Genomic DNA, 121,896 nt, shown 5'->3' on the forward strand with positions numbered 1-121,896 from the left:
TTATCAAGTACGTGCGTGTGCTTTGTCTCATATTGACGTTACATACATAAGTTCACGACTATACGCCAAATTGGGCTAGTTCGAGGTACATCTCCACGCTTATCAACATCTTATTTTTTTCACATTATCACGCAGGTTATTTAAAATAAATAAATAATTAATTATTTTAGTAAAAACTATCTGTCTTTAAGTCGTAAGACTTAATGGTCTTTTAAAATCCAAACCCTTTTGTTTAACTGTTGTGTCTGGAAATCTCGGCGTTACGATTTTATGTGTTCACGTTTTTATCTGTTCACTATTTCAGGCATTACAAACGTGTCTTGCGCATGTAAAGTCATCGATATCAGAAACAATTAAATATAATATGTTAATGAAGCACCATAGTTTTGATATAATTGCGAGTCTGAAAAATGGTTTGGCTTCGTTTAGCTGCCTTACTGTTAGTATATCCTGGATGTTGCATACGAGCAGCGAGCACAGATTAAACATTCAGATATCGCACGCGGCCATCGAGCGCGGACGCAAACCGATATCGGATTACTGTCGACACCAGTGCGACTGGTGGACATTCACACTGCACTTCATGATGGACTTTAATTATATTGTTACTTAGCAATAAGGCCGCATGTTGTGCTGTTTCTGTGATATCTGGCGGGAACGGTAAACAAGACCACGTCTTGACAGTTGAAGCGCATATTAGCGACTGAGCACACTTAACAATTACCGTCAATATCTTATAAATAAAAGACTTGACTGACTGACTGACACTGAGATTGTTGTGCTTTTCTGTATATGTTGTCCTTATCTCTGTATTTTGTGTCCATTGTGCTCAATAAAGTATTTTATCTATCTATCTATCTTATATCTACCTACACCACAGTTTCCATTTCCCTATTTTAGTATTTTTGTATTTCCTGTGTGTGCAATAAAGTATTTGTATGTTAATGTTATATTTTACTGTTTATAAAACACGTCTCATAGTCATGATAATGCACATTAATAATTATAAATACGAGCGTAACTCTGTCTATCTGTTACCTTTTCACGCTGAACCGATTAGGATAAAATTTGGTACGGAAATAGTTTGAGACCTAGAAAAGGACAAAGGATAGTTTATTTTTCTTGTTCTATGCTTTTAATAGCGCGATGGTTTTTTGATCTCGTTTTATCTGCATTTATCAATTCAGTAGTATGATGTATCCGATGATTGGTCGTTTCCTTCTATTATAAAGACGTTTGAGTAGGTATGTTTATCTTTCTGTAGTAATAATGAAATCTACTCACTGTTCTTAAGCCTCTCGACCATCGAACCTCTCGATGAAGGCTCCTCACTCCTCGGTGAGTATGGCGGAGACTGGATTATCACCTAGCAACGGAAACACGGACTTTCATTAGAGGATTACACAACATTAATATTATTTTTATATTAATATAAGCACTTATCCTTCGTTTATTTTTCTATCTACATAGTATACATTCATATATGATAGGCCTCATACGTCTAAGGGACTTTTATTCGTGACTGTAACTCTGTACAGTTAAGTTTGCGAATAAAACATAAATAAGCAGTGAATGTGTGTATAAGCATATGACAGCCAAGCAAAATTCAATCGAATTATTTAATAATTGTATTCAATGATTTTGGAAGCCATGGTAGCCCAGTTGGTAGAACGCTTGCCTCACACTTTGAGGTGGCAGGTTCGAATCCGGCAAAGGACTAAACCAATGATTGCCGAATTTGTTTTTGAATTCATGGTTGAATCATAAATGACTATCACGTGCTCAGCGGTGAAGGAAAACATCGTGCATTTTCGGAGGTATGTGACCTAACCTGTTTTGGGCTGGTTTTCCCTTCGCGGGTTGGATGGTCGGATAGGCAGTCGATTCTGTAAAAAATCGGACCTGTCAAATATTCAGATTAAGTAACACTGTGAAAAACGGTATAATACTAGGAATATGATAATGATGATTGCTTGGCTGTCACGTATTTATTATGCACACGTTCATCGCGTGTATTTGCTATTGATAAGGTAGTTGATATTTATAGCCACACCCTTATTACTGGTACAACTTTATAATGTATGTAATATTCGAACTCTTTTCGCCAAAAATCTTGATAAAAAATGTAGGAAAAAATAAAATTATATAAAAAATTATAGAATAAAGTCACACAAAGTTACCCAGTGGGACAGCGTAGCTGAAACTCAAACCAATTTAGATCTTAATCTATCTTATTATAAAAGCTGTTTAGTCCAAGTTTTAATTAATTGAAGTCAAATGGCTGAACGCTGCGCTCCTCTTTGCTATTCTTTGAAGTCAAAGTTTCACTCAATAAGTTTTTTGAACGAATTTAAGTTTTGTGAAAGTGTTGAAACTTTTCTATTTCTAGGTAATTTATAATTAGCGTAGGATTTTTGAAAGTAATTTGGGTTAAAAAGTAATTATTTGAAATTATGATTATGAAATTGTGTAAATGCCTTCGTTGTCCTGTCCAGTCTATCTAAGAACCATTTGCACTGCGACAACATCGCTACATCACCTATTTGTATCGATTCAATCGCGATGCAGTATCGATACATTATCGCGTTTACAACGATACGGAGGCGCGTAAGTAGCGATGAAAATAAGGTGTTAATATTATAGTAAAATACTTAGTATAATAAATCAATGGATGAAGGGACAGGACCATCTTACTTTCGGACAATCACGTTAATCCGTTGGTCCCGGTTACTACTTACTGTTTTAAGTACGTAGTCGTTACATGAGTCATGTGAGGGGCCTTTGGCGGCTCAATAGTAACCCTGACACCAGGGTTGATATAGTTGGTAATTCACCTTACAACCTACACGATAGAAGAAGAAGAGGGGAGAGGATTATAAATGCTTTTTGAAGCGCATGTGTGTAAAGGTTGAAGTTTCGCGTTTGCATTTACGATTAATCGCGACAGTACCGCTGTAATAAGTCGCAGTGAGTAAAGGGCCTAAAACTTCTCATATCCTTTGGCGTTGGATTTGTCATCGTGGTGAAAGGATATATACCCGCGTGGGATGTTTTTATAAATTGCTCAGTGTGCGCTTGGCATCAAAAAAGCCTAACTTGTCTTGTAAAAAAAGTATATTGGCTATTTATTTTGTACTCCGTTCACAGAAACACAAATCAAGCAACTTTAAATAGATACAGGTACATAAACTCTCACTGAAAATCAATTATAAAATATCCCTAATCACTTAATAACATAGTTTGAATCGTCGTTTTTTGTTTTTGGTCCTTTTAAATTAATTTAATCGATATGAAATCTAAAAAAAACACATAAAAATGACATAAAGACATAAAAATGGCGGATGTAATGATGATTTTTAGTTTGAACTAGCACTTTGAATAATCTTTTATCCGGCTCGAAGAATCAAAAGATGTAAGGACCAAAGCCGGGTACCGGCTTCAGCGCTCCACCTTCAGTTGTAGTTGTAGGAGTTGATCGTTAACCCAAAGATTTACATTGAGTGACCGTTTCACACTGACACAGTAATTATAATCGAGTGCGCAGCGCTACCAAAAGCAGGGCGCAAAATATGTTCGGTTGAAGCCCGTACAAATACATATATAAAAAGTTTGTGCTTTAAAAACAGAAGTTACTTATTGCCACTAAATTTTTTTTAAAAAGGTACACAGACAGATTGTAAACAATACACATATGACATAACTCGAAACAGGTTTAGAACTAGTCTACAATGCAAAAAAAAAGTGTACACAGCATGACAACAGAAACTAAGGATAAACAATGCATGTTTAATACTTATTAAACATGTGTTTATATGCTTAATATATATTTATAGTTTATAATTTATATAGTTTGTTTTCATTTACGGTAAATGCTGTGTACGCATGTAATTGGCAAGCATATATACCAAGTCTTTCTTTTTAAAATGCTGTCTATAAAAGTTTTATATGTATTGTTGTATGTGTACTTAAATATATAAATAGACGGTCTTCTAGCCTAAAAAGTGTTCCCCCGATAGGGATTAGATTTTAAAAGAATATTGGGGCTACGACTATTCTCATAAGTCCAGCACTTTAGATTAGAGCGAGATGAAATTCAATAATAGAGAATATCTCTTCTAAAAACTAGATTATGATAATATTGTACTTTCTGTCTACATAATAATATATATGGCTGAAGGCTAGACCCAAAAGGGGTCGACACGAGAAAATATTTGATTTCCAGACCTTTTCCAAATATAGAAAACTTTTGTAAATGGGCCCTTTTTGTGTCCCTGAAGAGATAGGCTGAGGTGCACAGTATAATACCTACTTATTATAAACTATAGCGTACTAAACATTTTTTTTTGTATTTATTTGGATCACACATACACACTCATCGCCAGTAACGACCTCCGCGGTCCAGTGGTTGAGCGTTGGGCTCACAATCCGGAGGTCACGGGTTCGAATCCAGGTGGAGACTACAAAATTCACTTTGTCATCCCTAGTTTGGTTAGGAAATTACAGGCTGCTTACCCATTGTCCTAAAGTAAGATGATCCGTGCTTCGGAAGGCACGTTAAGCTGTTGGTTACTACTTACTTACTGATGATATAAGTGAGTAATCGTTACATGAGCAATATCAAGGGTTTTGGCGGCCCAATAGTAACCCTGACTGCTGTCAGGGTGACAACCCTGGTGGGTTGTCGAGGTTGGTAATTCACCTCACTACCCACACGATAGAAGAAGATCGCCAGTTATGTGACAGGGGGCGAGCATATTGCCATTAACTAATCCAAACATGGAAACCACGTGGTATTAATTATCTACGATCCAAACATGATTTTGAAACTCAGTCGAATTCAATGGTTTAGAGCCGAGATTCAAACCCTAACACTCCAATTCTCCGTACGCGCGCTCACATAAAATAAATGACAACGCTTTATCATCGACCAGATCAAATATGGTCCACTAACAAACCAAGCACCCAGTCCCTCGACCGTTACAACCCAACACAAATACATACTGAATAAATTACAGAGAGCTAAAGTAAACTCGACTCAAAGCCTACAGAGCTAGTTACTTCAAAACTCCGTCGAAGTCTACTCGAGCGGACGAGGGCAATAAATGCCCAATTTTAAAGTAATTTGCCTACATTCCAATGAGAAACTTTCCAGGCTAATTATTTATTTATTTATAAAGGACAGCCACATCATATACATTAAAACATTTTTACATTTAGAAGGTTACGGTATTGTGATAAATATAATATTATGACAATTACGGCATTTACGGCGCACATAACTTATACAATAAAGGGTAAATATTTAAAAATAAAGTAAAATAAAAATTACACAGCAAACTTAAAAAATAGGAATTAGAAATAAAAAAAAATAAAAATAAAAAAAATAATGAAATTATGGATCTACCTACTCCACTCCAATCTCATCAGTCATCCCGTGATCATGGCACTTGTGTTTTAATTAGGAATTAGAAAAATATTACGTAATATAAGTTTAAATAAATATAAGTAATTAACATCTGTTGAGATTTAATATAATCTAGAATTTTTCTCATATATATATTCAGCGGATCATGGAACACATCAAGATCTAAGATTTTATTACAAAAATAATTATATTCTTTAAAAGTAGACAAATCTTGAACTTGGCCATTCAAAATGACCCTGAAGAGTCACAACACAAGTATGGATCGCGTGGCCAGACGCTGCAGCAAACCTGGCGCCAGACTGTCACAGATGGCAAAGAGTAGTCAACTTCTACAGAATAGGTGTGTTGTTGAGAGTTTTATGTTTTTTACCCAACAACGGTGAATCAAAATGGAGGGTTATGTGTTCGACTCCTTTATGTTTCGTAAAATAGAAAAAAATTTAAAATATAGCTATTTAAATGTAAAATTTATTAGGTAGACGGGTTGTAGAGGCGTGTTCGATAATTTAAATATAATGTGCAAATAGAAATCAGCCTAATATGGTCAACAATAACAAAGAGATTGACTCTTTATAACGTCAAAAAAATAATAAAACACAGTTTATATTTAGCATTAAAATCAATAGGAAACACAACAACTGCCCCCAACAACTCCATCAACAACAACTGCCTACAGTTGCGTCGCGGGCTTGTCTCCGAACCCGTGGACAAAAATGGCGTCGCGACTCTTCGTGTGCGCACTTCAGTACTAACCCATAGACTTGATATGAGAGACAAAATAGTCGCGAAGATAAAAGTTGTTCGTACGCGCTTACTCTAAGGATTTATTTACTTTAGAATCTAGACTACGCTCGTGTGGAAAATAGAATAGGAATAAACAAATACAATTACAAATAATTAAAACTAAAAACAAAAAGAAACAACAGTACATAACTACATTTTTATGACGTGACTTATTGTAAATTTTCCGCAGATGGCATTAACTACTTGGCCGGACAAATCGAAGCGCTGAAGTGTTTGGTGTCGCGAGCTGATTGGCTGCCTCTATGGCTAGAGTAATCGGGTCGTCCTGATCGTATATTACGTTCTTCGGACGCCGTACATAACTACAGGCGCAATTAAAAGTGCTCCCTTTTACCACCTTTCGACCGAATGTGCCCATAACGCTCGCAGCGTTACCCCGTTGGATGGCGAGGGCAATATGCTGCGCTAGGTAATGCCCGGACCGGGAGTCGCCACCTTGCTCCCTTAGCCGCTTTGGAAATATCAATTCAGTCTATGAAAAATCTTACAGAGAGATTGTGTCCTCCCTAATGTAATCTTCTCTTCTTCTATCGTGTGGGTGGTGTCAGGGTTATTATTGAGCCGCCAAAGGCCCCATGACTTGCTTACATCAGTAAGTAATCGTTACATGGCTCACGTAACGACTACTTACTTACATCAGTAAGTAGTAACCGGGACCCACGGCTTAACGTATCTTCCGAAGCACGAATCCATCTTACTTTTTGGACAATCGGGTGATCAGCCTGTAATGTCCTAGCCAAACTAGGGATCACAAAGTGATTTTTGTGATATGTCCCCACCGGGATTCGAACCCGGGACCTCCGGATCATGAGCCCAACGCTCAACCACTGGACCACAGAGGCCGTCCATATGATAAGATTTGTATCAAATATGATAAACAATTTTGTCATGGACGATAGGCTGATCCTTTGTCACCATGAGTTTCATCATATCCATCTTAGAACTTCTATCAACAGTGGCTGCAATTTTTTTTGGATTAGTTGTGGCTCTGCCCACCCTATTAGGAATTACGAGCGTGAGTTTATGTATGTATGTATATTTTATCTATAATTGATATTTTAATACATATCTTACTCGTAGTAGACTTCCCTTAGCCAAACCACTCTGTTATTATTTTTATTAAGCTTTGACTAAACTGCTGAAGGTGATTCATCCCATCCCCAATCTGAAGCAAGATTGCATTGACTGCGTCACAAAAGAATAACCAATCAAATCTTAGCTTCTCTAAAACCAACCAATCAGAAACAAGAAATTTTTTACTACCAACCAATCAGAAGCATTTTTAAAGAATTCGAATTCGTAGTGGATTCATGTAACAGAAAGCAGGAATTGCGCTGGTGTTTCATAGTTCATTTTTTAATTATGTGAAATGCAATTGTGATAAAAATGTGCCATACATATTATATATTCTTTATATACTATAGATAAAATCACGCCCTCAATTCCTAATGGGGTGGGAAGGACTTGTTACGTTTCTAATTGTTTACGAACTGATTTTATTCATTCTGGTAAGTGAAAAGTTATCTGACGTATTTTCTTTTTATATAAAAGTGATAATAATAAAGCAGAGCCATCCAAAAACAATTTTTCCCCATAGCAATAATAACGGAGAATATTGGTGTTAGATTCAAACATAAAACATAAACCTAAGCCCACGACTATATCCAAATTGGGGTAGTCAGAGGTACATCCATAGCAAGATGAACTAAGAACCCACACATTATCGAGCTTTCTGTTATCGCCGTCTATATTGCCAACTGTGTTAGTGAAAACGGCACTTAAGATAAATTAATAGCTCATTGATGCACGTCCGGTAGAGAGCCGTGGTAGCCCAGTTGTTAGAACGCTTGCCTTTCACTTTGAGGTCGCAGGTTCGAATCCAGCACAGGCCAAAATCAATGTCGAGTTTGTTTTTGAATTCATGTTTGGATCATGATTATCACGTGTTCAGCGGTGAAGGAAAACATCGTGAGGAAATCCACATTCCCGAGAATTGCATTTTTGGAGGTATGTGACCCAACCTGTGTTTAATGCTAGGGGATGATTGGTGCACGTCCGGTAATGGGGTTTAAGATCCATAATATACATAAACTTACGCCTATCGGCCGCCAAAGTGAGCAAACCCCATGGAATTCTATCTGCTTCGATGCTGACATCCTTCTTTTGCTTCCTCCACGTTCATCACTCATTTTGTACTCGTTGCAATTAAAAAAAATATATTGGGCTCACGATCTGGAGGTCCGGGTTCGAATCCCGATGGGGAAATTGACAAAATCACTTTGTGAGACTGTCCTTTGTTTGGTAAGGACATAGCAAGCTTGACCTACCAGCCCAAATACCTCCACCAACCCGCAGTGGAGCAGCGTGGTGGAGTATGCTCCATATCCCCACCGGTTGATTGAGGGGAGGCCTGTGCCCAGCTGTGGGCCGTACATAGGCTGTTTATGTTATGCATGTTATCTTTGTTTCAGTGTGTCCTGTTAGTGTTATTAGCTGGTTACATTGTTTACCGTCTCATCCTACTATGTAGACGGGTATTACGGAATGTACAGGTATATAGATCGAAAGTCAAATTACAAACGTACTTACTTATGTACTAAATTCACGCATAACACCTAATAGAATGGACAGAGCTACAAGCATTGAGAAAACAACTTGCAGTCGGAACCGTAGTGTGTAACGTAAATACTTTGTAATTATTATTTGTTACCCTACTGCGCCGAAACAAGAGTGAGGGTTATGTATTTGACCGCTATGTAGTATAGATATATAATATGTATATCGTATCATCATCAGAATGGAGGGAGGTAGGTAGGAGGGAATTTATACTGGGAAAGATGGTCTAGACTAGAACGGCAGTGCACGTCCGCTCAACACGACGACTCTGTAGTGACTGCATCGACTTCACCCAGCTCTGGCCGTACGCCACCTGCCGTCGGAGCGATGCCACTTCATGACGGAAGTGTTGTAACTTCATTTTCTTTTCCGATTTGATCAATTTCTCAATTGATCAATTTTCTTAATTCATAACTAACTCCGACAAGTGTATAAATATGTATGTCTGCATATACGTATGTTTGTATGTGTGTATACCTACACATCTGATCCACCCTAACTTTTGAACCACCGTCAAACCACTTCTTCTTCTTCTTCTTCTTTCGTGTGGGTTATGAGGTGGATTACCAACCTCATCAACCCTGGTGTCAGGGTTATTATTGAGCCGCCATAGGCCCCTGACATGACTCATGTGACGACTACGTACTTACATCAGTAAGTATTAACCGGGACCAACGGCTTAACGTGCCTTCCGAAGCACGGATCATCTTACTTTTTGGACAATCAGGTGATCAGCCTGTAATGTCCTAACCAAACTAGGGAAAACAAAGTGATTTTTGTGATTTGTCCCCACCGGGATTCGAACCCGGGACCTCCGGATCGTGAGCACAACGCTCAACCACTGGACCACGGAGGTCGTCAAACCACTAAACCGTCTCTTGAACGTAAGATCACGCCTTTTTCCCCATTGGGGTAGGCAGAGACCACGGAATCCCACTTTCGCTTCTTCCACTCTCATCAAAGACTATTGTCCTTAACCGGGTACAAATTCCAGAAACCACGTAAACAAACAGAATTAGGAATGATCTTTTTTTAATTCTACAGAGCCGTTGCAGGGTTCCGGATCGCCAGCCTGTTCGCACATATGAAGGTCGACTGCTGACTATAGGTGAAGTTTGGCGCCCCCCACCGGGCATAGCCTTACCCCCCGCAGCAGCCCTACCTCCCCCTGGACCCCAGCCTACCACGGTAGCGTTACCCACCACTGTTTGAGCATGTGTTTCAGGTGAGATTTTAGTAATATGTGGGATATAGAAATATCACAGGATATATTTTGCTTCTTTTATTTTACACACACCTTATATTAAAACCGAAAACCTCTCACCGACATCGCACCAAAGACTCCCCTTTCTTACTTTTTAAAACTGCCTTACGTCCCATTCATTAACCATCCTCCTTTCATACCATAAACAATCAAATTCCCATTCATTATCCTTATATAGCATTCTCACTTTCCTACATATATTACACTAGCTTTTGCCCGCGACTTCGTCCGCGTGGTGTGTATCTATATTACGCGGATTTGATTTTATCATACAAATGTTTTTTCCCGCTAATTCCCGTGCCCGTGGGAATTTCGGGAATTCTTTTCTTAGTGCACCTTTACGGTACCTAAGCTACGTCCCTTCCAAATTTCAAGTGCCTACGTTTAGCCGTTTAGGCTGTGCGTTGATATGTCAGTCAGTCAGTTTCTCCTTTTATATATTTAGATAAAATAGATTCACGCCTGCTTCCCACAAGGGGAACAGACGTTAATAATACGCTCACTTTTCGCCAGCTATGTTTAAGACCCATATAAGAGGCGAGCCGACAAATCCTGGAAACCACCTGTTATCAATTACGATCCGAAACATGACTTCAAACTTATTAAGTCAAATTCAGCGCTTTAGATTATGTAAATTATGGATCATTGTTATCTGAAATAAATAAATTTTAATTTTTTTAATTTCTTTTTTAATTTTTTAGAGACCGAGCTGGGATTCGAACCATGGACACTACGATTTAAGTCACGCCTCCGAACAGGACTATCCCGGATCTTATACCGGCACCAGTTTTGTATTATATTACCTATCTATACTATTCAAAGACTCAAACACTCACAACAAATTTTATCAAAATCGAGTTATTTTCGATTATTTGCACGGTAATTGATTCTTATTTTAAAGAAAAAAATATGCTGATACACCTGCTAATTTTATTTTAAGTTATAATTACATAATTATCATTTTCTTATCCGGCGAAAAGGAAAGGGACGGATGTAAATTCTATAATAAATATATAAGCGAATTAATGAATAAATAGGTAGGTAGCTCAGACGAATCAGATAGGTAGGCTATATCTCATTGGTATGGAATTGAACGTGTGTTGTCAAATTAATGTTGTAGGGTTATACGCCTACGTTCCTGGCCGTAAAATGTTAAAAGGAACGTTTATCTAAAATTTCTGGTTAAAATTGTATAACCTACTAATTGTATAACTTAACCAGTCCCTTTCCTTTTTGGTGGATAAGAAAATGACAGGTATAACTTAAAATAAAATTAGATGGTGTGTGCAGGAATCAGCACCAATATATTATACTAGCTTTTGCCCGCGACTTCGTCCGCGTAGCGTGTTATAAAAGAGAGATCTTCGTGTGTATGGGAGTGCATATCAAATTTGAAGCATCTAACTTATTCAGTTTAGATTTTTTCATACAATTTTTTTTCCCGCTAACTCCCATTTTTCAAAATACACCCATAACTAAACTTTATATTTACTAAGGTATGCATGCATGCTAAATTGAAAACATCTATCTTACGCGGTTTCGATTTTTTCATACAAATGTTTTTTCCCGCTAACTCCCGTTTCTATGGGAATTTAGCAATATCCTGTTGCAACTAAGCTTTAAGTTAACTAAGGTACCTGCATGCCAAATTTCAAGCGTCTAACTTAAGCGGTTTAGATTTTTCATACAAAAGGATTTTCCCGCTAATTCCCGTTCCCGTGGGAATTCCGGGAATTCCTTTCTTAGTGCACCTCTACGGTACCTAAGCTACGTCCCTTCCAAATTTCAAGTGCCTACGTTTAGCCGTTTAGGCTGTGCGTTGATATGTGAGTCAGTCAGTTTCTCCTTTTATATACTTAGATTTTTACCTATAACTTAAAATAGAATTAGTCTATAATTTATTTCTTTCAGATGGAAAAGAACACCTTCAACAACCGGAGGGGGTATGGAGCATACTGCACCACGCTGCTTCCACTACGAGTTAATGGATATATTTTACGGCTAGTAGCGTACACCAACGGCTTTACGTGCCCTCTGAAGCACGAAGTCATCTTACTCGGGAATTGAAACCCGACATCCAAATCGTGACCAACGCTCTATCTACTAAACCACAGTTATACTCTTATTGAGATAAGTTCTACCGCTATCAGACACTTATTAGGCAGATTGGGTTTTTTTAGTTTACATAATAGGTATGTATCTATATAGGTACCTACATAAATTTTTTCCTCCTACTTTTTTTCATAGAAATTCGGTACGAAACTGTAATATTTTATGTCCAACTAAATTCGCTTTCATTAAAAATCTGTCACCTAGCCGAACAAAACTTAAAATAAAGGAATGCAAATGCAAGGGACTAACACTTGTAACGTATCAAAATGACACGTGATTCGCTTTATGTCAATTCTTTCGTTTCGGAGAGGGAAGAATTCTATTCTATTACTAGGGTATAAAGCAATTACTAACCTGTTTTCACAAATGCCACCCTCCAGGTTAAAAGCGAAAAGGACCTGGTTTCTCTGCTGCCGCTCCTTTTATGTATTTCAAAATTATTGCAAATCACAACAAAACGTCTAAAGTCACTTTGTTTCAATAACACACCACGCGCGGACACAAAGTCAATCAAAGTTTTTGACCACAATGCGGCACGGTTCTTAAAAACACCAGAAATGTTTTTAATTTAACGGTACCACGAAAATATATTATGCAGCCGCCAAGACGCAGACGAACAATTTGTTACAACGCGATGACACCAGCCAATCAGAGCGCAGCATTTCTTCTAGATTTATGTAGAAAGGTCTCACTAGCGCCATCTCTTGCGCGCCGTCTAGAATCACTAGCTAATGACAAATCAGTGAGCCTCGCGGAAAATTTGAAATGTTTTCTTCAAGTAATTGTGGTGAACTATTACAAAAAAAAAGTATTTACCTCTATAATAGCTTGTAAATTAGAAATAAACTAATATATATGAATGAATTTATACTTATTTGTTTTGTGTAATATAATAATGTTTGTATTTTCTTATTGTAATGGCTGATTTTAAAACTGAATATTTACCTAATAATTGCATTTATTGGCGGTAACTTGTTATTAGCATCGTCTCATGTATAATGTAGTTCATTTAATGTATAATTAGTCTGTAAGTTCTCCAAATAATATAAAATAAAATAAATAATAAATCAACCCAAAATTTAAATAAGTATCTATTATAATTGTAAGTACTTTAAATTATTTTAGTGTAATTGAATTAATAATGTTTTATATCCCTCTATACTTAACGTGAATATCTACTACTTAATTGTAAGTAGGTAAGTTGCAAACAATTTTTATTAGTAAATTAGTATCTTATTTTTAATGGTTTTATTTACACACACATCGGTTTGTCTACGCAAATACTGAAATGCCGTCGGGGGACCAACGCCTTAATGAAGTTACATACGATTACGAACAACGAAAGTTCTTTTTTTGCCGCATAATATGGCATTAATATTGGTCCGGACAAATGAGGAACGGACCGCCTCCATGCATTTTCTAGCAATTTTTACCAACATTTCGAACAAAACTTCCACCTAACAACTTCCTGCGGTAAGAAGGACGCTTCGTAGTTAATTTAATTAACTTTGTTCTTGCGTTCTTACTGTAAAACTGAGTTCTTCTAAGACAGGCAGGTAGATTACATGTCAGATTTCTTCTGACTACTTATTGCAAGAACAATCGAAGGTATTCATTGTTTTAAACTATCGATAGTAAGGCAATACTAGCCATAGATGCGTGCAATCAGCTCGTGACACCAAACACTTCAGAATTCCGATACCGATCCCGCCCGCGTTGTCGACGGTTTCCCTCATTCAGCGCTTATCGCTATCGACCCACTAGGGTCGATTAATTCTTTTAAATGTGGCCCAACTTTATACTGGATGAGAGCCCTCAGTGTTCCCCATTTGTCCGGCCAAGTAGTTGATGCCATCTGCAGCAAATCTACAATAAGTCACGTCAACAAAAAAGTAAGGCAACAGTAGTAGGATCGGAGAGGATTGCATGTCTTTTGATTAAGGATTACGGGTGAAATTCAAATTCAAAAATATATTTATTCCATCAGAGTCGCTAACTCTCTTCAGAGCTTCAAAGACCAGTTACGAGCTCATTGTGATATCCTTATGCGGATATTCTTAGGATATTACTATTACGTATGATGTATTTTATTATATTAAATTTAGTTTATTTTTAGGTATTTATTTCTTGTAATTGCACCATCCCGCATCCAAATTGTTTGTAAATGTTTGTTTCCTGGTAGTGTTTGCTTGGAAGAAATTGCTCTAGAGTGTTATGTCTGATTGTTGAAATTTAGTTCTACGCAATAAAGTATATTTGATTTGATTTTTTGATTTTGATTAAGTACATTGATTGTAAGGGATGGCGTGACGACTTGGACGCTTGCCGGAGGGACTGGCCGGAATACGCACAGGACCGCGAAAAATGGAAAGAGGAGGGGAAGCCTTTGCCCAGCAGTGGGATCTTGTAGGCTAGATTAGATTAGATTTTAGGTAATATTGAATCGTCAAATACATAACGAACGTCTCATCCGCCTTTAACTACTGCAGGTTCTCACAACCTGTATAGCCGGGTGTGAAAATAAAATGCGTTTTATGCTCTTTACTTCCAGCTTAAAATCACAAACTATTACTAGTATTACGTCATTGACATACCCATAACTATCATTACTTATGTATCTAAATATACCGCGTTATCTGCGTATATCCAAGGTTGCTTATTACTGAATTACTTAACTTCCGTCAGAATATTTCAGTGGCTATGAACCGCAGTCCAGCGCTGCACTCTCATCAAATAGCTTCTGAAAGGTACAGTTTTAATCCCATCTGGCTGCAGCTGCTATGGCGAATATGCAGCCAATACTTAAATACTAGAGATAAGTGTAGTAACTAGCATTACGATACTAAGTACTTCCGTTCAAATCCGCACCCACACTATCTCGAAACACATTCTAACATATTTTGTAAACATTATTGTATTTCTTCCATTTATTTGTAGCTACACTGCACACAAACACATATCCGAAAGTCTCGAATTGGATTCCCGGGTAGGAATATAATCACAAAGTAAGTTCGGTTAGGAATTTTCAGGCTTATCACCGATTATCCTAAAACAAGATGATCTGTGCTTCGGAGGGCAGTCATTACGTGAGCCATGTCAGGGGCCTTTTGCGGACCAGGGTAGATCAGTAGGACTAAGATGCTCAACGTGATGAAATTTTGTCACGATCGTTTTATCGATTCTGATGATATAATTATGTCAATTTGTCGATTGGTAAAACCCAATAAGCCCAAATAAGTCATATCGTTCTGTCAAAATACGAACAAAATCACGTGCCATGCATGTTAGGGAAAAAAAATATATCGATTTCGACAAAATTTATTAAATCGATCGATAATTTTATCACGTCTGTCGTTTATGTCACAATAAAAGAGAAACCCTGAAATTGTACATCCACACGATATCCGATCGTATCATAAGGGGGCAACCTTAGATTCTGTAAACACAGTTTAATATTGAAGGTATAAAGTTTAAATTTGATGTGCTTCAGTCAACGGCGGGCAGTAACTAGCCAATATTAATATTAGCTCTGACAGGCTGTATGGAGTATGGACTAACTTGCACCTAGGAAACACGAGTTCGGACTAGTTCGAATATCGTAGCACTGAATACAAAGTGATCTATAATAAATATATAGCTCCTCTGCTGAACTGGGAGGAAAGAAAAAACATAGAATGTGTTCTACTGCCTCTCCTCCCGTGCATGTCGTAAAAGCCGACAAAGGGAAAGCATCCTACGAAATACGATGAATCTATATAGGCGATAGGCTGATCCCCTATCACCACACGGTTTATCATTATCCATCTTAGGACTATGTATCAAAAGTGGCTGCAAATAGTCTTCTGATTATTTGTGGCTCTGCCCACCCTTCGGGGAACATGGGCGTGAGTTTATGTATGTATAATAAATATAAACTTAATGGTAGTTCATAATAGCCGTGGTAGCCCAATTGGTAGAACGCTGGCCTCTCATTTCGCAGGTTTGAATCCAGCACAGTCCTAAACCAATGATTGTCGAATTTGTTTTCGAATTCATGTTTGGATCATAAATTATTATCACGTGCTCAGCGGTGAAGGAAAACATCGCGAAGAAACCCACATTCCCCAGAAATGCATTTTCGGAGGTATGTGACCTGACACGTATTGGACTGGTTTTCCCTTCGCAAGTTGGAACTAGTTGGAAGGTCAGACAGGCAGTCGCTTCTGTAAAAAACTTGACCTGTCAACTCTTCAGGTTAAGTAAGCGGACCCTGTGAGAACAGACTAATCCTAAGGAGATGATGGTAGTTCATAAAAGAGTTGATATTACCTGACTTTTAAAATAGCAACAGTTTTATTTGTTCACACTGGATAGAGAATTAAGTAGAAACACCTTCATCGGTGGGTTCTACGTGATAGTCAGATGGCTTTTTCATGATAGGCGTAGGTTATCGGGCAAGGAGATATTGAGTTATGGTTCATGTGGGTAATTCACATTTCAAAAAGTTTTCTGCGCTCTGTCCAGTTCAAAATGAATATAATTCACTTCGTTTTAGTCCAGAGACCCAGTCCATCGTGACTTTTGATCAGTCAACCTCTTCTGCGTAAGTCCTGGTGCTACTATTGGGAACCACATTTTTTTTTTATATATAATAGGCTCGCGTTTGACCATAATCTCACCTGATGTTAAGTGACGATATGGTCTAGGGTGGATCACGCTTACCCAGCAAATGCCTATTCGCTCCAGCCTTGAAGACTCCCAGATTATAACGACTCGGAAAAACAGACGGCGGCAATCCAGACCTTTGCAGTTCACATCAAAAAGGAACAGGCAAAACGCTTAGATTTCGTTCAATCTTTTTTATGACGTGACTTATTGTAGATTTGCCGCAGATGGCATTAACTACTGGGCCGGAGTCTTTCGTTCAACAATGGGTTATATATACGTACTTAGCTAAAACCTCATTTGACACTTGATATTCAGCCCCGTCAAGTATATTAGTTAAGTAAGTATTTAACATTTAATAACATACATACATAATGACCTCCGTGGTCCAGTGGTTGAGCGTTGTCCTGGACTGAAACCCAGTGGAGACATACCACAAATCACTTTGTGACCCCTAGTTTGGTTAGGTCATTACAGGCTGATCACCAGATTGTCCGAAAGTAAGACGATCAGTGCTTCAGAAGCCGCGTTAAGCCGTTGGTACCGTTTACTACTTCCTGATGTTAGTAAGAGGTCGTTACAAGAGCCTGTCAGGGGCCTTTGGCGGCTCAATAGTAACTCTGACATACTAAGGGTTAATGAGGTTGGTAATCCACCTCACAACCCACACGATAGAAGAAGAAGAATAACATACAACTCACACCCGTACCCTATCACAACCCTATTCTGAAAAATAACATTTTAACAAAAGAAGATCGTTGTATAATTAAAGCACATAATAACAGGTTCTTAACACGTTTAAATGGGGATATGTGACTCCCGATATTTCGACACTGTTGCAAGTGCCATGATCACGGGTCACCCCGTGATCATGGCACTTGCAACAGTGTCATATCCCCATATCGGGAGTCTCGTATCCCCATTTAAACGCGGTAAGAACCCGTTATTATGTTCTTTAATTATGATAATAACCGCGTAAACTTAAAACAATGTATAAGATCGTTGTATTTTGTAGTAAAATAATATATGTACTTTAATTCTAACCAATGTAATGTTGTTTCAGTTTGAGGTTCACCGTAGAATGACGGCTTCAAAGGGCTTTATGCAATGAGATTCAAAGTGGTAATTATTGTCAGTAAAACCACTACGTGCTCGTAGCATTTAGTCTGACGCTTAGGACAAAGGAATTGCCACATTGTATTAGAGTGGATGATGAAAGCAGTTGTTAGGAATATATGCGTGAAACCACCAAACCTCCGGTAGAGCAGCGTGGTGGAGTATGCTCCATACACCTTCCGGTTGATTGAGGGAAGGCCTGTGCCCAGCAGGCTGTTTATGTTATACGCGTCAAATAAAAAAAATGCGTTTCATGTGGTATTAAAGGTATACATTATAGTGGTTTACATGATAAGAACTCATTATGGATTATTATTATGATTAAATGTAAGTTTTTATCGTAAAAAAATAACTTTCATATAAGGGCTTAGTAACTTATATTTAGATATATAATTGCAGTTAAACAATTTAATAATAATTCCAAATAATTTCCAATATGGTAAATTATTAACCTCTATCTCTCTCTTTATTAATCTGAGTGTTTAAAAAAATCTTCAACTGAATAATTATATTTTTGTATGAGGTATGTTTTCAACGTTTTAATAAATTTCTACGTCATTTCGCAAGATGTTATGGCTGAGGAGAAGAAATAACAACAAACTGCAACAGCAGATACATCATCAAGAAGTTTTGTCTTTGACTGCAGTGAGTTTCCAAGCACCAAACGTCAATAACATGTTTCACCGCAAAAATATATTATTATTTTTTTGTCTTTTTGCAAATATCCACACATACACATAACCAGCCTATATACGTCTCACTGCTGGGCACAGGCCTCCCCTCAGTCAACCGGACGGGGTATGGAGCATATTGCAAATATCCAATTGAAACTTATGTATGTATGCTACTAATATCCATACGTTCCAACTGGATATTTCCAAAACAATATATTAAAATCCTTTTCCTGCCTATCATTATAGCGTTATCCCATTAAGTACAGGGTCCGGTTACTACACCTGAAGATTTGACCTTCCGATCCGCCATGGGAAGACCAACCCAATACAGGTTAGGTCACACACCTCCGAAATGCATTTCTCGGGTAAGTTGGTTTACTCACGGTGTTTTCCCTCACCGCACACATGAATTCGAAAACATGTTCAAAAATCATTGGTTTAGTTCTGTGCTGGGATTCGAACCTGCGACGTCAAAGTGAGAGTCAAGCGTTCTTCTAACAAAGCTAGCACGGCTCTTTAAAAACCTTTTTCTCAAGCTAGCGCAATTTAGAGGGAAACAAAAAGCTATTGCGACATAGTCACATCGGGCAGTTGTAAGGAACGACGTTGTTAATGGCGGAGCAATTAGTGCGACCAGAGGCAAGGAAGGGGGGGGGGGCAGAGAGGAGAGGCTCGGAGGTAGCTAAGTAGATAGTGAGGCAACAACGCATTGGGGAAGGCGTGGACAGAACTGTCCCTTTTAGATTCATCATCAATTTAAGAGCGACGCTCTTTTCGGTGCAGCATTTTCCATTTTCCTTTTAGATTAACATACGGTCACGAGCATTAATATATATACACTTTGGTACCATGTCACATTAACTTTTTTGACAAATTGAACTGTAAGTCTCACTAAATGTCAAATATGTTAGTGCGACAGAGTCTTAAAGTGGGTACAATTGCTCATGACAGTACATAAATACTTTTATGTATGAGAAAAATCGGGCTGTTCACAAGGTTCATTCGGGTAGAGAAATACCACGAAAACTTACCAATATGACGCCAAACAGAATTTGTCCAAGCACTCACTTCTGGATAACAATTTAAGTTGATTTTGATTTTACTTTGACAGTTCTAAGTTTAACTCCATCTCTGTCTTTCAAGTATAACGATAATTGGAAGAAAGGACATGTCAAACAAAATATATTTTTTAAACCTGTCTCCAGTTCGGTGATGGATGACATTGAACTTTGATCACCTGAGTCATCTACCGAAAGCAAGGCGATCCGTGCTTCGGGGACACGTTAAGTAGTCCGTGCTGGCTACTATTTAAAGAACGTCTAGGGCCCTGTGCCGAGGTTTTTCTTGCAGCTTCTTTTCCCCGGCTATACAGGTTGTGAGAAGCTGCAGTAGTTTTAGGCGGATGAGACGTTCGTTATGTAAAATTTACGATTCAAAGTGTAACTATGTTACCTACTGAATAAAGATATTTTTGAATTTGAATTAGAATATTTACTTAAGTAATTATTCTGTCGTTATACCAGGCATATCAGGGGCCTTTGGCGACCCCACAGGATTCGAACCAAATTACTAACTACTACAGCTAATCGAGTCAAGTGTAACCCGGCAATAAATAGGTTAGCGGTGAGTGTTCCTGGGAATTTGCATCGAGACGTCTCGCCGGCGTGAAATCGATAAATAAATAAAACATACACCCTCTGAATACATTAATCTAGATAATGCACAGATAGGGTTGCAAAAACAGTTGGGAGTGGGTTCTGTTCGCTGTTGTTGAATTTATTGTAAAGAAAAAACATAAACAACATATATATTGGTCCCCTCAGTCAACCAGAGCGCGTATGGAGCTTACTCCACCACGCTGCTCTACTGCGAGTTGGTTAAATAAACTTCATTAATCCTGAGCGTCGTTGATAAGCCCAATTGCTTCATCCTGAGGCTTCCAGGGGGGAACAAGCGGTATATGAATTAAAATAAAATTTCTTTACTTTTTAAATTTTGTGTTACTACTTTTTTTAAGTCTTTTGTACTAACTTTATATATTCTGGGCCTTAGGGTCTGAAATGAAGGTATTTTATTTTATTTATTTATTTTATTAATTAATTATCAATAAAATAAATAAATTATTAATTTATCATGACATTGACTTGAAATTATTATTATTATTAAATTAGCCTTTAGTTAATGTCTCCTGATTATTTTAGGACATGTTTATGGCCGTAAGACTTCCTCAAATAAATAAGCTCACCACTATAATTATCCCAATGAACCAGAGGTGCATCCATCATGAGATGAACTAAGCACCCACACCTCACTGAGGTTTCTGTTAGACCAACGTGATATGTGGTGAGCCGTAATTAATCATTCATAGAAATGAATATTTTTTCTTTCCCTTTATTTTTTTACTTGCGGCGTGCGTATATGAAACGATTGATGAATGTGGAAGAAGCAAGAAAAGTGTGTCAGTATCGAAGCAAATGGAATTCCATAGTCACTACTTACTCCGGTGGAAAATAGGCGTGAGTTTATGTATGCATATATTCCTCTCTGATACCTGTGCATGTGCAATGTCTCCGAGAACGACACGTCTGATAGAGCGAAGTGGAAGAGAAGTACGAAGAAGGCAGACCCCACCATCAGATGGGAATAATAAATGCTAGGGAGAGAGAGATATATACCTTACGTACGTACGTACGTAAACAGCATATATAAGTCCCACTGCTGGGCACAGGCCTCCCCTCAATCAACCGGAGGGGGTATGGAGCATACTCCTATACCTATATATACCTCTATGATATTATAATTGGGAAAACAAGCAGATTTCTCGGTAAGTGTCCTTTAACAATCAATGATATTCAACAATTTGGTTTGTTTGACTAAACGCAGTGAACCCTAATATTGATCTATGTGAGTGTGCGTACCATAATACATATTGGCAAGTATCTCTGTTGATTAAATTTCTGACCGGAATCCAGGGATGGCATCGCGTTAAATTTGATTGTTCTAAACTTGTGAAAAAAAAGTGACAGCCCTGCTGGATGCATTCATGACTTACATCGTAATGTTATTGGTTAGAATGCCGGCTCCGGCTATTAACCACTGAATTAGACTTTTATAAGTTTGAATTTATGCTTGAATCGTCATCATCATCATCACCAGCCCATTAACGTCCCCACTGCTGGGGCACGGGCCTTCCCTATGGATGGATAGGGAGATCGGGCCTTAAACCATCACGCGGGACCAATGCGTATTGATGGTTATTAATGAATGCTAATGCAGCCGGGACCAACGGCTTAACGTGCCTTCCGAAGCACGGAGGAGCTCGAGATGAAAACTTTTTTTTTGTGGTCACCCATCCTATGACCGGCCTTTGCGAAAGCTGCTTTACTTCAACAATCGCAGACCGAGCACGTTAACCGCTGCGCCATCGAGCTCCTCAAACAGCTGCTTGAATCGTAGATCATTGATGTCGCGTGGTTTCCAGGATTTATTCCCAGTTGACACCTGGTGTCCTGAAGGTTGCCCAACCAGTAAAATGAGGTTTTCAACTTCTTCTATCATGTAGGTTGCGAGGTGGATTACCAACCTCATCAACCCTGGTGTCAGTTTCATTAAATAGTAACCGGGACTAACGGTTTAACATGCCTTCCGAAGCACGGATCATCTTACTTTCGGACAATCAGGTGATCATCATGTCCTAACCAAACAAGGGATCACAAAGTGGTTTTTGTGTTATGTCCCCACCGGGATTCGAACCCGGGACCTCCGGATCGTGAGCCCGATGCTCAACCACTGGACGACCGAGGCCGTTATCACAGATCATATATAATACTAACGTATTATCAACACAAAAGAGTCAACTGGGCACTGAATACATTTTGTTGGTGGCGGACCGTGGGCGTGGTCGCGCCGCCATTTTTTTTTTTTTTTTTTTATTTAATTAGCCATAGTGTCTAGTGTCGAGTACCTACACATTATATTTCAATAGGTATAAAGGTACCTATACTATATAGTCCGTATTTAATCCGACTATCAGAGTGACAGCCCGCTGACGGATGGAGGATTATGGCGATAGAGCCACGGTGAGCCGCCATTGTTTTAAATGATACTCGTTGAATGGGATAACATTTAAATGGGATTACATTGGGACTAGCATTTAAATGCAGTAGTTTATCTTTAGTTGGATTATGTGCTGACATTGTTAACCCGTCGTTGGAGTGGTCTTGGGACACGAGAATGACGTAACAATGTTTGTTGATTTTTATGTACTCCTTCTATCGTGTGGGTTGTGAGTACCAACCTTATCAACCCTAGTGTCAGGGTTACTATTGAGCCGCCAAAGCCCCCTAACATGGCTCACGTAACGACTTAAGTACATCAGTAAGTAGTAACCGGGACCAACGGCTTAACCTGCCTTCCGAAGCACGGATCATCTTACTTTCGGACAATCAGGTGACCAGCCTGTAATGTCTTAACCAAACTAAGATCAGAAAGTAATTATTGTGATATGTCCCCACCGGGAATCGAACGCAGGACCTCCGGATCGTGAGCCCAACGCTCAACGACTTGACCACGGAGGTCGTTTAGGTACTTAATATATTTTTGCTTTTTTTTCTTTCATTTTTCACCCTACAGCCTACCCCTTTGGGGATAAAGGCGTGATGTTATGTTAATTTCATAACTCGGTACATGTTTGTAGTAAAAGCAAATATTATTACGTCCATCATGTTAACATAGTTGACTAGATCGTCATAGACAACGATACGGCTCACCAGCTATCACGTCGGTCTAACAGAAAGTTCGGTGAGCTGTGGGTACTTAGTACAACTTGCGATGCATATACTTCTGACTACCAATTAGGATGTAGTCTTAAGCTTATGTTATGATGTTGGGAGTTGGGAACTGCCCCTTTGCTTTACACCCAGCCGAGGAAAAGTCAATATATATATGAAAACATTATGTATGTACGTAAAAATGTATCTCTCCTTCCGAGAAACTGTGAAAGGCATACTTACAATACAAGAAATAAACATAAATCTTTTTTGGGGTTATGTATACGTTTTTACAATAAAATACCAGATAATATTTTAAATTTGTCAGAAAATAAATTTAAAGCTCATGTGAAGCTTACTTTATGTAAAAAAGCTTATTATAAGATTAATGACTACCTAAATGATAAAAATGTCTGGTATTGAATGTGTTCCTCTAGTTATTAAATAACTTGTAATGTATATCCTCATTGGTTTTTAAAAGATGTGTTGCTGTTGCAGTTTCTTGTCATTTCTTCTCCTCAGCCATAACACCTTGCGTTGCTTCAAAAATGTTACATTGACCTTCAACAAGTTTATCCATGATAATTACGTTGAATAAATGATTCTGATTTCTGATTTCTGAAAGAAATAAAATGAGGAATAAATAAATTAGCTGGTATTCTTGTAAGTAAACGAGTAATATGACGTCACTCCCGCGCAGAGACTGCAGTGAGAGGTGGCGAATTGAATCCCGATAAAGAAGTCCGCTCTAGTAGATTACATGCCCCGGAGTACGAAGGCCACTGCGCACAGTGTGCTCTATGTAAGTGATTTTAGCGTTATGTGTCTTTTGGGGTAGACATAATAAACACTAATTATGTATCGCTGACCTTGTTAAGTGATAAATTAATGATTTTTAGTACTTGAAAACAAGACATTAACAGGAGAAACTTATTCTAAGGTGGGCAAAGGTGGCCTAAAATAAAATTAAAATAACTGAAATAATTTTATAAAAACACGTGGTAATACCTTTAATTAGAAATTGAATAACAAACACACGTGGATAATTCGAAACTTTTCTAACTTGTTATAATAAATTAGTTTGTGAGAAGCAAAGAGAAATGCTAGTAATAATTATTATACATACAGAATGTTAGTGATATCGTACCGAAAACTTTGAGGGATGGTTCAGACCATGTTTCTGAGTTGATACCAAGTGGAATTTCCCGTCGCAAAAGTCATCATCATCGTCAGCCCATTATCGTCCCCACTGCTGGGGCACGGGCCTTCCCTATGGATGGATAGGGAGATCGGGCCTGAAACCATCACGCGGGCCCAGTGCGGATTGACGGTTATTAACGACTGCTAATGCAGTCGGGACCAACGGCTTAACGTGCCTTCCGAAGCACGGAGGAGCTCGAGATGAATACTTTTTTTTTGTGGTCACCCATCCTATGACCGGCCTTTGCGAAAGTTGCTTTACTCCAACAATCGCAGACCGAGCGCGTAAACCGCTGCGCCACCGAGCTCCTCAAAAGCATTGTCTCAAAAGTATTGAACCGAAAATAATTAACAAAGAAAACAGTAAGGTTTTCATGAATTTTCCGACAGTAAATTCCACTTGATATCAATTCAGAATCATGGTCTGGTACATCCCCCTTAGTATTCGTTACTATGTCACTGACACTCTGTTACAGACACGATCGGCCTAATGTCGACTGATACGTCATGCTAATGAGCGTCACAACACTGGCTTATGTATTTTGATAAATTTAACTCGTACATATTGATGTTGATAGGAGCTAGTGATGTGCCGTTCCTGAGAATGTTCCCATTTTGGGAACATCACTAATGAGAGCTGTTGTAAAACATTATTTATGTTGAAATATAATCGCTGATTGGACTGAACTAGACATTCTATTTAATACTAAGGGCGGCATTAATAAACTAACCTCAGCTTCGAGACTGCCCTCATAATCGTGTCAATGTGACAGTTCTTATATAAAAACAGGGACTTTAGATAGATAGATACATAAAATACTTTATTGAGCACAATGGACACAAAATACAGAGATAAGGACAACATAGCATGGTCTTGAGGGCAGTCTCAGCTGAAATTAGTTTATTAATACCACCCTAAGTATTCAGAACTTTGTCTTCTTTCTTTGTTTCTTATTGACTAATTATTGGTAATGAAAACTGACGCGTTCCTTTATTATTAATGTGTTTTAAAAGTTACGAGTACCTAGATGATCTTCAATCTTCGTTTCAGAATTTCAAAGCTTGCACGCTCCATTGCAAACTAGCATGCATACGTACATAGATTCACGCCCGTAATCCCTAATAGGCTGGACTGAGTCACTAGTAGTTTATCAGACAACATGCAGCCACTTTTAAGCTAGTTTCATTCTATATAGTTTTTAATTCTATTGTGCCGATTCGGGCAATCACTAACATAACTCTAACATAATTTGCCAAGACTAAAACTAGCTGCATCTCTTTCTTGCTCTATTGTAAGTGAAGGACGGCACTAGTTTAAGAACTGTCAAACGAAAATTAGGTTAAGTTTGTGTCCGTCAGTATGCTAGTTTCCAACTAGTCAAATCAGTTACTTTTTACAAAACGTCAATACACGAAATTGTTATCGAATTTGTATGAAAAAGCAACCTATGATGTCATAGAAAAACGTGACTAAATGTCGCACTTATTATTACATTTTTCTTGAATAAATTAAGTAGATAAAAGGAATCGTTTTTTGTGACCTTTAAATCTGTCTATATTTAGTAATCAGAAATTCAAAATTTATCTTTTATTTAACCTCACACACGCACACGCATACGCACACGTACACACACACACACACGCACACAAACACGCACGCACGCACAAACACACACACACACACACACACACACAAACACATAATTTATGTATACTGATGCATCGATATACGGCGCATCTTCCGTTCTTTGCTAAAACTGTTTACATTTATAATTGTATGTGGAAGTTTGTAATGGCCTTCCAATTTATATACTTAAGTTTTATTAATACTATTAAGACGCTGTAAATTTCCCGAATAAATAAAATAAAATAAAATAAAACCTAACCTAAAGATTTGACAGGTGTGAGTTTTACAGAAGCGACTGCCGGCGAAACCAGCCCAATACAGGTTAGGTCACACATTTGGGAAACACACGTCTCGGGAATAAGGGTGGGTGTGAGACTGTGAGTTCTTCTAATCCCTTTATCCTCTGTTGATGTGTAGAGTATGATATACCGAGTTTTTTAATTCCCGGTCAACCGAGGGTTGCCAGATCTCTTTGAGCCGCCCTACTTTGCGCTTTCCACACGCACACCAGGTCAGAGCTCATCGGGATTGGTGTTCCACAGGTATTCTAAAGACATGACCACTCCACCGCCATCTCCACAGTTCTGTGTTTGTAAGAGTTTTAGGCCAGATGATCTTTAATATTTGCCATAAACATTTATGGGCATCAGTTGCCTATATTAAAGTAACACTATTAGCGCCTTGAAGTATTCTTCGTAGCTCCACGTGTGAGTGCTGCTAGTCCTCGACACTGATCGATGTGACACAGCAATCTCTACGTGATGGATGGGGCATCCCCACTCCCTTTCATGCCACCAGCTTTAAAATTGCGTAACTACTCACTCCAGCACATGCCAGTTTAAATTACTATTTGGCTGGGTCTTTCAAAGTCTGATATCTATCGTCTCATTTCGGGAAGCAACACATTCTGCCGCCTCATTACAATATGAATTCTCAAAATAAGTAATAACCAGGCTTAAAATGATAGGAAGTAGGAAGAAAGGAAAGAAGAATTTGATTCTGCATAGTAATAATAATTTTGACTAAAACATAGTAGGGCCCCGATACTGACCCCGCCGGCGTGGTCGACGATTTCCCTCATTCAGCGCTTATCGCTATCGACCCTCTGGGGTCGATTAATTCTTTCAAATATTTTTCCTCTCAGACGACGCCCTGAGCCGAGGTTCGCGCCCAACTGGGCACCCTCAGGCCTGTTGTCTTAAACGTTGTACCGGGTGAGAGCCTTCAGCGCTCCCCATTTGTCCGGCCAAGTAGTTAATGCCATCTGCGGCAAATCTACAATAAGTCACGTCAAAAAAAAAACTAAAACATAGCTTTATGTTTACACGGTTATTATCATAATTAAACACATAATAACGGGTTCTTACCGCGTTTAAATCAGGGATATTCAACCCGTCATTCCGTGATCAGGGCACTTGCAACAGTGTCGAAATATCGGGAGTCTCATATCCCTGATTTAAACGCGGTAAGAACCCGTTATTATGTGTTTTAATTAAAACATAGCTGGCAAAGAGCGGGTGTATACACTATGTATTATATGAATTGTGACTCTATATACGCCTCGACCTACCCCTTTGGAGACACAGGCGTGATGCTGTTATGTTATGTTATGATATACTTTTGTATGCAAATGAATCACAATACCATGATGATTCTTATGATCATTCATCAAACATAAGAAAAAATATAAACAACTTGATTAATAACCTAAATATAATTTTGTGATCTCATTAATGAATACGTATTACATTAGCTTATGATTTATTTTGTTATTAACAATGAGAAGAATACGAATAAAGATATTAGGCAATGACTTTACGTAATTCAAATGAATGTTGTTTAGAGTTGCTCTTATATTATCATGATGCGCCCATAAATTTCAGCATATTGGATTAATTAATTATATTTAAAAAATATTATTGACTTTTCGCAAAATGGTTACTTATTTATGAAGCCCTTAATATAAAACCTACCTTTATACAAAGTAGCTAAGGTAATAGGTACGGTAATTATTACTTTACCGTACCTATTACCTTACCTACTTTGTAATTCCATTCATTTCTTATCACATTGGCATAAAATAAAGAATAATACTACGTATAGAACGGCAACTCTCCGCTCTCCACCAGCGACTAACCTAGGTTTACCTCAACCCCCCTCTCGGTCTTACTTTAGTCAATCGTAGATGTCACATGCCCGTGTACGATAACGTCAATGTATAATGGCGCTAATTCCTGTAAATACCATCTAATTTTATTTTAAGTTATATCTGTCATTTTCTTATCCGCCGAAAAGGAAAGGGACGGGTAATCGACAAGCATAAAATTTATGGAACACACGTCAATTTTAAACACAAATCTAAACCAACCGTCTAAAAATTTTACATCAGTACCCATCAGTACAGTAAAATTTTACATAACCCGACACAGTTAAGTAGACAACACGTCAAACGGATTCTATACCAGCGACGTACCTTTTTGATTCGCCCGGGTTATTCATTCATTTACTCATTCTTCCTAAAATTAAGAGCTGTGAATCATCCGTCCCTTTCCTTTTCGACGGATATGAAAATGACGGATATAACTTAAAATAAAATTATGCGGTGCCTGCAGGAATCGGGGCCAATGTCTGTGTAAAACGAGGTGCATTTGTATAAACTGGTTTGACGTTGGTGTAACAGAAAGCTCGGTGAGATGTGGATACTTCATCTTGCGATGGATGTGCCTCTGACTACCCCATTGGAATATAGTCGTGAGCTTATGTTATGCTATATTCAATAATTCCAACGTAAATGATCTAAGTACCCATACCATACCGAGCTTTCTGTTAGATTACCGTGATAGGAGGAGCTCGGTGGCGCAGCGGTTCACGCGCTCGGTCTGCGATTGTTGAAGTAAAGCAACTTTCGCAAAGGCCGGTCATAGGATGGGTGACCACAAAAAAAAGTTTTCATCTCGAGCTTCTCCGTGCGTCGGAAGGCACGTTAAGCCGTTGGTCTCGACTGCATTAGCAGTCGTTAATAACCATCAATCCGCACTGGGCCCGCGTGATGGTTTAAGGCCCGATCTCCCTATCCATCTATATGATGATGATGATGACCGTGATAGCTGGTGAGCCGTATCGCAGTGCACATACATAATATTGCTTACTAAGCGCATAACCCTCTTTTACGTCGCGTAATCGGATAAAAAGACTACCTGTTAGTATGAGATTTTCCCGCTTCACTGGCATTTACATTGTATTGGATACTCTTTCCATATCGACTGTTAAAAATACACGTGGCTCGGAGCCCGGCGGGACGCGGCCGAGCGATAGGGTAATGCAATAAAATCAGACGAGCAGAGAGGCTGGTGCAGACGAGCGCTCGTCCTAAATCGTTTCTTAGCGTTAATAGTACAAACAATGTCGTGAATGCCTTTTTGAAAAATCACATTCTTATTAAAAAAATAAAAAAATATTCTTTATGTCACAAATTTTAGTTACATCGTGGCCGAGACCTTCCATTTCTTTCAATCAATTTCAATTCGGTTAAAATTGACAGCGAATTTTTTAACCGATTAGAAACTAGCTTGTCCGTTGCGAAAAAAATGTCACTTTTAAAACATCACTCAAAGTACACGCTGTACACGTGTTCTAAGCGTAAATAAATCCGTATTTCAGTAACTTTTATTGTTAATTTAATAAAAATACGTCGTGTGAAATACGAATAATTACAATATAATGGACGAGGAAAAATGGGAAACCTATGAAACTAATTTTTTTTTGTTAACTTTCCTATGAAACTAAACTATTGTTTCGTTTGAAATATGTATTATCAAATCAATGTCACCATCTTTTTTTAGTAGTAGGCAGGCAACGAGAAAACTTAATTAAGAGCCCCAACGTGACGTTACTCAAGTTATAAATATTTTGTACTTTTAAATTTAAAAAAAAATATGAAAACATGCATATATTGTGAAATATTCTTCCATTTTTGTATATCTCCTCGAAAACAAAATAAAATCGGTGGGCATTTTATTTGAAATGTTGTGAATTGAATTGAAACTTTATCTATTTATTGTACTAAACTAGACGTTAATAATACGGATTTATATATACAGATTGATTGTTCGTTAGTCGTTTAGCTTATATACTTACAACCTTCCGTTATCAACCCGTCGTTACGCAGCATTAATTTGTGTCTGTTGTATATTTAGATTAGACCCCTGTCCTTGCTCAGTCGGCATTACACTACAAAATAGGCTGTTTTGTCCTTTTTTCTAACATTTTGACCCTGACTGAAGGAAGTCAAATCCCTCAATGAGCGCTTATCGCTATCGACCCACTAGGGTCGATTAATTCTTTCAAATATTTTTCCTCTCAGACGACGCCCTGAGCCGAGGTTCGCGCCCAACTGGACACCCTCAGGCCTGTTGTCTTAAACGTTGTACCGGGAGAGCCTACAGCGCTCCCCATTTGTCTGGACAAGTAGTTAATGCCATCTGCGACAAATCTATAATAAGTCACGTCAAAAAAAGAAGTCAAAAACATGAATAAAATGTAACCTACGTATCATCTGACAATAATTGGGTAGTTTCCTAGGTCAAAGATAAATTATGAAATTCTGATTACTTAATAAAGACAGATCTAAGGGGACAAAAACGTTTTCTTTTTAATTCAAGTCATTTTTTTTTTTTATTTTTCTATATATTATTATAATGTCTTACTATGTATTATTTAATGGACAATTATTACTAAATACAATGTTAATAAAATATATAACATAGTCAAATTAAAAACCTACACTACAATACGTCAAAATACACACACACATATTTTATATATTTCTTTTTTCTATTTAACTTATTTATGAATTTTAATAAAGAAAAATGTAATAATAAGTGCATTTTTCTATAACGACACAGCTTGCCTTTTCATACAAATTCGAAAGTAATTTTGTGTTTCGACGTTTAGTAAAAAGTAACAGTTGAAAACTGCCCTGTTACTATTAGTTCGTGATTTAATTTCGTATTAAGTCGATGACTTTGCAATACTTAATCTTTCGAACGCCGGAACGCGGATCTCGACCAGACACAATGTAAAATCTATTGTGTCTGGTATCTCGGCATATGAGAGGTTAAATTATGGTTGATCGACGGATATTCTTTAACCTTTATTTTATTTAACTTTTATTTGCAAATATCTCGAGACGATCACATGGGTAGCTATTGTACGTACATAGAAAAACTGCCAATTATTATGGATATGCATTAAATGTCTCACTATGACAGACATGACTTACATTACATAATTGATACGACGGAGACTTGTAATTAGCTTTTAGTTAATGCCTGCTGATTATTTTAAGAAATGTTTCTGGTCGTAAGACTTCCTCAAAGTAAATAAATGGGAAGTTGCGACATATATAGTAACACCGCGCCTATTTTGGAATACTTACACAATTATATTTCCATCACCAGTATCAGAGTTCCGAATGAACAATGCGCAGTAACTAAGGTTCCATCGCCTCCTTATATCCTCGTAAGCGCCGTTTTGAATCACATTCGATAAAAGCTTAATTTCTTTCAATTAATTTTAATCCGGGTAAACTAACTTATCTCTTCTCAGGTTTTGTCAACAAAGATCACTTCCGAATGTGATTTTTCAAAAATGTGCTTACATTGTGTTCACTTTAAGGCCACAATATATATTATACTCTCGAATCGAAAGGACGTTCGCTCGTCTGCATTGGCCGCACGTCGGACTATGGCAGTGTTTTCCTTGCATTTGACTTGCATCTGTTGACGCAGGCATCCCCCAGTATGCGGGGCCGTGCGAGTGCGAGAATGCGAGAGAACGCGGGAGAATGCGCCGCATTCACTGCGGTCAACAGAGCTTCGCATTTTTGCCAATTTAAATTGGCGGTCCAGAATGAATTGTAATTACAGTTTAAATTAAAACGTATTATTCGAATGTGAATTTTAAATTGAGTTTGGAATTGAATTTCGCAATTACAATAAAACACGTATTCAGTGAATAGCCGTTTATTTCAAAATTACTGTATTTTGTTTTATTTTTCTTTTTTATAATACTTATATCAGAATAATGAGGTTTGTGAGCAATTGATTTTGGCTTTAAGTATGGTGTAAGTACCTACTATTTACCTATTAATTAGTTAATAAACATTTGAAGCGTAACAATTTTAAACTCTGTTTAGTTTTGGAAAACATTACATTGACTTTTACATTTACGCTTATAATTGTACTTTATAATTTTAAAGTATTTATTATAATAATAATTTGGGCGTTTATTGACTGAGCTATAATTAGGAGAATAAACTATTTTAATCTCATCTCATTTATTATAGCCTATCTAAATATAATACAAACTGTAAGGATTAACTAGGCACATCCCTAGCAATCCCTCCCTTCCGCTTCGTAAAAAAGTCGATCTCATATCAGGCTAGGGTTGTCACCCGTACTTATATTTAAAGTATAATAAAGTTCAATAATCCTGTCAAAATACGAGTATATACACTAACTCATTTGTATAACAGCCATGTTATTATTCAGCCATTTTAAAAAGAAAAAATGTTGAAAAGAAACTGTATTTGTTTTGAAAAGGAAGCAACTAGATGTTAGGATGCGAATTTGGTACATTTACAATAGAGAACTGCATGTTCGTATTGTCTGTGAGATAGAGAGAATGTACTGCCAATTAGTTGTTGTTCAGATAGAAAAAACACTTTGAACAATGTATTGTTTGGACAGTATTTAAGCAGTTTTATTCATTAACCCCTCATATGCCGAGATACCAGACACAATAGATTTTACATTGTGTCTGGTCGAGATCCGCGTTCCGGCGTTTAAAGGGTTAAGGAAAAAACATATTTTATTTTGTTCGAAAAAGTAAGATTATTCCTTGGAGGAGCCGTAAAACACCGCCACCAACACGCAGTGAAGCAGCGTGGTGGAGTGCGGCCCATAACCCCCCCCCCCCCCTCCCCCACCCCTCATCCAGTTTTTTAAGGGGAGCCCAGCAGTGAGGCGTATATAAGCTGTTTATATATGTAATTAACAATGACCACGGGGGTTAAAATGGCCACATCGAAGCAATTCATCTAAGAAAGCATTATTGCAATTTGACATTTGCGCATATAAAAGTAAGTGCGCAATGCAAACAAATGTCAAATAGCAATATTGCTTTCTTAGATAAATTGTTTCGATGTGGCCATTTTAACCCCCCAGCGCCATCAATCAGCACTAAAGCAACGTAGTGGAGTACGCTCCATACTCTGGTTGGTTGAAATACGCTACCGTCACCGCCTCTGCCTGCATTGAGCTTAGAGCCAGCCATTCGTGTTCAATCGATCACTTTAAAAACTCCTCTCCAGCTGAAAGGATTATTCTTCACAATCCCGATTAGAATACGAAGCAGGAAACTTTTAAATCTAGACTCGAAGATTTAAAGTTGAAAATTCTGTTGAAGTTCCTTCGAAAACATTGTTGGGATATATTATTCAGACGTCGCGTACCTATTTTGTACATATAGAACGTAGATAAAGGTGAAATACATTTTTTATTTTTCCACCCATTCATTATCATCATACATAAGAGATATATAAATTATCTTACATAAAAAACAACTTTAACTTTCTGTAGCTAATTGCTACGCTAACGTTACGATACTTGTAGCTAACGTAGCAACTTGCTCCAAACGAAATAATCCAGAACGACAATAGGTACACGATCATTTCATCATCTTACTCAATCATTTATCATTTATTATCTTGATCATTTTATCATCTTAGGGCCTTTGGCGGCTCAATAATAACCCTGACACCAGGGTTGATGAGGTTGGTAATGTACCTCTCAATCCACACGATAGAAGAAGAAGATCATTTCATCATCTTATAATAATAATAATAATACTCATTTATTTCAGCCAATAAAGCCATAGTTATAGAAAAAATACAAAAAAAATATATACAGAATAAATTAAAATAAAAAGTAAAAAAAATATAAAGTATACAATAAAATAAAATATTAACCTTCATAATTATAAGGTTTAGTCAATGCAAACATTATAGAAGGAAAAATTGAAGGGAAGAGAGGAAGGGGTAGACCTAGGATAACATTTATGAAACAAATAAAAGAGAAGGTGCAGGTCGTGTCGTATCGGGAGGTGAAGGTTTTGGCGGGAAGAAGAGAGGAATGGCGGTTACTCCACCGACAAGAGCGCAGCTCTTAAATAGAGAGAGAGAGAGTCAATGCACGTTACTTTTTGTTTGCGTTCTGGTGTACACGATGCCAATGCTGAAATATCGGGCTGCGATATATGTCATTACATAAAGTCATTACATAAAGTAATATTATATGAGTAATCACACAGTTTTCAGCAAGTTGTGAAATATAACCTCAAGAAAGTCTTCATAGAGTCTTCTCCTAGGAGTTGTACTTCTTCATTATATTTGATATTCCTTGTAGTTCCAGTTCCAAGTTTTATTCAAGGTGTTGTCAACCACTTTGTGCTTTAGATGTAGTTTCACTGTTTCCATCTGAAACTTAATTACTTATGTATTAATTACATAAACTGCCTATATACGTCCCACTGCTGGGCACAGGCCTCCCCTCAATCAACCGGAGGGCGTGGTGGAGTATGCTCCATACCCCCTCCGGTTGATGTATTAATTACTAAACATAATTATTATCTAAAGGAAAACCTAACTGATTTGTTTTCTGAAAGATAATTTAAATTTGTATTGCAATAAAATTGTATTGTTTTTCCTTAACTCCTCTGCTAGACTGGGAGTAAAGAAAAAACAGAATGCGTTCAGCTGCCTATCTTCCCGTGCATGTCGTAAAAGGCGACAAAGGGACAGCGTCCTGTCGAACATGATGGATCATCTGTAAGAGCGATAGGCTGATCACCTATCATCATACGGTTTATCATTATCCACCTTAGGACTATGTATCAAAAGTGGCTGCAAATAGTTTATTAATTATTTGTAGTTCTGCCCACCCCTTCGGGGAATACGGGCGTGAGTTTGTGTATGTATGTATGTGTGTAAACAGTATGTAATTTGAGTAGAACACCATCTGTTCCATTATGTTTACCTGAGACATGTTACGCTCATACCCTGCGGGCGGCGGGTAGGGTCCGGTCGCGTACGGCTCCGGCGGCAGGTAGGGCCCCGGCGTTAAGGGCCCCGGCGAGTGAGGCCCCGGCAAATAAGGCCCTGGTGCATTAGGCCCCGGGACTGCAGGCTCCAAGTGCAACGGCTCGTACTCGTCAGACAGCCCGCTGTCCGGGGAGGCTCCCGGCAGAGAGTTCATGTACCCCTGCTGACCCAGCCGACTCTTGCGCACGCAGTAGTCGCCGGTAAACGGGTTCTGGTACGCTACCACTGTTCTGTTGATGGAAAAAAAGTCGTAAATACTTGTGGAAAGACATTGGAGAGGTCTTTGCTCAGCGATCAAGTGGGCTACTAATAATTATAAAAGATAACAGCAGGCATAATACACAACGTAACAATGTAATCAGAAGACAAGTTGGAGTAATATTTGATGTGTCGCTCATATAACAGTCTACTACATCGCCGGATAATGTTTTCCTCAATAATCGCTTATCACTATCGACCCACTAGGGTCAATTAATTCTTTCAAATATTCCTCTCAGACGACGCCCTAACCCGAGGTTCACGCCCAACTGGGCACCCTCAGGCCTGTCTTAAATTTTGTACTGGGTGAGAGCCTTCAGCGCTGCCCATTTGTCCGGCCAAGTAGTTAATGCAAATCTACAAAAAGTCACGTCAAAAAAAAGGCCAGGATAATATTACCACTAGTAAGGAATGTCTTCATATATCTCTACTATAATATAAATTAGTCTTTTAGGATTTCTTTACCGTTGGCACCATAGCAAATGTAAAAATTATAAAATCAAGTGGGTTAAAAAGACCATATTGTGGCAATTCACCTAAGAAAGCAAAATTGCTATTTGAATTTTTTTGACATTTAATTTATATGTGCAAATATCAAATTGCAATATTGCTTTTTAGATTAATCGCCTTAATGTGGCATTTTTAAGACCCCCGCTAGGGGCAATTAATTTATACACACACATAAACTCATGTCTATTACCCAACAGGGTTAACAGAGACTATGGAATTCCATTTGCTTTGATCCTGACACACTTCTCTTGCTTCCTACACATTCATCAATCGTTTCATACACGCACGCCGGTTCAGAGTAACTATTACATTTCGACAAGTGCCTAGATACCTACATTGCATAACGGAGTATTAAGAAGTTGATGTTAAGATTTTCAAAGTGATTCCGGAGATTCGTATTTTCTATTTGAGATACTTTCTTGAGAAACACTCTGCTGGGGAAACGGAAATAAATGTATCGTCCTGTCAACGAATAGTCGTAGGAGAACGGTTGCGGAATCTGATTCAGGAGTTTTTTTTTTGTCGTGACTTATTGTATGTATGCCGCAGATGGCATTAACTACTTGGCCGGACAAATAGGGAGGGCTGAAGGCTCTCACCCGGTTCAGAGTAGATCGTACTGACCCTTTCCTAAGGACATATCCAATTTGGTAAATGTACTTAATTAATATTGAATGTGAATAGAGAGGGGACAGTTGAATTGGAGCTCGTTTATGTATACAATAGATCTAGTTATTCCGGATGGGATCGATTCCTCGTCGTACAAACAGACAGACCGACTTGACGTGCTTCACAGAGCAGACTAATGCAATTCTAAAGCTGCAGATTGAATAGGCTACGTCAGCTGTTAAAGTGTCATTTAGTGTTAAAGACATTTTGAAATTCTCTTCTTCTATCGCGTGGGTAGTGAGGCGGATTACCAACCTCATCAACCCTTGTGTCAGGGACCCTGACACAAGGTTGAGCATCCTGGGTTCGAACCCCGGTCCGAAAGTAAGACGATTCGTGCTTCGGAAGGCACGTTAAGCCGTTGGTACCGGTTACTACTTACTGATGTAGTACGTAGTCGTCACTTGAGTCATGTCAGCGGCCTTTGGCGGCTCAATAGTAACCCTGACTCAGGGTTAAGTAAAATTAGGAGGCGTCTGCAGGGATCAGGGCCAATATTTAAATTACCTTAATTCTTCAGTAGATTCACCTTCCTTTTTATGTGAAAACAAAACCCTCGTGGGTCTTAGAAGAATTCTCATCTGCAAAAATTTTTATTTTTATTATTTATCTACCTATTACTTTATCTCAGAGGAGAAAAGAAAACAACACACAACACAGCAAACAGTTGACTCGACCATTATAGACGGTGATACGACATATCACGTTGGTCTATCAGAAAGCTCAGTATATCATTGGTACTCAGTTCATCTTGCAATGGACTCTTGTTAACTATTGGAAATATAGTCGTGAGTAAATTTCATGTATAGAGGTGGGAAATTCAAAAGCATAATTATTTTAAATAAACTTGATGGCAGTCAATTTTATTATATGGAGTTGATATTACATAGTTTCGAAACGTACCTGTTATATACATATTTTAATGTGCGTCCAAAAATAAAAATGTTTTTATGTGTTATGTTTTATTTGTCTAAATAAATGTAATTAGTGTTAATGTGAGGAGCTCGGTGGCGCAGCGGTTAACGCGCTCGGTCTGCGATTGTTGAAGTTAAGCGACTTTCGCGTAGGCCGGTCATAGGATGGGTGACCACAGAAAAAAAAGTTTTCATCTCGAGCTCCTCCGTTCTTCGGAAGTCACGTTAAGCCGTTGGTCCCGGCTGCATTAGCAGTCGTTAATAACCACCAATCCGCACTGGGCCCGCGTGGTGGTTTAAGGCCCGTTCTCCCTATCCATCCATAGGGAAGGCCCGGCCCCAGCAGTGGGGACGTCAATGGGCTGATGATGATGAGTGTTAATGTAAAACATTTAGAACAGCTACGTATAAGCCGTATATTAGTATGAGTTTTTGTTCTGATAACGTATACAAATATTGCTATTTTAAAAACTCACCATAAGGTTTATCATATCCAGCTTACGACATCGTACCAACGGTGGCTGCAAGTTGTCTTTGATTACTTGTGGATCTGCCCACCCCATTAGGGATTACGGGCGTGAGTTTATGTATGTATGTTTAAAAACTCAGGTAAAGCGGTAAATGGTAATATCAACTCTATATTACGGACCCGCCGCCGCCGCCGCCAAGTTTAGGTAAATGTGCCACTAACATTAGATAAGAAATAATACACAATGGATTCACCTTATAATACAACATTATTAATTTGAGAGCCACGATCTTGTCTGTGTAGCATTTTCCATGCTACTTTATAGGGCAAAATAGGGCAGTGGTTTTCCTCTTGCTTTCCGCCCCGCAGTAATCTGTGTGACGCGAGAGGGAAGGCGCCCAGAGAAATCTTTTTCAAGGTCATACTAGGCCACACATAATATATAATACAGTGTGTAGTTTTTTGGACCCGACAAACTTTAAGGGTGGATTCTACGAGTAATTTCATCGAGAAAACACCCCCAAATGTAGGGTGAAATCTCAATAAAATTTTTGCTGTTTTTTTTTACAAAAAAATTAGATTAGGTGCTTTTAACTTATTTTATGTACCTTTTTTGCAGTTGTGGATATTTTTATTCAATAGAGGCGACTTTTTGCAGATAAAAGCATTATGATTTTTTATGAAAAAGAAGAAAATGTAAAATTTAAAATTTTAAAATGAACGCCATTTTTGGAATATTGAGATTTGATCCCACATATGGGGGTGTTTTCTCGATGAAATTTCTAGTAGATTCCACCCTTAAAGTTTGTCGGGTCCGAAAAACTACACACTGTATATTTGTTAAAACTGTGACCCTACCTGCATACTCCGTATCAGTCGGTAGACGCAGAAGACACTGTATCCACACATAAACATTATCAGGAGGTACTGAAACATAATAAATAATGAAAGACTTCCCAGACTACCTTCCTCAAAATAATATAGATGGCGCTGTACAGATTTGCTTTCGTTTAACCTTTTAATTTGATGGATAATTGACATATTCATATTTTATCTTTGTTTTCGGGTATAAATGTTGACCCTTAGTATTACACCCAGGAACAACACATCTTCTACTCATTATTCTCTCTCTTTATTTAAGAGCTGCGTTCTTGTCGGTGGAGTAATCGCCATTACTCCATAAATAGGGCGTATAGGACGGTGGTTGCCCCAATCGCTTTCCGTTCCGCAGTACACCGCCCAATTTCTCAATCGGTGATGCTCTAGCTAGAGCCCTACCAGAATCCATTTCCTCGTACTGATACCGCTGCTGCCCGGCATCAGTGGTGCGCTCAACTCATTACTCATTATTATTCTGATCAAAATAAAAAGAAGCAATAGTTGGCAACATAATGATATACCACATCTGATACAAATATCACACATTTTTTTACATATTATGTCTCCACCATTACATTATCTATCCAAGCAATGAGAAATTAGGTAATTCTCACGCTAATTCTGAACAGCGCCATCTATATGTTTTTTGGGGAATGTAGCCTGGAAAGTACTTCAATATACGCATACATATGTAAACTTGCGCCCGAAATCCCTAATGAGGTGGGCAGAAACACAAAGACCACCACGGTCGGTTATTACGAACTGTAAGCAGCTAATCGTGTCAAACCTAAGACCTTAAACACAGGAGACTAATGAACTGACAACCAAATATAACATAACAAATACTTTATTGCACAAACAGGAAAAAAAAAACAAAATACGAAACAAAAGATAAATAGAATAAGTACAATATATAAACAAATATCTACCTAATCGGAATCCATGTTCATGCAAAATAAATGAACTTTGCTCGTGACCAGTTTCATATAAAATTTACATTGACAGATTGACAATCAGAACTCTAATAACCGACACACCTCTACGTGAACAATTCTCTATGACTATGAAACAAATCAATACAAACCAAACACACAAATCCCTAATTTGGTGCAGATCGTGTCGTATCAGGAGGTGAAGGATTTGGCGGGAAGAAGAGAGGAATGGCGATTACTCCACCGACAACAGCGCAGCTCTTAAATAAAGAGAGAGAGTCTTGAATATGCACCATTTATGTTCTATGCTGATCATTTATGATTTATCTTGTGATCAGGAGCAGGTTTGGCTGAAGGTTATCTAACATTACTTTGCTCTGGCCACCCTTATAGGGATGAAGGGTATAAGTCACCTAAGTTATCTTTGTAAATATGTGTATGTGTGGCACTTTGATAACACACTGCACCACCAAACTAGGTCAGAAAACATAAGACTTACCAAAATTACTAAAAGCACAATATCCACAACATATATGGCCGACATATTTATCACAGTTGCACATCACTGTTCATTATTACTATTATTTAATAAGTTATTTAATAAACTATGAAACAAACAACAAATTCCTGCTTCGTGTTATTAAGAATCTGCTACGAGATTCAAATTCTTGCAAAATGTTTTCTATTGGTCAGTTGTAATGCGTTTTTTGTTTCTCATTGGTTGATTTTAGAAATGCTCGCAGTTGATTGGTTATACTTTTGTGACGCAGCCAATGCGCCAATGGAATCTTGCTACAGATTGGGGATGAAGCAACTTCAGCAGATTTGTCAAAGATTAAGTAAAAATAGTGTGAGAGTGGTCGTAGTACTTTATAACTTTTTATATGAGATATTCTACAAAACCTGAGTCTTTTATTTCACTAAATTAAAATATATATATATTACCACGTAAACGCCTTTATGGAAAATCACATTTGGATGTGATTTTTGTTAACAAAACGTCGCAATAAACAAACTAGTTTCAATCCAAGTAAAAAAACGTCTCTTTTTTTCCCCGATTTAAATAAATTAAAATAAATTGAAATTTTGTTCAAGAAAATTACATCAGAATGTGACTTTTCAAAAGTGCGCTTACGTGGTTTTCTTTATATTTTGAATTAAAAAAAGAATATTTATGAATATTATAACCATTGTACCAGCTTGCTAAAAATGCCACTACTTAATTTGCTAGCCATATTTCACTCTCTCCCTCATTTGAAAACCTTCTTCTTTGTCTCTGAACCAGATATCATGCCATAAATTCTACTCCCCAACCAGTCTGCAGTCCTCTCTACTCTATGTCTTCTCCGGTCGGCTGGCGCCAGGCCTGTCGCGCCGTCTGGCTGCGATCTATACTTCTATGCTGCGAGTCTCGCCCTGTGATTGCAACTGCCCATCAAAACCCTACCTTCCGCTAACACATTTTGCATAACCCTCTTTTTTTCTTCGCCGCAGTCGGTTAAAAATAGATACAATAATTTATGCCTTCGTGATGTTGTCGATGGTAGAGTTAATTGGATATTGTAGTGGGGAGAATGGGTGTCATGTAGACATTTGTGGTAGGTATTTTTTAATGGGTAGTAATTAAACAAGCTTCTATTTAATAGCATTATTCGCATCTGAAAATCGAATTTGCCTTCTAAATTACTAAGACAGCCACAATCAACGCGCGTCTAAATAATATTATCTTAGCCAATAGTTATCTCCTAAGTAAGCCACTCTAAATATAACTCAACATGGTGGTTATTTTTTAGCATCTAAATTTGTGGCATGCATTCGAGTAGCTAACTTCTAAAATATTAATATACTGCATCAAAATAGTAATTCTATTAGCTTCAAATTTTATAACTCAATATGTTTAAAATGTAATACATCCTACATTAATTGATCCTCAAGTTTACCTAAAATTTTCATCAAATTCTATATTAAAGCCACTAATTTCAAGTACCTAGACGCTATTGGGGGAAAACAAAATTAAATACTTTTTTATTTAAAAATCTGTGTACTTATTATTAAAATACCATAATGAAAACGTACAGTTATGTAATTAAAAGTAGAAAAAAAACATTATTGAATAATTAACGCTGCTCGCGCTTTAGTTGGCCTTCCACGCTTTCTTTTCATTCCAAGCGGTTGTGCCTTAGCCTCTAATGGTGGCGTTACGAATTTCAGTCTGATTGCAAGGCCTACCACATGCTTACAGATGTATTTGCGTACATAGGCACTTCGTTTTCACTTTTAGACGTCATAATTAATTAATACTTATCGAAAACATCAATTTAATTACGCCGACACGCGCGAACAACAATAAACAAAACAAACACGGGAGGTAGGCACTCGTCTGCACATGAATCGAATGGCGCTCTCTGATTGGTGCAAATGGCCAGTCGCTGTCATCTCTCGCACTCCCGCCAAATCGTGCAGTGGCAATTTTCACGACAAACGAATATGAATTATTATTTTACGTGCTAAGTAATGATATATGATGTTGTCTATTGAAGCTTGAATTATTAAAAATAGAGGAGCTTGTATTGAAGCTGTAAAACGTAAAATGGTGATGAGTTGTAAAATCCGTGGTTGAGTTAGTAAATTTCGTGGCAAGGTATAAATCAGAAGGACAAATAAAAATAACAGTTGATCCATTTTTGATGCATTCTATACAATATTTAGTTGGCATTATAAAAAAGACGAATTAGTTTATTAGAGGCTATCTCATTTTCCCGTTGCTTTTTTATTAAATGAGAAGTTTGAACACGTGGCCAAATAATAATTCTGCGGCTGGACTTATAATTTCTCTTTTTTAATCGACTTCAAAATACGACAACAGCCTCCGTGATTAGAGTGTTGGCACACGATTTGGAGGTCCGAGTTCGATTCCCGAAGGGGACGTTGTCGAAATCACTTGCAAGCCACGTCAGCGGGGCTCGAACCCCGGTACCGGGCTGGTTATAATACGGTTGGCTCGACCATTATAAACAGACGTATCACTTTTGGTCTAACTAAAAGCTTTCCTTGTGAGGTGTGGGTACTTATAGTTCATATTTCGATGAATGTATCTGTAACTAGCCCAATTAGGAACATTATAGTCGTAAGCTTATGTCATAGGTATATTTTTCATTTTTTATTCCGTCGGGGTAGGGGGGGGGGGGGGGTAAAAGAGCCTTTTATAAGCAATAATTCATCTAAAAAAGACGTAAGTCTAATATTTCAATTTGATATTTGCCCATATAAAAGTAAGTGCTCAGTGTCCGAAAATGTCAAATGGCAAATATTGCTGTTTTAGGCGAATTGCTTATAACTGGAGTTATAACAAGTTTTCATTTAATTCGGATGAGTTATAAGTACAATGGCAAAATACAACATCGAGCCGTTTGCAACTTGGCTAGTCCCTGTGTGGTTTGAAGGCAAGTCGGGGGCTGTCAGCCGGCTTGAAGCCGCTGCCGAGGTTGGCCGCCAGCCCAGACACCTCCGCCAAGGATGTCTCATTGTAATAACACATTACACATTCAGCATGTACCTACGTACGTGCTTGGAATACCATTCTAAATAATATCACCGCAGTAATCCCCTATTCCCAGTAGTCTTACGAGCAAGGCTACGGCACACACCTTTTTTACTTATTGTAGAAAAACACAACAGGTCTGAGGGTGCTCAGTTGGGCGCGAACCTCGACTTAGGGCGTAGGTTGAGAGGAAAATATTTGAAAGACCTTAGTGGGTCGATAGCGATAAGCGCTCTATGAATGAAATCGTCAACCACGCCGGCGCGGCGGGGTCGGTATCGGGGTTTTTCTTCTTCTTCTATCCCTGGTGTCAGGGTTACTGTTGATCCGCCAAACGCTTCTGACATGGCTCATGTAAAGATTACTTACTTAGGTACATCAATAAGTAGTAACCGGGACGGCTTAACGTGCCTTCCGAAGCACGGATCATCTTACTTTCGGACAATCTGGTGATCAACCAGTATTGTCCTAACCACACTAAGGACTACAAAGTAATTTTTGTGATATTTCCCCACCAGGAATCGAATCCGAGACCTCAAAAATCAAATCGGGAATTAAAGGTTATTTTAGTATATTTGTATATTTAGTGTGTTTGTTTAGTATATTTGTTTGGGCGGAAGGCAAGAGGGAAACCACTGCCCTATTTTTCCCTTAACAGTGGCACGGAGAATACTGAAAAGAGCGTGGCTCTTAAATTAGTGATGATGTTAGAATATTTATGTAGCTACTGCCACAAAGCAATAGTTACCTAGACAATGTTTCAGACATCTTAACGACCTAGTTAGTATAACGGATTTCTGCAAAGTAAAGGTTGACTGTCTTCTGTATTTCAAATATAAGTTTTCCGCCTTTATCGTTGATAAAGTTATTTTAAGTTTATTTAAAGGTAGCAATGCCTGTGAGCACTTTGTGCGCCGAGTCCTTATTTCATCGCCTGCAGGGACCCAATTCGTTTGAAGTCTAAAGCCTTAAATATTTCTAAATCTACGATGAATATAAATTGTATCAATAGACGATTATTTTAAAGCGTATTAATTATTTTTAACAAGAATAATAATTTACGGTAAAAAGTACGTAGAATGGTGTCTACGTATTAATATTTCTAAATCCTTTTAAAAGTAACGAAACTTGTTCAAAATTTGCGAAAATTAAGACTGAAATATACTTATCATTGGAAATATTGAAGCTAAACATAACTATGCGCTTTTTATATTTTTTTATTTCAATAAATCTACTTCTAGCTAAATACTCCAGTACACTTCTACTTCTAAGCCGTGGTAGCCTAAATAGAGGAACGCTTGACTCTGTGAAGTAGCAAGTTCAAATCCCAGCACGGGCCTAAACCAATTAATTTCGAATTCGTTTTCGAATCCATGTTTGGATCATAAATAATTATCACGTGCTCGGCGGTGAAGGAAAACATCGTGAGACAACCCACATCCCCGAGAAATGTCTTTCGCAGGCAGTCGCTTCTGTAGAAAAAACCCGACCTGTCAAATCCTCAGATTAGGTGACAAATCGGACCCTGTGTGAAACGGGATATAACTCGCTATGGAGATGATTACGAATAAATCTACTCTATTAATAATAATAGACCTGGCTGAACACCAATCTTCATAAAACACATGAATAAAAAGCAATTTACATAAAATCTCCCACAGTACCAACCGATAATCATTTTTAAACGTGTTCAAAATATTTCATAGAAGATAAATCTCATTTTGATAGCCCCATTCTATTTACAAAGGCGATCAACTAACAAATTCTCATCAAAGCGCCTACCCGATTTTAATAGCAATTTCAGTTTTCCATGTAAAAATTAGAAGCTTCAGGCGTTATTGAAACCAATGAGAGCGTGTAGCCAGAATGGTGCAGATATATCATTATTATGATCCATTATTTGAGGGAGAAAGTACTTATAAAAAGATGACAAAGAGCCGTTTTGTCTTGCTCTTTGTCAAGGTCGCGGACGAGCCACGAAAGTGGCGATAAAAACTTTTTTTTGCAGTCTAAAATTAAATGTCGTCGTCATCAGATATGAAACGCCTTCGATAAGCAATCTAGTATAAAAGCACGTTGAGTTTAGTTAGGCTGTTGATATTCTTTGATTACAATAATTAATTAAATGTCCAAACCACAGTCTACAGTTGATTTTATGTGATGTGATTTTGGGTGATGTGTATTATATCTGACACACTATCTAGACTTTATGATTCTGTCATTACGACGGTAAATTAAACGGCAAAGAATGAATGCTATTGACACTGAGAAGAATACGTAGGTACTTATTCTTCTTGTATCTTGGGTCTTTGTCTGTTGTTCAAATATTGTATATACATTGTAACATAATACGGTCGTATTATCATCAAGGTACTTTGTAATATCATAAGTTCATATCCCGGCTCTAAACCATCGAGTTCGATTTCACGAGTTTGAATTCATGTTTGGACCGTAGATAATTGATATCACGTGATTTTCAGGAGATGTGCCCGGTTAATGGCAATAGGCTTGCCCCATATTATATGGGACTTAAATATTACTACTAGCTAGCTAGCTACTGACTGGCTAGGAGTGGGTGTGTACACCTCTACCTACCCCTTCAGTGATACAGGCGTGTGCTATGTTAGTATCATGGTACCTAAATATTTCCAGCGAGCTTTCTTTGTTTTTTGTTAGTTATATTTCGGTAGACCGCGCAGTCCAGTGCTAACGTCATCTCTGATAGTATCTGTTCACCACCATCTTCACCCGCGCCTCGAAGGGCCCCTATTCCGTGATCGCACGCTACCGGACGCCGGAACCATAAATTCGCAAGCGGATAGAAAGCGCTTCATCGGTTCCTGCGATACAACTGACCGAATATTTATTAGTGGGGCCGAAGCAAGTTTTTATCGACAGATCAGCGGTTATTTTGCTTAGCTCTATTTGGTTTTCGAACCGTGTTTTATTTTAGATTTTTTGCGGCAGAGATTTAGTGCCAAAGTTTGGTATTGCTGCAATGGTTTTACGCAAATAGCAGAAGTAAAGAGACAACTATATTATTTTGTTTTGGTGGTTTTCAAAGCTTTAGTTTTCAAAATTCAATCGGCAATATTTTATGAAATAGTATAATTAAAAACCAATGAATTTCGAATTAGTTTTCGAATCCATGTTTGGATCATAAATAATTATCACGTGCTCGGCGGTGAAGGAAAACATAGTGAGACAACCCACATTCCCGAGAAATGTCTTCTTTCACAGTAGAAAAAACGTAAAGAGACAACTATATTATTTTGTTTTGGTGGTTTTCAAAGCTTAAGTTTTCAAAATTCAGTCGGCAATATTTTATGAAACAGAATTAATTAAATATTTCCTACTATATTTCTTCTCAGATAACTATCTCGAAATGCGTAATTATTATGTGTTCAATAATAGGGCTTTACTTTATTGTATTCAGCATATTTCTTATTAATATATAACTATTATTATATATTTTTAATAATAAAAATATTTATGCAGGAATGTACCTTTACCTTTCTTTCATAATCAGCATTACATTTTCTGTATAAGTTTACAATTTTCTTGTTTTATTTCCTTTATCCCATTATCTATAAGTATTTAGTATATCTTGTGCAATAAAGTGTTTTGTATTTTGTTTATTAACGGAGCAATTGCTGTAATTTATTATGTCAAAACGGCCATCATGCGTGCCGCTAATCTAACAAGTACCCGCTACTAACTACCAAGCGATACGTTCCCACATGTAACAAATGCGACCTCCACACACTCATAATTCCTCACCGCCGCTTCATAAATACTCCTCCCTAAATAAAAAGTCCCGGGACTCTCGTAACATTATTACGGGACCATTCCGACCCATAAAAACGCCATGTCCCGCTTCAGTACAAAGGGGGAATTAGCATACATCTTGCAAGGCAACTTTAGGCAGCCACTTTTCTTGCAAAATGGTGGAATTTTATATCCTAACGAAATTGGTGGGTAAGCGTCGAGGTTAAAAATGTTTCGTATAATTTAATGAACATTTTCTTGTTACGTTTTTATGAATGATCGTAAAAAAACATAATGAAACAAACCTGTGTTTTACCTGCCCGTTATATGTGAAGATCTGCTGGGCTGGGAGTTAAAAAGTACATAATATAATATTACGCCTAGAAGTATTCTAGGTGTAACTGCAAACTGTCTTCTGTAGCCTTGTTAATCTGTCTACCTCGATAAGGACTGCAGGCATGTGTTTTGTCCCACTATTGGGGTGTTAAAAAGGCCACATCAAAGCAATTCATCTAAAAAAGCAATATTGCTCTTTGACATTTGTGTGCATTGCGTATTTAATTTTAAATGTGCAAATGTCAAATTGCTTTTTAGATGAATTGCTTCGAGTGGCCTTTTTAACCCTGTACAGCCTTTAAAATACCTCCAAATATAAAGTGACAGTTGTTTCGAGCGCCATCGTGCTAAACAGTCACTCAGGGCAACAAAACGTTACTGTCACGAGCTGGTAGTTGCGGTTTCCGAATACATCCCGCACAGGGACGGTACTGAAAAGTATCGGCGTCCGAAGGACGTAATATACGATCCCGACGACCCGATTACTCTAGCCATAGAGGCGCCCAACCAACTCGCGACACCAAACACTTCAGAACCCCGATACCACCCCGCCGGCGTGGTCGACGATTTTCCTCATTTAGCGCTTATCGCTATTTACCCACTAGAGTCGATTAATTCTTTCAAATATTTTTTCCTCTCAGACGACGCCCTGACCCGAGGTTCGCGCCCAACTGAGCACCCTCAGGTCTGTTTTAAATTTTGTACCGGGTGTGAGCCCTCAGCGCTCCCCATTTGTCCGGCCAAGTAGTTAATGCCATCTGCGGCAAATCTACAATAAGTCACGTCAAACAAAAAAAAGTAACCTATCTATATCTTGTTCTATAGTGTAGATTGTGAGGTGGATGACCATTCTTAGAAACCCTGGTGTCAGGGTTATCATTGAGTCGGCATAGGACCCTAACCTATAACTTACGTCACTAGTCGTTACACTAAGCTGGCTTTGTCCGCTGGATTGAAGACTGACAACAGGTCATCAACTCTCAGTGTAGCGGCCTGGTTGAACTGTATGTTACGAAAACAAGTCCCATTCATTGCAGTACAGGGTTACATATTTAAGCCTATCTAACTGCCTCCGAAATCCAGAGGATGAGCGTTGGGCCCAGAAATCAGAATCATTTATTCGACGTAATTATCATAGATTAACTTGTTGAAGTTCAATTTAATATTTTTGAAACTATGTAATTTCGCAAGGTTGAGGAAAAGAAATGATAAGAAACTGCAACATAACTTTTTAACCAATGTAATGTTTTCATATATGAATTATAGCCTTTGCAAGTTTTAAACCTACAAGTATTTGTCGGTTCTTATTTTATAATTCCGAAAATTTGGATTATTGGAAGAAACTAGCGATCGAACATAATAATTCGTTGGTAGGTTTATAAAAACTAGCCAAGACAGACCTTAGGCTACAATACATTATCTCATGTTATAAGAAGATATGATATGTTATACTGTTGCTTATAAATAAATTTCAGGACTGACCATTGAACTTGGCACCCATTTAGATCTCACTTATTTTGTCGTTGAAGTCAACAACCAAGGCATTTATTATAATATTGAACTTGGCTCTCATGTCACTTTTATGTTTTTGATTGGATATCATTACTTTTTGTAGATATTATTTTATCATTATTTGCGAGTAAGTAATGATTTTACACTATTGATGTGCGCTAAATTTAAAAATAATAATTAATCCCAGTTAATAATATAGGTACCCTAAGTAATAAATATGAAAACCGACTATAAGTAAGTAGCTATTCTTAATTGTAAATAAGTAAGTATACCTAGATACTAATAATAATAACGTTTATTGCATCAATTCAGGTTAGGTACATTGCAGATTACAGTGCATAAAAATAGTATCACAAAATTTTTTTTTTTTTTAACTTATACGTATATTATTATATACGTATAAGGCAGTAATGAAATATAGATTTGTTGAAACGTGCAAAATCCTTCACCCGTAGGTGTCACACGTAATATTTCTCATGCTATAGTTTTACGAGTCCGATCCCGAGATTTATAGCTAAGGGTGCAGACAGAACGCCGAGAGATGGTTCCGTACTACGAGTATAAGTTAAGGACCATCTGGTTGCCTTCAGTTATGATAATCTGATACCCAGATGAATACATTAGGACGTTTTTTGTTGAAAAAGGCAAGTTTTGTAACTTAATACATAAAGGTACTTAATAAGGAGAGAGGGATTTCAGTATAACATCAGGCTGATTTTGCTCTGTAATGCTTAAAATTATGACAAATACCAGCATAATCTGAGTTGCAATATTATATTACTATATTTATTGTTAATTTAGGTAGGTACCTATATATTGTATAGGAAATGTTGTGACAATTAGAATCCATGATAGCACTGTTCAGAAAACGCGTGACTTACATAGTATCGCAGGTTTGGATCCTGGTTAGGGCTCTAAACAACTGAATTTGACTTTTTTGAATTCATGTTTAAATATCATAGATAGTTACCCGACCCCCAAGGGTCGATTAATTCTTTCAAATATTTTCCCTCTCAGACAACGCCCTGAGCCGAGGTTCGCGCCCAACTGGGCACCCTCAGGCCTGTTGTCTTAAACGTTGTACCAGGTGAGAGCTTTCAACGCTCCCCATTAGTCCGGCCAAGTAGGTAATGCCATCTGCGGCAAATCTACAATAAGTCACGACAAAAAAATCTGACTCAGATTCCGCAACCTTTCTCCTACGACTATTCGTTGACAGGACGATACATTTATTTCCGTTTCCCCAGCAGAGTGTTTCTCAAGAAAGTATCCCAAATAGTAAATACGAATCTCCTGAATCACTTTGAAAATCTTAACATCAACCTCTTAATACTCCGTTATGCAATATAGGTCTCTAGGCACTTGTCGAAATGTAATAGTTAAAGCTGTGTCCGCGACATTAGCAGTGGCCAATGACAGGCGTGCGTGGCTCGCCGCAGTTACATTACGAAAGAAAGGAAAAGTCTGAAGCTCCCCGATCCTAAGTAAATACTTCACAAGCCTCACTCAATGCTCTTTTTATTATCTAGTTTATTTTTCTTGGGAGTATCTGCCTTTTTGGAGTGAAAAGGGATTAGAATTTCGGTTAAATTTTAGATGAGTTTGAGCTTTTAAAAAAAGAACAATCGTATTTATTTTGTTACCACTTACATTTTCACTTTAATGTCGTAATTAATTAAGGCTGTTTCAAAGATCTTGATTTACTAAAAAAAGGAGTAAAGATTTTGATTTATTTATTTTCTTGATTTTTTTCGATGTTGTAAATGTACCTCGTTTTTATTTTTTAGTATTTTTGGGGCACAGCTGAAAATCAGCGTTGTGGCACTCCCTCAATGTCGGAGTGTCACAACATATTGCTGAGCTGACGTCCCTTTATTTATTTATTTATTTATTTAAAATTTATTTATTTATTTTATTTTTTTAGAATTTAATTATTATGTTTACTCCTACTGTGTAACTATACCTACTTATATCTAAAATAAATGATTTCTATTCTATTCTAATAAGTGCGCGCCGACCCTCATCTGAACAAAGTGACACATCTGTGCGCTTGAACTGCGGGGTAATGGTGGATATCATACCGGCGCGGTGGTGGGTCTACTTGTGCTCCACCAGTGGAGCATTAGGATAAATGAGGCACAAATAGCCGCTTAACTGTGGGGTTCTGACTGACGTTACTCCACTGATGAAACTCCACTCGATGGCCCGTAAATGTTTCGTTATTTCACTGATTCATTCCATCTATATGAAGCCCTCCATATTTTAAGGAGGATATGTTATATAGACACGTTACTTTTTATGGTGGGATATTTTAAGAATATTTTATCCCTGGTTCTCTAGTAAAATATGTAAAATGGAATGTTTTATGAAAACCATCTATTTCCTTTATTTCTCGGTGTAAAAAAGCTTGTTTTAAATAATTTTATTAAAGGCAAGTGGGTAATGGAAGAGGAATACTTACACGTTGTGCCGTGCCCACCCAGGGATAAAGGCAGAAAGATGATAAGGCTAAGGGATAAGTAGGTATGTCTATGTATGCATTGATTGTATGCCTGTTTAATTAACCATTGTTATTATCTGCATTTTTGTAATTGCACTTGTTTTTAAAGTCTAACTATATATTGTCATTGTGTTGTTGTAAGTTTGTGCAATAAAGATTATTATTATTATTATTAGATCACGAGGATAATATGACAGAAGTAGAAGACGGTTCGATTCGTCATATCCGACTATGGACTTTAATACCAAGTCACAAAAAACATAATAATTCTCTCCGCCCCCGCACCTGTAACGAGCTTGTAATTCCTCACCCCTCCTTGAGGGCCACATACTTTTAATGGAGAGCACGCTACATGTCTGTCTCGCTCCGACGATATAAGGCGGCACACATGAGAATTTTTGAATGGAGTACCTATGTGTCAGGGCTGTGACAAATTATGTATATTAAAATTTTCCTCTGGTCTTTTGCATTACGATTGCTGAATTGAGTTGTGTCTGTCTTTCTGTGAAAATAATGTAAATATAATAGAATTTGATTTACACAAAATCCAACGATTTCTTTTCAAATAATTCGCCTAATGATGACCGATTGTTACTGATAACTAAATTATTATGTCATTTGAATGTTACGGTTTTTTCCTTTATTATCCACTTCGTCTTCGTTAAATTCAATTATTATGAAATAAAATAAAATATCGTCAATCTTACAACAAAACGTATCCATTTATAGTCAATGTACAATCATTACAAAAACATTGGTTTTTTTTGGTCAGTGGGTCGTCTTTTTTTCCAAGAATAACAAATTAGATCTTATAGTACCAACGTAAAAGTATTTCTGCATAATTATGCTTTTATGAGGTACCTATTATAGGCGACCTCATTACTAGAGTAACAAGCACTCGCTGAAGAAGCTAGATCTAATTTGTATTAGATCCATCATTATACACATTCATATTCAGACTTTATTAGATTCATCATCATTAGATCGATTTTTATTGTCAAAATTAATGATATAAAACCAAAATGAATCTGTTCGAAGAACGCGTGAAACACATCGTTACTTTGTAGTTTGGATTATAGATAATTGATTTCACGTGATTTCCGGGATTTGTGCCCGGTTATTGGCAATAGGCTCGTCTCCTATTACATGGGACTTAAAAATAGCTGGCCAGGAGTGGGTGTCTATACTATACACTGTCTAACCCTTCGGGGATACAGGCGTGATGCTCTGTTTATTCTCCTTAATCTTGCTTCGACACCTCTAGATTACCAATTAAGTTTGTTTTTCAAAGTTCTTTATTAGTAATAATAATTTAAATGTTAACTCACAAAACATAGTCAGCGAGAAACAAAACATCAAATTAAAATAAAACGTTTTCAGGCTATATAGACTTTAAAAACTTATAAAAGAAAAACATTATAAATTGTATACATCTCTACATACACTATACACTCACTGTATAACTCACTATATAATTTATAATCAACATGGAAGATAATTATTTTTGACTTAAGTAATATTAGAAATTAACGCAAAGGCTTTTGAAAAGAATGTTATTATATAATGTACATATATTTTTTTATGACTTTGTTTTTTTACCAATTAAGTATTTACTACATAGAGTTTCATGTCTTCTGTTAGTTTACCTCAACACCGGGTCAGAGCTCTCAGCGCTCCCCATTTGTCCGTCCAAGGTAGTTAATGCATCTGAGTCAAAGCTACAATAAGTAAGGTCAAAAAAACAATATACTTACCTGTATGAATTCGATGTTCTTTTGTTTTGTTTTTTTTACGTACCTACATCTAAAGCGTGGCATACCCCTCTAGTCACGTATGTACCTACCAGAGGTTTTTACCCAATTAGTATTCAAACAACACTAGCTTTGCAACACACACGAGATGACTAAAAAATAAATTCTGCGTCAAAAATGTTACTCGCCTCTTCCAATTGAATTGCAACCCCGATTTGACTGTGTTGCGTGTGGTCGGAACTTTATAGCAGGGATTTTTGTAGCAATGGATTAGCATTTTTGAATACGCTTTTGTATCGATACGGAAGGATTATTTTTATGTTTTAGAACGATATTTTAGTTCTATGTTGCGAGGCTAAAAGTTTTCAGTAAGTACCACCACCAATTGGTATTGGCATTGGTATTATCACCTCATTGTCCGAAAAAGTAAGATGATTCCGTGCTTCGGAGGGCACGTTAAGCCGTTGGTCCCGGCTATTAGCCGTAAAAACACCTCCACCAACCCGCAGTGGAGCAGCGTGGTGGAGTATGCTCCATACCCCCTCCGGTTGATTGAGGGGACGCCTGTGCCCAGCAGTGGGACGTATGTGTGTGTGTGTGTGTGTGTGTGTGTGTGTGTGTGTGTGTGTGTGTGTGTGTGTGTGTGTGTGCGTGCGTGCGTGTGTGCGTGTGTGCGTGTGCGTGTGTGTTTGTGCGTGTGTGTGTGTGTGTGTGTGTGTGTGTGTGTGTGTGTGTGTGTAAGTATTGGCATACTGGAAAATACTTTTTTGCTCTCTCAAAGTCTGGTTCCAGGTCAGGTTAGGTTGGATACAATTAGTCCTGATATCGAAGCTTCATCATAATAAAGATATAAAAAAGGTTAACCTATAACGCGTGGGTATAGACTACGGACGCCTCTAAAAAGACTGTAAGACAAGTCTTTATGATTTAGCGGAAAATTGGCTATTGTACGTAACGTACATGTTGTAACAAAGATTTTTCATTTTTAAAATAAACCAGTGCTTCTGTCACATCCGTGTTTAATTAATATTAACAAGAGAACAGAATATACTACATTTTAGAAGTTAGTTTTGAGTTGGAACAGACGTGCATAGACACATACATACACAGAGGTCAAACACATAACCCTTCTTTTTGCTTTGCCACAGTCGGGTAAAAGTATTATACCGTTCACAGGCAAAAAACGACTATGTAAATAACAACTCAGCGCTCTGTTGGGGCTGCCTGTCAAAGGACGGAGATTCACGATTGAAATACACATGAAGAATATTACGTTACAAAAGGGGCAATTGAACAAAACATTTTATGAAAAACAAAAAAACATTTGGAATTCCCCTCGTTGGTACTTGGTACAAAGGTATTGCTGTCTGAAACTGTAACTGGGCTGCACTGGAATCTCTCCATCAGTAGGTAGTGTTTGAATTTGACATTTACTTTTATATGCGCAAAAGTCAAATTTCAATATTGCTTTATTAGGTGAATTGCTTTGATGTGGCCTTTTTAACCCCCTTGGTGTCTCGTTGCGCAACCTTCTTCTATCGTGTGGGTTGTGAGGTGGATTATCAACCCCATCCCTGGTAACAGGGTTAGCATTGAGCCGCCATAGGCGTCTGACATGACTCATATAACGACTACATACTTACATCAGTAAATCATGAAACAGTAGGACTAGGGCCCTGTGCTGGGAGGTTTTCTGGACACGTCTTTCCCTCAGCGTTACAGATTCCGATGTGGTAGTAGTTTTACAGCTAGTTACATAATATGTAATTTAATTTTTGACGTTAAAAAGCGCTAACTTTGTAAGCCAATTTTGAAAAATAAATATTTTTGAATTTGAATTTTTTGAAATAGTAACCAGGACCAACGGCTTAACGTGTCCTCCGAAGCACGGACGATCTTACTTTTGGACAATCAAGTGATCAGCATGTCATGTCCTAACCAAACTAGGAATCACAATGTGATTTTTGTGATTTGTCCCCACCGGGATTCGAACCCGGGACCTCCGGATCGTGAGCACAACGGTCAACCACTGGACCACGGAGGACATTTTGATGGAGATGATGGATTGGTAATAGATTCCCCTTAGAGGGAACTTCTCTAAACATTGATCAAACCAACCAGGTCATCCGTCCATAATTGGATTGCGGCATCCATTGTTGAAGTGCACTCGCCTCCTATAGGAGGTAATTCAATCAAATAATCCTTTGGCTAATAGCGTCGCAAAAAGAACCATCCGTTCTTCCTTGAAAGTGTGAATGATCAACTCTGGTATCTGTTTTTTTGATGATAGACTTATAATCCTTCATCATGCTAGTGATCTTAGTGATAGCGCCAGATGAATCTGCCCGAGCCGAGTTTCGAACCCGTGTCGTGATACTGTAAGTCACGCGTTATCCGAACTGGTCATCTGATTTTTTATGACTTTCGTGATGATTTTTTTGTTCTTTCATACAACATTACAGTGTAACCCAATGCGCTGTATGACGAGAAAAATAATACAACAAAAATAAACATAAAAAGAAAAAAATAAGACTATAAATAATATAAAAACAGTAAAAAAAATACAATTACAAACTTAAAGTGCCACCAAATTAACCACAAAATTGTCCTCACATTTTTCGCAACACATTAGGTACCTATACACATTTCTATTCGATAGTAATTGCGTAGAGCTTTCTCCCTCTTAACCACGGACTCTTAACTGTCCGGTAGAGGGCCATTCATCTAAATAAACTCTTTGCCAAAGCCATCTCACGCTTCGATTGCGGTCGCCTTTGTTCCATTCCGTCTAATAACTTACATTAGCCTCATAAAATGCATTCCCCTTCTTTTGTTCAAAGTGGATAAAAGGGATGGAAAATTCTTAATTTAAAATTAGGTAATAGTCGATATAATAACACAAATATATTCATTATGCACCCTCACTTACACACATAACTTACATACAAACATTCCAATACTTAGATGTAACCTATTCTTATTCAATTTACTATCTAGACACGCGGTAGCGTGTCAAGCCAAGTTCAAGAAACAGAACTGACGAGCCGCACCGTGTGTAATATTACACGAACCATTTGGAGCCACTTTTGACCCCCTCATAAATCAAAAACTATTTCACATAAACGTATAAAATTTGGCTCGTGTATTGAGACTTGCGAGATACATAATATATGTGTTTTAAATTTCATAAACTTATCTCAAACGATTATTTAGATATTAATGTCCAAAAATCCTCATTTTTATCATTGACTGACTGACCAAAACAAAACTCAAAACCAAAACAAATATATTATAGATCAAAACTCTAACCCAGTTCCAGATGACCTAGAGAGTTAAAATTTGGTATGCAGATAGGTAATTAGATAAATACAAAGAAAAAAATAAAAAACTGGCAATTTTTAAATAATTAAATTCTATTATGAACGCTTAACATAAATACCTAATGGAGAATATTATTAGGTATGGCAAATCGCTTAAAATATTGTCTCAGTAAAGCCTGTATGTATAGAAATACACTCGTTTGTGTTGTAGTCAAAAATACTTAGTAGTTTTGATTTTATAGTCACTCAAAGTTTTGAAAAATATCAGTCACGTGACCGCTTGTGACGTCAACGAGCCGCGCGGGCCGCGGCCCGCTTAATATCAGGTCGCCAGCAGTTATAGGTAGTAATAGGTGTAAAAGTTTGCGCAGTATTTTGTTGTTTTCGTCCTAATAATAGTAAATATTATTCGATTAATAAAATGGATGAATCGGATAATCTACCTAAAATAGATGGATTAACGGTTGCGCATTATTTGTCAACTAGTAGTGATTTTGTCGTCGCCGAAATGTGAGGAATAAAAATGCAAAGGTGATTGAACTTTCCGTGCTACTACTTATGCTTAATAGTTTATCTATTCTAAATTGTTTTATCAAAACAAAATACCCAACTTATGTCATAATGGAGGAATGTAGCTCAAATAGTAGAAGTACCTACCTACCATTATTTTTTTCAATTTGTAGCTATTGGTATGTGTGTAAATGTATATAGGTAGGTACCGCTCTTCTTAGTTAAATGAATATATAGGTACATACATGTAAGATGTAAAAATCAGTAAGCTTAATCAAAACTCATAACAGCCGGTCTTTATGTGGTAGGTATGTGGATTAACTTAACATACAACCAGGGTTCGAAATTATCAAGATAATTATGTTATTGTGTTATCTGATAATTACCATTCAATACTTTTTACCCTTTTTAATTTTTTATTGTATGCATACATGTATTAAGTATAGCTGATGAACCTATTTCCATTGGCCTGGGCACTGCACTGTAGCTGAAGAACAACTAATTTGTTCTCCCAAAATCCAACTTATATCTTGCTTCTTGGTTTAGTTGTCTTGGTTATAATATTTAAACAAAAATACAAGCTTTACAGCCTTTTCATTGCCCAATCTGTTCCTTAGCTTCGACTGCACTAGCCCGAATGTTGAAAAACATATTTCGGTTAATAACTGTTCACAAAATTTAAAGAACTTTCTTTTTCTAGCCATCTTTCTTCATCTTCTATAGTCACAGAAGTCCACCACAATAAAGGGCAGGTGCTTTTGAATGATTCTCCAAACATGAATTTAGGAAAAGGATGAGCTTTTGCTGTTAATGCCATTATGAAAGAAGCGAACTTTTCAACAACATACACATTCAAAAGCGCATTTTTTTGTTTTTATCAATTGATAAATATTAGGGATGGGCCGAAGTTCGTTTCACATTCGGTTTAACCGAAATTCGGCAGGTTAAACCGAATTTCGTCATTCGGCCGAAATTCGGTTCACGAAACCGAAATTCGTCATTAGGTGACGATAATTTGATTACAGGTTTAGTTAGGTGAAATGTATTATGGAGTTATTTAAGTATTAATTATGTAAATGTATTATGGAATTACTTTTTCTTGAATAGGTACTCAAAGTCAATGGCATTATTTAAATAAAACTCAGAATTACTACCACCACAAGATATTAGAGACTCGCATACAAACTACATTTTACTTTGTTTGGTTCATTTACTTCTAAAATGAAAGTCCAAACACCTGATATTTTTCGCCCGCTCATTGTTCTTACATACAGCACGGTTTTAATAACTTTTTGAGTATTTTAACTATTTCACTCGTGTCACGGATGACGCAATTATTATTATTTATTTATTTATTTATAAAGGTACATACAACATTACAGTGTAATCCAATGCGCTGTATGACGAGAAAAAAAGACAATATAAAAACTAATATAACACAAAATAAACAATGAATGAAAAAAGAAACAAAAAGAAAAATAAGACTATGAACATGAAAGAACAATAATAAATAAAAAATTACAATTTCAAAATTAAAAGGTAAACTATCACACAAAAAAAAATATTAAAATAATAATGTAAAAAAAAACAAAACAGTAAATCATTAACAAATCTTCTGGCAAAAGGCCAAACACTCTCTCCATACACTCCATCATCTGTCAGCGAACACATCACAATGTGGTGTCGATTCCAACATTGCGGAGAAAGCGGCAATAATGAGCGGCTAGCCGGCTCGGTGACGTGCGGGCGGGTAGCGGGCGGCAGGGACAACAACAAACTGCAAGCAATCGCGTAAACAATTCGTAACGTAAATCATTGAAGAAAAGGCGAGAATATCAACCGAAATCCGAAGTTCGAATTCGGCGTTGCCTTAAACCGAATGTTCGGCCGAAGTTCGAATTCGGTTCAATCTACATTCAGCCCATCACTAATCTGAAAACTGTATATTCGATCGATTCATGAAGGTTGGTAGAAGGAGTCGACAGAATTCTTAGGCCAAACTTATTACTTAGGGGTAAAATTTATGCAAATGTATTGACTTTGAGTGGCAACTCTTAAAAAACTGTATTTTTGATCGATTCATCAAGGTTGGTGGAAAAAGTCAACAGCATTCTTAGGCCAAACTTACTACTTGGGGATAAAATTTATGCAAATGTATTGATTTTGAGAAGCAACGCTAAGAAAACTGTATATTTCAAAGATTCATGAAGGTTGGTGGAAGAAGTCGACAGCATTCTTAGGCCAAACTTACTACTTGGGGATAAAATTTATGCAAATGTACTGACTTTGAGTAGCAACTCTTAGAAAACTGTATATTTGATCGAATCATGAAGGTTGGTGGAAGAAGTCGACAGCATTCTTAGGCCAAACTTACTACTTGGGGATAAAATTTATGCAAATGTATTGACTTTGAGTAGCAACGCTAAGAAAACTGTATATTTCAAAGATTCATGAAGGTTGGTGGAAGAAGTCGACAGCATTCTTAGGCCAAACTTACTACTTGGGGATAAAATTTATGCAAGTGTATTGACTTTGAGTAGCAACTCTTAGAAAACTGTATATTTGATCGATTCATGAAGGTTGGTGGAAAAAGTCGACAGCATTCTTAGGCCAAACTTACTACTTGGGGATAAAATTTACGCAAACATATTGACTTTGAGTGGCAACTCTTAGGAAACTGTATATTTGATCGATTCATGAAGGTTGGTGGAAGAAGTTAAAAGCATTCTTAGGCCAAACTTACTACTTGGGGATAAAATTTACGCAAACATATTGACTTTGAGTGGTAACTCTTAAATAACTGTATATTCGATCGATTCATGAAAGTTGGTGGAAGAAGTCGACAGCATTCTTAGGCCAAACTTACTACTTAGGGGTAAAATTTATGTAAATGTGTCGACTATGAGTGGCAACGCTAAGAAAACTGTATTTTTGATCGATTCATGAAGGTTGGTGGAAGAAGTCGACAGCATTCTTAGGCCAAACTTACTACTTAGGGAAAAAATTTATGCAAATGTATTGACTTTGAGTAGCAACTCTTAAAAAACTGTATATTTCAAAGATTCATGAAGATTGGTGGAAGAAGTCGACAGCATTCTTAGGCCAAACTTACTACTTAGGGGAAAAATTTATGCAAATGTATTGACTTTGAGTAGCAACTCTTAGAAAACTGTATATTTCAAAGATTCGTAAAGGTTGGTGGAAGAAGTCGACAGCATTCTTAGGCCAAACTTACTACTTGGGGATAAAAATTATGCAAGTATATTGATTTTGAGTCGCAACTCTTAGAAAACTGTATATTTCAAAGATTCATGAAGGTTGGTGGAAGAAGTCGACAGCATTCTTAGGCCAAACTTACTACTTGGGGATAAAATTTATGCAAACGTATTGACTTTGAGTGGCAACTCTTAAGTAACTGTATATTTGATCGATTCATGAAGGTTGGTGGAAGAAGTCGACAGCATTCTTAGGCCAAACTTACTACTTAGAGGTAAAATTTATGCAAACGTATTGACTTTGAGTGGCAACTCTTAAGTAACTGTATATTTGATCGATTCATGAAGGTTGGTGGAAGAAGTCGACAGCATTCTTAGGCCAAACTTACTACTTAGGAGTAAAATTTATGTAAATGTGTTGACTATGAGTGGCAACGCTAAGAAAACTGTATTTTTGATCGATTCATGAAGGTTGGTGGAAGAAGTCGACAGCATTCTTAGGCCAAACTTACTACTTGGGGATAAAATTTATGCAAGTGTATTAACTTTGAGGGGCAACTCTTAAGAAAACGTTTATTTGATCGATTCATGAAGGTTGGTGGAAGAAGTCGACAGCATTCTTAGGCCAAACTTGCTACTTAGGAGTAAAATTTATGTAAATGTGTTGACTATGAGTGGCAACGCTAAGAAAACTGTATTTTTGATCGATTTATGAAGGTTGATGGAAGAAGTCGACAGCATTCTTAGGCCAAACTTACTACTTGGGGATAAAATTTATGCAAGTGTATTTACTTTGAGGGGCAACTCTTAAGAAAACGTTTATTTGATCGATTCATGAAGGTTGGTGGAAGAAGTCAACAGCATTCTTAGGCCAAACTTACTACTTGGGGATAAAATTTATGCAAACGTATTGACTTTGAGTGGCAACTCTTAGAAAACTGTATATTTCAAAGATTCATGAAGGTTGGTGGAAGAAGTCGACAGCATTCTTAGGCCAAACTTACTACTTAGGAGTAAAATTTATGTAAATGTGTTGACTATGAGTGGCAACGCTAAGAAAACTGTATTTTTGATCGATTCATGAAGGTTGGTGGAAGAAGTCGACAGCATTCTTAGGCCAAACTTACTACTTGGGGATAAAATTGATGCAAACGTATTGACTTTGAGTAGCAACTCTTAGAAAACTGTATATTTCAAAGATTCATGAAGGTTGGTGGAAGAAGTCGACAGTATTCTTAGGCCAAACTTACTACTTGGTTATAAAATTTATGCAAGTGTCTTGACTTTGAGTAGCAACTCTTAGAAAACTGTATATTTCAAAGATTCATGAAGGTTGGTGGAAGAAGTCGACAGCATTCTTAGGCCAAACTTACTACTTGGGGATAAAATTTATGTACATGTGTCGACTATGAGTGGCAACGCTAAGAAAACTGTATTTTTGATCGATTCATGAAGGTTGGTGAAAGAAGTCGACAGCATTCTTAGGCCAAACTTACTACTTGCGGATAACAATTATGCAAGTATATTGATTTTGAGTCGCAACTCTTAGAAAACTGTATATTTCAAAGATTCATGAAGGTTGGTGGAAGAAGTCGACTGCATTCTTAGGCCAAACTTACTACTTGGGGATAAAATTTATGCAAGTGTATTTACTTTGAGGGGCAACTCTTAAGAAAACGTTTATTTGATCGATTCATGAAGGTTGGTGGAAGAAGTCGACAGCATTCTTAGGCCAAACTTACTACTTGGGGATAAAATTTATGCAAACGTATTGACTTTGAGTGGCAACTCTTAGAAAACTGTATATTTCAAAGATTCATGAAGGTTGGTGGAAGAAGTCGACAGCATTCTTAGGCCAAACTTACTACTTAGGAGTAAAATTTATGTAAATGTGTTGACTATGAGTGGCAACGCTAAGAAAACTGTATTTTTGATCGATTCATGAAGGTTGGTGGAAGAAGTCGACAGCATTCTTAGGCCAAACTTACTACTTGGGGATAAAATTGATGCAAACGTATTGACTTTGAGTAGCAACTCTTAGAAAACTGTATATTTCAAAGATTCATGAAGGTTGGTGGAAGAAGTCGACAGCATTCTTAGGCCAAACTTACTACTTGGTTATAAAATTTATGCAAGTGTCTTGACTTTGAGTAGCAACTCTTAGAAAACTGTATATTTGATCGATTCATGAAGGTTGGTGGAAGAAGTCGACAGCATTCTTAGGCCAAACTTACTACTTGGGGATAAAATTTATGTAAATGTGTCGACTATGAGTGGCAACGCTAAGAAAACTGTATTTTTGATCGATTCATGAAGGTTGGTGGAAGAAGTCGACAGCATTCTTAGGCCAAACTTACTACTTGCGGATAACAATTATGCAAGTATATTGATTTTGAGTCGCAACTCTTAGAAAACTGTATATTTCAAAGATTCATGAAGGTTGGTGGAAGAAGTCGACTGCATTCTTAGGCCAAACTTACTACTTAGGGGTAAAATTTATGTAAATGTGTTTACTATGAGTGGCAACGCTAAGAAAACTGTATTTTAGATCGATTTATGAAGGTTGGTGGAAGAAGTCGACAGCATTCTTAGGTCAAACTTACTACTTGTGGATAAAATTTATGCAAGTGTATTGACTTTGAGTAGCAACTTTTTTTTTTTTTCTTTTTTAATTTATTTAAATGAAAAACTTAAACGGTAGATTTACAGATCATCCCCGCCAAACTTATGAAGTTTGATGGCGAGTAGCGCTCATATGTTTATATCTTAATTTACCTACCGACAGTAATTGTTAATACAAATAATATATTACTTACAGCTATCGAGCAATACACTTCTTAGTTTTAATTTTAACAGATTTTTACTTAACTTATTATTTTGTCTTAACAAGCTTATTTTATTAAATATTTTTGGCACTAAATATGACGACATTCTTTCTCCATAATAATTATTTGTTTTAGGTTGTATCAGTCTTTTCTCTCTTACACTTCTTGTATTGTATTTATTTTTAACGGTTACTTTGTACTTTTCGCTATAGTAATGCTCTTACCCAATTAAATATTCAACCTTCATATCCACAGGCAAAATTTGACATACAGGAAATAACTGATTATAATCTACACTACACACTTTCTTTACTTTTTTGCTTACCAGAAACTTTATGAGCCTTATCTGTATATTTTTGATATCATTCAAGTATGTTATAAAAGTACGGCCATATACAATTAATCCGTAAGTAATAAGCGAGTCTGCAAGCGCATAATATACAATCTTTAGCGTATGGTTATTAAGCACTCTTTTTAATTGGTAGAATTTTCCAAGCACTGACCTCAGCCTATACTAACTCTTAGGAAACTGTATATTTGATCTATTCATGAAGGTTGGTGGAAGAAGTCGACAGCATTCTTAGGCCAAACTTACTACTTGGGGATAAAATTTACGCAAACATATTGACTTTGAGTGGCAACTCTTAAATAACTGTATATTCGATCGATTCATGAAAGTTGGTGGAAGAAGTCGACAGCATTCTTAGGCCAAACTTACTACTTAGGGGAAAAATTTATGCAAATGTATTGACTTTGAGCAGCAACTCTTAGAAAACTGTATATTTCAAAGATTCATGAAGGTTGGTGGAAGAAGTCGACAGCATTCTTAGGCCAAACTTACTACTTAGGGGAAAAATTTATGCAAATGTATTGACTTTGAGTAGCAACTCTTAAAAAACTGTATATTTCAAAGATTCATGAAAGTTGGTGGAAGAAGTCGACAGCATTCTTAGGCCAAACTTACTACTTAGGGAAAAAATTTATGCAAATGTATTGACTTTGAGTAGCAACTCTTAGAAAACTGTATATTTCAAAGATTCGTGAAGGTTGGTGGAAGAAGTTGACAGCATTCTTAGGCCAAACTTACTACTTGGGGATAAAATTTATGCAAACCTATTGACTTTGAGTGGCAACTCTTAAATAACTGTATATTTGATCGATTCATGAAGGTTGGTGGAAGAAGTCGACAGCATTCTTAGGCCAAACTTACTACTTGGGGATAAAATTTATGCAAATGTATTGACTTTGAGTAGCAACGCTAAGAAAACTGTATGTTTCAAAGATTCATGAAGGTTAGTGGAAGAAGTCGACAGCATTCTTAGGCCAAACTTACTACTTGGGGATAAAATTTATGCAAATGTATTGACTTTGAGTAGCAACGCTAAGAAAACTGTATGTTTCAAAGATTCATGAAGGTTAGTGGAAGAAGTCGACAGCATTCTTAGGCCAAACTTACTACTTGGGGATAAAATTTATGCAAACGTATTGACTTTGAGTGGCAACTCTTAAATAACTGTATATTTGATCGATTCATGAAGGTTGGTGGAAGAAGTCGACAGCATTCTTAGGCCAAACTTACTACTTGGGGATAAAATTTATGCAAATGTATTGACTTTGAGTAGCAACGCTAAGAAAACTGTATATTTCAAAGATTCATGAAGGTTGGTGGAAGAAGTCGACAGCATTCTTAGGCCAAACTTACTACTTGGGGATAAAATTTATGCAAGTGTATTGACTTTGAGTAGCAACTCTTAGAAAACTGTATATTTGATCGATTCATGAAGGTAAGTGGAAGGAGTCGACAGCATTCTTAGGCCAAACTTACTACTTAGGGGTAAAATTTATGCAAATGTATTGACTTTGAGTGGCAACTCTTAAATAACTGTATATTCGATCGATTCATGAAAGTTGGTGGAAGAAGTCGACAGCATTCTTAGGCCAAACTTACTACTTAGGGGAAAAATTTATGCAAATGTATTGACTTTGAGTAGCAACTCTTAGAAAACTGTATATTTCAAAGATTCATGAAGGTTGGTGGAAGAAGTCGACAGCATTCTTAGGCCAAACTTACTACTTAGGGGAAAAATTTATGCAAATATATTGACTTTGAGTAGCAACTCTTAAAAAACTGTATATTTCAAAGATTCATGAAGGTTGGTGGAAGAAGTCGACAGCATTCTTAGGCCAAACTTACTACTTAGGGAAAAAAATTATGCAAATGTATTGACTTTGAGTAGCAACTCTTAGAAAACTGTATATTTCAAAGATTCGTGAAGGTTGGTGGAAGAAGTCGACAGCATTCTTAGGTCAAACTTACTACTTAGAGGTAAAATTTATGCAAATGTGTTGACTATGAGTGGCAACGCTTAGAAAACTGTATTTTTGATCGATTTATGAAGGATGTTGGAAGGAGTCGACAGCATTTTAAGGCCAAACTTACTACGTAGGAGTAGAATTGATGATGAAAATAAATATTAATGATGAAAATAAATATGTTCATTTATATAATTTGATTATAGGTTCAGTTAGGTGAAATTTATTATGGAGTTATTTATGTATTAACTAGCTTTTGCCCGCGACTTCGTCCGCGTAGCGTGTTATGAAAGAGAGATCTTTGTGTGTGTGAAATTCCAAGCATAACTTATGCAGTTTAGATTTTTTCATACAATATTTTTTCCCCGCTAACTCCCATTTTTCAAAATACAGCCATAACTTAACTTAGGTATGCATGCATGCTAGATTAAAAACATCTACTCGTATCTTACGCGGTTTAGATTTTTTCATACAAATGTTTTTTCCCAATAACACCCGTTCCCGTGGGAATTTTGCAATATCTTGTTGCACCTAAGCTTTAAGTTTACTAAGGTACCTGCATGCCAGATTTCAAATGTCTAATTTGAGTGTTTTAGATTTTTCATACAAAATGATTTTCCCGCTAATTCCCGTTCCCGTGGGAATTTCGGGAATTCCTTTCTTAGTGCAGCTCTACGGTACCTAAGGTACCTGCGTGCCAAATTTCAAACGTCTAACTTGAGTGGTTTAGTTTTTTCATACAAAAGGATTTTCCCGCTTATTCCCGTTCCCGTGGAATTTCCGGGAATTCCTTTCTTAGTGCACCTCTACGGTACCTAAGCTACGTCTCTTTCAAATTTCAAGTGCCTAAGTTTAGCCGTTTAGGCTGTGCGTTGATACGTCAGTCAGTCAGTTTCTCCTTTTATATATTTAGATAATTATCCTTCGAACCCTTCATACAACATAACATATAATCACGCCTATATGCTTTATCGGGATAGGCAGAGCACTAAGTGATCATAGAACCACTTGATGCCACGTTCGACAAGTACTGTGAGGGAAGGTAAGCAAGTTGGAACATGTGTTTAGCAGTGATAGGTTGTCAGCTTTTCGCCCACCATACAACACAACTCTCGTCCATTTTACTGTTTTTTTTTTTAACTTTACGTGAATCTAAAACGAGTTTAACACCTATCTGCCACCCATTTTTTTTTCATTCATTTAGGTACCTACTTAGGTATTTCCGTTTTAGTAGGTAAGTACCTACAAAAAGTAATGATATCCAATCAAAAACATAAATGTGAAGTGTGAGCCAAGTTCAATATTATGATTAATGCCTTGGTTGTTGACTTGAACGACAAAAGAAGTGAGATCGAGGAGTGAGGAGTGCCAAGTTCAATGGTCAGTTCTGAAATTTATTTATAAGTAACAGTATAACATAATATCATATCTTCTTATAACATAGGATAATGTATAGTAGCCTAAGGTCTGTCTAGGTAAGCAGAGACTATAGAATTCCATTTGCTTCGATCCTGACACACTTCTCTTGCTTCGTCTACATTCATCAATTGCTTCATACGCGCACAAAATAATTAATTTCGTTTTATCTCTCGCCAAAGACCGTACATGCAAACACAGACCGTTTGCAAGTCCCAAATAACCATAATTGAAACTGTCCAACTAAAAACACTCATAGAAATCACGACGGACCCTCTTCCCACGACGACCACTAATAGTGATAGTGTCCACGTGTCCGAGGGTTAAGATAACAGCAGTTTTATAATTATTGTTTGGTAAACCACGCACCGAATTCAGGGTTAGGGTCACACAATTGTTTTGTGTTTACAAGTTTAATGCCCAGGAAAATTAACATTTCCTTTCGTTGGCACTATCAGTGGAGTCATGATAGATTTTTTTTTCTCATTTGCTAATTACACTCATACATATTATTTACCCGTGAACTAACTCATAATTATTAACACTACTAGTAAATGTAAATACCTCTCCCTGCGGACTATTTATTTTTCCTTTTTTTCATTTTCGCTTTTGTATTTTTTTGTTTTTTATACAAATAGGGTTGCATCATAATCATAAACAGCCTATATACGTCCCACGGCTGGGCACAGGCGTCCACTCAATCAACCAACATTCGCTTTATATGCTAAAAAAATATAGTTATTTAAATAAATTCAAAAGATCATTTCTCATAATAACCAAAGAGTAAAGAATGAGTTGCTCCTTACCAGAACAAGTTTTTAATTAGCTCGAACAAAACCGACTCGCGAGTGAAATTACCTTAAAGACCCACGGAGCCGTACTTCTCTAATAAGCTTTATTTTGATACACCTTTTACTTTTTGCGCACCTCAAGAGAAGGATCATTTTTAGGTTCACTTTGTTATCTACCTGTATGCCTATCGGGACTCTTTTTCTCGGGAACACGACGAGAAATTACATTGAAAGTAAATTCAAAAAATCCAACATCTATAAAAAATACCTACGATCCTACAAACCTAAAAAAAACAATTTTCGCCATTTTATAATAGGTATTTTTGTAGGGAGCGCTGGTAATTACAATAAAACCCCACAGAAATAATTGAATGAACTGTATTACTTAGGATATTATATTAAATTACAAGGTCCAAACATTGAGACGCGCTGGGTAAACTATTAGGTATGTCCCATACATAAATTGGGGACAGCAAAAAAGTCAAATTTACTGTTATTGAAAACAAATAATTTAAATTAATTATAAGTTTACACATTGAAACCCTGAATTAGTTATTAGTTAGTTATTTTAATTGCAAATAATGTATCCTAAATCAGTTTACCAAACATTTACGTAACTACTCACAGGTGTGTGTAATGATCAATTGAATTGCATTCCTGTTTGTGTATATTTAGATTATTTTGTCTACAATTATCTAAGAATAGTTGATTCGATTTCTTTACGAAACCCTCTATACGCGACACCAACTGGTACTTGGCAGATTTTTTCTCAATTAAGAAGTGCGGCCTGACCTGACTGCATTAGAAGTGCAGTTGCAGAACTTGTGAAACAGTTGTGGGGAATAGCTGCAGTTATTGCCGCTCCGAAGTTTAAATAGTCCAGTTTTAGTTTCCTAACTCTATAATTCTTTATAATTTATTCTCGTGAGTTCATAAAGAGAAAGTCGGCGGCCGAGTCGAGATTGTTGATTGAGTGTTTTTCAAAAAAGGAATAGCCTTTTTGAAACAGCGTATATACGTCCCACTGCTTAGCACAGACCTCCCCTCAATCAACTGGAAGGGGCATGGAGCATACTCCACCACGCTGCTCCAGTGTGGGTTGGTGGAGATTTGGTGCGCCCGATACGAGTTGGTGCGAGCGGTTAGTTACCGATCTATAGTGCTATATTATTTTATTTTTTTACTTTTGGCGAGTGAAGATATGGTAAACCTAGCTCAGTCGTTGGTCGGGAGCGAAGAGTTGCCGTTCTACACGTGGCTTTATTCCTTATTCTATTCTAAAGGTAGAGAGTACACAAAAACACAAATCCATAACTAAAGTCTTTATTAATTGATTTAAATCAAAAGTCTATTTGAACACGTCGTATACACATTAATGATACAGATAATACTACATTTATTCTAAATCATAAATCTATACAACACCGTATTATAGGCCGAGATATATATGTTAATTAAAAGGCTATATAGAGAGCCCTTCTTATAGACAATGCCTTAACTGAAGAGCCCTTCTGATGGGTCTGCCAAAAGGATTATTATTTTCTTGAACAATGGTGTGCAAGGAGTGGAAGAATCAAGGATAGGCCTTTGCCCAGCAGTAGGGCCACCCGATCTCATTGTTAAACACACCATTCCTGTCTGATATACTATAATATATAACAACATAACATAAGCTCACGACTAAGTTCCTATTGGGGTAGACAGAGGTACATTACTCGCATACATAACATACATAAATAGCCTATATACGTCCCACTGCTACGCCTCCCCTCAATCACCCGGAGGGGGTATGGAGCATACTCCACCACGCTGCTCCACTGCAGGTTGGTGGAGGTGCTTTTACGGCTAATAGCCGGTACCAACGACTTAACGTGCCCTCCGAAGCACGGAATCAGGTTTTTTCGGACAATCAGATGATTCAATCATGAAAAGTCGTTACCAAATAAAGGACAGTCTCACAAAGTGATTTCGACAATGTCCCCATCAGGAATCTCCAGATCGCAAGACCCGGACATCACTCGCGAGTTGAACTAATTACGCACACCTCACCGAGCTGTCTGTTGGACCAACGTGGAAAGAGGTGAGCCGTATCGCCGTCTATAATGGTCGAGTCAACAGTGTTAGTAAAACCTGCTGTAAGTATATAAGAATGGTGTACAATTTTACTATTTTTTTTAAATATCTACAAATGTTTTTTTGTATAACTGATTATTGCAAGATGTTTATTTCATTAGTACAGAAAATAAAAAAGACTAAAATAAATAACAAAAAACAAAAAGAAAAATACTTATAATTATCCCAGCCTTATATCCTATAGTACCTACTCTAACTAGTCTATCTATAGGTAAACACGCTATTATACAAGGTTTTCTCACTAACATCCTAACTAATTAGGTTGTAACGCAAATACCGAATTGTAATACAATTATTCCAGAAAGCTCTATTCAATTTGGATATATGATTAATCAATAGAGCTAGTATACAGGGTGTTAGTGACATCGTAACGAAAACTTTGAGGGATGAATCAAACCATGATTCTGAGTCGATATCAAGTGGATTTTTCCGTCGCAAATATCATGTATTTTTTTTAGTATTTTTATTTTTTTTTCAATTCTATACTTTTGCGTTGGAAAATTCCACTTGATATTAACTCAGAATAATCAGCTGAATCATCCCTCTCAGTATTCGTTACGATGTCACTTACACCCCATACAAGTACATACGGTAGCCATACAAGTAGGTATGGGTGTTAGTGACACCGTAACGAATACTGAGGGGGATGGTTCAGACCATGATTCTGAGTTGATATCAAGTGGAATTTCCTGTCAAAAAATTCATGAGTTTTTTTGTGTGTTTTTTTAATTATTTTCCTATCCATACTTTTGCGACGGAAAATTCCACTTGATATCAACTCAGAATCATGGTCTGAATCATCTCTCAAAGTTTTCGTTACGATGTCACTAACACCCTGTATATCTAGCGCATATGCAAACAAATGTCAAATAGCAATATTGATGATGATGAATTGCAACGATGTGGTGTTTCTAGACGCCCAGGTCAAGAGTATGAAAGGGTGGTATTGATAAACTAATCTCAGCTTCGAGACTGCTCTCAAGATCATGTAAATGTGACAGTTCTTATATAAAAACTAGCTTTTGCCCGCGACTTCGTCCGCGTGGCGTATTATAAAAGAGAGATCTTTGTGTTTGGGGAGTGCATGTCAAATTTCAAGCATCTAACTTATGCAGTTTACATTTTTCCATACAAAAGTTTTTTCCCGCTAACTTCCCGTGGGAATTTTGCAATATCCTGGTGCAACTAAGCTTTAAGTTTACTAAGGTACCTGCATGCCAAATTTCAAGCGTCTAACTTAAGCGGTTTAGATTTTTCATACAAAAGGATTTTCCCGCTAATTCCCGTTCCTATGGGAATTCCGGGAATTCCTTTCTTAGTGCACCTCTACGGTACCTACGCTACGTCGCTTCCAAATTTCAAGTGCCTACGTTTAGCCGTTTAGGCTGTGCGTTGATATGTCAGTCAGTCAGTTTCTCCTTTTATATATTTAGACAGGGACTTGAGCATGATCTTGAGGGCAGTCTCAGTTGAGATTAGTTTATTAATACCACCCTAAACCGGCGAGCATACATGAAGACTTTGATGAGAGTGGAAGAAGTAAAAGTCAGCATCGTAGTCAATGGAATTCCGTGGTCCCTGCGTACCCCAACCGGGAAGATGCGTGATCTTATACGTGTATGTATAGGTACTAGAAGGCTTCCTGTATAATATTTCTCCAGCCGTATTCGGCCATGTCGACAAGTGTCCAAACTAGCGGGCTTAGCACTTTAAGCACGCGACTCTTTCTCGCCGCGACAGAGATCATCATCACCAGCCCATTAACGTCCCCACTGCTGGGGCACGGGCCTTCCCTATGGATGGATAGCGAGATCGGGCCTTAAACCATCACGCGGGCCCAGTGCGGATTGATGGTTATTAACGACTGCTAATGCAGCCGGGACCAACGGCTTAACGTGCCTTCCGAAGCACGGAGGAGCTCGAGATGAAAACTTTTTTTTTTTAGTGGTCCCCCATCCTATGACCAGCCTTTGCGAAAGTTGCTTAACTTCAACAATCGCAGATCGAGCGCGTTTTAACGCTGCGCCACCGAGCTCCTCAAACAGAGATCATCTGTCTCTTTCTATGCAGTTCTGTGAGAGAGTGACGGGTGACGTGTGTCGAGGCGAGAAAGAGTCGCGCGCTTACGGTGCTAAGCCCGTAGGAGCGGCTTAGTTGCGCTCTTATATGCGCTTCCTGTAATAACGTAACTATATTATGAAGTATAACCTACAATTCCAAGGTATATACGACGTTGTCATCTCTTACAGCGGCATATTCGTTTCACGGCACGCTTCAGTCCAGCGGCGTAATGTATCACCTGCTCCTGAAATATAATGCCAAATAGTGAGGAGATGACGTCGATAGGCAAAGCATCGACCAAGGCCAAGATGTTATCGTAGGGATATTTGGTAACACACATACTCACACATACACACAAACGTAACATACATACTCAGCGCTCTTAGACACACATCTATCTGCAAACAAACAACTCAAAATTACTTAAGTAAGGTATATGAACAGTGCGCAAAATGTTTTTATTTTAAAAGCACAGAGTCTGTTTTGTTTGATTTGTTATTAGTATAAGTTTTTTGAATTATTTTTTAGAGGTATGGCTGAAATTCGGCGTTGTATTGCCCCTTATGTGGGTGGATGCGACATTAGCCGAACTAGTACCTTTTTTAGTTTTAAGTCTTACATTTCATATATGTTCCAATTTTAATGTTAAGGAGTTAATGTAACGTCTTAAACCTAAATAAAGATTTTATCTATCTATCATCGATAATTTGTACTATCCATAAAATTTTAAAATACGAGAAGCAAAAATTGAGTGTGAAGTGAAGACGATGGTATGTTCTGGATGAGATAATGTCTTATGTTATCAATAATTAGTATATTTGTTTAACATTTTGTTCTACATCAACAAAAGTCTACTAAAGACGACTGAAACAGTGCCTGGAGTACTTAAATAATAATTACGACAAACATTCACATATTTTTATAACAAAAAGTTCGCATACTTTTGCAAATTTAGTTTGTGTTTTATTTGTCAGCTTATTTATCTTGTAAGCCACATAACAAATTGTATCTGTTCAAAATAGCTTGTCTCAATAACTCCAAATGTTTAAATATAATAAGCGTGTACTGTATTTCATTTTTCTAAATAGAGGTACGGTTACAAGTTAATTCAAATTCAAATATTAATTGCATTCCATGTAGTACAATGGGGTGTTACATAGGCATGGGAGCTAAAACATGGACCCTGTAGGGCACAGCAACGTTGAAGGGAAGAGAGGAAGTGTGTATTAAAATTAAAACTTATCATTTAAAAATAATATATATACACTTACTAATATATATATACACTTTGAAACCACGTCACATTAACTTCTTTACAAATTAAACCGTAAGTCTCATTAAATGTCATATATATGGTAATGCGACAGGGTCCTAAAGTGGGTACATGATATTGCTCATGACTGTACCTATAAGTAGTGTTTTTTAACGTTTTTTTTTGTCTATCTCTGTCTTTTTCACAGACCAACTCTAACCGGAAACCTCATGCTATTCCATAATCTTCTTCTTCTTATCGTGTGGGTTGTGAGGTAGAATACCAACCTCATCAACCCTGGTGCCAGGGTTATAATTGAGCCGCCAACGGCCCCTGACATGGCTCATGTAACGATTACTCACTTACATCAGTAAATAGTAACCGGGACCAGCGGCTTAACGTGCCTTCCGAAGCACGGATCATCTTACTTTCGGACAATCAGGTGATCAGCATGTAATGTCCTAACCAAACTAGGGATCACAAAGTGATTTTTGTGATATGCCCCCATCGGGATTCGAACCCGGGGCCTCTGGATCGTGAGTCCAACACTCAACCACTGGACCACAGAGGCCCTTCCATAATAAAGTACCATCGATACTATTCCATCTATTCCCAGCCATATCGGACGAATGTGAACACCATGTGAACACAATGAAAATATATATTACGGTAGTTTTTCGTTATCTTTTCTATTACATCTCGTGTATTATGGATCGCACAGGGTTCCGTATAAAGATTACTATAAGACCCACTCGTACTTAACGGTGAAGGAAAATATCGTGAGGAAACCCACATACCTGAAAAATGGATTTCGGAGGCGCCTATATGTCGTTACCAGAAAATAATATTTTTTTACTTCAACAGTTCTATCTCCTTAGGGGGCGCCATATTGAATTTAGTGTGAAGTCATATAGATTATAACCTGCGGACTTAGCCTATAACGCTATTCTAGTGACACCTCATTTGTTAAATTGTGATAAGGAGTAATAAAATAATGGGGGAACAGGCATAAACAAAATTAAAAATGTATGACTCATTCTTCACACGGCTCAGTTCAGTATTAGAGCGTCGGGCTCACGATCGGGAGGTCTCAGGTTCGAATACCGGTGGGCACATATTACAACAATCGCTTTGTGAGCCCTGTTTTGGTTAGGACATTACAGGCTGATCACCTGACTGTCCAAAAGTAATATGATCCCTGCTCCGGAAGGCACGTTAATCCGTTGGTCCCGGTTACTATTTTTTGATATGTAGTCGTTACATGAGCCATGTCAGGGGCCTTTGGCGGCATAGTAATTACCTTGACACCAGAATTGATAAGGTTAGTAATAATAGAAGAAGAGTAAACAGTGCCTCCTGGACGCTGTATAAATCATCTAGAAACGATGTATGACGCATGATGATGAAGAGAAGAGAAGAAGATATATGAGAACAGAACAAAGAAAACAGTGCAAAGATGTATGAGGACTTCTTTCACCCTAAGGTTGCCTGGCAGAAATTGCTGTTTAGCAATAAGACCGCCTATTGTGCTTATGTCCTATTCATTATGTCGTTGTGCAATAAAGTATTATTGATTGACTGATTGAGGCCTGATGATGACGAGAAGAAGAAAACATTCTCTCTTCCAAATCAGCATACCAACCTGCATGAGGTTAAAGCACATGGCGACGAGGGCCATGCCCAGCATCAGGTACATGGAGCACACGATGAAGGACGTCTCGATCCGGGGAGTGTATATCCTCTCGCCCGGGACGAAGTCGCCGAATCCAATACTGAAAAAAAAACTTTATTTCGGACTTTTGTACATCCATAATGGTTAGTAAGGGACTTATACTATGTTAGTAAGCACATATTAAATTAACATGACAAAAACCTAGTGTGAGACATGGATGTCAATCCAATGCCTCACAATGGGACAGTCAATTCTGTCCGCCACCACGTTTAAGAGTCTGTTGGAGCTGGTCCGGACCCGGTGCAGTAAACGTGAACTTTAAACATTCCTTCTATGCTGTTCTATAAGCGAATAAAAGTGAAAAGTGGTATTTAAGAAAAGTACTTCAATGACTTCATTGAAGTACGTTTCTTAAATAGACCCGAAGTAGATTCTGACTAGGAAATGCAATCCCGACTCGAGATCGCAAATTCGAGATCCCTCGTCGATCGTTTGTAAATATCTATCCCGCGAGATCCCGCAATTTTCGGGATCTCGTCTAGTTCATCAAAAAATATAAAGTTAGGATGGCTGAAACCGATGAAAATTGCTTGTTTGTAATAGTGAGTTTAATTAAAACAAAATATTTTTTGAAAGTAAATAAAAACCTTTATTCTACAATATTACTAACTAAATAATTAAGTTTTCTTTGGCAATCAGCATCATCAAAATAAAAAAGGAGAATCAAGTAGGTTCGCCCAATCCCGTCAATCTCGTATGTGATCTGATCACATACGACATCTGATCGGGATTGATCCCAAAAAATTACATGAGATCTCCCGAGATCGGGATCCCGGATTGGGATTTCTTTCCCTAATTCTAATACAGAACCTGGTTTGGTTGTAAAGGCATCTAACAATTAAAACACAAAAGACGTCTGAGCAAAGACTATAATTTTGTTAAATTTTTTACTTACATTTTCGGTATTTTATTCCAAAGTAAACTAATTTGGCGAACATTTCAAGTCGACATTCGATCCGGGTTCCCGTCTCCCGGGAAATAACAGAGTGACGTCACACACATCGATCAAGATAAGTGTTCCGATCGCGGAGTGAACCACTTGCATTTCAAAGGGAAACTTAAATAACTACCATCGTAAGTATACATTTAAAACATAAATTTAATAAAGTGCAGACATATATGACTATAGCCTCGGAAACGCTATATTTCTATGTATATAGCGTTATATATATGTATACATAAAAACATAGCGAATAGTCATAATATAATATGTCTGTACTTTATTAAATTTATGTTTATATGTATACTTACGACGAAATCCTTAGGGACACATAGTTTGTAAAAAAATGCAACCTTTTGTAGTCCTAAGATGGATTTCAGATGAATCGTGTGATTGTCAGCTGTCACTCATTAGATAAATAGTCGATCATTGTTGGAAAGAACATTATTAATATTATTTGAAATCGGATATAAGCATTCCAAAGGCATCTGATAGCGTAAAAAGACTTCGACAAAGTTTCAGTCTTTGCTGTCGAGAGCTAATAGACCGCCTCTACGAATCGAGTAGGTAACCGTTAGTTACCTGTAAGGACAATTTGTTCAGATGGGGTTTCTTGGATGGCTCGGACTTAAAGTGCAAGTGCGGCACTGTTCCCCAAACGATGGAACAACTTACATCGTGTCCTGCGTGCCCGAACACCTGCTCGCAGGAGGATCTGATGAGCGCTGCAGATAGCGCCATACTTGTTGCCAAGTTTTTGGCCGATACTATTTAGTTTGCCATCGACACGATAACAAGAATAGTCCATCATTGTTGGAGAGCACATTATTATTATTTTAAATCGGATAGAAGCAATCCAAAGGCATCTGATAGCGTAAAAAGACTTCGACCAAGTATCAGTCTTTGCTGTCGCGAGCTGATAGGCCACCTCTACGAATCGAGTAGGTAATCGTTAGTTACCTGCTTAGCGATATGAAGCAGAAGTACGCGCCGTCCAGCTGGTCCCACTTCTCCCATAGCCCGAATATCATCGACCCGAATATTAAATACCTGATGATAAAAATGATAATTATTTACCTACACAAATATCTGAACCTTTTTTTCATGTATTTTTTTGACGTGTCTTATTGTAGATTTGCCGCAGATGGCACCTCACAACCCACACGATAGAAGAAGACAAAAATGAAATAACGTATATCAACAAAATATCGAATGGTTCAACACAACGGCTGAATTTTAACGAAAGATAAATTCAGGACGCAATATTATATCGCATCGATTTCACATAAGACTCAAAGTAATTTCCTTCATGTTGAGGCAATTTCAAGAGCTCGTTTCTTCTGAACAAGGTTTTTAAAAAGCTTATATTCTAGGAAAGGAAAAAACTACCTTCATTCTTTTTTAAATGTGCTCAAAAACTAAAAAAAAACTCATTAAAAAACCCATTAAAAAAACTCATAAAAAACTCATTAAGTAAAACAACACATTAAGAAACTCATAAGTAATAAGTTTTTAAAATATAATAAGGTTTTAAGTATGTTTTAAAGCAAACTAAGTACTTAATATAATTTATAATATTACTAGTCGACTTTGTCCGCGTGGATTTCGATTTACGCGGTAAGAATTTCCGTTTGTTTTTTATTGTTAAAGCATGTGTGTTATTCTGATGTATAAACTACATTATTGTAAAGTTTCATTAAAATCCATTCCGTAGTTTTTGCGAGAATGAGTAACAAACATCCATACTCACAAACTTTTACATTTATAATATTACATAAATAATAATAATAAGATTATTGATGTCAGAATATGCCTCAAACTAAAACACATAATAACGGGTTCTTACAGCGTTTAAATCAACCCACACCCCCGTTATTATGTGTTTTAATTATGATAATAACCACGTAAACTTAAAACAATATATGCCTCAAACTGCTGAGCGATAAATTTAATACCCACATATTTTTATTTCCTTTTATTTATATTCCGCAAAAGACATTTTTAGATACATTCCCTGTAGGAAACTACAGTTTAATGCACTACGTCTCACTTAGGAGAAGGTACGATTCCCAACTTGGGTGTATTAACGCATCAGTTACGCCCCGGATCTCAAACTACACCCTCGTTCGAAACTTGAACAATGTTATATTTTATTTGGCCAGACCCTCTGTCTTCTAAATACATCAGCCATAGGTACTCCCGCTTACTAGGGGACTTGGCTTAGCTGAGGGAGCTCCCCAAGTAGTTAATGCCTCATCATCATCAGCCCATTAACGTCCCCACTGCTGGGGCACGGGCCTTCTCTATGGATGGATAGGGAGATCGGGCCTTAAACCACCACGCGGGCCCAGTGCGGATTGGTGGTAATTAACGACTTCTAATGCAGCCGGGATCAACGGCTTAACGTGCCTTCCGAATCACAGAGGAGCTCGAGATGAAAACTTTTTTTTTGTGGTCACCCATCCTAATGACCGGCCTTTGCGAAAGTTGCTTAACTTCGACAATCGCAGACCGAGCGCGTTAACCGCTGCGCCACCGAGCTCCTCAGTTAATGCCTGTAACGGACTTATTACTCGGCGGCTCGTGATAATAGTTAATAAAACGAAATACTTAATAAAATAAAAGCCAAAATATGATAATATAAAATATGACAGCAAGGGAACACCACAGAAAGTCAACAACAGACAAAAAATAAAACAAAAATATCATTCCTTGTCTGGCCGGAGACCAGCCAGTCGCTGCCTAACTAAAGAGTTCGCGACAATGCCATTTACTTACCCAACCATAATAGCGACGCAGACGCTAATAGGCACTGTGATTGTCTGAGCGTCGAAGGTGACGTAGCTGAACTCGCTGCTTTCCTGGTCCATCCGTGCCGGTTCCGACCAGCCGCGGGGCGCGCGGGGGGGCGCTCTCGCGTACGGTTGCGGCATCGAAGCACTCCTTGTGTAGTCTGTTCGCCTGGTACATAGACATGATACATGGGTACTTTAAATTATGATTAATGGCAATAAGATTTACTTATTACATGAGACTTAAACTTAGCGGAAAGGAGTGGCGTTTATTATATTTATACACCTCTGCCTACCCCTTTTAGGGGTAAAAGCATGAAGCTATGTAAAACTTCCTCCACCCGTGTCGGTTCGCACCAGATGCGGGGCGCGCAGCGGCGTACTGCTGCGTCATCAACTAGCTCCTTGAGTAACCTGTTTGCCTGGTACATGAGATGATGATCACATAAACTACATAAGAGTAGAATGCACCTAACGTCATCTGCGTTCCCTTCAAACTTGAGTCATATAAGGAGACCTTCTTAAGCTTGTTATTTCTAATTAAGAGGCAGAATGGTGTCAAGAGCAAACCCATATCACTTAAAAAATCTCACCCCCTATATACCCTACAATGTTATGGACAGTGAAAGTGACAGATGGCCGCCAGCTGGTAGGCCGTCTCTATGGATAGAGTAGTCCGGTCATCAGAATCGTAGGTGTATTATGTCCTTCGGGTATTTCTGTTCCCAGATCGATAAGCAACTACACGACTTATATCATTTTGTATTCTCTAAGCAACTAAAAATGGTAGTAAGTACATAAATTCATGTTCTCAGTCGTTATTGACAGACATAGCAACTCGTCGTCGGTATCGATAAAATTAACTACATCACATAACTTAAACAGCCTATATACGTCCCACTGCTAGGCACAGGCCTCCCCTCAATCAACCGGAGGGGGTATGGAGCATACTCCACCACGCTGCTCCAATGCGGGTTGGTGGAGGTGTTTTTACGGCTAATAGCCGGGACCAACGGCTTAACGTGCCCTCCGAAGCACGGAAAATTAACTAACACGAAATAATTGAATATTAAGACTAAATTTATTGCCAGTAACAGTTTACATTTTTCTATAAGACCTAGGTAATTATGAATATTACGAATACGGGCAAAAGGAAATGGCTCAGCTTGTGCTGTGATGGAGCCTTTCTATGGCGCCATCTAGCGCTGGTTTTCAGTCGTTTCCTCATCCTGGGATATTGTGCGTAAGTAATTGAGGGCTAGAGGACATTGAATAGAAATATATAGCAGCTTTATGTAAAAAACAATAAAATCAAAAGACAATCCAATAAAATTATAGGTAGGTACTCTTGACTGTGCGTGTGTGTGTGTGTGTGTGTGTGTGTGTGCGCCCGTGTGTGAGCATCTTTGTAGGGTTTGTTTTATTCTTGAGCGTGTGTGTATGAGTGTGTTTTTTCGAGTGTGTGTGTGTGCGCCCGTGTGTGAGCGTATTTGTAGGGTTTGTTTGCGTTTATGTGTTTGAATGAATGTATATGTGAGAAGTAGCTCTAGGTAACACAGGCGACAGGCCATCTTTTAATTATAAAACGTATTTAGGTACTCCACCCACACTTACGTAGAAAAAAAAATGTATTACCTAGGCTCACGAAATAATTATCTAGACCACAGCAACAGGTATACAGATTGGTTTAGACCTAATTAAAATTAATCTTAGCGGACCATTAATTTCATCCACTTGAGATTAATTATGTGGAAGTAATTACATATTATTACTTAATAGGATGCGGCTATACTAATTACTTTATTAATTAAATAGGTAAATACATGAGGATTAATTATAGTAGTACAGGAGGAGGAGGATGAGGAGCTCGGTGGCGCAGCGGTAAACGCGCTCGGTCTGCGATTGTTGAAGTTAAGCAACTTTCGCAAAGGCCGGTCATAGGATGGGTGACCACAAAAAAAAGTTTTCATCTCGAGCTCCTCCGTGCTTCGGAAGGCACGTTAAGCCGTTGGTCCCGGCTGCATTAGCAGTCGTTAATAACCATCAATCCGCACTGGGCCCGCGTGATGGTTTAAGGCCCGATCTCCCTATCCATCCATAGGGAAGGCCCGCGTCCCATCTGTGGGGACGTTAATGGGCTGATGATGATGATGATGAATTATAGTAGGTCATGTAGGTACTTTATGTAGTTACCGGAAGTATTCCCGTTGTACTAAATACTCTTTAATAGTAAGGACACTGAATGCAAGAAAGAAAGAAAAGAAAGAATCATTTATTTTTTAGGACACCACAGACACGGATTACATATACTGCCTGCTATTCTTTTTTTTAATTGTTCTTTATTGTAGTCTAGTGTTATCTGCCTAAAGGCTAGGAAAAGCTCTTCTTACACAAGTTTTGCGCCTTTTTACTAACGGGAACATTAGAACCCCAATACAGTCACCGCCGGCACGGTCACATTTGTTATGGGCCTTCAAAGTAAGACATATATCTAAAACTACGCCGAGATATTTGACTTGCTCCTCCCAAGGGATCGGCTTGCCAAACATCTTGTTGACTTTAAGTTGACGGCGTGACCGTGGCGTGTTATAATAGCCCTTTGAAAAGTACACCGCTGCAGTTTTCTCCGGGTTTACCTCGATTCTCCATTTGCGAAAACAATTGCCCAAGGCATTGGCCGCGCGTTGGAGAATTCCGGTCATCATAACTCGACCACGGCACGAAGAATAGATGGCTGTCTAGTCAAATCAGTTACTATGGAATTTGTATGAAAAAGCAGCATGTGGCGTCATAGATAAACGTAACAAATTGTCGCACTTATTATTACATTATTCGTTATTAAAATTCATAAATAAGTTAAATAGAAAAAAGAAAACGTTTTTTGTCACCTTTAGATCTTAATTAAAGCACATAATATGGGGTTCTTACCGCGTTTAAATGGGGATATGAGACTCCCGATATTTCGACACTGTTGCAAGTGCCATGATCACGGGATGACTGATGAGATTGGAGTGGAGTAGGTAGATCCCTATTTTTTTTTTCTACGGGCAGACATATCTGTCTACCCTCTTTCTTTGCCGCTTGTTTATGTTTTTCAAATCGGAATGTTCGGAACCATCTGAACTCGCACCAAACTCACTACGACAAACCGCACTCACTGTGTCCTCACGTTTTTTCACCACATTAGGCCGTTTTAAGCTTTTTACAACACCTACTACTGGATTCCACATGGTCGATAATTTGAACCCGTCTTCCTTGTTAAAATTATTATGTTTTCTGATTTCAATAGCCTCTTTTCGAAATATCGGGAGTCTCATATCCCCATTTAAACGCGGTAAGAACCCGTTATTATGTGTTTTAATTATGATAATAACCGCGTAAACTTATAACAACCTTTAGATCTATCTTTATTTAGTAATCAGAATTTATTTTTGACCTAGGAAACTACCCAATATGCTCCGCACCTACCCCCATCTATTGCTTAGAGGAGCTGTGCCCAGCTGTGACGTCATAAAAGGCTGCTTGTTTTACGTCATGTTACCAATCCCGTAAAGTACTCTAAATGAAAATGAATTCCATTTTTACACAGACGGGCGTGAAATTAATTCTTCCTGCTTGCAGCTGAATTTCCATCCAACAAAAATTTTGAGGGGAATGAATAAAACACATTTCATTGACTTACCCATGTTACTTTGAAATAATACTCTTTTCTTCACAATCTCGGGCCCTCCATCAATCACGAGAATGATAGATTGCTCAGTAAATGAGTTGAAGGAAAATTACCTTTGAAAATATCTGTGTGGTGGGGTACCCGCAGATTCGAAGTCGGGTATTCTTTCTGCCCTCTCCGGGATTCTTTCCAAGGGAATTCTTTCTGTGGGGAATCTCGGCCTTGATGGGAATCTGCCTGGAGCGTAGAACTCTGGATAATAGTCCATATGCCTCAAGTCTGGATGTCTGCAGAACGTGTCCCAGTCATGCCGCTCCCTCCAATGTTCCGGCCGCTCTATGCTCTCTGCTTCACTAATATCTAACTGAAACCAAAATACATTTTTTTTATCATATCGACAAACTAATTCTATGCAAAAGTTTTGTATGATTTTTGTTCAGCAATATCTTGTTCAGAGACTATAAATAAACAAGTTACAGCATTCTTAACAGCCCACACATGCCTTGGATCTAAAAAAACATAAGTACAAGATGAAGTAAGAAGTAAGCCAAGAAGTAACCAAGTATATGTCTTGTAAATAATACCATGTTTAAAGTATAGTCTGCGCCACGAAAGAAGTCCTTCAGTTGTAATGAATAGTTTCATTTGTCAATGTCAAGGCCAGTCATAATAATTATATGTCGAATTTGCGACACTAGCGCTGCAACCGCGGGACATTTTCCTACTTCCGCCTATTTTTTAAACCTGGTACTAATTCTAATTCTAATCTTCGTTTTGTAATATAAATAAGGTGGATAGTGATCAAATGCAACCCGACAGTAAATTGGTAATGGGTTTCGATATTGGTTTCAACTAAGGAAGAGCATACCTGAGTACGAAGTCTGGCAATCCTTCTTCTTGAGAATCCAGGGCACCCTCTACAGAGGCATACTAGTGCATAGATACATTTGAACCACCGCGCCAACAGCTCACCTACGAAAATACAATTTTTATTTTTATTTTTTTACTACTAAACCGCAGTAGAACGTTTATGAAATACGCTGTATCTCGTCCGATGGACGGCCTGTTCCGAGTAGGGGGACGTAACTCAACCCAGAATGTCAACTTGCAACTCAATGAGAAAACCGGCGTGCGTGTATTTTACATATTACATAATTATACAATTTATTATTTTTATTTTTTTACTAAAGAATTAACGTAATTATTTTAATATATAAAATAAATATAAAATAAATATATAAAATACAATTTATTTTAGCGTTTCAAATAAATTATTACTTGTAATGGTTTATTACGTTGACGTTGGAATAGGTAATAGAATAATTGTAATAAATACCTACTTATGATAGGTTGTGAACTAATATGACCTGTTACGAATGTTATCAAATAAATTATCATTATCATCATTATGAAACGATTGATGAATGTGTAGGAAGCAAGAGAAGTATATCATGGTCGAAGTAAATGGAATTCCTTAGTCTCTGCTTAGTTAGTTTAGTTTATATATGTGTCAATGAGAAAACATTAAAGTATACTGTCACTTCAAGTATTTCGAAAAAATGTCGTCTGTTTAATCTAAGATAACTATAAAAACGCGACGCATTGCTGCTATAACGCCTCTTTTAGGCGGCAACAATGCATGTACCAATATTATGATCGAAGTTGGAAGATAATAAATATCACAAGTAAGGTAAATTAAAAATCTTACCAACATTAGTGAGGTAGAGCAGAAACAACGGCATCCCGAGGAGTGCGTAGAAGATGGTGGAGATTTTGCCCCAACTCGTCCGCGGAGACAGATGACCGTAACCTGGAAGCAAAAGCAAAATGGCTTTACAATGTCATATTATAACAGGAGGGAATAAGGAAGAGTGGGAGAGAAGAAGCGAAACCTTTGCGCTGCAGTGGGGCACCACGACAAGGTTTCAACTAGGCTGTTTTTTTTTTTGACGTGACTTATTGTAGATTTGCCGCAGATGGCATTAACTACTTAGCCCGACAAATGGGGAGCGCTGAAGGCTCTCACCCGGTACAACGTTTGAGACAACAGGTCTGAGAGGAAAAATATTTGAAAGAATTAATCGACCCTAGAGGGTCCATAACGATAAGGGCTGGTTGAAGGAAATCGTCGACCGGCGGGGTCGGTATCGGGGTCCTGAAGTGTTTGGTGTCGCGACTTTTTGGCCTCCTCTATGGCTAGAGTCGTCAGGATTGTATATTACGTCCTTCGGACGAAGCTTTTCTGGTGTATTAACAGCTTCAAAAAAACTATTCTGGAATACAGGAATAAACACACGCAGACTGTGAAACTGCACTTAAGATATATTAATAACTCATTGGTGCAAGTTCAGTGCCGGGGTCCGATGTGACACAGGACCAGTGATGTTCGGGATTTTACAGTAACATAACATGTATGTACAAGAATAAAAGATATAGCAACCTATAGTAGTGATGACAGTGAGGGAGTAGAGGAAGGCGGAGGAGAAGCTCCATTGCCGGCTGGAGCGGCCTCCGTCCCAACCGTGCCGGACAGCGAACACGATCTTGCTTTGGTACACGTGGAGCTCTTTACTTATCCTTAAACAAACAATGATAAAACAAAAATTACTTTTCAAATACAAATTTAAAAATCACAATTACATTGCATTCAATCAAATTACGTTACATCAAATTATACGGGGTGTAAGTGACATCGTAACGGATTCTGAGTTAATATTAAGTGAAATTTTTCGTCGCAAAAGCATGGAACTGAAAATAATTCCACTTGATATCAACTCAGGATCATGGTCTGAATCATCCCCCTCAATATTCCTTACGGTGTCACTAACACCCTGTAGCATATCAAGTATTAATTACAAACTTTTATATTGCAAATAAATACAATATACCCATATGTTATTGGATGAAACGGGTAGCAGAGATGTGTAGCTTCAGTCGTCGTATCAAAATGGGAGAATCTTACAGAGCCCTCAGGATTCCACACTAAAACGCCCCTTATTTGTTTTTCAATAAATAAAAAACAATAACCAGGTAACTTCTAAAAACTACATTTGAAAGAAAGGAAGACTTCCACGATGAGTAACGCATGAACGGTACATTAGTCAGTAAACGTCAATACGTAGCAAAATTACAAAATGTCGCGACATTCGGGATCAAAGTCTTCGGAATATACATCGAAATGTCGGCAAATAAGCGGAGACATTACAGGATCCATCGGCAAACGAACATTGTTTGCCAAACAGAACGTAGTGATGTAACTCTCTCGACGCCAAATGACCTAAAACTATTAATGCCTAAAACCAATATTTTAACTTAAATCACATAAGGTAATCTATGACAAGATGAACTAAGTACCCACACCTGACCGAGCTTTCTGTTAGACCAACGTGACAGGTGGTGAGTCGTATCGCCGTCTATAACGGTCGAGCCAACTGTGTAAGTGAAAATTGCGCTTAAAATAAATTAATAACTCGGTGGTGCAAGTCCGGTTTGAACCGGCGGCGTTTCCCGTTTGAGAACCAAGCCGATGTACTACAGAACCATAGTGACTAATAAGACCCTAACCTAAATCAAATTCATGAGAATCTTTATTTACTAAGAAGTGCCATCTTCTGTATTTCCGAATGCATATAACCCGGGTGCTTTCAAGGCCAGAGTGAACAGGCACCTTCTGGGCGAACTCCATCTAAGGCTTCGTCAATGCCTTCGGGCAAGTCTGGGGCCAAGAGCAAACCCATCAAAGGTAAAAAAGAAAAAAAAATCTGTAAGGAACTCGAGCTACACCGGTTTACCCACACTTGATTTTTTGTTTTATTGGGACGTTTCATATTCAGGACATAATGTATTGAGAACATTTCCTGTTTAGGACATTTAGCGTTAAGGATATTTCACGTTAGGAACTTTTCGCGTTTAGGACATTAGACTAGTGTCAACTCGCGTTGTTAATTTATAAATTCGAGTCGCGTTTAATTCAATTATCTCGTGTGGGGTTCATTTAGTTACCCTACCCTATATTAGAAATGAAATTAGAAACTATAATTACCTCAAACTTAAAGGTACAGACGATGAGTCAAGATCGTTCAAGTGTAACAAAAAAATCTCTAGATTTTAGTTAAGTTCGTAATTAGCAAGTTTATTTTTTTTTTATTTTAGCTACATAGACTAACTAGTAAAATATAAATTATAAAACTTACGAAACAAGCGTTATGTAACTTATTTTTCTGCGAAACATGAGAATAATAGCAAGAAAAAAGTGGATTTATGTGCTACTTAAATACAATACGAATTGAACGACTATTGGACCAGAACTTGCAACTATTATTCGAGTGTAAAAACAAAAAGCGACGAAAAATCTCCTATTTACATCACTAAAACTGCTTCAAACACGCGAGATGCCTTTTGTCCTACCCGGATTGGGCAATAAATAACAAATATCCCATATCTGATCGTTTGTATGGAAAATTATTGCCAATACACCGTTGCAACGTATTTACGATATTATTTTCAGTACAAGGACTTCGGGCGACGTTTATATGTGTTGAGTACGCATGTAATGTAGAGATATGAAAGTGAATTTATTGAATCATGAATATAAATAATAATATTATGTTGTACGTATTGGTCGCCCATCACAGTTCTTATTTTAATTTTTCGGATATTTTGTCCTATATTTTTGATGTTTCATGTATAAGTACTTTCTGCATATTTAACTTTATGTACTTTTGTTTAAAGGGGATACTGATGAACAGATGAGTTCACGGGGATCCCCTGGGGGATCGGGTTAGGGGATCCCAGTGGACGAAATGTATTTAATTGTACGTACAGTTAGCAAAAAATAGTCGGGTACCGTCAGATCTTTTTTTGTTTCATATAAACATAAACATAACATAAATAGCCTATATACGTCCCACTGCTGGGCACAGGCCTCTCCTCAATCAACCGGAGGGGGTATGGAGCATACTCAACCACGCTGTTCCAATACGGGTTGGTGGAGGTGTATTTACGGCTAATAGCCGGGACCAATGGCTTAACGTGACCTCCGAAGCACGGAATCATCTTGCTTACTACAAACAGGTGATTCAAGCCTGAAAAGTCCTTACCAAACAAAGGATAGTCTCACAAAGTGATTTTGACAATGTCCCCATCGGGAATCGAACCCGGACCTCCAAATCGCGAGCCTAACGCTCTAAGATCTAGACCACGGAAGCTGTTTTGTTTTTTGTTTCATATGAAATAGTTTTTTTTATTCCATTTAAATAATGCGTGATAGACGTATTCCACTGGTAGTGCCACTGGTTTACTCTCGGCACATCGTGTTAGTGACATCGTAACGAAAACTTTAAGGGATGATTCACCTGATTATTCTGAGTTAATATCAAGTGGAATTTTCCGTCGAAAAAGTATAGAATTGAAAATAATTTTAAAAAACTAAAAAAAATACATGATTTTTGCGACGGAAAAATCCACTTGATATCGACTCAGAATCATGGTCTGACTCATCCCTCAAAGTTTTCGTTACGATGTCACTAACACCCTGTATACTTAGTGTGCTTAGGAGTTATATTATCCTCCTATTATTATCCATTCCAGCCGTATTCGGACATGACGCCAGGTCTCCAATCTACCGCGGCTAAGATGCGCTCTTATATGGCTGACATAACCGATCTTAGCAGCTTAGGAGTTATATTATGTGATTAGATACGTAAAATGTATGTAAATTCCCTCACCTATCTTTCATAGCAGTTTCATTGAGCGGATTAAACAAAAGCGTGACATTCTGCCACAAGTACTGAACAGTGTTGTCTCTTTCTCGCGCCATGTTGTTCACTCGCTCCATCTCGCTCGCACCTTCTATCGCTTGGAACATGAATGCACCTGAAATAGAGAAAATAGATTTTTTTTTCGAAGACTGTAGCAGTAACCAATAGGATTGGTTTATTTATCCTGTCACCTATAGTGAGGGATTATTTATCAAGTCCGATCACCTTCCATCATACCACGTAAGCACTTCTTCCAACCATAACCTAAATTCACGACTACATTCCCAATCGGGCTAGTCAGAGGAACATCCATCGCAAAATTAACTAAGTACAGTCATGAGCAATAATATAATGTACCCACTTTAGGACTCTGTCGCACTAACATATTTGGCATTTAGTGAGACTTACAGTTCAATTTGTCAAAAAAATAATGTGACATGGTACCAAATTCATCCGTCCGATCATGACCTATGCAGGGGTAGTTTTCGCTCACGCGAGCCCCTCTCAAATTCACCGTCTACAGGTAATACAAAATCGTTTCATGCGGAAAGCCACGGGAGCTCCGTGGTTCCTTCGCAATGAAAATCTGCACATTGACCTAGGTCTGCCAACCATTGCCCAATGGCTCAAATTAGCTTCCAAACGTTTTTCGATTCTGCTCCGCACCACCCAAATCCCCTGGTAGTTGCGGCTTCCGAATACATCCCGCTTAGGGACGGTACTGAAAAGTATCGGCGTCCGAAGGACGTAATATACGATCCCGACGACCCGATTACCCTAGCCATAGAGGCAGCCAATCAGCTCGCGACACCAAACACTTCAGGACCCCGATACCGACCCCGCCGGCGTGGTCGACGATTTCCCTCATTCAGCGCTTATCGCTATCGACCCACTAGGGTCGATTAATTCTTTCAAATATTTTTCCTCTCAGACGACGCCCTGAGCCGAGGTTCGCGCCCAACTGGGCACCCTCAGGCCTGTTGTCTTAAACGTTGTACCGGGTGAGAGCCTTCAGCGCTCCCCATTTGTCCGGCCAAGTAGTTAATGCCATCTGCGGCAAATCTACAATAAGTCACGTCAAAAAAAAAAAAAAAAAAAAGGTACCAAAGTGTATACATAGCTCGTGAAAATTGAACTCTTTTAACCTAAATATTTTCAAACACTCTGCCGTTCCAATATTCCTACTATTCATATCACCCATTCTATTTTCAAACCGATCTAAATCAAAAGAAACATTAAATAAGAAGGCGTTACAATAATTCATTTCACTTAACATTTAAATGACCGACATATATATGAAGAGCCAAAACATAAATTAATCGTGCCACAATTATAATCGTCAACAAAATATAACTTTAAATTACATTTCTAATGACAGGTTTTGGAGGTCTTTTGATGTATTCACTGTGGCCCCAATTTCGGTTTTGAGGTCATTGGGGAAAAAAAGACCAAGTAAATGAAAAGACTCGATCGAGTGGAACGTTCCGGAAACATCTCGAATAACGTATCTTTCTTTCTTGTTCTTTCTATTGTTGAATAAGAAAAGACAATATTGATAGCCTCTAAAAAAGGATTGGAGACATGGTAGCCCAGTTGGCAAAACGCTTGCCTCTCACTTTGAGGTCGCAGGTTCGCATCCAGCACAGGCCTAAACCAATGATTGTCTAAACTTTCGAATTCATATTTGGATCATAAATTTTTATCACGTGCTCAGCGGTGAAGGAAAACATCGTGAGGAAACCCACATTCCCGAGAAATGCATTTTGTGACCTAACCTGTTTTGGGCTGGTTTTCCCTTCGTGGGTTGGAAGGCCAGACAGACGCTTCAGTAAAAAAAAACTCGACCTGTCAAATTGGATGAAATCGGAAGGTTAGGTAAGCGGACCCTGTGAAAAACGGGATAATGCTAGAGAGATGTTGATAACCTCAAAAGGGATGTTCTTTATTTGTTAGCTAAGTCATCACCATCACCAGTCCATTAACGTCCCCACTGCTGGGGCACGGGCCATCCCTATGGATGGATAGGGAGATCGGGCCTAAAACCACCACGCGGGCCCAGTGCGGATTGGTGGTTATTAACGACTGCTAATGCAGCCGGGACCAACGGCTTAACGTGCCTTCCGAAGCACGGAGGAGCACGAGATGAAAACTTTTTTTTTTTTTGTGGTCACCCATCCTATGACCGGCCCTTTGCGAAAGTTGCTTAACTTCAATAATCGCAGACCGAGCGCGTTTACCGCTGCGCCACCGAGCTCCTCATAGCTAGCTAAGTGCTAATTTAAATTATTACAATCACGTATTAAAATAGAATCAATTTAAAAAAAACTATCATACCGTGCGAGCGAGAGAGGTTTTACTAATCCTTTTGAATAAAAAGCAGGTTAAATTCGATTTCAATGAATTCACAATAGAATATTCACGTGATACAAATTGAATCTAAGCGCTATTTCGGGAAACTAGTTCAGATAACGCGGATAGCTATCGATATCCGAATCGACGATGCGAATGTTAAATTAATACCCTGTTAGAAATTATAGCTGAATATTGCAATGTACTTACTAAAATGAACCGGAGCTGCGATTAAGTTTTGAAATGTATTAATGATATTTGATCAATTTCCAACACGTAAATTATATTTTATTTATTTATTTATAAATAAATTAATGTATATAAATAAATATAATAAATAAATAACTCTTGAAATTTAATGGTTAATGATTTTATTTATTTAAGTACAAATAAAAAAAAAATATAAAATGATTTTATTTATTTATTTATTAACCATACAATTTTACATTATTATATTTTTTATTTATTATATTTATTATTTTAAATAAAATCACTATTTTTTTAAAATATAATGATATTGTTAATACACACATAAACTCATGCCTATTTCCCACTGGGATAAAAGAGATCATGGAATTCCATTTGCTTTAATCGTTACATACTGCTCTTGCTTCCTCCACATTCATCAATCGTTTTAACACGCGCGCCGGTTCATAGTAGACCGTACTTAACCTTTTAGTCAATGTACGTTCTTTTAGGTCTCCCTCTGCCAGTCCTACCTACAACCTTCGCCTTATCATCATCAATTTAAGAGCCACGCTCTTGTCGGTGCAGCATTTTCCATGCTACTTTTTTATGGAAAATTAGGGCAGTGGTTTCCCTCTTGCCTTCCGCCCCGCAGTACTCTGTCTGACGCAAGTAGTCTAGAGTAGTCTATTACAAAGCCATACTAGGACTTCTGTCGCCTTATACACAGCTATCATAATCCAATGTTTCCAAATATAAGTAATCGACTCAGACTAGGTTCGCGCTCCTCGGGTAAATCTACAGTAGGGTAGTTTCCAACTAGCCAAATCAGTTACTTTATACTAAACGTCATTACTATGGAATTTGTATGAAAAAGCAACCTGAGACGTCATAGAAAATCGTGTAAAATGTCGCAGGTATTATACATTTTTGTTTATTGAAATTCATAAATAAGTTGAATAGGAAAAGGAAACGTTTTTTGTCACCTTCAGATCTATTTTTCAGAATATCGTACTTATTTATTTTTGTCATGACTTTGACATCTTTGAAATAACCCAAGTCACGTCAAAAAGAAAGTTCTTTTATGCCCTTACCCTGGAAAGATTTGGTATTCATGATTATCTAGATACTTACGTAATTTTCTTCTATCGTGTGGGTTGTGAGGTGAACGACCAACCTCATCTACCCTGGTGTCAGGGTAGATAAGTAATATCATTCGAATATAATTCGACATACACCAATGAGTTATTTATTTATCTTATGTGCAATCACACAGTTGGCTCGACCATTATAGACGGCGATACGACTAGCCACCTATCACGTTGGTCTAATAGAAATCTGAGGCATGGGTACTTAGTTCATCTTGAGATGGATGTACCGACTACCCCAATTGATTATTATAAAAGGACGCCACACACAGTAACAACTCACATTATCATCACATCGTATGTAATGTATTTTAAAGACATTTTTTTGTGAGTAGGCTCATAAAAAAGCATCATAGAAGGCAAGAGAAGAGAAGCTACAAGGAAAGAGAGGAAGGGGAGACCAAGAAGAGCTTGCATATTAAAGAGAAGGTGAACGTCGTGTCTTATAAGGAAGTGAAGGAATTGGTCTTTGATAGACAAGAATGGAGGAGCTCGGTGGCGCAGCGGTAAACGCGCTCGGTCTGCGATTGTTGAAGTTAAGCAACTTTCGCAAATGATCATAGGATGGGTGACCACAAAAAATATATATAAGTTCATCTCGAGCTCCTCCGTGCTTCGGAAGGCACGTTAAGCCGTTGGTCCCGGCTGCATTAGTAATCGTTAATAACCGCCAATCCGCACTGGCCCGCGTGGTGGTTTAAGGCCCGATCTCCCTATCCATCCATAGGGAAGGCCCGTGCCCCAGAAGTGGGGACGTTAATGGGCTGATGATGACACAAGAATGGAAAATGCTATACCGACAAGAGCGTGACTCTTCAATTAGTGATGAATTTTTGAGGCTGTCTCACCAGCGATGGTATACCCGACGACGAGCACGACGACGCCGACGTTGCTGAACAGGAAGGCTCCCAGCTGCCGCAGACAGGCGCGCAGGCGCGACGCCACGCGCCGCTTGCGCCGCGGCATGGCTCCACGCAGGACGCGAGCGACGCATGTCAGCCGCCGGGCCGCCGCCGCAGCCGCCCGCGCAGCGTCCTTGAACGCATCGACGTTGTGTTACCTCATGCTCTGGTTATTGGGCTGCAACAAGAAGTTATGAATTACGTTTTCAATTGTCTTAGGTGGAAGGAATGCTTACAGAGAATTGCTCAAATTGGAGATGACCTTATAAAAGCTATGAAACGATTAATGAATGTGGAGGAAGCAAGAGAAGTAGCAACGTGGTGGATTATGCTTTTATGTTCCATACCCTCTCCGGTTGGTTGGGGAGGCCTGTGCCCAGCAGTGGGATTCATAACGCTGTTTATGTTATGTATTATATTCGTCTTTTCACCCGACTGAGGCGAAGCAAAAAGAAGGGTTATGTGTTTGACCGCTATGTATACAGATTGTTATTGACATCGTAACGAATTCTGAGTCGTTTTCCATAGTCGGGTTTAAGTTTATAAATTTATATTTTTATCTTGTATAAAGTACGAATTGATGTAAATTAAATACCATAGTCTTATTGATATAACTAAATAAAAATTTAACGAATTTATAATCATTTATGATGATGATGATAAAAAATCATTCTTTCGCCATCCAAAACTATAACCATCTTCGAAGGTTAAACCAAACCAAGACAATAATTCTCAAAGACGAAGGCACGTCAATTCGTTAGTATATTAACAGACGGACTGACAAACAATCCGCTCAGAATATAACAACGCTCTTCTACTTATGTGAAGTTCAGGTTAAAAACTAACCTAACCTAATCGGAGCAAGAAGAAACTATTCTTCTTATTGTGTGGGTTGTGAAGTGGAATACCAACCCCATGAACCCTGGTGTCAGGGTTATTACTGAGCCGCCAAAGGCCCCTGACATGACTCATGTCAAATATCCGAAGGTCCTGGGTTCGAATGTCGGTCAGGACGTTTGGTTAGGACATTACAGGCTGATCACCTGATTGTCCGAAAGTAAGACGATCCGTGCTACAGAAGGCACGTTAAGCCGTTAGTCCCGGTTACTACTTACTGATGTGTGTACGTAGTCGTTACACCAAATAGATATACAATGGCCCACACAAATTGTGATAAGGCCGCCAGATTATAAGTACTGTACCTTTCGTCCGTGTGTGTAAAACTTGTTTTGTATGTTGTGTGCAATAAACTATATTTGTATTTGTATTTGTATGAGCCATGTCAGGGGTCTTTGGCGGCTCAATAGTAACCCTGAGACCAGGGTTGATAATCCACCTCACAACCCACACAATAAGAAGAAGAATACATTCTTCTTGCTCCGATTTGGTAGTATTTTTAACATGAACTTCCAACGAGGTGGATTACCAACCTCATCAACCCACACGACAGAAGATCAGATGCTGTTTTCACTAAAAATATAATATTCCATACGCTTGGACCCACGTCTGTAATTCATTAAAATGCCAGTGGTGGTGAATATTGTGACAAATGTGAAGTCTAAAAATAATGAGATAAAAAAATATAAAAAATAAAATGGCGTGACATGTTGAAGAGAGAAGACATACGATCGTCACCGCGTCGTTACGTCATCGCAATGGATTATCTTTTGAACTGATGATGATGATGATGATGTAATCCAGCCGATTTAGGCTGTGGCGACTGCTTCAACTCCGACGTTCATGCTTATATACCTACCCAATCTTATTGGAAAAGATCTTCGCACCCACCGGGCATGTGAGCACACAATTTAATTAATCTTTTGAACAAAGCAATGACAAATGATTGCAATTAAATTACAATATTTATCATACAAAACGTCACCATTACCGCTCGGGAGTCGTAACCGACGCACAATGCATCGTAGGGCACTCTTAACCAAAACTGCTTCAGTGGTTGAGCGTTAGGCCCACGTTCTAACTCTGAACCCGGGCCCAGGCCGATCACCCGATTGTCCGAAAGTAATATCATCCGCGCTTCATGATTATCTAGATACGCAATATCATTAGAATATACACGGCCTCCGTGGTCCAGTTGTTGAACATTGGGCTCACGATCCGGAGGCCCCGGGTTCGAATCCCGGTGGGGACATATCACAAAAATCCCTTTGTGATTCTTAGTTTGGTTAGGAAATTACAGGCTGATCACCAGATTGTCCGAAAGTAAGATGATCCGTGATTCGGAAGGCACGTTAAGCCGTTGGTCCCGGTTACTACTTGCTGATGTAAGTACGTAGTCGCTACATGAGTCATGTCAGGGGCCTATGGCGGCTTAATAATTACACTGCCACTAGAGATGATGAGTTTTATAATCAACATCATCATGCACACGATAGAAGAAGATTCTTAGCCAAGACTATGTATATTCTAAAACCGTGGGGGAACTCATTTTGACAAAGATAATTATTTTGAAATACTGCACTCTAAGAACAAATGAGACTTAATAATTTCTACCACCACTGCATTATCCAGATCTCGAATGCGTTGCACAAATATTTATTTGAACCGCAAATTATTGCTAACTTTAAATTGATGATGTAAATATTGTTATTATCGCACTATAGGTATTCGAACCATAAACTATTTAGTAACGATATAAATTAAAAGTCTTAATACGTTCAGAAACTAGTATAAATTATACTATACTTAAGTATATAAAATCATAAATAGTCTCATGCATCATATCTACTCATCTTTCTAAGAAGTATAAATCAAACTCATAACCCTAATTTTTGTTACGCCTCAGTCGGATAATTAATGCTTTGAAACCAATCCTATCTGTTGTTGGCAACACAAGTATAAAATATTTATAAGAATATTTTTACATGGCAATATTGCACCGGATTGAATGGCCGACGCCTCCCGTGAAAGTGTATTTAACAATTATAAAAATATAAATAAATAGTGACAAGGAACAAACTGGTATTTTGCACTTGGAAGTAGAACCCTCGACCTCTCACCATCTACTACTACCATCCACCATTTAGTCCACACAAACAAGAGCCGAACACTGTCAATGAATGTGTGGGCCTAGTGAAATTGTGCTTGTTTTTTCAGACACTAACTGAATTTGACAGTTCGAAGCTAGCTGTCTCGTTCTTGCACGTATCGTAAGAAGAGGACGACAACATTTTTACAGCCGTCAGAATAAAATAAAATATGGCCACCGAAATCAACACCTATACCTAAGGGATAACGGCAGGTTTAGTAACCTACTCAGGTCATCTTGCCATGGACCTCTGAGCAGCCCAATTGTGAATATAGTCGTGAGCTTACGTTATGTTGGGCAACGACACGAAACCGTACGACCCGAGACCTCATACGACATCCTAAAAATAAACCTTGTCTCAAATTTTCTAACGAGATTTTATTAATTTGATCAAATAAAATATTGCTCTCGGATGTATAAACATTTCAAACTTTAATAATGGCTGACTTCTGCGGATGTTCCAGCAATTCGAGGAATGAGATCGCTGGAATACAACGTCGGATTGACGGAATTATGAACATTAATTTGTTAGAATTCCAGAACGAAGTATTGAAATAACATTCTATTTATTTGTTGGGCGAATTTGACATTCCGCAGCAGGGCCAGAAGACTTAATGAAATGTCTACTCTGTAAATTTTGCGTCTGTATGTAACCTATTCTGTATAGGGCCAGTTTTCCTTTGGCGGGTTGGAACATGATCTTTCATATCTTCAGGTTAGGAAAGCGGACCCTGTGGCAAAGGAATACCTAACGCTCGAAAGATGATGGAGGTAAGGAGGTTGATTTTCCAAAAACTGCCTCAGTCCTAAACAGTTTCACTTCAGCGGATGAATAGAATATAACAAGTATGCAAATGAGAAAATTCTCAGATACGAATTGAATTCTAGCTGTCGTTAGTAAAATCTATATGGAAATAAAAACTACGCAATTGGATATTGCATCTCGTTAAAATTAAAGAGTTGCCACTGAAAAGATTTTAATTTTAAACTCGAAATGTTTCGTCCATTTTAAACTACAATACAAAATAACTGCGTTATTTTTTAAATAAACGCTTTTATTATACAGGATGTAGTGATGCCGTAACAAATAATCATGGGGATGATTTTGATTTGATATCAAGTGGAATTTCTGGTCAGGACAATCATGAAAATTTAGAGTATTTTTCACATTATTTTCAGTTCCATACTTTTGCAACGGAAAATTCCACTTTATGTCAACTCAGAATCATGGTCTGAATCAACAAAAAAGTGGCTGTGACATACGGACGGACACACAGACAGACAGACACATGACGAATGTATAAGAGTTCCGTACGCACGGGCTACGGAACCGGCCCGTGCGGTAGGGGAAGGCCGGGCATAGTGGATACCTTAAGGTATTTAAGGTTATAGCAGAAAAGGTTTACAATACAAAAACAAAATAATTATCACAAATCAATCTTTATTTATTGCTCTTACAAATACGAACATCAGTAACCAAGAATATTAAAACAATAATCAACTGCAGTTAAAATAAAAAAAAGTACGATTGTATTCGCTTTGCCCGGTACCCCGGGTAAAGCGGTTACAGCACTTGGGCAAAGTGAATACCCATAATCAGACTCTGAAAATATAGAAATAACTTTGATTAACTGAAACAAATAACTTTTATTGGCCATAAAATTATAAAATTAAGATTGGCAATTGTCACAGGTATACCCTTATGTGCCATCAAAAGCAGAACAATTTTCGTGACACCATTGTTGACAAATGTCACATCGAATCCAATTTTCAATTAGTTTACCATCTTCTTTTATATATATTTTCCTAATCTTCGGTGAAAAGTTTTTTTTATATTTATTCATCATCTGAAACAAGTAAAAGACCTTTTTAGATAATAAGCCATCAGTGGATATGGTATCCACTTTGCCCTAGTCACTTTGCCCCACTAGGTAAGTTTTGAGCTTAACACATTTCATGCAAAAACTAATAATTCTGACTTTCTGTTAAATATACCATAAAAACCTACTTTGGTATGCTACTGAATTAAGACATTCCTAAGAATCAAGAACTAGTAATATAGGAGAATTAATCAATGTACTTACCGCTTAAAATCCATCTTTTATTTACGAAAACACAAATCTCCACTCCGCGGAAGGGACACGACGCGGCCTCTCGCTTCTATGTTTGCAGCGTATTAATCCAAGATGGCCCGACGTAACAGTAGTGGTGTGTTGAATTAACATCTAATATTTTAGGAGTAGTGGGGAGTATTCGCTTTGCCCGGGGTATTCACTTTGCCCAGCCTTCCCCTACGGGCACAGGGTGCTGGGGGCTACGGAACCCCGACAAAAAGGCAATTTTTCTTCATTACTGTTTCATATCGTTATTAAAATTATTATTGCACTTTCGCTCGCCGCGGGTATTACTCATTAATTTTAGCAGTAACCTACCTAAAAGCTTCATACTTTTTAAGCAAAATTAATCTGAAAAAGTTTCGAGATTTTAAAATTCGAAAATTCTAAATTCAAAGCTATTTATTTTAAAATTAAATTACTTAACAGACTTATAAGTTTTTGAACGTCAAATTAAATTAAATTATATCTAAATAACTAAACCAACCATAACTTAAATTTAATGTAATTTAATTTGGAGTTTATATCAAGATGGAACGTTCAAAGTTATAAATGTATGTTAATTTTAAGGCAATTTATTTATTTAACTATAATTTATTAAATGTAATGAATTGTATGGGCCTAATTGCCTGAATAAAGAATTTGAATTATTATTATTATTATAAATACAGTGCAGTGATGGGAATTTTTAATTTAAGAAGTCACCTTAAGGTGCGTTGTATTCTTCATCTTAAATATAACAACCCAAAAAGCTTCCCACCTGTGACCCCGAAGGGGTAGACAGAATAGTAAACAAGAAAACGTTTCGTTTAGGTATAGTAAACGAAACGAGTTAAAGAAACAAACAGATTGTATAGTAATTACGTACATAAAGATGGTTCTTTATCATGAAATATACCCACTCCTCACTGGACCCCACATGAGAATTCAGTGGTTTAGAAGCCTAGCCGTGTGTTAATGACAGCCTCCTTGATCGTCCTAAGTTTTTTTTTTATATATATAAGTACTTGTCATTTCGTCGCTGATTTCGCGAACTGACGTATCTGCAATCTTTGGCGAAACTATTTTGCACCTTTTGCAGTTGTCAATAAGACACAAATCACTTTAGCGAAAAACTACAGATACGTCAGTTAAAAAAGTCAGCCACGATTTTCTTCAGTAAATTCTATTGTTTTTTTTAAATTTCAGTTTTTGTTCAATATAAAAATCAGCACATTATGTTTTTTGCTTTCTCGATCATTTCATTATGTATACACTCTGAACACCGTGATTCGAACCCGCGACACCACAACCACGACGTAACTCTCGCGTGCTCCGAACAGCGATATCGGGGACTCATCATATTCATTCATCTTTGGAAGCAAATATAATTCCATTAGTCTCCGCTTACCCCGCTAGCAAATAGGCGTGAGTTTATGTACTGCAAATTATCTTTATTTAAAGTAAAGTAAAGTAAAAGTCACCCGGAGTCGAAGTCGTAGTCGAAGTAAGTAGCCGTTGGTCCCGGCTATTAGCCATAAAAACACCTCCACCAATCCGCAGTGGAGCAGCGTGGTGTAGTATGCTCCATACCCCCTCCGGTTGATTGAGGGGAGGCCTGTGCCCAACAGTGGGACGTATATAGGCTGTTTATGTATATGTACATGTAAAGTAAAAGTAAAAAATATTTACCTTAATAAAGTAAAATTAACACAAGTTAATAGCGGGCCCAGCACTAGGGTTTCCACTGTATCACAGTAGCCGTATGATAAAACTTTTTGCATAAAGATTACTTACATAATTACAATTACAACTGTAAATACTGTTTTCTGGCAAATAAATTATTCTTATTCTTTTAAAATAACTTACTATTCCATCCTTTGTTCACGGTTTACCAGGAATAGTCAAACCGAATACAGAAGAATACAATTTAATTGGTAACACAGTCACACATTCACGAACGCCTCATCCGCTTAAAACTACTGCAGCTCACAACCTGTAGGTATACCCATGCTAGAGGTACTATTCCTACCTCATTAGAGTTTGCGCGTGTTTATATAAATCGTAGTTCTAGTTTTCAATCATTTCTGAGTAAACCGTTATGCTCATGATCGGAAATAAGATGTTACAGTACGAAGTAGCTGTAAAATGAACTCGTTTGAAACATCAAAGTAACGCTTGAGGCGGTTTATCATTGCGGAAATGTGGAAATTGAGTTACTAAGTATACTAATGTATCATTAATCATATTTATTTATCATGAACTAGCGACCCGCCCCGGCTTCGCTTTGGTACAATGCTGAGGAAAAAATGAAATTATTTATGACATCACATTAAATACCTCAAAAATAACAGTATTTCTCCACTATTTAATGGATGTTATTATACATATAAACCTTCTTCTTGGATCACTCTATCTATTAAAAAAAACGCATCAAAATCCGCTGCGTAGTTTTAAAACTATGGATCTACCTACTCCACTCCAATCTCATCAGTCATCCCGTGATCATGGCACTTGCAACTGTGTCGCAATATCGGGAGTCTCATATCCCCATTTTAAACGCGGTAAGAACCCGTTATTATGTCTTTTAAGTAGTTTTAAAGATTTAAGCGTACATAGGGATATAGGGACAGAAAAAGCGATTTTGGTTTATACTATGTAGTGATATATAAATATGCGTCTGTGGTACTTACCACAGACATAAAATTTAATGTATAATATATTATTAGATACATAAAATCACGCCTATTTCCCGTTGGGGTAGGCAGAAATCACGGAATTCTATTTATTACGATCCTAATGTGTGACACTTGTATACACTTGTATAAAGGACTTTTTGGCGTGACTAATTTTAATTATTTGCGTCTTTTATGAGAGTGGAAGAAGCCAGTCACACATTAGGATCGTAATAAATAGAATTCCGTGATCTCTGCCTACCTCAACGGGAAATCTAGCGTGGCCCACATGGAAGTCTTTAAATAGGCTCCGGACACAGGTTGGCCGCTGCAAGGATAATCTCTGCAGGTGGGGATACCTGGTTGATGGTTGCGATGATTGCGAGTGTGGAGTATCACCACAAACTATGGCTCACCTTTTGTGCTGTCCTAAGTGCCCTAACACCTGCACTATTGAAGACCTGTACGAAGCCACTGACAATGCCGTAAGCGTGGCCAATTATTGGTCAGCAAAAATTTAGCTTCGATCGCCATCGACTCGCAAAGAAGAAGAAGAACGGGAAATAAGCGTGATTTTATGTATCTAATAATTGTATAATTGCCTGAAGGTGTCCAGTCGGGCGCGAGTCTCGGCGTAGGACGTTGTTATGTGAGAGGGAGGATCCTATTTGGAACCATAGTGGACCAATAAGCGCTGAATGAGAGAAAACGACAACCACGCCGGCGGGGTCGTTATCGGGGTCTTGAAATCTTTGTAGTCGCCAGCTGATTAGCCGCCTCCGTGACAAGAGTATTCAGATAGTCAAGATCATATTAAGTCCTTCGGGCGCCGATATTTTTATAGTATAAGGACAATGACCTTTGCAATTATGGACACCGAACTACGCAATCCCTCTATAGGTTTCTACGACACGCCCTGGAAGATTAAGCATTTAACCTCGTAAGTTCCAGATGTTTAAAAAAAGACGACCTATTTCGATGAAATCAAAAGACACTTCCCTAAATCATAGCCTAAGTATCAATCACCTCAGAATTGAAAATTGATTGATTACAATCACGATTCAACTCTATAATCCGTTGGTAATCCAATGATCCCAACCGTCAGAAATCAATGACTGACATAGATCTTCATCTGTCACTGGATGTCTGTTGGCTAATGACTCGGGAGCTCGGAACTTTACACCGCCATAGATATGCCGCACTGGAATGTTAACACGGGATCCGAACCTAATAATAGCATTTGGTACAGTTACATTCAGACAGTTAGCCAGGTATACATAAGCTAAAGCATTAAATGATTTATTTCTCATAACTCTTTCACACGATGCGCAATCGCTATTAAATATTGATGTTTTAATATCAAAAGATGAACAGTATGATAACAGATTATGTATCAGCATAGAATAAAGAATAATACTCTTACGTATCGGAGCTAGATTTACCTCACCCCCCAATGGGAGTCAACGAAGGACGTAAGGCTGTAGACAGACGGACCCCATTTCAACTGCAATCCGACTGACTGCCAAATTGCAGTTCCGATGCAGTTTGAATGCACTCATGCTCCTACTGTGCAGCACGACTGCACGCCGACTGCAATTGAACTGCAATCGGACTCCCCGTTTGGTTTGCAATTCTATTGCAGTCGTTTCAACTGCATTCAAACTGCACCTGAACTGCAATTTGCGGTTGGATTGCAGTTGAAATGTGGTCCGTCTGTCTAGAGCCTAATATACGCTCCCGACGACCCGATTACTCTAGCCATAGAGGCAGCCAATCAGCTCGCGACAACAAACACTTCAAGACCCCGATACCGACCCCGCCGGCGTGGTCGACGACTTCCCTCAATCAGCGCTTATCGCTATCGACCCACTAGGGTCGATTAATTCTTTCAAATATTTTTCCTCTCAGACGACGCCCTGAGCCGAGGTTCGCCCCCAACTGGGCACCCTCAGGCCTGTTGTCTTAAACGTTGTACCGGGTGAGAGCCCTCAGCGCTCCCCATTTGTCCGGCCAAGTAATTGATGCCATCTGCGGCAAATCTACAATAAGCCACGTCTAAAAAAAAACACGGTAAGGCGGCACACGGTATGAATGAGGTTTTTTTACCAGCCCGTGCAGAGAAATAAAAGAAGAGATAGGGCTATTTTAAACTTCCACACCACTAATAATTTTATGTAATTTTATAATTTTATGTACTTAACCACCTATCTCTAAGTTTTATTGCGATAGTTTTAGTTTTCGTTTGATTTTTTCATACCATTTAAACGTTGTTGTGTTGTATTAGACGATTCATGTTTTTTCTTTTTTAAATTTTATTTTCAACTAGCTTTTGCCCGCGACTTCGTCCGCGTGGCGTGTTATATAAGAGAGAGATCTTTGTGTGTGTGGGAGTGCATATCAAATTTCAAGCATCTAACTTATGCAGTTTAGATTTTTTCATACAATTTTTTTCCCAATAACTCCCATTTTTCAAAATACAGCCAAAAATAAACTTTATATTTACTAAGGTATGCATGCATGCTAGATTGAATCAATTGACTGAATTGATTTTTTTTAATTGATTGTTCATTGAGTTTTAATTTTAATACACACTTCCTCTCTTCCCTTCAACGTTGCTGTGCCCTACAGGGTCCATGTTTTAGTTCCTATGCCTATGTAACACCCCATTGTACTACATGGAATGCAATAAATAATTTAATTGAATTGAATTGAAAACATCTATCTTACGCGGTTTCGATTTTTTCATACAAATGTTTTTTTCCCGCTAATTCCCGTTTCCGTGGGAATTTTGCAATATCCTGTTGCAAATAAGGTTTAAGTTAACTAAGGTACCTGCATGCCAAATTTCAAGCGTCTAACTTAAGCGGTTTAGATTTTTCATACAAAAGGATTTTCCCGCTAATTTCCGTTCCCGTGGGAATTCCGGGAATTCCTTTCTTAGTGCACCTCTACGGTACCTAAGCTATGTCCCTTCCAAATTTCAAATGCCTACATTTAGCCGTTCAGGCTATGCGTTGATATGTCAGTCACTGAGTCAGTCAGTTTCTCCTTTTATTTAGATTTGATTTTTTCATACAAATGTTTTTTCCCGCTAACTACCGTTCCCGTGGGAATTTTGTAATATCCTGTTGCAACTAAGCTTTAAGTTTACTAAAGTACCTGCATGCCAAATTTCAAACGTCTAACTTGAGTGGTTTAGATTTTTCATACAAAAGGATTTTCCCGCTAATTCCCGTTCCCGTGGGAATTTCGGGAATTCCTTTCTTAGTACACCTCTACGGTGTCTAAGGTACCTGCGTGCCAAATTTTAAACATCTTACTTGAATGGTTTAGATTTTTCATACAAAAGGATTTTCCCGTTAATTCCCGTTCCCGTGGGAATTTCGGGAATTCCTTTCTTAGTGCACCTCCACGGTACCTAAGGTACCTGCATGACAAATTTCAAACGTCTAACTTGAGTGGTTTAGATTTTTCATACAAAAGGATTTTCCCGCTAATTCCCGTTCTCGTGAGAATTTCGGGAATTCCTTTCTTAGTGCACCTCCACGGTACCTAAGGTATCTGCATGCTAAATTTCAAATGTCTAACTTGAGTGGTTTAGATTTTTCATACAAAAGGTATTTCCCGCTAATTCCCGTTCCCGTGAGAATTTTGAGAATTCCTTTCTTAGTGCACCTCTACGGTACCTATGGTACCTGCATGCCAAATTTCAAACGTCTAACTTGAGTGGTTTAGATTTTTCATACAAAAGGATTTTCCCGCTAATTCCCGTTCCCGTGGAAATTTCGGGAATTCCTTTCTTAGTACACCTCTACGGTATCTAAGGTACCTGCATGACAAATTTCAAACATCTAACTTGAATGGTTTAGATTTTTCATACAAAAATATTTTTCCGCTAATTCCCGTTCCCGTGGGAATTTCGGGAATTCCTTTCTTAGTGCACCTCTACGTTATCTAAGGTTCCTGCATGCCAAATTTCAAAAGTCTAACTTGAGTGGTTTAGATTTTTCATACAAAAGGATTTTCCCGCTAATTCCCGTTCCCGTAGGAATTTCGGGAATTCCTTTCTTAGTGCACCTCTACGGTATCTAAGGTACCTGCATGCCAAATTTCAAACGTCTAACTTGAGTGGTTTAGATTTTTCATACAAAAGGATTTCCCTTCACTACTCTGCTCCTATTGATTGTAGCGTGATGAAAAGTATACTATGACCTGTCCAGGAGTGTGAAGAATAATTGTACCAAGTTTCATTAAAATCCGTCCAGTAGTTTTTGTTTCTATAAGGAACATACAGACAGACAGACAGACAGACAGACAGACAGACAGACAAAAATTTTACTGATTGCATTTTTGGCATCAGTATCGATCACTTATCACCCCCTGATAGTTATTTTGAAAAAATATTTAATGTACAGAATTGACCTCTCTACAGATTTATTATAAGTATAGATTAAGTATTGTTCTTTTAAGCTAATTTTAGTTTATACTTTTTATTATCAGTGTTGTGTGCGTCTATAATTGGCAGGCATACTGGAACTTTTTCCTATGTGTATTTTATATTGTGTGTTTGTATATGTACTGCTGTTGATGTACCATAATAAATAAATAAAGAAATAAACTTGACGGAAGAACAAGTCGGGCAGACAAAATTCTGCGTTTCGGCCTATATCGTCGCTGACGTCGCTAACTGACGTATCTGATTTCATGGCGAATTTGCACCTTTTGCTATTGTTGTTGACACAAATTATTTTAGCAAAAAATTGCAGATGCGTCAGTTTGCAAAGTCACCCACGATATGAGAAGCTTTTCGGTTCTGTGTTCCGCATATGATCCTCTCTTCTGTTCTGTGTGCAGAGATTTTGCTGTCCAATTTTCTAATTAATAATTCCGTCAAACAAATATTATAAGTAATTTATAAATCCGTCTTTGCCTTAGCTTAGTTTGTATTAAAATTTAAATATTGACATTTTGTTAGGGTAATGTGCCCAAACTGTGGGCGGTCCTTAAAAAACTTAGGCCGAATAAGATAGATACAAATTACATTTTGTCAATTTTTTATTTTCTTAATCCGTCTTCTAAAAAAATCTTCATGAAGCTTTTAAACGTAAAAAGCTTTGGTTATTCTTTTTATCTCCTTAACGTGATCCCTAGAAAGCATTTTACGTAATTAAATTATACTCGTTAAGCGGGCGGGTGTAGGCCAAAATTAGGAAAATTGATGTGTTTATAACATTTTATTTTTATCACATGTATTACCTACTAATAATATAAATCTGAAAGTGAGTGCGTTTGTGAGGACTCATTCCCTTATCACCATAAGGTTCATCATATCCATCTTTGGAATTCGTATCAACAGTGGCTGCAAGTTGTCTTTGATTACTTGTGGCTCTGCCCACCCCATTAGGGATTACGGGCGTGAGTTTATGTATGTATGTATGAGTGCGTTTGTTATTTTTTTGTATGTATCCCATATCCGGCCAAATACCGTCGCCTTATTGTGAAAACCGTCCCTATATGAAAAATTACATCATAATTTGATTTAAATGTAAATGACAGAAATGCGAATGAAAGTGTCATTAGTGTGGAAGAAATCATGAAAGGTTTAAAAAGTATGAAGGTTGGAAAGGCTGCAGGATATGATAGGATTTCACCGGAGATGCTGAAATACGGCGGGGGCACGGTGGTGAGCAGGCTGTACTTGCTCTTTAATAATTGCTGGGCGTCCGGTCTTGTGCCAAGTAATTGGTGTAGGGCGGTGATTGTGCCGTTGTTTAAGGGTACATACTTATTTTTTTAACTTTAATTTTCACAGTCTATCCCGCTACGCTTTTTATTTCCTATACCTTAGCAATAAGGGCGCCTGTTGTACTTGTTACGTAACCGGTACCTTCGCCCGCCTGCTCACACCCATACGCCGTGACCAGCGTCGTTCCACGAGTTCAAGTCAGCGTAATTAATGGAACAGCCAGCCTGCTGAGCCAGCGCCCGAACGCGATGCGCTGACGTCAATCACGCCACCAAATTGTGACCTCGATTTAGCCATAATGTAAAATAGTTTTTAAGTAAAATTCAGTGTAGTCCTGACTTCGGACTCATTCGCACCTAGGTTAGTTAGGTTTAGCTGTAAATTTAAAATATAATTTCATTCTAAGTGATTCTAGTTTCTCTTCTTCACCCTCCGTCTGTCGCTCACTTAATTTACTACCTAACTAATTGTAATGGTTTATTTTTAATGTTTCTTTTAAATTCAATAAAGAGTTTTTGTATTGATTCAACAAAAACCTTGATTTTTTTCAATGAATTTCATTCCCAGTAAAAATTGAATCCACAAATGTTTGCTTGGATTAAGACTAACTTGTCTATTGCGTGGTTCTGTTAAAAAGAATCACATCTTAATTTGGTTTTTCAAAAGTCGTTTACATGATTTTCTCTACTTATAAAGCGACGGTATTCGGCAAATATACTAGAAGACACATAAAAAAGCCTAATATGTCTACTCAACCGATAATAAGGTACAATTTTTCATAGGTAAGAACATCCCAGAGTCGGTTAGATAAAAAAGCTACTATAACACAGACGAAGTCATGGTTAGCCAGCTAGTGAATTCATAAAGGAATGTTATGATATGAGACTTTAGTTGAAAGCTTTTATTTCAAAATAAATTATGTTGTCGTTTTATCTTTACTTTGAACGTCACATTAGAGGCTAATATCAGAGGTTACGCGATGTTTGAATAACAAAGATTCTAATTTAAAAAAATACGTTATTTTTATGTCATTTCTATATCTGATTTAAAAAAATAAGTACCACTTCTCACTAAAACATCATAGAAGTGAAGCTACAAGGAAAAAAAGGAAGAGAAGACCAAGAAGAGCTGGCTTAGGGGACATCTCGTCCCAGTCTTAAACTGGGCCCAGGGACGAGTTTGCCCTTTTATAATTTGATAATGGGTAACTGGGCCCACTATGATTCAGTTGTTGAGACGATTACACCATTGATTATTTTTTAGGGGTTTCTTGGGCCCTACGTGATGCTGCTACATGGAACAGATTTAAAAGAAGGCGAACGTCGTGTCTTATAAGGAAGTGTAAGAATTGGCCTTTGATAGACAAGAATGGAGAATGCTACGCCGACAAGGACGTGGGTCTTAATGTAATGATCTTCTTCTTCTATCGTGTGGGTTGTGAGGTCAATTACCAACCTCATCAACCCTAATTTCAAGGTTATTATTGATCCGCGAAAGGCCCCTGACGTGGCTCATGTAACGATTACTCACTTACACCAGTAAGTAGTAACCGGGACGACCTGCTTAACGTGCCTTCCGAATCACGGATCATCTTACTTTCGGACAATCAGGTGATCAACTTGAATTGTCCTAACCAATTACAAACAAATTTTTGTAATATGTCCCCACCAGGATGACACCCATAATAACCCTGACACCAGGGTTGATGTTAATGTTTGTTGTTTCTTGTTTGTTTCTTGGTAATTCACATCACAACCCACACGATAGAAGAAGATATAATACTACCCATTTTTCTAAAAATACTCAACTTTATTCTTCTGAAATAGCTATTTTATTCGAGAAAACTTTATCTTAATACTATATTTTTTTATGTAAATTAGTTTTCAAGTGAACATTAAAATATGCCTAAGCCTAAGCACTAAATTTTAATAATTATTAGTTTTAAATTAGATTTTAGTTACTAAGTAAGTAAGTACTACGAAGCACTTATTTATATAACGTATTTAGTTTATGTGTCTTGGCAGTTAGTTGCCAAGCTGTGATAAATTCTGCTCTTCCAATTTTGTTTAGGTATAATTAAAATAAACAGGGTAACAAACACTAAAATATTCATGAATTTTCCGACAGGAAATTCCACTTGATATCAACTCAGAATCATGGTCTGAATCATCCCGCTCAATATTCGTTACGTTGTCACTAACACCCATCGGAACTTGTATGGCTACCTGACAAAGAGTGGCCCCAAGACACCTACAGTCTATTATAAACACCTAACCATCTCATCCAACTCGCACGCTTATCAACTCATGCGCACGATGTACCTACTCAGATGACGTTAAAATCACAGCGCGGAGATCAGACACGACTGAACATAAAGCCGGCGTTACGTGTGACTTTGATGAGTGACGTCACTTGCGCCCACGCATTGTGCTGATATTACTACATGAAATTCGCGATGATATATTTGCATGTTACTGACATTTTGGTTTGGCTTTAATTGGTGGAGCGGCTTGATGATAATTCAACACCCAAAACAAATAGTTCACGGTATAATACATAATTTGTGGCCTTTGTGTGCTCAATAATAACGCCTGTAGTGTAAATACAGAGATGTATTTGTTTGTCTTTATTTCTGTATCAATCAATAAAGTATACATGGTGTTAGTGACATCGTAACGAAAACTTTGAGGGATAATTCAGACCATGATTCTGAGTTGATATCAAGTGAAAATAGTTTAAAAAAACACATAATTTTTTTGAATTTTCCGACATGAAATTCCATTTGATATCAACTCAGAATCATGGTCTGAAAATAGTTTAAAAAAAACACATAATTTTTTTGAATTTTCCGACATGAAATTCCACTTGATATCAACTCAGAATCATGGTCTGAATCATATGAAATCCATATGAAACCCCTCAGTTTACGTTACGGTGTCACTAACACCCATACCTACTTGTATGGCTACTAGTATGTACTTGTACGAGGTGTAACTGACATCGTAACGAATACTGAGAGGGATGATTCAGCTCATTATTTTGTGTAATGAGTTCATATCAAGTGGAATTTTCCATCGCAAAAGTATAGTATTTAAAATAATTAGAAAAAACTAAAAAACATCATGAATTTTTCGAAGGAAAATTCCACTTGATATGAACTCAGAATCATGGTCTAAATCATCCCCCTCAGTATTCGTTACGATGTCACTAACACCCTGTATTGTCTTATCTTAATTACCCTGATAGCGTGAGGTCGGCCATCGACCTCAAAACCCGCCGGAAAGATTAAAAAAAATTAAGAAAGTATTTGAAATTTTCAATTCCCGCCACTTTTCTAGCCACACACCTGCCATCATAGATGACGCGTCGTCGCAACGTATAACGATGTAATATAAGATTTATCCGCCGACCAAGGCCCTCGTGTTCATTACACATTAAATACATGTCATTAAGCTGGGGAATACAGCATTGGTCTCATGCCAAACACACCTGGTGCCCGGCTGGTAACAACTGGTTTAAAAGAAAATTATAAGAAAAACGCTACTATATGGGACGGGGAATGTTTGAAAAGGAATGAAAGAAACGTAATAAAGATAAAACAAAACACGGAAACAAAACTTACCATCAAAACACGCAAGAAAAACAACTTAATACACAAAAGAGTACAAATAAATAGACAATAAACAATAAGACAATTTGTAATAGAGTATATGGACTGGTCAACAATGGTGATGTCCTTTACAAAACGGCCTCACTCAGCATAAGCCGACGACGCTGGTATTCTGTGGACCCTGCTAAGTGAGGCACGGAAATCGTGTAGAACTTTAACTACGCTGTTGGTAGTCACTTTTTTTTTTGACGTGACTTATTGTAGATTTGCTGCAGATGGCATAAATTACTTGGCCGGACAAATGGAAAGCGACGTTTAAGACGAGTTGGGCGCGAACCTCAGCCCAGGGCGTCGTCTGAGAGGAAAAATAATTGAAATAATTAATCGACCCTAGTGAGTCGATAGCGATAAGGGCTGATTGAGGGAAATCGTCGACCACGCCGGCGGGGTCGGTTCGGGGTCCTGAAGTGTTTCGTGTCGCGAGCTGATTGGCTGCCTCTATGGCTAGAGTAATCGGGTCGTCGGGATCGTATATTACGTCCTTCGTTGGTAGTCACTATGGTACACCGGCTTGCTTCTCAAACGGGGAGCACCAGTTCTAACGCCGGTACCAGACTTGCGCCAATGAGTTATTCATTTATCTTAAGTACATTTTTCACTAGCGGCCTCTGTGGTCCAGTGTGCGTTGGGCTCACGATCACGAGGTCCCGGGTTCAAATCCCGGTGGGGACATATCATAAAAATCATTTTGTGATCCCTAGTTTGGTTAGGACATTACAGGGTGATCACCTGATTGTCCGAAACTAAGATGATCCGTGCTTCGGAAGGCACGTTAAGCCGTTGGTCCCGGTTACTATTTACTGATGTATGTAGTCGTTCCATGAGTCATGTCAGGTGCGTTTGGCGGCTCAATAAGAACCCTGACACCAGGTGCAGGTGGATTACCAATCTCAGCAACCCACACGATAGAAGAAGAAGAAATGCATTTTTCACTAACACAGTTAGCTCGATCATTATAGTCGGCGATACGGCTCACCACGTATCACGTTGGTCTAACAGATAGCTCGGTGAGGTGCGGGTACTTAGTTCATCTTGCAATGGATGTACCTTTGACTACTCCTATTAGAAAATTATAGTGTGTGTGTGTGTAACATCCTAGAGCTGCGCTTAGAGAGGTTAAGGATAAGGAAGCGATTATATTGGTTCTTAGCAAACTCATCCCTTGCTACGCAGCTTCGCACATATTTAGTGGAAACGCTGCCTAAGGATAGGACGACGCCGACCCCAGTTGGTAGACAGCTTTACTTTTATGTTTTTTCTCTACATCCAGTTGTGTCCTCTTACACGATGGACTAATGTTATAGGCGATATGCTGATCCCTTATCACCATAAGTGATGATTACTTGTGGCTCTGCCCACCCCATTAGGGATTACGGGCGTGAGTTTATGTATGTATGTATCCAGTTTTACACCCAGAAGTTTACACTTAATGTATTTGAAATTATTTTAAAGGCAGCCATTACAAACAGAAACTGTAAAACTTAATTGCGATATAAAACTGAAATTCTTTTCAAGTCATTTGAAACATTTCGTTGTAAATAACCCGGCAATAGGCGAATAAACAGTGTTTAGTGGCACTAAACATGTTTAACATTAACATATCTGTAGAACTGCAATCGGCACTCGTTCCCTTAATAAACACGAGGAGTGATAGACTAAACAGACTCGCTAGGGGAGAACAGATCTTGCCACTGCGTGTACGCATATACGTCATCTTGACAGCACTGCGAATTGTAGGATCAATATATTTTTTAGTTTAAAATGGCAATGGCTCCGATTCTGCAGACACCTCCTAATCTTACTTTAAGTTAAATATATAAGAAAATAATAATAACTTTATTGCACAAAATAAGAGAAATACAAAAATATATATTTACTTAAAACTAAAAGTGTGCTTATAAACTAATTAGAATTCAGGAGTTTACCTGTCATTTTCTTATCTACCGAAAAGAAAAGGCACGGATGATTGACAGCTCTTAATTTTAGCAAGAATGAGTAAATGAATGAAAAACCCGGACGAATCAAAAAGGTATCTCGCTGGTATGCAAACCGTTTGACGACTGCTAAATGGCTGTCCGTTTCGGACCCACGGTACCCTGGCGATACCTCTGGTGGTATCGTGGGTCTTTAAAAATCAAACGATACCCCCAACTAATAGTGTTGTGACATTAATTAATAATAGCTTTGTCATCTTTATTAAATTTATTGTCATAGTTAATTCTGTCGGATTATAGGCCAATGTAATTTTTTTATAGGGTTGTTTTAGATTTGTGCTTAAAATTGTCGTGTGTTCCATGAATTTTATGCTTGTCGATTACCCGTCCCTTTCCTTTTCGGCGGATAAGAAAATGACAGGTATAACTTAAAATAAAATAAGATGGTGTGTACTGGAATGGCGATTACTCCACCGACAAGACAGAGAGAGAGAGAGAGAGAGAGAGAGAGAGAGAGAGAGAGAGAGAGAGAGTACTGGAGTCAGCACCACTTTCCATTTCAAATGAAGAGAAAAAATAAAAGAGTTTCGTACTTTCTTATGGTCCTAAGTTTTGCGTCACTTATTGTAGATGTGCCGCAAATAGCATTAACTATTTTGACGGACAAATGGAGTCCAAGAGCGCTGAACGGGCTCTCACCCGTTTAAACCGGATCGACAACTTAAATCATTAAATCATTTTACATATCCGGACAAATCAGGTGATTCAGCATGCAATGTTCTAGCCAAACAAAGGACAGCTTCACAAAGTGATTTTCAACAGTGTCTGAGTCCAGTGGTTTGAGCGTTAAGCTCAGAGGTCCCGGGTTCACATCCCGGTGGGGACATATCACAAAAATCACTATGTGTTCCCTAGTTTGGTTAGGACATTACAGGCTGATCACCTGATTGTCCGAAAATAAGATCATCCGTGCTTCGGAAGGCACTTTAAGCTCCGGTCACTACTTACTGATGTAAGTAAGTAGTCGTTACATGAGTCATGTCAGGGGCCTTTGGCGGCTCAATAGTAACCCTGAAGAGTTGATGGGGTTGGTAATCCACTTCACAACCCACAAAATAGAAGAGAAGAACAGTGTGGGGACACAATCGGGAATCGAATCTGAATCTCAAAATAGTTAGCCCAATGCTTTGACCACTAGATCACGGCGGTTGTTATTTGTGTCTATTATATCTACCCACTACAACAACAACAACCACTCAACCAACAAGACAAGACCCAGCCGACAAGAGCGTGGCTCTTAAATTGATGACGTGATGATATCTACCCACTAGGTCCATTAATCCTCATCGAAGTCGGCTCACCATCAGCTTCGCCCGAATGAGTTTCATAATCGCTCCGGTTAATTTGATTTGTTAGACACCTAATAGCTATGCCAGATGAAATATGGCCGCTCCGACCGTAAATTTTAATAAAAAAATACTTCTTTTTATTTATTTCTCTGTTCCGAAATATTTTGACGATCTGAGCGAAATGTTTAATAGGTGTCAAACAGGCCTACGGTATAATGTGGTTAAATATTTATAGATAATATGAAAATAAAATCCACCTCCACGAAGAAGACCAAATAGGCCAAATGTAAGGCAGGTGCCTTGCATCCAGCTTTACTAATAGTGTGTAAATTATTTTATTGGAGATGTCCTTAGAAAAGGTTCAGTACGTCTATTCTGAACCGGCGCGCGAGTATGAAACGATTGATGAATGTGGAGGAAGCTAGAGAAATAAGTCAGGTTCGAAGCAAATGCAATTCCATAGCCTCTGCTTACCCCGGTGGGAAATAAGCGTAAATTTATTAAACAGAACGAAAAGTTCAGTACATTTATTGATTATATTTCAATAAGATAACATTATACAATTCGTCTCAATGCGCGGTAAGAATTAGATCTGTCAAAGTACGTAAGTTAGTGTTGTGACACTTATGAGCATAGTGATGTATCAGTCGATATTAGGTCGATCGACTCTTTTCTATCTAACAGTATGTATGTTTAAAAATTATGTAAATTCAGGTAGAATCGTCACCAGTACGCAAGCCTTAAGCGATTGCTGGACTTAAGAATCTACGTTTGGCAAACACTTGCCAACTTTTGCCGACATTGCCGGTCTAATGCACACTCAATTTAATTACGTCGCTTACGAATAGTAACCCTTTACGAAGTACCGTAGTAATCAAGGTTTATGAGAACACTATAACACGTAAGTACCACAAACTCAGGATAGAATTCCTATAGGAGTGTGCATAGCAACAAGTTATCGAAGCAACCTGCAGATCTATATTACTTAAGTACATTCATCCTAACATAATAACACTTTGTAATTTAAAAAATATGGGGTAACCTGTTAATTTCTTAGCGTTTAGAAATAAGATTGTAACAACATCATTGAATACACAATGGCCCCGATTCCTGTAGACACCTCCTAATTTTACTTTAAGTTATACCTGTCAATTTCTTATCCACCGAAAAGGAAAGGGACGGATAATTGACCGCCTGTAATTTTAGGAAGAATGAGTAAATGAATGGATAACCCGGGCGAATCAAAAAGGTATCTCGCTGGTATGCAAACCGTTTGACGTGTGCTGTCAACATAATTCTGTCGGTTTATTGGACAGTGTAAAATTTTTAGACGGTTGTTTTAGATTTGTGCTTAAAATTGACGTGAGTTCCATACATTTTATACTTGTCGATTACCCGTCCCTTTCCTTTTCGGCAGATAAGAAAATGACACATTGTAACAGTACGGTGTAGTCTAATGTCTAACTATCACGTTCGCACTACCGTGTATAACCGCATAGCCATTCCGTTCGCTCCACTGCGCTAGCTATCCCATTTATTCCCGAACGTCTATCTCGTTCGCACCCGCTCGCGACCGGCCAATCCTGCGCCTATCGCCGCTTGCCAGTTCGCCCGACGCCATCATCGGGATCAGCCGCGCTCGCGTACGTTACTCTTTGTAAACCTAGAGACCTATTTCACGTTGTACCAGTTGTATATTGTTTTATCCGTGTTCTTTACAATAATATACCCGTGCTGAAAGTGTTTACAAACGTTTTAATTAACCGCAACCCAAACGCCCCTTACAACATAACTTAAAATAAAATTAGATGATGTTTACAGGAATTGGCACCAAAAAGCTGTTGGATACCTGAATAATAAATAAATAAATAAACATGGATATGATGAACTTAATGAACAACTCGCATGCGACAGCTTGTCAGATCATCACCTACCTACTTATACAGGAATTCCGACCATGATTCTAAATTGACATCAAGCAGAATTTTTCGTCGCAAATTTAATCTTCTATCGTGTGGGTTGTGAGGTGAATTATCAACCTCATAACCTTGGTGTCAAGGCTATTAAGTCGCCAAAGGCTTATGTAGCTATTACTCACATCGCTAAATAGTAACCGGGACTAAAGAATTAACTCAAGTCGAGGCTAAGGGACACACTGCTTAGCGGAGAACTTCTCGAATTTAGTACCTAACGTTCTTGTTGGGTTATGTTCGAACTATGTAGAATGGCATCTCAGCTGAGCGAGGGGTTTCTTATACCTTATATGTTGTAAGTTACCTTGATTGTTATGGTTTTTCTATTTTGTTATTTATTTAGGCGAGTAGAAATATGTTTATTAGATAAGCGCATCTCGCCATCAAACGTAACAGTTTGGCGGGTTAAAATTGTAAGAAATAAAATTGTACTTACCAATTTAACAGTAAATTAAAAAAAGAATCATGATCTGAATCACCCCCGCAGTATTCGGTACGGTGTCACTTACACCCTGTATAATGGTCCATTATGATCAGACAAGCCACAACTCTTCTGACTGAACAACATACTCGACAAGTTACGTTACCCCACGTTCTATACATAACAGCTTTGGTGACACGAACCGGTGGACCCAGGTTCGATTGAATGGGGACATATCACAAAAATCACTTTGTGATCAAACAAGAGAAGAAGAATACGTATATGTTTTTTTGACGTTACTTATTGTAAATTTACTACTAAAGTCGGAGAATTGCCAAGCTGAAGTGGCAGTGGACAGGACACATAGCGACGAGAACCGATGGCCGCTGGGGCGGAAAGGTTCTCGAATGGCGACCACGTGTCGGATGACGCTCAGTGGGTAGGCCCGCTACAAGGTGGACTGACGATCTGATGAAGGTCGCGGGAAGCCGCTGGATGCGGGTAGCGCAGGACCAATCATCGTGGAGATCCTTGGGGGAATCCTATGCCCAGCAGTGGGCGTCGTACGGCTGATAATGATGATGATGATTGTAAATTTGCCACATATGACATTATATTATATGACTACTTGGCCGGACAAATGGGGAGCGCTGAGGGATCTCACCTGGTAAAATATTTAAGATAACACACCTGACGGTGGCAGATAGGCGCGAACCTTCGCTCAGGGCGTCGTTCAAGATTACATTTTACCTAAAGAATTAATCGACCCTAGTGACGAGGTCGGTTTCGGGGTCCTGACGTGTTGCTGTCGCGAGCTAATAGGCCACCTCTAAAGCTAAACCGCTCGGTACACAATACTATAGGTAATTAGATATTTACTTCTGTAATATAACATGATTTGTGGACATTTAAGAGACATAAAGTACTTAAACTACTTGGCAAGAATACAAGTACCTACTGTCGTAAAGATAATTGATAACCAAGCGATACTAATAAAGCATAATAATATAAATATTGTACATTGTAATGGAGGACATTGGCACAAATATATTTATAACTAGCTTTTGCCCGCAGCTTTGCTCGCGTTAAATTCTGGGTAACACAGTTCACCTTTCCTAATGTACCAATTTTTATCGTCCTAACTTGAAATCTGAGAAAAGTCCCAAATAAAGGGTTGGTGGCAAACCAAAAAAATAATTATGCACGATTTTTTATTAGTCACAAATATTCCGCATACCAATTTATAGCTTTTTACCTTCAAAATTGCGGAATGCTCCATACCAACTTCCACCCTACATTTTGGGGAAGTAGGGGGGGCTGGTTAGAAAGAAACAAAAAGTTACCTATGTCACTTTTTATCCCTTCGACTATCTCCACTTAAAAAATCACGTCAATTTGTTTCTCCGTTTTGCCGTGAAAGACGGACCAACAAACAGACCTACACTTTCCCATTTATAATATTAGTATATTTGTCATTTATATTACCTAATCTTTTTCTTTCGTGTCAGTAAGTTTAGTACCCGAGACCATGGAATAGAAAAAAGAAAGCAAAGGTCCTAACGCGCATTTTTTATACGAACCTTTTACTACTACTCCTGCAAACAGATAGCTAGGTACGATAGCTCTACTGCTTCTCAAATTCCATAGCCGATCATACTAAGATTTTTCTCCTTGCTTGATAGTCGATATTAGATTTTTTGCCCTGCAACGTTATTACAGGTACTATCGTGAAGCTTTGTGCGTCGTAAAGTTTTTAGACGGGTAGAGTGCAAAGTTGTAGTGAGAACTATTTGCTTTTTTTTTGACGTGACTTATTGTAGATTTGCCGCAGATGGCATTAATTACTTGGCCGGACAAATGGGGAGCGCTGAGGGCTCTCACCCGGTACAACGTTTAAGACAACAGGCATGAGGGTGCCCAGTTGGGCGCGAACCTCGGCTCAGGGCGTCGTCTGAGAGGAAAAATATTTGAAAGAATTAATCGACCCTTGTGGGTCGATAGCGATAAGCGCTGAATGAGGGAAATCGTCGACCACGCCGGCGGGGTCGGTATCGGGGCCCTGAAGTGTTTGGTGTCGCGAGCTGATTGGCTGCCTCTATGGCTAGAGTAATCGGGTCGTCGGGGAACTATTTGCTCATACAAATATGGGGCGCGTATTGCGCTCACTTGGCCCTTCCAACCTCTTTCTTCTATTCCGTGGCCGAGACTTAGCTCATGCAACGGGCTACAGCCGGGTCACACGGCTTAACGTGCCTTCTGAAGCACGGAATCATCGGACAATCGGATGATCAGCATGCAATGTCCTATCCAAACAAGGGACAGCCTCTTAAAGTATTTTCTTAAATCAAATTATTTGCGAACACATAAAAATATAAAAAGGTAGTAAAATAATTTACATAACAGGGTTTTGATGTGTTCGGCCTGCATGCGGGCGTACAAATAAAAAAATAAAAATTGGTTCGTTTAAAAAAGTTACTTATTGTTATTGAAAATTATACTACTATTTTTGAATTAAAAGTATTCATTAATTTTTTGTCAGACGTGTCCGGAAAACGAACCCAGGACCTCTGAATAATGAGCCTAACGTAACGCAGTTATTTGTCTTTATGGTAGAGTCGGAAGAAAATGCATTGAACCCAAGACTAAACGAACATCTAAAAGTGTTTAGAAGTTAAAAATAACCGTAATGGTATTTCAATTTTTCATTTTTCTGAAAATATTTCTGTAATATTTTTCATCAATCACTGTGGTCCTGTGTCAGGGGCTTGCTGAAGGAAGGCCGGTTCCAACCCTGGTACCGGATTTGCACCAAAAATTAGCACCATGCACCATGACTTATTAATTTATCTTCAGTACAGTTTTCACCAACACATTGGCTCGACCGTTACAGACAGCGTTCACACTCACATTTTACAGCTAAATGAAATCACACTTGTTAAAACTCCCAACAAAGAGAAGAAGTTGCAAATTGGAATTCGACAAAACATTCGCGTTTCATTTAATCAACCAGTGTAATTTGCTACAATAATTAAATACTCCGATTGTCAAAGCCAGAATTCGAATAAGTAAATACTTACATGTAGATATTTATTGGTAGTACTGTTTCATCACAATATAATTTTAATTTATCACAGAATATTCACACAAACAGACACCTCACATGCTCCGATTGTTGTCAGTTTCCGTATTCAGTTTTTACTTATTTATTTCGACCAATCCGACAGCACTGCACATAATGTCTGGAAGTGATCTAGTTCGAACAAACTATTGCTTGGAAATCAGGTATTTTGTTTGCCTCTGCGCCCACTAACAAGTGAACTGAAGTCGGTTTATATGAAATCATAGATCAGTGAGGGAGAGTCGACACGGTTTTAAATTCATGAAACGCATTAGTTACCTATTATTTCGTAGCATCATTCTTGTGGTAGAAATCCATGAAATGATCTCAAATACATAATAGAATGACATTTAATTCTTTTTTTTTGTATATATATACCAAAACTTCACATGCCTCTGACAGACCCAGAAGTATTAAACCTGAGACAAATAACATGAATCATACTAATAGGTAAAGTCACCAGCCATCGCCTAACGACATAAGTAGGCAAAATGTCTGAAGTCTGTGTGTCAACACATAGAGAGGATACAACGCCAAGTGTGTAAGTGTACAGTCATGAGCAATATAATGTACCCACTTTAGGACTTTAGTGTGACAGTTCAATTTGTCAGAGAAGTTAATGTGACATGGTACCATAGTGTATACATATTAAAGCTCGTGACCGTATGTAAGTCAATGGTGAACTACAGCTGTTCGATTTTTAAATTGGACATGGAGAACGACTTGAGTTTAAAAACTCAACTCTCAATTTTTTTTTTATTTAATGAGAAACAAAGAATGAGAGAAAAGGTCCAGTTAGCTGAAATCCATGAAATTAGAATGTGAAAGACGTCGGACAGCGCCATCTATAATTTTAGTGGGGAAAGTCCCTCATTCATCGACACATTGCCACTTATGCTGAGTGAGGTCTATTTTTTATTGAGGACGTTAACCAACGCCATGATTATTTCGACCAACATCAGTTTCCTTTCTGTCTTTATTATTTGTGTAAGTTTTGTAATACTATTTTTTTTTATGTTAATGTGTTCCGGCTCACCACCTATCACGTCGTGAGCTTATGTTTTTTTTTTTTTTAAATAAGTAATAGAGACACGCGTTTGAACACAATCTCACCTGATGGTAATTGACGATGTGGTCTAGGGTGGATCTAGCAAATGCCTATTCACTCTAGCCTTGAAAACACCCAGATTATAACGGGTTGGAAAAACAGACCACCGCAGCAGTCCTTATATATAATTAAGTATGTTATTTTTTATATTATTACTGTGGCATTCTCTAATAAAAAAGGATGTTCTTTTTTTTATTCAAATCTGCCTGTTCCGCAGATTTTCGTAACTTCCCAGTATAACCATCATCACCAACCGCTATCTACTCTTTGCGCGTCTCATCTAATATTAGAATGCGCGTGCGACGCCGTGGTTGCTGCGTATCAGTTTTGGTTTTTATTGTACGACGGCGTCCGGTGTATTTCTGGACGAATGGTCCCCAAACCATCGATATGACGGCTTCTCGTCCTCGTCACCGGGAGACCAGACGAGTTGACGACAGATGTCAGAGGAACAAACAGAGCAACCTATAAACTTTTTTATGTGATTCGAACGAGACGAGAATAGTCGGGTTGGAATTGTTTTCTTTAAAGTGTTAAAGTTGCCAATGATATCATTCGTTTTAAAAACGAGATGTTTGGAAACTGTTATTTGAGAAATGTTACACATTTTTGACACTTGGTTTCGCAATTTTTTCATAAATAAAGCTTACTGGCCAATAGTTACCTATTTGTATGTACTATTAAAAGTCCTAATAGTATATTAATAGTATTTTGTACCCCTATTGATTTATGACGATTGACGTAATTGTAGTAAGTAAATACCTCAGTCCCTATACATGAGAATTTACTTATCTCGGCTAAATAGTGAAAACCATGTAAGTGCTTCTTTGAAAAATCACATTTGGATGTGATTTTTGTTAGCAAAACCTCGCAATATTCGCAATAGACACACTAGTTTCAATCCAGGTAAAAAACGTGGTCTCAATTTACATCCAGAATTATTTTAGTTAAAAGAAATCGAGATATTGTTCATAAAATCCCATCAAAATGTGATTTTACGTAAAGGCGCTTATGTGTATGTTCCGTCCTGTAAGTAATATAATGTAAGTCAATCTAGAAAACCATATATCTTCCTCCTAAAAATCAATAATACAACTCTTGATAACTCCAGAAAGTATCTAAGATTATTTATCTATCTACTTCTTTCAATCTGCTCCTGCATTATATCGCTTCTAGGGCCATAAATAAATAAATCACTTGTACCTCATTCGCGCAGGCACTCACCCAGGCTGGTAAAGGGCCCACCAATCAGACGGGGGCCATAAACCCCATCAAGGGGCCACAAGCACCTCGTTCTACTCCACATAAATCACACACGGCATCCGATCGCGCGCACTCCACAAAAATCCTATTTCCTTACGACTCTGGGCTGGAGTCAGAATTATTATTTGAAACTTATTTAATTCTTTATTACGGAAGTCTTTATTTAATTCTTTATTGAAAATTAAATCTTATTATACTGTTTATTGCACACATAGCAGAAATTTACGGAGACCGTAAAAAAAATGCGCAGCTTTATATAAAACAGTGCAGTGAGTTTGTTGAATTGAGCATTGAACATGATAATTAGCGGCCGCCACTGCCGATACCGGACTTGCACTCTCTATCTCTCCTCTCTCTCTCTCTCTCTCTCTCTCTCTCTCTCTCTCTCTCTCTCTCTCTCTTTCTCTCTCCTTGGCATTTATTATTGCTATCTGACGGTGGGGTTTGTACATACATACATACATAAACTCACGCCCGTAATCCCAAATGGGGTGGGCAGAGCCACAAGTAATCAAAGACAACTTGCAGCCACTGTTGATACGAAGTCCTAAGATGGATATGATGAACGTTATGGTGATAAGGGATCAGCCTATCGCCCATAACATTAGTCCATCATGTTAGAGAACGCAATCCCTCTGTCTGTGTGGGGTTTGTCTTCTTCGTATTTCTCTTCCACTTCGCTCTATCGGACGTGTCGTTTTCAGTGACATTGCACAAGCACAGCTTTTTTTTGACC

General features: G+C 38.0%; 2 protein-coding genes across 3 annotated transcripts; both read right to left on the minus strand.

Annotated features, from left to right (window-relative positions):
* Nucleotides 1–34,607: 34,607 nt before the first annotated feature.
* On the minus strand, nt 34,608–40,679 carry LOC126375944 (uncharacterized). The gene is made up of 5 exons (XM_050023052.1): nt 40,542–40,679; nt 39,090–39,158; nt 37,356–37,429; nt 35,347–35,641; nt 34,608–34,787 (listed from the first exon to the last, which is right to left on the minus strand). The coding sequence occupies exons 1-5, from the start codon at nt 40,584–40,586 to the stop codon at nt 34,695–34,697; spliced, it is 576 nt and encodes a 191-aa protein (XP_049879009.1). The 5' UTR covers nt 40,587–40,679; the 3' UTR covers nt 34,608–34,694.
* A 28,468-nt stretch (nt 40,680–69,147) lies between these two features.
* Nucleotides 69,148–118,993, minus strand: LOC126375893 (potassium channel subfamily K member 15-like). Of its 2 annotated transcripts, none has more exons than XM_050022979.1 (10): nt 118,749–118,993; nt 92,711–92,942; nt 84,861–84,997; nt 84,129–84,230; nt 83,289–83,392; nt 82,534–82,784; nt 78,737–78,919; nt 76,919–77,008; nt 74,929–75,058; nt 69,148–72,278 (listed from the first exon to the last, which is right to left on the minus strand). In XM_050022979.1, exons 2-10 carry the CDS (start codon nt 92,854–92,856, stop codon nt 72,210–72,212), a joined length of 1,212 nt encoding a protein of 403 aa, XP_049878936.1. In that variant the 5' UTR covers nt 92,857–92,942; nt 118,749–118,993; the 3' UTR covers nt 69,148–72,209. The 2 variants fall into 2 exon arrangements, with proteins under 2 accessions (XP_049878936.1, XP_049878935.1); XM_050022978.1 differs by lacking the exon at nt 118,749–118,993 and adding an exon at nt 88,147–88,294 and having other exon boundaries at nt 92,711–92,939.
* Between the last annotated feature and the right edge of the window lie 2,903 nt (nt 118,994–121,896).

The sequence above is a fragment of the Pectinophora gossypiella genome, chromosome 20 (genome assembly GCF_024362695.1).
Source record: "Pectinophora gossypiella chromosome 20, ilPecGoss1.1, whole genome shotgun sequence".
Lineage (NCBI taxonomy): Eukaryota > Metazoa > Arthropoda > Insecta > Lepidoptera > Gelechiidae > Pectinophora > Pectinophora gossypiella.

What these genes read in the sequence shown, in the direction of transcription:
- LOC126375944 (XM_050023052.1), bottom strand. Translation starts at nt 40,586, where the DNA reads ATGTCGGCCATATATGTTGTGGATATTGTGCTTTTAGTAATTTTG. An exon ending in TTGTGCTTTTAGTAATTTTG is followed by an intron (nt 39,159 to 40,541) that starts GTAAGTCTTATG and finishes ATTATGTTTCAG; the next exon opens with TACCTCCTGATAATGTTTAT. An exon ending in GACTGATACGGAGTATGCAG is followed by an intron (nt 37,430 to 39,089) that starts GTAGGGTCACAG and finishes AAATTTTTGCAG; the next exon opens with ATGAGAATTCTTCTAAGACC.
- LOC126375893 (XM_050022978.1), bottom strand. Translation starts at nt 92,828, where the DNA reads ATGCCGCGGCGCAAGCGGCGCGTGGCGTCGCGCCTGCGCGCCTGTCTG. An exon ending in GAAACTGCTATGAAAGATAG is followed by an intron (nt 84,998 to 88,146) that starts GTGAGGGAATTT and finishes TGTTTGTTTAAG; the next exon opens with GATAAGTAAAGAGCTCCACG. An exon ending in TGCTTCATATCGCTAAGCAG is followed by an intron (nt 75,059 to 76,918) that starts GTAACTAACGAT and finishes TTTTTTTTTCAG; the next exon opens with TATTGGATTCGGCGACTTCG.